Genomic DNA, 144,179 nt, shown 5'->3' with positions numbered 1-144,179 from the left:
CAGAACAACTTTATAAATGATCCAAAGACCAACAACATTTAATATATGTGCATAAATCCTAGCTGGACAGTTTATTCCTACTGAGGGGTTTGTCTTTAAAATTGGAGATATCTTGGATTTTCACTTCCTCTCTCTACTACATGTAATTAATTGATTCTTAATTTCATCTTCTTTTTGAGTGGTGTTCCTTATTTTCGTAGAAAAACCAGCAAGTTTGAAAAAATCTTTGTAGAACTTTCCAACTTCTTCGAGTGTCTTGAAAGTCATCCCAACCTTTAGGACAAATTGTTCATCAACAATACACCTAGACTGTAAAATGAATCGAAATATTATCATAACGAGACCATTGTGTAATAACCAATGAATCGAAATATGTGCATTCTATAAATTTAGAAACTCCTACATTCTATCCAAATTCAAATTCATAAACAACACTGATTTTAGCAAAGAAGAATAAAATTATTCATTATCACTTTATTCAATTGCATTCCATTTTATTCAATTCAAAATTGTTGAAGAATGAACCGAAATACTATCATAACAAGACCATTGTGTAATAAAAAATGAATTAAAAAGTGAGCCATATACAAATTCAAATTCAGAAACTCCTGCATTCTAGAATGAATCGAAAATAGTATCAAAATAAAATCATTGTATAATACCAAATGAACCGAAAAATGTGTTCATAAGCAACACTAGTTTTAGCAATGAAAAATGCAAATATTCATTATCACTTTATTCAATTGCATTCTATTCCATTCAATTCAAAATTATTGAAGAATGAAACTAGATAAAATGAAGACTGATCCAAACCTCGTCCACTTGATTTGATTTAGAAGAATAATCCAAATCGCTCCCACTCAACTGATTTGAACTTGAATCATTCATTGTTTTGATACAGAAAAATAATACGCTATTCAATTCAGAAGAATAATATGTTGTTCAAATGCGATCAAAATCTGAAGAGAAAGAGAAGAAATCAGAGGAGAAACACAACGAAAACGAAGAAGAAAACGAAAATTTAAAGAGAAATAAAAAAATGAAGAAGCTTTACGTTGAAAAAGAACAAAGAAAGAAGCTTTACGTTAAAGAGGTTTACATTAAAAGCCTGTTATGAAAGCATGAAAGAAAAGGTGGTGCAGCGTGTGAGAGAAAATAACATAGTTAGATTTAGTTAAGAAAATTACTTAGATGTAGAGCATTACTGTAAAAATATTTAATGTAGCATGACGTTTAAATTAACCATTAAATTAGTTTGTAAATAGTATTTTTAATCTAAATTAGTCTATAACTAGGAGTTTATTTAATATTTGAAATAATTTTAATTTATACTTCAAAGTTCAAATATTATTGGAAAGAAACTTAATTAGTTTACCTTTGATCATATATTTTCTATATATATATATATAATCTAGAGTTCAAATATTGATTTTAACTATATTTTTAATAATATAATATAGTCCTAATTTATAATTTAAAATAACTATTATATTATAGTTATTTTCCCCCTATAAGTATTAACTTGTAAACATAGTTGCATTTGCAAAATTATTACCAAAAGAGAATTTGAAACACAGGCAATTCTTAAAAGCATAACAACAATGAACTTATTAAGAGAATGGTTAAACATCTTTTACATACATAGTTTGACTGAAATGTACGATTCAGGTTCCCAACTGCACCTCAAACGTAGATGATCATCATCCTTCATGCTCATGGTGAATTTCAGTTGTTACAAAGACTCAGTTGTGTGTTAGGATACTAATACCATGATATTTTTGCGGAAGAAGAAGTAGAACATTCTGAATAAGATTAAAACTCTTCTCATGTCTTTCTGATTGATAAGCAGATTGGAATTTCCATCTACAAGAAATTGCCTTTACAAAATTCTCATGTCCCCATAATGAAATCAGATGTGGACAATAAACAAAAGGAAAAAGAATGCAAACTCACTCTCATATAAAGGGATTTATCTATACATTTATAAACAGCTCCGAATGCAAGGATGCAACTAAATAAAAGGATATACACCAAGCAAATCAGAGCAGAAGAAGAATAAATATAATTGATAAATGTTGTTGCCAATTCATTGTCGACATAGCTGCTCTATTTTTCTGCATCTGCCGAGAATCAACATCCGGCGGCCTTCAAGAAATTATCATACGGGCGTGCCGCTGGCAGTTGAAAGAAGTTAGGCTGATGTTGGTATGCAGTTCCACAATGCCTTGGAGCAGAGTCAGGAAATGTGTTGAGTGAATTAGGACCCATGTTTGGAGGATCCAAGAATGGATTTCCACTCTGCAATTCAATTGTCATAAAAATTATATAGTTGTTTGGTTTCAGGAAACAAGTTCATGTTTTTAAACTTGATCAAATCGACCAATGATTAATATATAAATTAATGATTAAGCCCTCTTTTAAAAAAAGTGCAGACTTAATTTGCCAATAAACCATAGATGTAAATGTCTCAGAAAAGTACCATAGAAGTCATTTGAAGATTGGAATTTGCAGACGTGTCCTTGTCCCAGTTCTCATGGTTGTACATAGGAGGAGCAAACCTAAATGATGATTGCAATGTATTGGAAGCCATGAAAACATTCAACTTCTCCTGCTTTCCCATGAGGAGGTTCTCACAATGGAGAGCCATTTCTTTGTAACTCATGTCAGGAGCCGTTGATGTAGAAATTCTCCCTACATGATTGGTTGTGTCCAAAACCTGCAAATGAATGATAATATCAGGAGTTCATTGGTTTTCAGAAATAAAATGTAGAGGAAAATTGAAAAGTCAAGCGTGTGATGTGTGCTTATAAATGAACAGAAGCACTTACTGAACCCAAAATGTCATCAACACTCAAAAGGTTTGTATTTCCTAAAGGCTGCTGTGCATTAGGATGAACTTGGATTTCCATTCCGTTAGATGGAATGTCGTCATCCATAGTAAATAATGGAATATCAACCTGCATTTTTTTCATGTTCGAACGACGAAGGTTCAGATAAAAGGAAATAACTGGAAAAAGAAAAAAGAAGAAAACAGCATAGCAATTCAGGTTACCATATCGGAATGTTTATCATCTTTCAACCCGGCCTGATAGATTTCTGTTGTCTCAGTAGATAATTGGGCTCCTAGTGGACAAGCATCATCAGGCGAAAATTCACGAAGTAGCTCTTCTTTTAAGGTGGATGATTCCTGTTTCACAAGGAACTCAAGGGTATTACTAAAGTCCTGATAAATAGTGCAACATTGCATGGTATAGAATTTTTACATCTATTGGAATTCCTAGACCCTGTACTATCATGGTAGCAAATGATTCTTTAGACTGGCTTTCTGTCAATTTTATAGCTGAAAGTGACTTCAAAGCAGCTGCGTCATCCTCTTTCGATCCATAAACTCTGCTTGAATGTCTAGCTGTATCAAGAACAACTTGTAACTTGCTGTCGTTTAACAGTTGCAGGAATGGATCACACTGAAGAAAACCATAAAAGACAATTCAGAAGATACACGGATAATAATTTTATCACTTCACATACCAGTACGAAATAGCTAGAAGCGTATTCAATTGAGTAAACAATCATCATATTATCAAGCTAAAAGAGAAAATGGGGAAGTTATAGAAAAGTAAAATAACTTAAATGCACAAAAGAAAATTCCATAAAACTAGAAGTACATACTGTCTTATCTGTCAGTGGCATTTTAGCAATAGAAATGAGAGAACCAATATTGTAGGCCTTGGAAGTGAAAACAATCATGGATGTTGCCAGTGTAAAGAGAGATCTGCGCCGTGATGGTTGAAGTTTGACTGGAAAATATAACAAAACTTTAGAACTAGGCACTTTTAACAATGATTCACAACAAATTTTCTCCGAAGTAATATAAGGGAAATAAGCATAAATAACAAACATCTAATATGAGAATAAGACTGCTATGAACAAAGTATGTTATCACTACTTTTATTTGGTTGAGTATGAACGAAGGGATCCAATTAATTTTGTTCCATTTTGTGCATCGTTGAAAATCCAACCTGCCATACTTTTATGTGAAGCATTGTACATAAATTGCCACATGATAATTTTGCTACACAATATTGACTGCTAGTTTTTAATTAAAATCACAAAATTAATGAGTGCTTGATGCATAGTTTTTCTAGTTCAATTATTTAAAATAAGTGAGATGATATGCATGAAATTGCATATGAATCCCGATCAAATTTAAAGGCATTCATCCAATAAATTTATAAAAGAAAGAGTAAAGTATAGTTTTTGTCCCCAACGTTTTGAGTAAGTCCCAAAGTTGTCCCTAACGTTAAACATTAAGGACTTAAATAGAACGAAAACGTTGGGGACAAAAATGATACATAGAAATAAATTTTAATTTTATCCTTCAATAATATCAATTTTTTACTATACATGGTATTAAATTATTTTTTAATCATATCTAAGTAAATTACACTTAATCATATTACTTTCATTTTAAATAAATTAATTTTTTTATAATTTTACTTTTAAAGATTTTTAGTTATCATGAAATGTTTGTAAAATGATTAGTATATAAATTTGCAAAAAAGAAAAAATAACATATATACAATAAAATATAAATTATACCTTTTAATTTGTCTCTAATGTATCAAAATTCTTTAAAATTATAAAAAAATAAATTTATTTAAAAGAAAAATAATGTGATTAAGTATAATTTATTTGGATGTAATTAAAAAATAATTGAATACTATGTACAGTAAAAAATTAATATTATTGAAAGATAAAATTAAATTAAAATTTATTTTTATGTATCGTTTTTATCCTTAACGTTTTCGTCCTATTTAAGTCTCTAATGTTTCAAAATCGTCTCAATTTTGTCCCGCCGTCAATTCTGTTAACGGATCCCTAACGGCAGGACAACATTGAGTCAATTTTGGACAACTTTGAGACTTACCACAAACGTTGAGGACAAAAACTATACTTTACTCTAAAAGAAAACACTATCTACTATACTATACCATCCATAACGGTAATATAGTTACATTGTCAAATCAAGAGAAAAGTTAGACCATGCACTATATAATCATTATTATATAAAGAAACTTCTCTTTTAGTCAGTGAAATACTGAACTTTTGACGAAAACTTAGTCCCTGAAATATTTTACCAAAGCTTCATATTTTGTCGGAGCAGTAAGTACAAAATATTATGCTTTTAGTTACTAACAGTGCCTTAATTTAACTTATTAACAATGAAAAAATGACAAATGAGGGAAAAATTTGAGAAAACAAGAAAAATAATCATGTGATGTCCAAACAAATGTGGGAACTAAGGCTCTACCTTTATCATTGAGGGAAATGCTCCTCAAAGAAATTGCCAATTGAAAACTTTCAGTTAAGGCCTCATAAGAGGAATTCTGCAAGAGCCAAACTCACAAGATATGAGCATAAGATAAAAAGCCTACCCTAACTTTTTAATGCAAGAGACTATGAACTTTCAAAGAATGACTTTTTTTTTTAAAAAGAGATTATTTGTATTTCCAGACAAAAATGCTGACATTTTATATCTTTCTTACAGTTAAAAAGGCAAATTGAATGAACAATCTGCATCTAATCTAACTATAATCGTAAAATGCATGCACTTCCATTACCTTACTCTGAGCAACAAGCAAGACAAGGCTGAAGGTGTGAGCAATTGCTTCAAAATTTTCAGGCGTGTTCATGGGGTAGACGGACTGAGCCCAGATAGATGATAGCATAAGAGTAATCTGATGACTACTCAACCTAAGGGGTAATGCCTGTAACACATTACTCATCAGAAGACAGGCAGAATTTGGTGGTGTTGATTGAAAAATTACATTGTTGTTATTATTACAGCGAATTGTAAATAAGTAAACAAGAGCAAACTGTGCAATTATATACCAGTTGTTTATTGGAACTATCTGTAGTATTATTTTCTTCGGGCTGAGTCCTTCTTACACTACCTGATCGGCTAGACTTTAATCTATTTATTATAGAACTACTACCCTTTGAATTCTTTCTCTCCAGAGATTCAATAGAAGAAGATCTTCTACTAGCTGTCCGACTATAAGTTGACTTCAATCTGTTAAAAATAGAGTTATCACCAGTGTTTCCATCTGAATGACTTTCTTCTTGAATGGTAGCTGGCTTCCTCTCCAACTTTTCAAAGAGTGCAGCTGAAGAAGAAAAGACAGACGTGTTTCTTGAAAGCACCCTTTGAATATCCGCTGAATGTTGAGGTTGTGGACAAACGGATGATGGCACAAGAACAACAGAAAATATGCGGTGTGCACCCACCCTGGTTTCTTGGTCCAGATGGACCATCGACAAGAGCAACTGATGAAATAGAGCCTCGGGGAATGCCTATATAATAGAGTATCAAATTTGCAGGAAGGAAAGATGGAGAAATGAAAAAGTCAGATAGAAGCAAGGAAAATTACAATCATAACCAATCAATCAATTTAGTAAATCTTGCCTTGTTCTGATATGTCAAATTCGGTATTGACGCGACTATTTGAGCAGTTCTATAAACTGCAGAAATCAAGGTCCTGGACATAACTGTAATACTAGACATATTTTCCAGCATCACAGCCATTGTGTCGAGAACAGGACCTGCATCTGCAATCTGTTTAACATTACAGCCACACAAGAGAGTTAGATCATAGAGATCATATGTTTATCTTGTTCATTACACTAATAAATAATATCTTTAATAATGTGGAATTTTTTATCACCTTAGTTGTTAACTGTACAAGGCATTCATCTACTTCTTGTCGGTATTTTTGGTTCCATTGTATCACTTCAGCCCCCAGACTTGAATCGTCAAGGGAGCAGTGTATGCTTTTCCGTAGATGCCTCATCATATCACTCAATGCACCAATAATGGCAACAGATTGTTGAGATCTTGTATGCTGAGCAACACAACTAATAACGCCAACAATGTCAAGTTGCATATTAGGATTCTTTAAAACATTCTTGTGATCAAGGTGTTTGACTAAAATGGACAGCAACAAATGTGTATTCTGTCCTGTAAATTACAATGAACTCAATTTTAAGATGATCAGATAATAAAAACTGGTATAAAATGTACCATATCTTAGAGCACTCAAGAAGATAAATACCAGAATTTTCAATTATCGACTGCATGTCAAGCAAGACAGAAAGAGCAAGACCATGATCAGGAGACCAGAGATTTGAATTATCAAAATAGCGGAACAAGGATTCCAAAACTCGTCGAACAGTTGTACCCTCCTTGGCTAACTTTGCCATATTCTGTATGCAAACTCGTGACCAGAATCCAGGGTTTGCTGCATCCTCCCTATGGATATGAAAAAAAGAAGTTAACAGCAACTATGATAGATCAGTAACATACAATGGAAGCTATCACAATGGCAAGGACGATTACTTTGACACTTGAAGTTCTCCTTTTTCATTCACTATCATTTTCCAAGAATAGAGCCTGGCTGCATTCCGTTGAGCATCTTTCTGGACTTCACCGTAATTTTCCAAAACAACTGAAACAACCTGAGTTAACAAGAGTTGCATAAAGCTGTTAAAGGCATGATAAACATAAAAGGGTATCAACAAACATATTTTGTGCGTGTAGATCCCAACACTATCATAACTAGTTGATCATGACAGAAAATAATCATTAGTTACATATTTAAAGAAACAGCACCAATTTGAGTAGAACTAGAAATCACAGTGAAAACAGTCACCGATTTAGTTTTCCAAGAAAAAAAAAAGAAAAAAAGAGAGAAATGCAATCTCAAAAAAACATTTAAAATGGACTACTAACTCACATTGTCAAATTCAACTGAAATATGAGAGAATTCTCCCATGAACCAAACCTGTAAAAGAAATAAATAATGATCAAGCTGCTGTTGCAAGCATCCAGTTTGCTAACAAAAATATGGCTTAAATAAGCTAGGAATATGGGAAGAAGGACCACTCTAGTTGGCCAATTGGGCGGGCAAGAAGAGAAGAAAGTTTAAAGAATCTTTTCAAATAGTAGATCGCATATGGCTAATATTACCATTGATGAAAGGACTTGAATTCCAGCAGCACGCAAATTTTGTATTTTTGCATCTTCTCCCATTTCTTGAGCTAGACGGCAAAGTTTTGAAATGAAGCCATCTAGATTGAACATATAAGTACCATCGGTCTGTATCATAAGAGAATACCTCTACATGCTTCAAACTCCACAGGAACAAATTGCTATATTATACATAATTTAAGTACAAAAATAAAAATAAACTTGCAACAAATTCCTAAATAGATAACCTACCAAAAAACCCCACCTGATTGTTCACAAAGTCAAACAAGGTGTGGCAGCCTAAAATCTGCACTTCATCATGCCGTGTTTGATCAAGAAGAATTTGTATAATACTAAGCAAGCTACTTGCAAACAAAGGCCTGCCACAATAGTATTCTCACAAATCATACAGCTGCTTTTGTGCATAAGAAATAGAAAATCAGCTAATATTGCTTCCTTAGAGGCTATTTGGTCAAATTGGTGCAAATTCAAGGAGACTATAGTCTCCAAAACAAGCAACAATTTCTGCACAGTGTCTTTTCTGTGATACATTAGACATCAGGATATTGGTGATAGAGTACTGCTTGGTTAAATCTGAATGTATATTTATTTAACTAGTTTACTGACAAGGTGAAAAAAACATATTGATGTTGACGGTGAAAGTATATGTCATGAGAAACTCAAAATCCTGTTTGCCTCAAATAACCTGATTATTTCAAATGGAGGGGGGGGGGGGGGGGGGGGGGGAAGGTGAATTCAATATGATGAAAGTACTCACATTTGGTCCCTACAAGAAACCAACAACTTCCTGTAGATACAAATGACAACTTTTACAGCGTGGTAGTTCTCATTTCTCAACTCCCTATAACACCTTTGCTCAAGATAGCTCGTTATCTGAAATAAGCAAAGATCGCAGAAGGTTAATTCAATATTTATAAGAAAAGAAATAGACTTAAAATTTTTAAAGGTGTGAAAGATGCTATAGCACTTCACGTAGTAGCTGTGCATATGGCAAATAACAACATTCAAAAGCCTTTGCCCCTAAACTAAAATCTTTCAACTGAGAAGCAGTGATTGTTTATCCGAGAATGCATGGTAAAACATTGTGCAAAATGTGATAGATAGATAGATACCTTAGGAACGCGAAGGGGATTTTTGGCGGCGTATTCACATAACTTGCTAATCATTCGATCATTGGGTTCCTCGTCCTGCCACAATCACAACCAAGAAACATACAATACACACATTCATTCATTCATTTACTCTCTCATATTGCTAACAATCATAGGCAGTTATCCGAATGAGCCGGACTAATCCCTCATCTGACCCCTTGACATAGCCTCAAAATATCAAGAGCGAGGGAAGGGAAACATAACATTTTCCCCTCACAGGCTCGAAACCGTGACGCTAGCTAACACCTATTCTCTACTTGGCTTTGTCTTGCAGATCCAATAAATTTTTAAAACAGAGAATGAAATGAAATGAAAATTTAACAGAAAAATAGAAAAACCTGGTTTTTAGGGAAGATATCAGCAAGGAGCTTCTTGTAACGCTTGATTGGATGCCTTGAACGCTCCCTCAACGCAGGACAGAAACAACACAAGCTGCCGCATACGGGCCATATGTTCCGAGAAATCACGCTCATTCTTCTTCTTCTTCTTCTTCTTCTTCTTTCTTCTTCCTCCTCTTCTTCTTCTCTCTTTCTACCTTATTGATGATTGATCCTATCAGCATTCAATTCAGTTTCGCAACGAAGAGAAGAGAGAGAGAGAGGGAGAGAGAGAAAGAGAGAAAGAGAGAGAATGAATGAGAGAGAGAATTAAAAATCGGTAACTGTATTTTGTGTGTTCGAGGTTGATTCGATCCCCTCCCTGCCTCTGCTTTCTTTCTCTATTTTTTTAGATCTTTTGATTTTTGATTTTGTAATGTTACCTTCACTTCCTCTTCCTCTTCTTCTTCTTCATTCATTCAATTTTTTGACACTGCAATGATTGGATTAGGCAACATTGTAAGGTAATTTTCTATCTAATGATAAGTAATAATGGTTTATGGTATTTATTTGTCGTCTATTATGTTCAGACAGCTCGATGGTTTGGGAGACACGTAAGATTCACGTCATATCCTTAACTTCTTTTATTCAAATTCCCCGCCAAGTGCCAACCAACCAACCTTATTTTCGAAAAAAAATCCGGTACCCACTCAAGAAATAGTGAGGCTCTTGATAAAAAAAAATATTCTTTTTTATCCTTAAATTTTATTTATTTGAGATTAATTAGTTTTTGAGTCCTGCTAGCATAGTTGTTAGAACCGAACTAGTAATTAAACCGGTCAAGTTATTGGTTTATTAGTTTATTAGTTCAACCGATAAATTATTAGTTGAACCGATAAAATCGGTCTCACGTAAATATAAAATATAAAATAGTTAAAAACTTAAAAATTAAAATTTCAAATATATATCTTCACTAACATTTTATGAAAAATCAAGTCTCAACTTCTAAAAATAACTAATATAAAAAAAACATAAAATTTATCAGTAATACTACAATAGTATCTTAATTTGACACAATAAAAAAATAATTAATTCACAAAGTCTATCATCTAACTATAATATCAGTAGATTTTAACACTAATATCAAAACAAATAACCTTAATCACAATACTAGCAATAAAATAGATTAAGTAAATTAATAAAATTTTTAGTGAAATTTATATTTATATTAATAATGGTATATAATTAAAATATAATTAATTTGAAAAATAGAAAAAACAAAAATTAAATTAAATTAGATATTTATGTATACTATATAATTAATATTTGTCAAATATAGTATTTAGAAGCGCAATGGTTGAGTGGCAAGTGGAGGTTGCTTTTGCAACAAGGTTCTTGGTTTGAGACCTGGTGGAGACATTTTAAAAAAATTTTCAAGCAGACCGGTTCGATTAGATCGGTTTGCACTGGTTCTCATCGGTTTCGATTGGTTTGATCCGATTCATCCCAATTTTCTTCCTTAAACGGTTCAAGGAGTAAATCGAACCGGACTAGAGTTCATTTTACCGGTCGAACCGGACAGTCCGGTTCGATTTTTACAACTATGCCTACTAGGGAGCTAATGGAATATTTGTACAATGTGTACAATGGGTTATATGAGTTACAAAATGAACATGACCCATATTATCGAGAATAACCATCCGGGTACTAGGAATCTCATGTCATAAAATCACTCATCCCAAAAGCTTAAGCTTATTTTGGGGTTTACCAAAGATCGAATTTTTGACCTTTCGGATCTAGAGCTCTGATACCATGTCATAATACCACTCATCCCAAAAGTTTAAACTGATGGAAAAAGGTAACACTAATGGTTATATCTCTAATTAGGGATGACAATACCACCCGAACCTGCGGGTACCCACTCCGCCCCTACCCGCTTAGGGCAAGTAATTACCCGCCCCGCACCGGGATGCGTTTTTATCGGGGCAGGTTCTTGAGAAAGGCGGGGCGGGACGGGGTCGGGTTTAGGTAATACCCGCCCCTACTCGCACCGCTATATATATAATATATATATAATTTTAATATATAATATGTATAATATATGTAAAATAATTAGTAAATGATTAATAATATTGTATCATATTTAAATTTTTACTTTAATTTATGTTATGTATGTAATGATAGTTATATAAATTTTGAAATTTAATTTAATTTTATAGGGGTGGGGTGAGTACCCGTATGGACGGGTTAGGGTTTAACGTTTTACTACCCGCTGGTATAAGTGGAGCGGGTTCTATATGGGTTGTTGTAGGGCGGGGCGGGTTGGGTAGAGCAAAAACACGCCCCTACCCGCCCCGTTGCCACTCCCTAAATCTCTATTGTACACATTGTACAAATATTCCATTGGCTCCCTATACTTCCTCTTAGTTTTTTTTGTCAATATTTTTTCTGTATATTAATAAAATAAGCTTATATAGTATATTAAAATGTTGATTTATCTATTAAAAATAAACTAAAATTGATAAATTCTTTTTAATTGAAAGCTCGTGGTCATTAGAAATAATTATTAGTTTTTTTTTATTTTTTGGTTACCTTTTATAAATACATGGACTAAATTTACTATGTACAACTAAAAAGTATTAGTAATTTTTAAATTATTTTTATTTATAAAAATTAAATAAAGAATATATTAGTAATTAACGAGTTAGATAAATATGTTATGGAGATATGATTGACAGAGGGACTAATCAATCTCACAAAGTTAATTATCAGAGGCTGAAATAGGTATTTTTTTAAAAAAAATCTCATACTCCTTCAAAGAAATTATCAAGAGTTCGAAATGGGTATTCAATCTATTTTCTTCTGTTCTCTTCCTTTTTACTAATTACTTTTTGGTCTTGACCATAAAATTATTTTTTTTCGATAAATACTAAATAACCAGTTAATATTTATTTATTTTTTTGTTTATTTTTTAACATTTATTCATTAATTAAGTAGTTTATTGTTGATTAAAATAATTAGTACTGTTCGTTGGTCGGCTCCTGGACAGGTCGGGTGGACAGAAGATGCGAAGGTGGATAGATGAGGGTGTCTTAGTCCTGGGTGCGCTGATCGAGGGTCTGCCGAGCTGGCGAGCACTTGAGTTGGTGAACGAACGAGGGGGGGTGCCACCTGCAAAGACACTCCGACGCTCAAGTCAGAAATCGTACAAGCAGGGGAAGTGATGTAGAAAGTGACGTACCTCGGGGGAAGAGCCAATATTCCCCTTATATACATGTCAGTAGTGGGCCCCTTACGTGACAGGCCCATATTCCCAAGGACGCTGTCCTGCAGCACGTGTGCGGTCCGTACAGGAAGTGTGTCCGGGTCGGTTGTAGGGCGCGTGCCCGGGTCGGGTGTTACATGGGTCGGGTCGGCCCAAAGCTGGTTCTGGGCCGGGCCGTAACAGTGCCCCCACGCGCCAATGGTGGTCGTGGGAGCTACCAATGGCGTGTCGTCTCGTATCTCGTCTAGTCGGTTGCTCGTGGGGAGGACGTGCCCCCAAGGCGCGTCTCTTGGTTGTTCAAACAACCGTTTCATCGCCTCGTTTCCTGCGCCGGGCATTGAATGCTCATAATGGGGTGAAAAACCCCGTTTGAAAAGACCATTTTGCCCCCAGGCGTTTCGCGCTCTGGAGGCAGCTTTTAAACGAGCGGTTTTGGTATTTCTTCATTTTATGTACTTTTTCCGCACCCTCTATTCTCCCTTCTCCCTCCTTGCTACAAGGCTTTGCTGTGGTGCCTCCGTTCGGGTTTCTTGCATTTTGCCAGATTCAACCCCATCTTCCTCTCACCAATTCAGGTAATTTTTTCTGATCATCCTCCCTTTTATGCATTACTTCTGCATGCTTGTTATTTGGTTCTTTTGATGTTACTGCATAGCCTTAGTTGCGAGTAGACGTGTTAGGGGGGAAAGTACCATTCTAGGGTAGGCTTTTTCTCGTTCCTTTAGTCTTTTAGTCTTGTTTGTCGTTAGTCGGGAAGTCGTGGGGGGTGGTGTTTGTTTTCGGCCTGAGCAACCGATCTCTTAGACTAACTGGATGGTACCCCCATGTAGGTATGGCCCGCACGGTCTCCCGAGCATCCGTTAACCCGGCGGCTTACGACCAGTATGCTTGGGTCGTCTCAGATGTAAGGGATTCACCCAACCAAATGAGCGAAGAGGAGCTCACCGAGTTCCGACAAGCCGGGTACTTGTGTGGTGGGACTGACGAGGAGGCCAATTATGACGCCTTCGTCCCGGCTGCTCACGAGCGGTTGTATGAAATCAACTTCCAACCCCGCCAGGTCGCCGACTGGATTTGGTTCTACAAGGCCATGTTCACTCAAGTCGGAGTTCGTATCCCGTTCTCAGCCTTTCAGATGGCGCTCTTAAACCGAATTTCTGTGTCACCGTCGCAGTTGCATCCGAACAGTTGGGCTTCGATCCGCTGTTTCGAGATGGTTTGTGAATATCTCGACCTGCCGGTCTCCGTAGATGTCTTCCTCTTTTTCTTCACCCTTACAAACCCTACCAAGCAGGGGAAACATAGGAAAGGGTTCATGTCCTTCCGGGCTGCTCAGGGTCGGAAGATTTTCGGCTTGTTCGAAGATTCTTACCACGGGTTTAAGGACAAGTATTTTAAGGTCCGTCCGGCCAAAGGTCGTCACCCCTTTTGGTTGTCCCTGGAAGGGGTACGGCTCATCCCGACTTATTGGAGCTTCGGGGCAGGAGCCAATAGTTTTATTAAGGTAGTTTATAAAAACATGTCGGCAGAAGATCAGCAGATTGCCAAGGTGCTAAACGCAGTTTTTGGGAAGAACCCAGTAAACCCCCACCTCCTCATGGGTGATCGGGATTCCGGTCGTAATTACATTTGTGAGAAGCTTTTTACTTTACCCTTTATTCTTTTTCCTTCTTGTTGGTATTATGTGACGACTAACCGACCTTTCGTGTTTTCCTGCAGTGGATATGTCTGCGTCCGTGACGGGTCTTCCCGACTTGTTCCAGACTTTCCTCGGCGGCGGTGATGAGGAGAGTGACGAGCAACCTGCCCCCGAGGGACCTGATGCTCCGGAGGACAAAAACGTTCCCGAGCAGAAAGCCGCAACCGATGGGATCGGTACCTCGTCTCAGGGTGCCGCGGTCGAGAGTGGTAAGGCCGTCCATGCCTCCCCTGTCCACGAGGTGGTAGGAACTGATGGTTCTGTTCCTGGTCCGGACGTTGAGGTGGAAGAGGTCCCCCACCCAAGAAAAAGAAAGAAGGCTTCCACGGCGTCGTCTAGCCCTGAGGGAGCCCTTACTGTTATGGAGAGGAATTTTAATGCAAGCGACTTCATAGATTCCCAGTTGATCCCTGGTACCGAGGAGTACTTCCAGGAGTCTTCTCTTGCCGCGCAGGCGAGGTGGATGTACCGTACCCTTTTGCGCGGTGCCGTGATAGCCCGGAAGGCCGAGTTTGAGCTAACCGGGATGGAGTCCCTCCGCCGAAGGTTGGAATCTGCTGGGAGAGCAAATAATGAACTAAAAGGTGAAGTGGAAACTCTCCGGCAGCAATTGACTCAATCTTCGGAAAAACTGGATGCTGCCGAGAAGAAGGCCACCGCTGCCGAGCAGAAAGCTACTGCCGCCGAACAGAAGGCAACGGATGCCGAGAAGAAGCTGAAAGAGTCGGTCGCGACGGTTGAACGTTTAACCGAGCGCGAAATGGCTCTGGAGGGTCAGGTCGGCGAGGCGCAAAAGCGCGTGGCCGAAGTTGAGAAAGAGAAGCAGGCCGTGGAGGCCGAACTGTCGACATGGAAGGCTAAGTACAAGGACGTCGTCAAACAGGGCAGGGGCGCGATCCTGGCTACCGAGGAAGCCCTTAAAGCACAAGTCAAAATTATTGCCCCTGAGTTCGATACGTCGGCGATTGGTGTCCGCAAGGTCATCCATGACGGCAAGGTTGTTGATGCCTCCACGAAATGACCCTTCAGTTCCTGTTTAGCCGCTTTCTTTTGACTTGTAAACTATTTTAGTCTTTGCCGTTTTTGGCTTTTGTGAACTATTTGATGTTAGCCGTTTTACTTTTGGCTCGTGAACAATGACCTTTTTGGTCGTTTGCCCGTGTTGTCGATATAAATCTTACTTATCTGAGTGCGTTATCATTTTTAACCGTTTTGGTTTATATTTGTCGTTTTCCGGCATGCTCGCGTTATCGTTTCTATTAACCGTTTTTGGTTTGAAGTCGCTTAGACCGGCGGCCCGTGGCCTTTCGTGTAGTTGTTTGTTACAACGGTGTTTGACGGCTTCCCGGGGTGATCAGTCCCGGGTCGCACGTCGTTGTCAGTCGTGACAAGGTGATTTATCTGAAAAAATGGAGGTAAAATAGAATGGAGAATTTGCACAAGTGTATCTTATTCGGTATCCACATAAAAGACTTGCAAGTTACTATGAAATTCAAACGACAAATTAACTACTTAGCTAGATTAGTCGGCAGGTCGCTCCGTCCTCTAGGAGTAGAATCTTCTAAGGTTGTCCGCATTCCAAGTTCTCGGGACTTCCTTGCCGTCGAACCTTTCTAGTTTGAATGCTCCTTTTCCCATCACTTTCTTGACTCTATATGGGCCTTCCCAGTTAGCCGCCAGCTTGCCTTCTCCGGGGGTCGGCAGGCCGATATCATTTCGCCTCAGGACGAGGTCGTTTGGCTCGAATTCCCTTTTGAGCACTTTGGTGTTGTAGCGGAGCGCAACTCTTTGTTTTAGCGCCGTTTCTGTCAAGTGGGCCATTTCTCGGGCTTCTTCTATCAGGTCCTTTTCTACGGCTTCCTCCACCCCTTTCAAAAGAAGTCGTGGGCTCGGTTCTCCGATTTCTACGGGTATTACCGCGTCCACCCCGTACGTTAACCGGAAAGGGGTTTCCTTGGTGGAGGACTGCTCGGTCGTTCGGTAAGACCAGAGAACTGATGCCAGCTCGTCGGCCCAAGCACCCTTTTTGTTGTCCAACCTCTTCTTTAGCCCTGAAAGGATAACCTTGTTGGCGGACTCCACTTGTCCGTTCGTCCGAGGGTGTTCTACCGAAGAGAACTTTTGCCTTATACCTAGGCCGTTGAGAAATTCTGTGAACTTTTTGTCGGCAAATTGTGTGCCGTTGTCCGAGATGACGACTTCTGGTATCCCGAACCGTGTTATCACCTGCCTCCACATGAATTTTCTGCAATTGGCAGAGGATATGCTAGCCAATGGTTTGGCTTCTATCCATTTGGTATAGTAATCAATTGCCACTATGAGATATTTGACCTGCCCAGGGCCGACGGGAAAGGGCCCCAAGAGGTCGATTCCCCACTGTGCGAACGGCCGGGAGGTCGTCAGCAAGCTCAACTCGTTTGCCGGTGCCTTGGCAAAGTTGGCGTTCTGTTGGCACTTTATGCACTTTTTGACAAACTCTTTGGAATCTGCCATCATCGACGGCCAGTAGTACCCAGCTCGGATCAACTTTCTTGCTAGGGCTTTTCCTCCGATGTGGTGCCCACAGCAGCCCTCGTGGACTTCCCTGAGGACGTAGTCCGTTTGGTCGGGGTGCAGGCACTTCAGTAGGGGTTGGCTGAGCCCCTTTCTGAATAGCTGTCCTTGGATGACGGCGTATTTGGCCGCTTCCCTCCTTAATTTCACCGCTTCCTTTTCGTCAGCAGGGACTTGGCCGTGTTCTAGGTAGTTTGTGATGGGGTCTAGCCATGAAGAACTTAGGGTTGTTGTGTGTAGTACAATTGCAGGTTCCCTTGTCATGCCTTGGATGAGAGACCGGTTTCCCTCCCCTGGCTTCGTGCTGGCTAACTTTGATAGGAGGTCTGCTCGTGTGTTCCTTTCTCTGGGTACATGCTGGACCGTGACCTCGTCGAACTTTTGGCTCAAGCTCTTGACCTTTTCCAAGTACTTCTGCAACAAGAGGTCCTTGGCTTGGTAGCTGCCGTTTACTTGGGAAGTGACGACTTGGGAATCGCTGCATACTTCCAGCCTTTTTGCGCCGACCTCTGCTGCTAGGGTCAAGCCTCCTATGAGGGCTTCGTATTCTGCTTGGTTGTTCGAGATGGGAAACTCGAATCTGACCGACTGTTCGTATACGACCCCGTTTGGACTTTCTAGGATGATCCCGGCTCCTCCGAAGGTCTGGTTGGAGGCTCCGTCTACATGGAGCTTCCACCGTGTACCCATGTCTTCGCCTGGGTCTCCTGTTATTTCAACCAAAAAATCCGCCATGGCCTGCGCCTTGATGGCTTTCCGGGGTTCGTACCGTATGTCATATTGGGAGAGTTCGATGGACCAAGTCATCATTCTTCCCGCCAGGTCGGGTTTTTGGAGAACTTGCCGGATCCCTTGGTCCGTTCTGACGACCACTTGGTGACTCTGGAAGTACTGTTTTAATCTCCTCGAGGAAGTCAGGAGTGCTAAGGCTAGCTTTTCCAATTTGCTATATCTTAACTCTGCTCCTTGTAGGGCCCTGCTTATGAAGTAGACTGGTTGTTGGGTCCTCCCGTCTTCCCGCACTAGTACTGCGGCCAGGGCGTCGCTTGTTATAGCGAGGTACAGGTACAGTGGTTCCCCGTCCCTTGGCTTCCCGAGAACGGGAGGTGCCGCTAGGATTTCCTTGAAGTGTTGAAAGGCTTCTTCGCACGCGGGTGTCCACTCAAACGCCATCCCTTTCTTCATGAGGTTGAAGAATGGCAGGGCCTTGGTCGCCGAGGCTCCGAGAAACCGGGAAAGTGATGTCAATCGCCCTGCCAACCTCTGGACATCCTTGACACAGCCTGGGCTCTTCATCTGAAGTATTGCCTGGCATTTCTCCGGGTTGGCTTCTACCCCTCTCTGAGTTATCATAAATCCCAGGAATTTGCCGGCTTCCATGGCGAAGGCGCACTTGAGGGGTTCAGCCTCATACCATGTTGACGAAGGGACGCAAACACACTTGCCAGGTCGTTTAGGAGATCGTCAGGTCGTGTTGTTTTTGTCAGGATGTCGTCCACGTAGACTTCGACCGTTTTCCCTATGAGGTCGTGGAATATCCTGTTCATCAGCCTTTGATATGTCGCCCCTGCATTTTTCAAGCCAAACGGCATTACCTTGTAGCAGAAAGTTCCTCCTGGCGTTATGAACGCCGTTTTGTCTTCGTCTGGTCGGTGCATCGGTATCTGGTTGTAACCGGAGTAGGCGTCCATGAAACTCAGATACCGGTACCCCGCCGCGGCGTCGACGAGTGCATCTATGTTGGGGAGGGGGAAGCAATCTTTGGGGCATGCTTTGTTGAGGTCAGAGTAGTCCACGCACATTCTCCATCTGCCATTGTGTTTTTTCACCAATACCACGTTTGAGAGCCACGTCGAGTAGTCCACTTCTCGTATGAAGCCTGCTTCTAGGAGGCCGGCCGTTTGCTTGGCTACCTCCTCTGCTCTTTCCGCCGACATCTTTCTCCTTCGTTGAGCCACTGGGCGTGCTTCCGGCTTGACGGCTAGGTGGTGTGAAATGATTTGTGGATCAATGCCCGGCATGTCGGCTGGCGTCCATGCGAACAGGTCCTTGTTGGCCCTTATCATTTCAATCAAAGGCTCCTTCAACTCATGCGGGAGGTTTTTGTTAACGAATGTGAATCTTTCCCCTTCGTCACCGATGCTAAATTTCTCCAGGTCCCCTTCTGGTTCCGGCCTCGGGTTGTCCTCTACTCTGGCATCGAGGTCGGCTAGGAATACGCCGGATGCTTCCTTGGACTTCTTTCTGAGGGAAAGGCTGGCGTTGTCGCAGGCGACCGCCGTCTCGAGGTCTCCTCTTATGGTCCCTATGGATCCATCATCGGTGACGAACTTCATAACTAGTAGCTTGGTGTTGATTATGGCCTCAAAATCATTGATTGTCTTCCTTCCCAAGATGATATTGTAGGCTGTGGAGTCTCGGAGGATCACGAATTCGGCCATCGCCGATCTTCGGCCTTGCATCTGTCCTACCGAGATCGGTAGGGAAATGACTCCGTCTGGTTTGATGAAGTGGTCGCCTAACCCGATAACCCCGTGCTGGTGGGTCGTCAGGTCGGCATCCTTCAGCCCCAGTGCGTCGAACACGTTTCGGAACATGATGTTTGAGTCGGCCCCAGTGTCGACAAGGATCCGTTTGACGAGGCCGGTTCCTACTCTGGCCGTGATGACCATGGGAGGATTTTCCGGGGCGTCGCTGAACCATTGATCTTCTGGGCCGAAAGAAATGGACGGGGGTTTTTTGGTACTCTGCACTGGTGAAGATGAGATCGCCAGAACCCTGGCGTCTTTCTTGTGTGCCGACCGGGATTTTGGTGCAGTGTTCTTTGCCGTTACCACGTTTATCACCGTGAGGCCGTGGTCTCTGTCTTCAGGCTCTTGTCGCCGCTTGACCGGGCGTGTCTTGCCTTCCTCGTCCTGGTCGCGATAACGCCTTCTCGGCTCCCTGATGAGATGGGAGAACGCTGCCAGCTTTCCTTCCCTTATCGCTTGCTCTAATGCATCCTTCAAGTCGAAACAGTCCTGCGTTTGGTGGCCATATCCCTTATGGTAATCACAATAAAGGTTCTTGTTTCCGCCTGTGCGGTCCTTGAGTGGTCGGGGCTTCGGGAGAATTCCTTTCTCCGCAATTTGTTGGTAGACTTCCATGATGGGGAGGGTGAGTGGAGTGTAGTTAGTAAATTTCCCCACTCGAGGGAACGGTCTAGGTGCTTTGTTTGGCGCCTCCTCCTTGGCCTTTTCTTTCGCCCTCTCCCTGTCGCCACCGAACTGACGAGCCTGGCCGTAACCGGACTGCCGCTTATTGGCAGCCACGACTCGGCTGACTTCTTCATCGTTTATGTATTCTTTGGCCACCGTTTGGATTTCATGCATCGTCCAAACCGGTTTCGTTGTAAGGTGCTTTCGGAAGTTCTCGTTAAGGAGGCCGTTCGTCAGGCAGAGACTGGCCACCGAATCGGTTAAGCCGTCGATTTCCAAGCATTCGTCGTTGAACCGATCTAAGTACCTCCTGGTCGGCTCTCCCTGTCTTTGGGTTACCCCGAGAAGGTTGATAGGATGCTTGGCCTTTGCTATTCGCGTTGTGAATTGAGCCAGGAATGCGCGGCTGATGTCTGAGAAATTGTAGATAGAACCTTGAGGGAGGCCGTTAAACCATTTGATCGCTGGTCCTGCTAAGGTCACCGGGAAGGCACGGCATCTCACTTCGTCGCCTACTCCCTCTAGATTCATCCTGGCCTCGAAGGCCGTCAGGTGTTCTAGAGGGTCTTGAGTTCCGTCGTACCTCATGTCCGTTGGCTTGTCGAAGTGTTTCGGCAGCCGGACCTCGAGGATAGATCGGTGGAACGGGGTGACGCCCATTATCACAGGTTGTCGTGTTCTTCCGTCTTCGCGACCTCTTGTCGCTCGATGGGTCGGTCTGCCTCGGGAGTAGATGATCGTGTCATTTCGTCTCCTCATTATGGGTGACTCCTCCCGCGAACTCTCTGCCTCCGTCCGCGGGCGGCTTCGGTAAGAGTCTTCCTCCTCGCTTCCGGGAGACGGGGTATAGCTCGGATCGGTAGAGCGTCCGTCCCGCTCCCTGTCGGCAAGCTGCCGCTCCAGGTTCTGGACTCGGTGGCGCAGCTCTTGCATTATTATGGCGCTATCGCCGCCTGTTCCTCCGAATGGTCGTGTCCCCGTGCGTCGATGGGGGGACCTTCGCCGCCCCCCTTGCGAGGCGACGGAGGCTGCCCCCTCCGCTCCGGCAGCCCGGCCTTGGTCGCCAAGACCCAGTACAGCTTCCATTTAGACTTCCCCACAGACGGCGCCAATGTTCGTTGGTCAGCTCCTGGACAGGTCGGGTGGACAGAAGATGCGAAGGTGGATAGATGAGGGTGTCTTAGTCCTGGGTGCGCTGATCGAGGGTCTGCCGAGCTGGCGAGCACTTGAGTTGGTGAACGGACGAGGGGGGGTGCCACCTGCAAAGACACTCCGACGCTCAAGTCAGAAATCGTACAAGCAGGGGGAGTGATGTAGAAAGTGACGTACCTCGGGGGAAGAGCCAATCTTCCCCTTATATACATGTCAGTAGTGGGCCCCTTACGTGACAGGCCCATATTCCCAAGGACGCTGTCCTGCAGCACGTGTGCGGTCCGTACAGGAAGTGTGTCCGGGTCGGTTGTAGGGCGCGTGCCCGGGTCGGGTGTTACATGGGTCGGGTCGGCCCAAAGCTGGTTCTGGGCCGGGCCGTAACAAGTACCTTAATAAAATTGTATATTATTAATATTTATTCGTATTAATGTTACTTTTGGCATTATCTAAAATATATTTTAATTTTATATACATATTTTTTTGTTACTATTATATCCTCTCGTCTAGTAGTACAAAGACTCATTCGTCATGAATTTGAGTTCTCTTTAATAGTACATGCGAGATAAAATTCGAACTTTTAAGTTTTAACACTTATTTAAATTGATTAGTGAACTATTTAGATTAATTCAAATTAGTTATTTTATATATATGTTAATTATGCTTATTTATATCGAATATTGCTACACATTCAAGTTTTTTTATTAATTAAGTTGGTCAAACATAATAAAAATCAGATATGACTAGCATTATTTCAAGTCTTATTATTTAAGATGGTTAAACTTAGTTTATAAAAAGACTTGAACGTGTACTATTACTCATTTATATTTAAATGGTTTGAAATTCTCCCCAACTTAAAAACCTAGTGTCATTGTGTCTAATAAAATTTGCACTTGCATCATGTCTAATAATGGAAGAATGTATATATATCGATTCAATGTATAAGACAAAACAAGTTTACATGATAATTTAGTAAAATCATTGGGAAGAAAGATAAAATACATGCATTGAGCGACTAATCATTAAGATTCCTGCAAACCTGAAATCCCTTGGTTTTATTTTTCAAGCAAACAATACCATGATTATCATCACTGTTTCTTATTAATTTATTTTATTTTTATTTACCATTTCTCTCTTTTCTTTTCTTTTCTTTTCTTTTTTTTATTAGGTTATTTTTCAAATCATTAAAAATCCCTTCCAAAATGTTAACTGTTAAAACAGATTACAGCTAAATCTATTAGAAAACGTGTTGTTGTTAAGAAAATGTGTTGTTGATGAGAAAATACAAATCAAACATTGAAGAGCTAAACTAATCATCAATAGTTGAGTTCACATGTAAAAGAAACAATACAAATAAATTTAGATTCATCGAGTAGTTAGTTAACTTTTCTATTTAAACAAATATCGGGAGATCGAATCTTGTCTTATATATACAGTACATATTAGTCCTTGACTTCGTGAGTTGGAAGATACCGTGTGAAACAAAATTCATACAAGGTCAAACTAGTTTGTAAACAAATTAAATATGAGCAATTGTACAAGGTAGCCATAAGCCTCTAAGATTGTGTGACATTCCTTTTAACAATAATCTTAAGATAATGAGTTTGCATTTTGGTGATGACTTATGCTGGTTAAGTGAGAAATGTATCATATAAAATGGGGAACCATGTGGCATGCATTATTAGATTAATAATGCTTAAGAGAATATAAATAATTAGCGATGGAAATGTAGCACAACTTTTGTGATATATCCATTTTTTGCGGTTTATTAATATCCTTATACACTCTCCAAATCCTTCAATTTTGAAGCTTCGTAGATCCGGTACTTGTTAAGGATGTTTTCCTCCATTGTCTCCTAAAATTAAGATATAAATCACAACCATTCACCATCTCAATTTTTTTTTTGCCAAACTTGGCGAAGGTTGATCATTAGTAAAATAAAAAATAAAAAAAAATGAGAAGGAAAAACTTTGTACTCTTCTTTGAGAATGTAAACAAGAATGATAACAGGGTAAGCTAGAGAAGAAGAGGAGGAGGAGGAGGAGGAGGAGAAAGAAGGGGAAAAAAAATAATACATTACTAAAAAATATACATAGATTTATCTAATCAAACCCCAGGTTTTAACTTAAAAGAAAAAAAATTAAATTTAACATGGCAGTTGTATTGACCCAATGTTCAGAAAAGTTAGGCTACCTCGTACTTCAATTAGGCAAAAATTTTGTCATGTTTATGGTGATGGTGATTGTATGCAATGCTTTACATTATTTTCTAAAGCCTTATTCACAACCTCGGATCACTTCTGACATATTTGTAAGTTCTGATTTTTGAATTCTTATTGTCAAGTGTTTTCTGCTTTTAGAATTTTGGAAAAAGGAAAATGCTCGAAATTTTTATACTTTTTATATTCTTTTTTATTTTGAATGCAGGTAGGACTAGTGATGGGGAATGTATCTTTCTTACGCAAATTGTACATGGAATTCAACACAACCTTTGTGTTCATCATAGATTTTGGTATGATGTGTTACATGTTTGCTTTGGGGATAGAAATGGATCCATTCATACTGTTCAAGAAACCAAGTAAGGATGCTCAAGTTGCATATGCAGGAATAATTTGCACTTTCATCATAGCAGGCACCACAACACCATTCCTGCATTACTTTACAGATCAAACCAAGTTGCTAGAATACACATTCTCCCTCTCAACTCTTCTATCTAGCACAGCATCCCCAGTTTTGACTCGTTTGATAACGCGACTCAAGATAGGCAAGTCGGATATTGGGAAGCTTGTGATAGCAACAGGGATGCACTCGGATTTTGTATGCTCCTTGCTTCTTTCGGTTGGCTACATAGCCATGCCATTGGACGCATTTTGCGATGATTATGACGAAAAGAAGCGCCTTAAGAAGGCCATCATAATGGGGTGTGCACTTCTTGGACAGACTGTTTTGACAGCATTGGTTTCACCAATCTTCATGAACTGGGTTGATAATGAAAACCCGGAAGGGAAACCTATGAAAGGTTCACATTTGGTGTTGTCAATTGCAGTTATGGTCATGGCTTGTGCCTCATCAACTATATATGAATATAGTCCAATTCTAAGTGCTTTCATGGCAGGGGTGTGTTTTCCAAGGGAAGGCAGAGTTTCCAAATGGGTTATTGCCAAAATCAACTACTTGTTGACCACTATCTTCTTTCCTATCTTTTTCTTGTGGATGGGTTATGCAGCTGATTTCAGAGAGTTTGAAGCTGGACATCTATTGACTTGGGCAAAATTGTTTACACTTATTCTCATTGCCATTGTCGGCAAGGTTGTTGGAACAGTTATTTTGGGGATGATACTTGGTTTTCGCTGGCCGGAATCGGTTGCAATTGGATTACTCCTAACCACCAAGGGCCATTTTCACATCTTCTTGGCTATCAAAGCGGCAAGTATTTTCCTCACTTTTTCTTTATCTTCACTTATCATAAAGGCGGCGTTTGGTAGTTGGACAGAACACAAAATACAAAGACAGGGAGACAACGATTATTTAGAAATTTTCTATTCATTGTCTTGTCTTCTCTATCTCTCGCTCTAAACACATTTTTGTGTCATTCTGTCTCTGTATTTGCCTTTTGTCTCTGGAACCAAATGTAGCCAAATAGATACTAGCCCATTTCTTGCATGGAAATTGGAAATATTTACTTTTGTGATGTCCCCAAAGGGAATGTCATCAACCAACATGCATGCATGATACTATGATAGTGTCAAGTTTCTATTTTCTAGCAAATTGATATAGCAGTACCCTTTAAAACTGAGAAATGAAGGGTTCTTCCACAATTCCAGATCATCATCATCAGAAATAGTGAAAATGGAGGAATATATATACCCTTACCTAATAATACATAATGAAGCATTTGATCTGTATTCGTGTACATCTATAAATTAAGTTCACCACTTCTAATTCTAACTATAAGGCATGCAACATAAATAGATAATCAAAAATCATGTTTATAACTGAATCAATCTCATATTTGTCCTTGTATTACCAGATAGGTTGTGGTGCCAATACTTCAACTGGCATTACAATGATAATGGCAATATTTTTCACAATAGTGCATACTCCATCAGTGATAGCATACATCATAAAACGTGCCAGGAAACGAGCACCAAATCATCGCATGACGCTCCAGTTGCTTGACCCACTACATGAGCTAAGGATACTCTTGTGTGTCCACGGACCTGACAACGTTCCTGCTTCCATCAACTTCATGGAGATCTCAAGAGGGGCAACACCCCCCGGCATTGTGGTATATGTCGCGGACATGATTGAACTCACTGATCAGATAGCAGCAACAGTAGAGAGAGGCACAGAAGGACATACAACAACTGTGAAAGATGCTGCGGTCGTGGAAATGAGGGACAAAGTATCCAACTCTTTTCAAGCCTATGTAGATGAGGATAGTGAAGGTATTACTCTCAAAAGAACATTAGCAGTGTCAACAATCACTAACATGGCACAAGACATCTGTATCTTAGCAGATGAATTGATGATTGCCCTCATTATACTACCATTCCACAGGAACCAACGTCAGGATGGAAAATTGGATATGGGTCACCAGGGATTCAGATATGTGAACAGAAAGGTAATGTCAAAAAATTTATCATTAGTATTATTTTGATAAATAAGATGAACAAGTTCAAGAATCAAAGGAGCTAGCTAGCCATAGTAAATCCAAGTAGCTGCAACAAGAGTAATGTCAAAAGTTATGTGCATCAATTCTCTTTGAGACTATCAAGGAAGAAAATGCACATGTTAAATGAAAACATATATAGCAAATAAAAAATCAATTACCTTAATATTGATAGCTCAATAATGCAATAATAGATACTGTTTAACAGTTATTAAGGAGTGCTCCTTGTTCCGTGGGGATTCTAGTTAACAGAGGCCTTGGATCAATTGAAAAGATATCAAGAACTCAGGTATCACTGAATGTGGCAGTAATATTCATTGGCGGAAAAGATGATAGGGAAGCACTTGCCTATGCAGGTATGGTAGCACGACATCCAGGAGTAAAACTTACAGTGATCAGATTTCTGGTAGATTCCAGTGCAGAATCCTCAAGATTAGCAGCTTATAGAGTCAACCTTCCAGAGCTGGAGGAAGAAGTGGGACACGACGACGAATGTTTTGCACAATTCTACGAAAAGCATATAAATGGGGATCGTATTTCCTACTTAGAGAAGCATCTTGCCAGCGCAGCCGAAACATTCACAACTCTCAGATCATTTGAAGGGAAATACTCTTTAGTCATCGTAGGTAAAGAAGGTGGGATGAACTCTATATTGACAAAAGGGATGGACGATTGGCAACAGTGCCCAGAATTGGGACCAATCGGAGATGTACTTTCAGGACCAGATTTCGCAATGACAGTGTCTGTGTTGGTAATCCAACAACATAGACTCAAAGGAGAACTAGATGGTCTTGATGAGGACTTCTCCATCATGTAGGCATTATTAGATGATTAGGTAGTATAGTTGTAGATACTAACAGTAGCAAGAAAACAAAAAGATAGAGCAAACCATGTGAAAATTGTAAAGATAAATGTAGAATTTGATGAACGTTTCATCAGGAGGTTAAAATCAATAAAGATATTGTACAGTGAACCATGTCTCTAACAACATGATCGAAAGCATTAGGAATGACTATATGTGCAGCAAAACCCCCTTGTTCTTCTCCTACACTTAAATTTTTCAACCCTAATGTACTCCTGTAACAACTATTTTATTCGAAGATCTCACCATTTGCGTTCAACACTATCATGCTACCTTCAAGTGTATGTTCCCCAAAGTATATTCATATTCAGTAAAACTCAATTCACTGAACATTGCATTTAAATAATTCAAGTTATACTAGAATAGAACAATCAATTAAAAAAAGTGTATATTCACATTCAAGATTCATGGAGAGCAACATGGTTCATGTGACAGGATTTTTTTCCTTTTTAAAAATAATTAGCTTAGTACAATGCAAATCATCCTTCAATAGTTTTGTTAACATTGAAATTGTTCACCACTGTAGAAGTTCCTTGGTCCAAAAGAAACATCTTTAACAAGTTTCATATCCAGCAAAGGCTAAAGGGAAAAAGTTCCATCTTGAATGTACATCAATAGTCCCTTGAAAACTTCACCATCTCCGCCTGCAATTAAAAATATGAATTTGTAACTAACAGAACTAAAATAAAAATGGACAAGAAAACTTCGTAAAATCCATAAACGATTTGTCTCTTCCCAGCACAAAAATATATTGTAACATAATCATTCTAGGTAGTACAGGGGTCCCACAGAATTGTTCCCTATTCCCCACACTGAAGTGCCAGAATTATGCCCACTTTGCAGAACTTAAGAGCCAATTCCCAGGACACCACCAAAGAACTACCAAGAGACTATTAGTATTTACGTTTGAAGTGCCATATAGAAGCGGAGAGTCATGAGAAACAATTTCTCAATATTCACAAAGATGCATCCTCAGAATAAGGCAACATCTCTTATAGAAGGAAAAAGCCAACTCACAGTCCTCCCCATAAATGTTGTCCGGACTTAACCACATTTGCTAGGTGGAAAAGGCAGATACCATAAAAAGAAAGAACAATATAATTCTAGAATGGTAGAGCTTAGCCAAAATATAACAAGAGATGCCAAACTTGTGATATAAGTATTCTTCTTTAACATATTATAAGTTACTTAAGTTGAACCTCTTCGGACTCCAATTTCCTAGAACAAGCTACTGACAAAACATTGGGTACACCACACAGTCAAATGATGTGATCAAATTCAGAATCTGCAGCTACTTTGCAGTTTTGGGAGTGATGATATTGAAATGGGACCAATCAGACAATCATCACCCGGTACTAATGGATAATATTCTAATATCTGAAAGATTCCCAAGATTAAGGAGTAAACAAGTATCAGTGATTGCATGGAATTATACATATTTTCAAGAAGAGGGAAAAAAAAAGAAAGAAACAACATACAGACCTCAAATGCATTCTTCAAGTGATCAAGTTCCCTGTCCAGATCATTAATAGCCTGGTTATATGCCTGCATTGGGGATGACTGGCTAGTGGTATGTATCTGCAAAAGCAACAGCAACAGCAACAGCACAACAGGTAATGCTAATAATTTCTAGACGTTGCACATAAAAGTAGAAATTTGAGACACTCCCAAGTTCCAAGTGCCGATTAGAAACAAAAATACCACAAAAGCATATACATATGGAAGTGTGAACTTTGAATATTAAAAGATTAAATGCTTCAAAACCATCACTAAGTTAGTAAACAAGCTGCTAGGGTAAGTTGTAACTTTTGACTCTTAGGATATATTTTTGAGTGTTGCAAATGAAGGGAATGAAAGACAGGATTTGAAGAGTAAAGCAGAATCCTTTAACTCTTCAAACCTTTCTTCCACCTCCTTTCCCCTTCAAAAACCGACATCAGAAACACACCGTTTTAGTACCAAACTACATCGTATCACTTGTGAATGAAATTGTTGTGAAGCCAATTTCAGTCACATTTTATTATGATCTATACATTTACCAAAAACTTTGTAAATTAGTGAAGGGAAAAATTATGGAAGATTGGAAACCCACCCTCACAATAATTTTGTACTGGAGAGGGTGAGGCAGCTTGTATCCAGCAAACAACACGTTCTCGTCTCGATGCAGCTGCCTGAAAATACAAGCATTCAAAAAAGCGAACGATTTAGGTTTAGGGTTTATACAGCTAAAATCAAATTAAAACTGAAGGGGAAAAAATGCGCACATGCGAATGATATTGCCTATAGTGTGTTCCTCTCTCTCGATGGTGAAAGAGGCGGCATTGATGATCTTCGTGTCCCTCTCATACGACACCCTGAAATCAAGTTTTGACAATTAGAACTGTATAGAGAGAGAGAGAGAGAGAGAGAGATGAGGCATACTTTTTGGTGCCTTCCGGGACGACAAAGCGTTCGTAACGGTCAGGGGCGTTCATGGCGAAGCGCTTCTACTCGCTGAGTTTCTGAGTGTAGCTCTTAATCAATTAGTTAATTAATGCTAATAGACTATTAGTAATGAAATAAGAAAAACAAAGGAAAAGTGAGGAGTTAAGCTTCTTACAGGACAAAGATTACGTAACGGTGCTTGGCGGTCTGCAACGACTGCCGCAGAGGTGGCGGTGGTGGTGGCTGAATCAGCAGAAGTTGGGGTGTGAAAAATATAAATAAAAACCAGTAGCTACGAGCCCACGAGTACGGGTCAAGTACTCAAGTACATTGGCTTTCAAGTTTCAAATACCTAACTTAGTAAATCCCATGATCAAACAAAATAATCAAGGGCGTATTTTTATTTTTATTTTCTACTATTTTATATAATAAGTACTTTTGGTTTTTCAGTTTATTTTCATTTATAAAATTTTAAAAACAAAGCTATACTGCATGTCTGGTTTATTAGTCATAACCGACTGAGAGTCCTTTTTCTTGCAAATATTTCTTCCTGAATTGGCAATATTTTTTCTCTTCCAAAGCTCTTGAATTGCATCCTCAAGCCCCTTGATCTGGAGCATACACATATACACAAGTACACACAGCATGGTACAACGAACAAAATCAACAGAGACTAATTTCAAGAGGCTTGTTACATGGTTTCTGAAATTGAAGGCATGACCCATACCTGATAACATTCCCCACGAAGACAAGAATAAAAAATAAAAAAAAATTAATACAAAACAAAAATAGAGTACTTCAAAGAATAGAAAAAAATCATACACATAAGAAATAATAAAAATTTTATAAAATCAACAACATATATCATATGAACAAAAAAATATAATAAAAAGTAAATAAAATTTGTATGAATAAAATTAAAAAAAATAAAAAATTTCATACGTAACATAAATATAATGCAGTAAAAGATAAAAAAAAAAGAATTCATATAAAAAAATAAAAATATCCTAAAAAAAGTCAACAACATTTGTCATATGAATAAAAGAAATACAATAAAATAAATAAAAAACCAAACAAAAATAAAAAAATTTCATAAAAAAATATACATATAAAAAATAGTATAATAAATAATTAAAAAACTCATAAATACATAACATGAGAAATCAAAACACTACACAAATAATATAAAAATATTTATCATATAAATAAAAATTATAATAAAAAATATAAGTAAAAAATACAATAAAAAACATAAAAATTAAAATATAAAAATAAGTATTAAAAATAATAAAAAAATTGAAATATTTAATTTGCTAGTGATTAAAACAAATTTGATCTATTTTAATGAAAAATTTGGAACGAATAACTATGAAGAAGTAAGAAGAACTACAAAAAAATTATTATGAAAGTAATAGTTACTAGTATCTTTTTATAGAAGAAAATGAAGGGTAGGGTTAATAAAAAAGAAATAAAATTTCATCTAATTTTCCAAAGACAACAAGCAACCATGAAAGTGAAACGCAGAAACTACAAATTTTAGCTTCTCCTAAACGTGCGTTTAGAAGCAGAATCACTTCTGCGTTCAGGAAGATAAAAATGGCCAAACAAAAAAGTGAAACTTTCAAGAAGTTCAAACGTGCTTCTCTCCTCCCCAACGTGTTTGCCAAACACACCCAAATAAGTTCCAGTTTATTTTTCGGCAGAATAGTACCCAAATCAGTCCCCAAAATTTTAAAAGCAGGACATTTTAGTTCCCAAAGAAAATTAATATACAGATTAATCCCAATATTTTTTGTTTGTCAAATATAACAGTCCCTCGTCCATTTTACTTTTACTATATGTCAACATTTATTATTATTAACTTAACTTTGTGCATGTGGACGATGACACTGTCATATTAATACACTCTTTTTTGTTAGAAACAAGGAAGGTAAATAATGATGCTTTGAAATCTAATTTAAAACATTTTCTTTTAATACAAACATGCTTTTTAAAATATGACATCTTTTGATTATATTAAATACAAAAACATCAAATGCTATCAACGTTAAATTTCTTGTAAAATAATATCTAATAATTTTATTGAATATTATTATTATTATTATTAATTTTATTTTACTTTTTTTTACGGAGGATTGTTATGTGTAACGGAAAAAAAAATTGGGATTGATCTATGTATTAATTTTCCTTGGGGTCTAAAATGTCCACTTTTAAAATATTTGGAGACTGATCTAGGTAATTACTCTATCGAAAAATGAACATCTGCCGGAGTGATCAAATTTTCTTGGGAAAATATCCGCTTTTAAAATCCTTGGGAACTGATTTGGGTTGTTACTCATATATTTTTATATCCTTCATCTATATTCAAAGATAAAAAAATCCTAAATAAAATATAAAATATGCATGTAAATTCCTTCTAAGGTTAGAAATACATCAAATAATTTCCTTTATAATATTCATTGGCGGAAAAGATGATAGGGAAGCACTTGCCTAAGCAGGTATGGTAGCGCAACATCCAGGAGTGAAACTTACACTGATCAGATTTCTAGTAGATTCCAGCGCAGAATCCTCAAGATTAGCAGCTTATAGGGTCAACCTTCCAGAGCTGGAGGACGAAGTGGGACATCACGACGAATGTTTTGCACAATTCTATGAAAAAGCGTATAAAAGGTGGTCGTATTTCCTACTTAGAGAAGCATCTTGCAAGCGCAGCCGAAACATTCACAACTCTCAGATCATTTGAAGGGCAATACTCTTTAGTCATTGTAGGTAAAGAAGGTGGGATGAACTCTATATTGACAAATGGGATGGACGATTGGCAATAGTACCCAGTATTAGAAGCAATCGGAGATGTACTTTCGGGACCAGATTTCAAAATGACAGTGTCTGTGTTGGTAATCCAACAACATAGACTCAAAGGAGAACTGGATGGTCTTGATTAGGACTTCTCATCATGTAGGCATTATTAGATGATTAGGTAGTATAGTTGTAGAGACTAACCGTAGCAAGAAAACAAAAAGATAGAGTAAACCCTGTGAAAATTGTAAAGATAAATGTAGAATTGCATGAAGATTTCATCATGACGTTAAGATCAATAAAGATATTGTGCAGTGAATCACGTCTCTAACATGATCAAGCATTAGGAATGCCTTTATGTACAGCTAAACCCCCTTGTTCTTCTCCTACACTTAAATTGTTCAACCCTAATGTACTCTGTAACAACTATTTTATACATAGATCCCACCATTTGCGTTCAACATTATCATGCTATCTTCAAGTGTATGTTCCCCGAAGTATATTCATATTCAGTTCAACTCAATTCACTGAACATTGCTTTTAAATAATTCAAGTTATACTAGAATAAAAAAGTCAATTAAAAAAAGGATATATTCACATTCAAGATTCAGGGAGAGAAACAGGGTTCATGTGACAGGATTTTTCCTTTTTAAACATAATTAGCTTAGTACAATGCAAATCATCCTTCAATAGTTTTGTTAACATTGAAATTGTTCACCACTGTAGAAGTTCCTTGGTCCAAAAGAAACATCTTTAACAAGTTTCATATCCAGCAAAGGCTAAAGGGAAAATTTTCCATCTAGAATGTACATCAATAGTCCCTTGAAAACTTCACCATCTCGTCCTGCAATTAAAAATATGAATTTTTAACTAACGAAACTCAAATAAAAATGGACAAGAAAACTTCATAAAATCCATAACCGATTTGTCTCTTCCCAGCACAAAATTATATTGTAACATAATCATTCTAGGTAGTACAGGGGTTCCACAGAATTCTTCCCTATTCCCCACACTGAAATGCCAGAACCCAGAATTATGCCCACTTTGAAGAACTTAAGAGCCAATTCTCAAGACACCACAAAAGAACTACCATGAGACTATTAGTATTTACGTTTGAAGTGCCATATAGAAGCAGAGAGTCATGAGAAACAATTTCTCAGAATATGGCAACATCTCTTATAGAAGGAAAAAGCCAACTCACAGTCCTCCCCATAAATGTTCTCCGGACTTAACCACATTTGCTAGGTGGAAAAGCAGATACCATAAAAAGAAATGATAACATAATACTAGAATGGTAGAGCCTAGCAAAAATATAGCAAGAGATGCCAAACTTGTGATATAAGTATTCTTCTTTAACATATTATAAGTTACTTAAGTTGAACCTCTTCAGACTCCAATTTCCTAGAACAAGTTACTGACAAAACATCGGGTACCCCACACAGTCAAATTATATGATCTAATTCAGAACCTGCAGCTACTTTGCAGTTTTGGGATTGATGATATTGAAATGGGGCCAATCAGACAATCATTGCCCGGTACTAATGGATAATATTCGAATATCCGAAAGATTCCCAAGATCAAGGAGTAAACAAGTATCAGTGATTGCATAGAATTATACATATTTTCAAGAAGAGGGGGGAAAAAAGAAACAACATACAGACCTCAAATGACTTCTTCAAGTGATCAAGTTCCCTGTCCAGATCATTAATAGCCTGGTTATATGCCTGCATTGGGTCTGACCGGCCAGTGGTATGTATCTGCAAAAGCAACAGCAACAGCACAACAGGTAATGCTAATAATTTCTAGATGTTGCACACAAAAATAGAAATTTGAGACACTCCCAAGTTCCAAGTGCCGATTAGAAACAAAAATACCACAAAAGCATATACCTATGGAAGTGTGAACTTTGAATATTAAAAGATTAAATGCTTCAAAACCATCACTAGGTTAGTAAACAAGCTAGGGTAAGTTGTAACTTTTGACTCTTAGGATGTAATTTTGAGTGGAGCTCTTGCAAATGTAGGGAATGAAAGAAAGGATTTGAATAGTAAAGCAGAATCCTTTAACTCTTCAAGCCTTTCTTCCACCTCCCTTCCCCTTCAAAATCCGACATCAGAAACACACGCTTTTAGTACCAAACTACATCGTATCACTTGTGAATGAAATTGCTGTGAAGCCAATTTCAATCACATTTTATTATGACTTATACATTTACCAAAAACTTTGTAATTAGTAATTAGTGAAGGGAAAAAATATGAAAGATTGGAAACCCACCCTCACAATAATTTTGTACTGGAGAGGGTGAGGCAGCTTGTATCCAGCAAACAACACGTTTTCGTCTCGATGCAGCTGCCTGAAAATACAAGCATCCAAAAAACCGAACGATTTAGGTTTAGGGTTTATACAGCTAAAAATCAAATTAAAACTGAAGGGAAAAAAAATGCGCACATGCGAATAATATTGCCTATAGTGTGTTCCTCTCTCTCGATGGTGACAGAGGCGGCATTGATGATCTTCGTGTCCCTCTCATACGATACCCTGAAATCAAGTTTTGACAATTAGAACTGTATAGAGAGAGAGAGAGAGAGAGAGAGAGATGAGGCATACTTTTTGGTGCCTTCGGGGACGACAAAGCGTTCGTAACGGTCAGGGGCGTTCATGGCGAAGCTCTTCTACTCGCTGAGTTTCTGAGTGTAGCTCTTAATCATTTAGTTAATTAACGGGGTTAAGTACAATTTTAGTCTCTAACGTAAAAATTTTGGTCTTTTTTCATAACAAAAAGATTTTGAAGGTTCTAGTTTATTTTAAAATTATCTTTTGCGCCAAAAAAATAAATTTTAGAGATAAAGTTGCTCCTGATAGTTACTATTCCTTCGTTACATTCCCGTAAAATTATTTTGCCTTCCCCAAGCAAGCCGGTATTTGAGAAAAAGAATGTTGAGTGAAACGTTTGTGTGAAATCTTACGAAAACGTTTCTACGAGGACTGTCTAGTTGAGTGGTTGAAAGGTGTTTGGTGTTGGTAGCTCGAGCGAGGTTGTTGAAGAACTTCCTGCATTCGTGACTTGGCTTCGTTGTTACAGATAGCCCTTGTCGAGATAACCTTTTTATCCATGCAATATCATCTTTGTTGATGGAGGTAACGGGTGTAGGATTTAATCTAGGCCGTGCGAACCTCTGTATAAGGCTAGGGTTTGTGCTGATTGTTTTTGTTGTCTTTGTTTGTTGGTTTAGTAACGCCCTGTCTTTAATAATAGGGTTGTTCAGAAAGAAGATGACGCTCTTTAACATGATGGTGCACCATGGGGTGCATTCACATATGAGAACGATGTGCTCAAGTATTTGAAGGGTCAAGCTACAGTCGTGGAAGACATTAACGACGATCGGTGGAGTGTGTTTGAGGCATACGAGGAGGTGAGGCAGTTTGAATATTTGAAGTCCACCATCGTAGCGTTATAGTACAAAGACCCAACTGCAGATGATTCCAAGAGTCACTTGAGGTTGTTGAAAGGTGACTCAGAGGCAATTGAGATGTCCAGCATAACAAGGAAGAGGGGCTTCGTTGATTTGTTTGTGGTGCATGAGGTTGGGGATGCCGAGGGGTTTCCGGAAGTTGGTTATCTTGACGTGGGGGAGAGATACTGGGGGCGTCGACAGTGAAGAACTAATGGAGAATAAATGTCGGTTAAGAATTGATCAAAGAAATTTCCAATTCAATATCGCAAAGTATAGTCCCAACCGATAAAATATCCTCAAATCAATGTTACAAGAGGATGTCACAACAATGAATTCAATAACCGGGAGTAGAATTCCGAGTCGTTCTTCCAATGATTTGCACTAGAAATCTAGAATGCACATTGTTGGTTAGAAATTTTGGAGTTTTTGGGTTGCTTAAGAAGAAGTAAATTGACAAGTATATAGAAGCAACAACCAACCAACAATTAAAGTGATATAACTAGAAATACCAAACAAGCATTATCTAACTAACAAGCATGCATCAAAATAACTACAACTAAAAGCATATAAGAATAAGAGATATGAATTGAGAATGAGGAAACTAGGAATTCCAAACTTGTAAAAGCGAGTAACAATCAATCAATATAAAAGTCTTAGCTAGGGGAGAGAATTGGAGTTCGTATCCCTATTGTCATCATCAATTGTGATGAGAATTGTCTATTACTTCCACTTAGTTATCCTCTAGCAAATGAAGGAAAGTCAAGTGGGTACAAATAATTTGAGTTCACAAGTCCTACTCAACTCCTAATAAAAGACTAGCTTTAGTGAAGTTCAAGCTAACAAGCAACTTCCAATACTCAATCAACCATAGACTTTGACAATTCAAGAGTTTCCAATACTCAACCCCAAAGCCAAGAATAGAAATCTACTCCATAATCATAAAAGACATTTTCACAAACACCTTGTGTGCACTAAAAGAAGACATTGTAAAATTGAGAAATAAATCCAAATCAAAGCTACCCACTAACAATAATTGCTAATAACAAACCAAATGACAACAATGAACATGAAAGAAAACTCAATACATTGATAAAAAGTAATTCCAACAAGATCCAAATTCAAACTCAAAATTACTAAAGTGGTAAGAGTGCTAATTGAAATTAAGGAATAGAAACTATAATTAAAGCAACAAGAACTGAAATTAAAAAGGATCTAATCCAAGAATTCAAGTGAAAATGAACAAAGAACGAATAAACCCTAGAGAGAAGTGAGAGTTTCTCTTTCTAGAATTCAAAAACTATCTAAAACTAAGCTAATGGAATGTGTCTTCTATACTCCTTCACTCTCAGCCTCTAATCTGCAAACTGGGCTCGAAACTGGGCCAGAATTGAGTTCTGAAATCGGCCTCAGCGTGTTCTCTTTAGTGAGGTACGTGCCGCTTGTCACGCATACGCATCGATCGACTTTTGCACCAGGTCACGCGTACGCGTCAGTCACACGCACGCGTCGGTACCAACTTCTCAATTCCTCTATTTCTTGTATTCATTTCACTTTTGCATGCTTCTTTTCCATCCTCTAAGTCATTCCTGCCCTATAAACCCTGAAATCACTTAACACACGTATCATGACATCGAATGACAATAAGAGAGGATTAAGAATTAGCATTTTTAAGGTCGAAGAAGCATGCTTTGAACCATAACACCAATTAGGAAGAAATATTAAAAACATGCAATTTACATGAATAAGTGTGACAAGAATTGACAAAATCCACTTAATTCAATCCAAAATAAACCATAAAATTGTGGTTTATCAAGAACCTAAAGGTGGTGGTCTGGAGGTAGTGGTGTTTGAAGGGGACCAAGAAAAGACTGATGGAGTTGGCGATGCGGTTGAAACCAAATGTCAGAATAAGGTTGTTGGAGAAGAGTTAAGCCAGGAGGGACAGATTGGGTCCGGTGACCATGATAGTAGTGGCGAAGACAGTGATGACCCAACATACTTGCCATCCAAAGAAGAGGGGGATAGTGCCAAAGACATCCACTTCACTGACAGTGAGGAGGTTTATGACTATGAAAGTGGATTTGGTAAAGAAAATTCTATGCCAAAGGACTCTAACGCAGAAAAGGGTAAAAGGGTTATGACAAGTGATTTGGACGATGAGGAAGTAGCCGACAGTGATGACTTGGAGCAGGATTATATTATTGGAGGACAAGACTTGGGAGCTGATGATGCAGAGGAGGATGCTGATTGTGAGGGGCAGAGGTTTCCAGTGCATAAACTTGAAAAGGACATGGGAAAGTACAAATGGAAGGTTGGCACATTGTATGAATCTCGGCAAGAGTTTAAGGACACGGTGGCAACCTTTGCAGTCCAGACAGCCAGAAATATTAAATTCAAGAAGTGTGACTTGGTGAGGGTCTGGGCTGTATATCAGAAAGACTGCCCCTTTTGGTTATATGCACACAAGGTTGGTGAGGAATTCACATGGCAACTAAGAAGCATGAATCTGCAGCATACCTGCATGCAGACACACAGGGTTGGAATTATGCACTCCAAATGGCTGGGCACTCAGTTTAAGAAGAAAGTGAAATCCAATCCAAGGATCAAGATAAAGGATTTGGTAGCAAAGGGACACAAAAAGTGGAATCTGACCGTTACTAAGTCACTGGCAGCTAAGACAAAACAAGAGGTTTTGAGCCAGATCCAGGGAGCATTTAGGGAGCAGTATAGGAGGATTAACGATTACGGTGGAGAGCTTTTAAGAACAAATCCAAGATCAACGGTGATTCTAAAAGTGATTCGATCACCAAATTTTGCTCAAGAGAGACAAAATCTAGACTTGATGAACTATTGTGTTTTCCAAAGACTGTATGTATGCTTTGATGCATGCAAGAAAAGTTTCCAGCACTGTAGAAGGTTTATTGGGTTGGACGGAGCTTCTTAAAAACCCCTAAGGAGGACAACTGTTGACTGCAATTAGAAGAGACTCAAACGCCAGATTCTTCCAATTGCATATACAATTGCAGAGGCGGAGACAAAGGATTCTTGGGTCTGGTTTCTGCGTCATCTGTCCAAGGATTTGGGTCCATACAATATTGCAAAATGCACGTTTATGTCTGATCAGCAGAAGGTAGTTTTACATATTACACTATGCATTGTGCTAACAAAACATTTATAAATGTACTAATCGAATGAAATCTCACCTTCTAATAATAGGGTCTGTTGCCAGCATTTGAAGAGGTCATTCCAGAGGTGGACAACAGGTTCTGTGTCAAGCATCTCTACAACAATTTTAGAAAGAAATTTCTGGGCTTGGAACTGAAGAACAGAATGTGGAGGTGTGCTAAGGCAAGTCACTGGCAGAGTTGGGAGAAGGAAATGAAATCTCTGCGAGGTCTGAATGAGGGAGCATTTTGACATTTGAATGGCATTCCACCCAGGTTCTGGTCCAGGTCCAGGTTTACTTTTCTTTCAAAATGTGACACCCTTGTTAATAATATGAGTGAAAGTTTCAATGCTGTCATAGTAGAGACAAGAGAAAAACCTATTGTGACCATGTTAGAGGATATTAGGGTATATATGATGACTAGATGGGCTACTGATGAGCGGATAATTTGTACGCTTTTTGGCATTGTTTTTAGTATGTTTTTAGTATGATCTAGTTAGTTTTTAGTATATTTTTATTAGTTTTTAATTAAAATTCACTTTTCTGGACTTTACTATGAGTTTGTGTGTTTTTCTGTAATTTCAGGTATTTTCTGGCTGAAATTGAGGGATCTGAGCAAAAATCTGATCCAGAGACTCAAAAGGACTGCAGATGCTGTTGGATTCTGACCTCCCTGCACTCGAAGTGGATTTTCTGGAGCTACAGAAGTCCAATTGGCGCGCTCTCAATAACGTTGGAAAGTAGACATCCTGGGCTTTCCAGCAATATATGATAGTCCATACTTTGCCCAAGATTTGATGGCCCAAACCGGCGTTCAAAGTCACCTCAAGAAATTCCAGCGTTAAACGCCGGAACTGGCACCTAAATGGGAGTTAAACGCCCAAACTGGCATAAAAGCTGGCGTTTAACTCCAAGGAGAGTCTCTACACGAAAATGCTTCATTGCTCAGCCCAAGCACACACCAAGTGGGCCCGGAAGTGGATTTTTATGTCATTTACTCATCTTTGTACACCTTAGGCTACTAGTTTTCTATAAGTAGGACCTTTTACTATTGTATTTGACATCTTTGGATTATTTTTAGATCCTTTGATCACTGGGAGGCTGGCCATTCGGCCATGCCTAGACCTTGTTCTTATGTATTTTCAACGGTGGAGTTTCTACACACCATAGATTAAGGTGTGGAGCTCTGCTGTACCTCGAGTATTAATGCAATTACTATTGTTCTTCTATTCAATTCCGCTTGTTCTTTGTCCAAGATATCACTTGTTCTTCAACATGATGAAGGTGATGATCCGTGACACTCATCATCATTCTCACTCATGAACAAGGTGACTGACAACCACTCTTGTTCTACAAGCATACGAGGCTTAGTGAATATCTCTTGGATTTCTGATACATGATGCATGGTTGATCGCCTGACAACCGAGTGCTCGCCTGACAAACGAGCCAGCCATTCCATGAGATCAGAGTCTTCGTGGTATAGGCGAGAACTGATGGCGGCATTCAAGAGAATCCGGAAGGTCTAACCTTGTCTGTGGTATTCTGAGTAGGATTCAATGATTGAATGACTGTGACGTGCTTCAAACTCCTAGCAGGCGGGGCGTTAGTGACAGATGCAAAAGGATCGATGGATTTTATTCTGGCCTGACCGAGAACCGACAGCTGATTAGCCATATGCTGTGACAGAGCATGGGAACATTTTCACTGAGAGGATGGGAGGTAGCCATTGACAACGGTGAAACCCTACACGAGCTTGCCATGGAAAGGAGTAAGAAGGATTGGACGAAGACTGTAGGAAAGCAGAGAGACGGAAGGGAAGGCATCTTCATACACTTATCTGAAGCTCTCACCAATGATATACAAAAGTATCTCTATCTTTATCTTTATGCTTTATTCGTTTATCACTATACCCAATTGAGTTTGCCTGACTGAGATTTACAAGGTGACCATAGCTTGCTTCATAGCAACAATCTCCGTGGGATCGACCCTTACTCGCGTAAGGTTTATTACTTGGACGACCCAGTGCACTTGCTGGTTAGTTGTGCGAAGTTGTGTTTATGCCATGGTATTGAGCACCAAGTCTTTGGGGCCATTACTAGGGATTATTTCGTGTATTAAAAAGTATTGATCACAATTTCGTGCACCAATTTTTTGGCGCCGTTGCCGGGGATTGTTTGTGTATGGACAACTGACGGTTCATCTTGTTGCTTAGATTAGGTATTTATTTTTTTTTTCGAAATTCTTGAAGATGAATTCTAGAGTTTCATGATGATTTGTTGAAATCTGGCTGGCTGAGAAGCCATGTCTAATCTCATTGGACCGAGGTTTCAACTTATCATCACAGAAGCTTGTTGATTTTTTATCAATCTTGCTTTTGGAGCAGTGATCTGCTAAGGCTTGGCTGGCCTTTGGCCATGTCTAGTGTTTTGGACCGAAGCTTTCTTTGAAAGCTTGGCTGGCTGTGAAGCCATGTCTAATTCCTGGACCGGAGTCTTAGACTAGCATTGCACTGATTCCTGGAATTCTCATTAAGAATTTTGATATCTTTTTCCACTTAATTTTCGAAAATAAAAAAAAAATCACAAAATCATAAAAACCAAAAATATTTGATGTTTCTTGAGTCTAGTGTCTCATCTTAAGTTTGGTGTCAATTGCATACATTCATTCATGTGTCTTAAGGATTTTCAAGTAATTCTTGATGATTTCTTACTCTGATCTTTGAATTCTTTTGACTTGAGTGTTTATGTGTCTCATATAATGTCAGTAGTATACAAACTGCTAAGTTTAGTGTCTTGCATGCATTGTTATTTGACTCTTGTTGCATTTTGATTATTAAAAAAAATATCCAAAAATATTTTTAATTTATGTCTTTTCAAGTCAATAATACAAAGAATTGAAGATTCAGAACATACTGCAGAGGAATCACACAGAAAAAGCTGGGCATTCAAAAATGCCCAGTGAAGAAGACAGACTGGCGTTTAAACGCCAGCCAGGGTACCTGGTTGGGCGTTTAACGCCCAAAAAGGGTGCATTTTGGGCGTTAAACGCCAGAATGGATACCATTCTGGGCGTTTAACGCCAGGATGGCACAAGGGGGAAGATTTTGTTTTCAAATCAAATTTTTTTTCAAGTTTTCAAAGTTTTTCAAAACCAAATCTTTTTCAAATCATATCTTTTCAATCAAATGCTTTCAAAATCAATTTCTTTCCTTTTTCAAAGATACTTACTAACAATTAATGATTTGATTGAACATCTCAAGTTTGTTGCCTTTTCTGTTGAGAAAGGTTTAAATGTTTGAATCATATCTTTTCTTGTTAGGCAAGTCATTAATTTTTAAAATCAAATCTTTTTAAAATTGTTTTCAAAACATATCTTTTAAAATTGTTTTCAAATCAAATCTTTTCAATCATTTCTTCTTAACCACATCTTTTTCAAAATAAGTTTTCAATCAAATCTTTTTAACTTCTAATTTCAAAATCTTTTTCAAAAATCACTTGATTTCTTTTCCACTTTGAATTTTCGAAAGTTATCAATTAACTTTTCAAAAAGTTTTTGACATCTTTTTAATTAATTTTCGAAAATTCTCTTCCCTTCTTCCCACATCCTTCTATTTATGGAGTACTACTCCTTCTTAATGCACAATTCGAACTCTATCTAATCAAGTTCGAATTCTTCTACCTTCTTCTTCTATTTTTCTTTTCCTCTGACACCTCAAGGAATCTCTATACTGTGACATAGAGGATTCCATATTTTCTTGTTCTCTTCTCTTTCATATGAGCAGGAACAAAGACAAAGGCATTCTTGTTGAAGCTGACCCTGAACCTGAAAGGACCTTGAAGCGAAAGCTAAGAGAAGCTAAGGCACAACTCTCTGTTGAGGACCTGACCGAATTCTTCAAAGAAGAAGAACCCATGGCAGCCGAAAACAACAACAATGCCAACAATGCAAGGAAGGTGCTGGGTGACTTTACTACACCTACTCCTGACTTCTATGGGAGAAGCATCTCTATCCCTGCCATTGGAGCAAACAACTTTGAGCTTAAGCCTCAATTAGTTTCTCTAATGCAACAGAATTGCAAGTTCCATGGACTTCCAATGGAAGATCCTCATCAGTTTTTAGCTGAGTTCTTGCAAATCTGTGACACAGTCAAGACTAATGGGGTTGACCCTGAGGTCTACAGACTGATGCTATTCCCTTTTGCTGTAAGAGACAGAGCTAGGACTTGGTTGGACTCACAACCTAAAGAAAGTCTAGACTCATGGGAAAAGCTAGTCAATGCCTTCTTGGCAAAGTTCTTTCCACCTCAAAAATTGAGTAAGCTTAGAGTGGAAGTCCAAACCTTCAGACAGAAGGATGGAGAATCCCTCTATGAAGCTTGGGAAAGATACAAACAACTGATCAGAAAATGTCCTTCTGACATGCTTTCTGAATGGAGCATCATAGGTATTTTCTATGATGGTCTCTCTGAACTATCCAAGATGTCTTTGGATAGCTCTGCTGGAGGATCTCTTCATCTGAAGAAGACGCCTACAGAGGCTCAAGAACTCATTTAAATGGTTGCAAATAACCAATTCATGTACACTTCTGAAAGGAATCCTGTGAACAATGGGACAAGTCAGAAGAAAGGAGTTCTTGAGATTGATGCTCTGAATGCCATACTGGCTCAGAACAAGATATTGACTCAACAAGTCAATTTGATTTCTCAAAGTCTGTCTGGAATGCAAAATGCACCAAGCAGTACTAAGGATGCTTCATCTGAGGAAGAAGCTTATGATCCTGAGAATCCTTCAATGGAAGAGGTGAATTACCTAGGAGAACCCTATGGAAACACCTATAATTCTTCATGGAGAAATCACCCAAATTTCTCATGGAAGAATCAAGAGAAACCTCAACAAAGTTTCAACAACAACAATGGTGGAAGAAACAGGTATAGCAATGGCAAGCCTTTTCCATCATCTTCTCAACAACAGACAGAGAATTCTAAGCAGAACCCCTCTGACTTAGCAACCATGGTCTCTGATCTAATCAAAACCACTCAAAGTTTCATGACTGAAACAAGATCCTCCATTAGGAATTTGGAGGCACAAGTGGGACAGCTGAGCAAGAAAGTTACTGAACTCCCTCCTAGTACTCTCCCAAGTAATACAGAAGAAAATCCAAAAGGAGAGTGCAAAGCCATAACCATGGCCGAATTTGGAGAGGATAGAGAGGAAGTGAACGCCACTGAGGAAGACCTCAATGGGCGTGCACCAACCTCCTCTGAGTTCCCCAATGAGGAACCATGGGAATCTGAGGCTCAAAATGAGACCATAGAGATTCCATTGGACTTACTTCTGCCTTTCATGAGCTCTGATGAGTATTCTTCCTCTGAAGAGGATGAGTATGTCACTGAAGAGCAAGTTGCTAAATACCTTGGAGCAATCATGAAGCTAAATGACAAGTTATTTGGAAATGAGATTTGGGAGAATGAACCTCCTTTGCTCACCAAAGAACTGAATGACTTGTCTAGGCAGAAATTACCTCAAAAGAGACAAGATCCTGGGAAGTTTTCAATACCTTGTACCATAGGCACCATGACCTTCAAGAAGGCTCTGTGTGACTTAGGGTCAAGTGTGAACCTCATGCCTCTCTCTGTAATGGAGAAGCTAGGGATCTTTGAGGTACAAGCTGCAAGAATCTCACTATAGATGGCAGACAACTCAAGAAAACAAGCTCATGGACTTGTAGAGAATGTTTTGGTAAAAGTTGAAGACCATTACATCCCTACTGATTTCATAGTCCTAGAGACTGGGAAGTGCATGGATGAATCCATCATCCTTGGCAGACCCTTCCTAGCCACAGCAAAGGCTGTGATTGATGTTGATGGAGGTGAACTGATCATTCAAGTGAATGAAGAATCCTTGGTGTTTAAGGCTCAAGGATATCCCTCTGTCACCATGGAGAAGAAGCATGAAGAGCTTCTCTCAAATCAGAGTCAAACAGAGCCCCCACAGTCAAACTCTAAGTTTGGTGTTGGGAGGCCACAACCAAACTCTAAGTTTGGTGTTGAACCCCCACATTCAAACTCTAAGTTTGGTGTTGGGAGGTCCCAACATTGCTCTGAGTATCTGTGAGGCTCCATAAGAGCCCTCTGTCAAGCTACTGACATTAAAGAAGCGCTTGTTGGGAGGCAACCCAATGATTACATTTTATATATTTCTCTTTGTTATTTTATGTTTTTTGTAGGTTGATGATCATAAGAAGTCACAAAATCCATTGAAAAAGCAAAAACAGAATGAAAAACAGGAAGAAAAACAGCACACCCTGGAGGAAGAATTCACTGGCGTTTAAACGCCAGTGAGGCTAGCAGTTGGGCGTTTAAGCACCCAGTCTGGCACCATTCTGGGCGTTTAACGCCAGAAAGGGGCACCAGACTGGCGTTAAACGCCAGAAAAGGGCAAGAACCTGGCGTTAAACGCCAGGAATGGGCACCAGCCCGGCGTTTAACGCCAGAAATGGCTCAAAACGTGATTTTGAGCAACATTTGGTGCAGGGATGACTTTTCCTTGACACTACAGGATCTGTGGACCCACAGGATCCCCACCAACCCCACCACTCTCTCTCTCTTCTTCACCCATTCACCAATCACCTCATTACCTCTTCCCCAAAACCCCTTCACCTATCAAATCCCATCTTTCTCTTCACCACTCACATCCATCCTTCATAAAACCCCACCAACCTCACCCTTCAAATTCAAACCACTTTCCCTCCCAAACCCACCCATAATGGCCGAACCCCATCTCCCCTCTCTCCTATATATACCCTTCTTCACTCCTTCATTTTCACAAAACCTAAACACCACTTCCCCCCTCCTTGGCCGAATACATAAGCCATCTCCTTCTCCCTCATTTCTTCTTCTTCTACTCTCTTCTTTCTTCTTTTGCTCGAGGACGAGCAAACCTTTTAAGTTTGGTGTGGTAAAAGCGTTGCTTTTTCGTTTTTCCATAACCATTTATGGCATCCAAGGCCGGAGAAACCTCTAGAAAGAGGAAAGGAAAAGCAAAAGCTTCCACCTCCGAGTCATGGGAGATGGATAGATTCATCTCAAGGGTGCATCAAGACCACTTCTATGAAGTTGTGGCCTTGAAGAAGGTGATCCCCGAGGTCCCCTTTTCACTCAAAAAGGGTGAATATCCGGAGATCCGCCATGAGATCCGAAGAAGAGGTTGGGAAGTGCTTACCAACCCCATTCAACAAGTCGGAATCTTGATGGTTCAAGATTTCTATGCCAATGCATGGATCACCAAGAACCATGATCAAAGTGTGAACCCGGATCCAAAGAATTACCTTACTATGGTTCGGGGGAAATACTTGGATTTTAGTCCGGAAAATGTAAGGTTAGCATTCAACTTGCCTATGATGCAAGGAGATGAACATCCTTACACTAGAAGGGTCAACTTTGATCAAAGGTTGGACCAAGTCCCCACAGTCATATGTGAAGAGGGCGCACAATGGAAGAGAGATTCAAGAGGCAAGCCGGTTCAATTGAGAAGGCATGACCTCAAACCCGTGGCTAGAGGATGGTTGGAGTTCATCCAACGCTCAATCATTCCCACTAGCAACCGGTCCGAAGTTACTCTAGACCGGGCCATCATGATTCATAGCATCATGATTGGAGAAGAAGTGTAAGTTCATGAGGTTATAGCCCAAGAACTCTATAAAGTGGCGGACAAGTCTTCCACCTTGGCAAGGCTAGCCTTCCCTCATCTCATTTGTCACCTCTGTTATTCAGTTGGAGTTGACATAGAAGGAGATATCCCCATTGATGAGGACAAGCCCATCACCAAGAAAAGGATGGAGCAAACAAGAGACCCCTCTCATCATGAGATCCCTGAGATACCTCAAGGGATGCACTTTCCTCCACAAGACTATTGGGAGCAAGTAAATACCTCCCTAGGAGAATTGAGTTCCAACATGGGACAACTAAGGGTGGAACACCAAGAACATTCCATCCTCCTCCATGAAATTAGAGAAGATCAAAGAATCATGAGAGAGGAGCAACAAAGACAAGGAAGAGACATTGAGGAGCTCAAGCACTCCATAAGACCTTCAAGAGGAAGAACAAGCCGCCATCACTAAGGTGGACCCGTTCTTTAATCTCCTTGTTCTTTAATTTTCTGTTTTTCGAATTTTAGTGCTTATGTTTATCTATGTTTGTGTCTTGTGATCATTAGTGTCTTAGTGTCTATGCCTTAAAGTTATGAATGTCCTATGAATCCATCACCTTTCTTAGAGATTGTTCTTAATTGAAAAGGAAAAAGAATTGCATGAATTTTGAATTTTATAACAGTTTAATTACTTTGATGTGGTGGCAACACTTTTGTTCTCTGAATGTATGCTTGAACAGTGCATATGTCTTTTGAATTTGTGGTTCATGAATGTTGGCTCTTGAAAGAATGATGAAAAAGGAGACATGTTACTGAGGATCTGAAAAATCATAAAAATGATTCTTGAAGCAAGAAAAAGCAGTGAATACAAAAAAAAAAAGAAGGAGAAAGCAAGCGAAAAAAAAAACCGAAAAGAAAAAAAAAGAAAAAAAAAAGAGAAAGAAAAAGAAAGAAATAAAGTTGTGATCCAAGACAATAAGAGTGTGCTTAAGAACCCTGGACACCTCTAATTGGGGACTTTAGCAAAGCTGAGTCACAATCTGAAAAGGTTCACCCAATTATGTGTCTGTGGCATGTATGTATCCGGTGGTAATACTGGAAGACAGAGTGCTTTGGGCCACAGCGAAGACTCAATAAGTAGCTGTATTCAAGAATCATCATACTTAACTAGGAGAATCAATAACACTATCTGGATTCTGAGTTCCTAAAGAAGCCAATCATTCTGAGTTCCAAAGGATAAAGTGAGATGCCAAAACTATTCAGAGGCAAAAAGCTAAAAGCCCCGCTCATCTAATTAATACTGATCTTCATAGATGTTTTTGGAGTTCATTGCATATTCTCTTCTTTTTATCCTATTTGATCTTCAGTTGCTTGGGGACAAGCAACAATTTAAGTTTGGTGTTGTGATGAGCGGATAATTTGTACGCTTTTTGGCATTGTTTTTAGTATGTTTTTAGTATGATCTAGTTAGTTTTTAGTATATTTTTATTAGTTTTTAATTAAAATTCACTTTTCTGGACTTTACTATGAGTTTGTGTGTTTTTCTGTAATTTCAGGTATTTTCTGGCTGAAATTGAGGGATCTGAGCAAAAATCTGATCCAGAGACTCAAAAGGACTGCAGATGCTGTTGGATTCTGACCTCCCTGCACTCGAAGTGGATTTTCTGGAGCTACAGAAGTCCAATTGGCGCGCTCTCAATAACGTTGGAAAGTAGACATCCTGGGCTTTCCAGCAATATATGATAGTCCATACTTTGCCCAAGATTTGATGGCCCAAACCGGCGTTCAAAGTCACCTCAAGAAATTCCAGCGTTAAACGCCGGAACTGGCACCTAAATGGGAGTTAAACGCCCAAACTGGCATAAAAGCTGGCGTTTAACTCCAAGGAGAGTCTCTACACGAAAATGCTTCATTGCTCAGCCCAAGCACACACCAAGTGGGCCCGGAAGTGGATTTTTATGTCATTTACTCATCTTTGTACACCTTAGGCTACTAGTTTTCTATAAGTAGGACCTTTTACTATTGTATTTGACATCTTTGGATTATTTTTAGATCCTTTGATCACTGGGAGGCTGGCCATTCGGCCATGCCTAGACCTTGTTCTTATGTATTTTCAACGGTGGAGTTTCTACACACCATAGATTAAGGTGTGGAGCTCTGCTGTACCTCGAGTATTAATGCAATTACTATTGTTCTTCTATTCAATTCCGCTTGTTCTTTGTCCAAGATATCACTTGTTCTTCAACATGATGAAGGTGATGATCCGTGACACTCATCATCATTCTCACTCATGAACAAGGTGACTGACAACCACTCTTGTTCTACAAGCATACGAGGCTTAGTGAATATCTCTTGGATTTCTGATACATGATGCATGGTTGATCGCCTGACAACCGAGTGCTCGCCTGACAAACGAGCCAGCCATTCCATGAGATCAGAGTCTTCGTGGTATAGGCGAGAACTGATGGCGGCATTCAAGAGAATTCGGAAGGTCTAACCTTGTCTGTGGTATTCTGAGTAGGATTCAATGATTGAATGACTGTGACGTGCTTCAAACTCCTAGCAGGCGGGGCGTTAGTGACAGACGCAAAAGGATCGATGGATTTTATTCCGGCCTGACCGAGAACCGACAGCTGATTAGCCATATGCTGTGACAGAGCATGGGAACATTTTCACTGAGAGGATGGGAGGTAGCCATTGACAACGGTGAAACCCTACACGAGCTTGCCATGGAAAGGAGTAAGAAGGATTGGATGAAGACTGTAGGAAAGCAGAGAGACGGAAGGGAAGGCATCTTCATACACTTATCTGAAGCTCTCACCAATGATATACATAAGTATCTCTATCTTTATCTTTATGCTTTATTCGTTTATCACTATACCCAATTGAGTTTGCCTGACTGAGATTTACAAGGTGACCATATCTTGCTTCATAGCAACAATCTCCGTGGGATCGACCCTTACTCGCGTAAGGTTTATTACTTGGACGACCCAGTGCACTTGCTGGTTAGTTGTGCGAAGTTGTGTTTATGCCATGGTATTGAGCACCAAGTCTTTGGGGCCATTACTAGGGATTATTTCGTGTATTAAAAAGTATTGATCACAATTTCGTGCACCAGCTACCAATAGGGATAAGGTTCTGAATTATCAGGAAAACATTATGCCAATGATTAGGAAGAAAATAGAGAAACGGCCAAGCTTAGCTAGAGATTGGAGGCCATACTGGTCAGGGGCTAGTATGAGGTTATGTGTGGACTGGATAAATTTCTTGTGGATCTGGCTGCTGGTGAGTGTTCTTGCAGGAAGTGGCAAATGAGTGGGATTCCTTGTCCTCATGCGATCAGCTACATTACCTTCAAGGGCCTTGATTTGGAGTCCTATGTGGATGATTGCTACAAGAAGGAAGCCTACCTGAGGTACTATTAAGAGGTCATACATCCTGTTAATGGTCCAGACCTATGGGAGAGGACTTAGTACGATGATGTCATGCCACCTCCATATAGGAAGCCAAGCCACAGACCTGTGAAGAAGAGGAAGCGAGGGCCTGGAGATTAAGACAACAGAAGCCAAAATCATCTGTCACGGAGGGGTCAAGTCCAAAGGTGCTCCAACTGTGGTGCAGTAGGACACAAGAAAGGTGGCTGCACCAAGCCTAAGAAGAGGGTTTGTAACATTATGTTCTAGGGTTTACTTACTCTAATGCTTTCTATAAATTTAACTACTTTGATATGTCTATAAATGTGTCTCTGTAATTTACATTTCCTTGATAGGCCCCAGCCTCAACAAAAAGAAGGAAGAAGGATACATCTAAGCTGGCCCCTGGTCAAACAATTCGGATAGGGAGGAAGAGGAAGACTGCACCATTACTACCCAACCTGCCAGCAACTCAGCCCAGGAAATCAAACTCAGGGCCTAAGAAACCAACAGTTCGGCCCAACAAACCATCACCTCAGCAAAGCTTCCACTCAGCCTAACACCTAGGGACAGACCTACATTGATGGAAGAGGGGGCATTTGCCCCCACAAGGTTTAAAAAAAATACTTATATATATATATATATATATATATATATATATATATATATATATATATATATATATATTTATTCTAAAATAAAATATAAATAATTTTTTATGTTTTATGTTAAAAAATATTTTGTTAAACTTAATATTTAATAATAATTATATTGTTAAATTTGATTTAGTATAAAATAAAAAATTAAATAAATAAATAAACTTAAAAAAATGATAATTAATTTTAGGTTTAATTACTCTATTAGTCCCTATAGTTTCACAAAATTTTCAATTAGGTCCTTATATTTTTTTCCTTTTAATTGGTCCCTGCACCAAATTTTTTTTTCAATTGAGTCCCTATACTTTTTTTTCCTTTTATTTGAGTCCCTGCAGCAATTTTTTTTGTTGGGTCCTTATACAATTAAGCCAATTACTACCAAGAGGGACCTAATTGAAAAAAAAAATTTTGGTGCAGGGACCCAATTAAAAGGAAAAATAGTATAGGGACCTAATTGAAAATTTCGCGAAACTATAGGGACTAACAGAGTAATTAAACCTTTTTATTATATTAGTTAATTAGTTGATAATTAAATTAAGTTATATTAGCTTAGTCGTCCACTTAAACAAGTGTTGTGAGTTCAAATTTTGTCTCGTATGTATAGTAACTCATTGGCCCTGTTAAATGAAATTCAAATTTTTGATAGATTAATCCTTAATTTGTTGGATATCGTACAAAGCAAAAAAAATATCTATACCTAAATTTTATTATATTTTTGCCTCCACAATTAAATTTTTCTGCGTCCATCACTGCTAACTCCCAAGCACAACCCAAGAACAAGGCTGCAGCAGGAGCAACCTCCACCAGCAACAAACAATTCCTGAGCCAGCCACTTGAGAGGAAGAGACATTTTTCTGTCATACAAAGTGGTACACCACATGTTCCTCTATATAAGCTGAAGCTGATAGCCAAATTACCTCCATCTGAGTGGGAGAATCTTTAAGATTTGTATGTCATCTCTTTAGTTAATTATGTATTAGTAGTATGGAAACAATGTTTGTATTTTGGTATTATCTCTTTAGTTTCAGAACATTGCTTTATAGACACTGGTTTCATGACTGTATTTTGGTATTAGGTGACTCAGCACACTGTAGTTGAGTACTGCTTCTTTGTTTTTTGTTACACTGCCAGAACATTTACTGTATTTTGGTATTAGGCCTATGGAGACCAACATTTAATTTGTGTTTGTTTTAACTTGTCATCAAATGAAATGTGCCATTAGTTAATGAGTGAATTTTTAGTTACTGTGATTCATGCTTTTGTGCTTTACTCAAGAAGTTCATTAGGATTGCAAATTACCACAGGTTCACCATTAACCAAAGTCACATTTTCTGTAATATTAAACAACATTTTGCTTCATTAATTCAAACAGGTTCACTCATTCTAAACCCTTAAACCAGTGTAACATCACAAATTACCCTCAAACTTTACCCTTACATCACAACAAATCTCATAAAATCCCCTACCTAATCATCTATAACCTAGGTGCATTCCATATGGATGCTTTAACTTATATTGATTCTGCAGCAATAAAAACAAAAATCCAACCCAACCAGCAATACATAAAGCACCAACAATCTTAAGCTTTGTTTCCACCTCCTTCAATCTTGCTTTTAATTTTGTAATCTTCCTCCTGGTTCTTGCAATCTCAAGCTCCTGCTGAGCACCTCCAGGTTCCGGATCTACCCATCGGAAGAAACCACAGCCATCCTGTACCTGATAGAAGCCACATTGTGGTATCAAAAACCCCCAAATTCTCAGACCCAGAATCGCAAAAGAGGAACAACATTGTACCTCATAGTATACGCTTCCCCAGAATCTTTGTCTCGGGTTATCCTTCGTGGATGAAGTTCACAGAATCAGCCTCTCGCCATGTCCGTGATAAATCCCATTTGTAGGGTTTATCTTATGCTTCATTTAAGGGATTTTATGACCTTTTACCCACATTTATTCAATGAAATAGCATGATTTTATAACTTCTCCCTTAATTGTGCTTAAGTGTGAAAACATGTTTTTTAGGACTTAAAATAGCTAAATCTAATTCTCCTTGATTCCATTAGATGCCTTGATATGTTTGCTAAGTGATTTCAGATTTAGGAGGCAAGGATTGGACCAAGGGAATGAAGAAAAAGCATGTAGAAATGGAGAACTCATGGAGAAATAAAGGAAACGCAAAAGCTGTCAAGCCGACCTCTTCGCACTTAATTGATCACAACTTGAGCTACAGAGGTCCAAATGATACGGTTCTAGTTGGGTTGGAAAGCTAACATCCGAGGCTTCAAAACGATATAAGATTTGCCATAATTGCTATACGTATAAGGATGCGTACGCGCATTGTACGTGCACACGCCGTTGGTGCACGTGATCACTTCATGCAAACTCGTGGCTAGCAAATTTACAAGCCTTGTGGGCCCAATCCAACTCATTTCTGATGCTATTTAAGCCAAGGATTGAAGAGGGATGAGGAAGTTAGTTACCATTAGTCATAGTTTTAGTTTTTAAAAGTAGTTTTAGAGAGAGAAGCTCTCACTTCTCTCTAGAATTAGGATTAGGTTTAGGTTAATCTCTCTTCTTAGATCTAGGTTTAATTCATGCATTAATTCACCTCTCCTTTATCAAGTCTTAATCTTCTCTTCTTCCTCTTTCTAGTTATGTGCTTTACTAATTGTAATTCTTCATTTTGTTTTGGATAGATTGTTGTTCATTTGTTTTCTTTCAATAATGCAATTTGAGGTAATTCATGTTAATTGTGATTTCCTTGATTGTTGTTGTTAATTCATTTCAATAATTGTTGTTTAGATTCCATTCTTGTTGTTGATTTACTATGCTTTCCTTTTGTGCCTTCCAAGTGTTTGATAAAATGCTTGGTGGGATTTTAGTGTAGGTTTTGTTCCTCTTGGCCTAGGTAGAGTAATTAGTGACTCTTGAGTTATCTAATTCCTTTGTTGATTGATAATTAGAAGTTGCTAATTAATTTGAATGCCTCTAAAGCTAGTCTTTCCTTTAGGAGTTGATTAGGACTTGAGGAATCAAATTGATTCATCCACTTGACTTTCCTCCATGGTTAGAGGTTAACTAAGTGGGAGCAATGGACAATTTGCTATCACAATTGAGGAGGATAATTAGGATAGGACTTCTAGTTCTCATATCTTGCCAAGAGCTTTGTTAGTTGTTAGTTTATTTCCTTTGCCATTTATATTTCTTGTCCAAAATCTTAAAAACCCCAAATAACTCACAACCAATAACAAGACACTTTATTGTAATTCCTAGGGAGAACGACCCGAGGTCCAATACTTCGGTTTATAAATTTTAGAGGTTTGTACTAGTGACAAACAACTTTTTGTATGAAAGGATTATTGTTTGGTTTAGAAACTATACTTTACAACGAGATTTCATTAGTGAAATTCTAAACCGTCAAAAATCCATTCATCAAAAATGGCGCCGTTGCCGGGGAATTGCAATGGTGTCATGTTATTGGTTATTGTATATATGTGAATAGTGTGAATATGTTTGCTTTTGTTAGCTCTTACTAGATTTAGGATTTAATTTTCTTGCTTCTTATTTGATTTTGTTTTCATTTTCCTCTTGCTACCATGAATTCTCACTTTGGCTATGAGTGTAGTTACAATTATATTGTAGGTGATGAGAACTATAATGAGAATGTGTATCAAGGATGAGATAACCAAAGGTGGGATGAGCCATATGCATATGATCAATCCTCTTGGCAACAACCTCCACCAATGCACTATGAAGAAGAGCCATTCTATGATGCATATCAATCAAATGGCTACGGTGAATCACCTTGTGACTTTCAAGAACCACCACCATATGCCTATGAGTCATATCCTCAACATGAACCTCAACCACACTCACAAGCCTATTTTCAACAAACACCTCCATATGACCATGATCCTTACCCACCATACCAACCTCCTTTGGAACCATATGAGCCATACATGGAACCACAATTCCAAGATTACTACCCCCAAGAATCAACTCAATACACGCCACCACCTTACCAAGAAGAACCACCTTCCTATAATGAACCCTTTCTCCAAGACAATGAACCCTCTCATCCACTCCAATCCTCAATGGATGAAATCATTAGCCTTATACTTCAAGGGCAAGGAGAAATGCAAAGGGAGACACTAGAATTTATGACTACCTTGACCAAGGTAGTAAGCATTTTAGCCTCCTAATGCTTGAGCACTCAAAGCACTCCCATGGTCACATGTGGAGAATCAATTAAAGAGCATAGCATGAAGGAGAGATTGGAAGCTCCGGTGGAAAAGGAGGAATGCTACTTTGTGTTAGAACAATTGGAGGAGCCTATGATTATTGAAGAAAAGGAAGAAGTGGTTGAAGACTTAGGAGATGCGGAACCTCCATGGGAAGCTAAAATCAAAGAAAATCCCTCCAAGAAGAGTAAATTTGACGTTGAGGAGGAATGTGCACAACCTCCAAGGCATATACTATATGAAGACTTGGAGAGAATAAAGCAAGAAGTGAGTTCCCTTGGTGATGAAGATCATGCATCCAATCTTCTCGGTGAAGAATCCTTTGAATTTGAAGAACTTTCTCCCAATGAATTTGAAAGTGATGTGAAGGTAGATTTCTCTCAACTTTCCATTTATGACTTGAGTGATGGAGAAGAGTTAGATGAAGTTGATGAACAAAGGATTGAGAATGAAGAAGTTTATGAAGAGGTGGTGATTGACAAAGAAGCAAACAAGGGAGTAGAGCTTGCAAGCACATTGGAGATACCTCTCCCCAAGCCACCACCATCCATTCTCTCATTCAAGTGGGTAAATTCCTTATACTTAAGCTTTGTTATTCCCCTTGAATATGGTTTGCTTGAGACAGATGGTCAACTTAGAAAAATTAGTGGCTTTAAGAGTAAAAAAGAGATGGTTAGTGGTTGGAAGCATCATTCTAGGTTCACTATGGTCACATGTCCAAAGCTTGATAGCAAAGGTTGGTGTATAACTAGAGTACATGGGTCTAGAAGGATGTTTGGTCACTTTATTGAGAATTCACCTTGCTCACCACCCACATGGATTAATGATAATCAACTTGGAGATGGGTGTGAAGACAAAATATGGGATCCGGGAACACATGAGGATCAACATTGGGAGCCCATGGTTTGTGAAGAACTCCATCAAAGCTTGGAGATATTAATCTTGAATGATGGAGCTTATTGGAAGTCCAAGCATTGGTGAAAGTTCCAAGATGAGTACAAGCACAAGCCACCTTGAGAGAAGCTTCCCATAAGTCCAACTTAAGGACAATAAATAAAAGTGCTAGGTGGGAGACACCCCACCATGGTAATATCTTTTCATTTTCTCTTTTGTACAAATTGGTAGAATTAGTTTAATTTCATGTTTTGTTTAGTTACTTGAGTTTAATTGGTAGTTTAGTATGTTAAATAAGGTTTTATGGTGTTTTGGTAGCTGTTTGGAGGTTTTGCGCGCTCGCGCACATGACGCGTACGCGCCATTCTCGGAATAAGCCATCGACGCGGACGCACTCTGTACGCGTACACGTCGCGTCCATTACACCACCATCCGCGCTCGCGCGCCATGCGTGCGTACGCGCGGATTTTCTTCCTTCACCACATTTCGTTTCTTCTCCTCTTTCTATTTCTTTCATTCTCCTTTCTTCTTCCCTCCTCCTACCCCTCATCCAACACTTCCAAACACCATGGATAACCATTTATTTTAGTTAGTTAATTAGTTAGTTGGGTAGTTAATTAGTTAGTTTTAGTTTAGTTTTCATTTTATTTTTCTCTCTTTCCATTATAAGTGTTGGATTATGGATTTTGCTTACCATATATTGCTGCTTATTACTAATTGAATGCTATCTTAGCATAATTGTTTTAAATATTCTTTGTTGGATTCTATCGTTGAGGTTACATTTTGCTACTTGGTTTTGAGTTTTTCATGCTTACCTTTTGAAAAATACCAAGTGATGAGAATTGTCTTCGAGCTTGTAATTCTTTTGAATTGCATGATTTGGCCACCATGTGATTTGAACCGTATTTTTTGATTAGGCAACTTCTTGATGGATGATGTTGTGCATATACCTTAATGCATTGTATTTCATGATCATATGCATCCATAGGCTTAGCTTGAATGCTTTCATGCTTCTTTAATACTTGTTTTACCTTACAAGTTTACTTAAAAGCATCTCAAGCACACTAGGATAAGTGAAGTGCATGCTTCTTTTGTGACATCGCCCTTTTATGCTAGTGTGTGTTCTTAAAGGCGCGCAATTTAGAATTCACACCTATTTGTCACTAATGTCACACCAATTCACTCACTCATTCCTAGTGATTATTACCTCATTCCAACAATGTATGCTTCCTTGCTTTTACATCTTCTCATCTTATGGTGTTATATTTTTGTTTTTCATGAACAATGCACCGCAAGCAAAAATAATGGAAGCAAGACTAAGAACACGCAGCAATCCGGAGATTCGCCGTACCCCCTTGCTCATCTTTGAGTTCACCGAGGACGGTGCAAACTTTTAAGTGTGGGGAGGTCGTCCGACCGGTCGGCGATTTTGGGTGACAAATTTCTAATCCCAACACTTTTGCATTTCATTCTAGGATTTTATGGTTTTTACTTGCATTTTCTTATTTTTGCATACATATACACAATAAGCTTAGTCAAAATAATGAAATTTTTCAAGAATTCTATCTATAGGGCACCAATTGATTTGAGTGAAAACTTTTCATAGAACTTGCTTGAATTATATATCTTGTGGGTCATGTTTTTGAGCTAAGAACACAAGCAAGTGAGTTTTGAGCCTAATGGTGTGGTTACATCTTATAACCACTTATTTTCCCTTCTTGTGTGCATTATTCTCTTTCTATGATTGTAATCTTTGCTTTGTTTGATTCTTTATTTTCATTATTTTATGTATTCAGCATTTATATGATTGAGGCCATCGTTTCATTTAACTCACTTACCCAAATAGCCTTACCTTTCATCTTCCATTGCTAGCCAATCTGAGCCTATGCTTAACCCACTTGTTCTTATTTTAGCACATTACAAGCCTTTAAGCGAAAAAAACAATAAAAGTCCTTATTTGGATCTTTGATTAGCTTAGGCTAGTGTATGTGAGTATCATTCAAGTGTGGAAATCTTGGGACATTGGGGGAATAAAAGGGTAGTTTTATTTTATTTTTTTATTGAAATTATTTGGAATCGGGTATATGCTCATGTATTGATCAAATGTAAAAACCTTATGCATTGATGCTCTTGTATATAGAAAGAAAAAAAAAGAGAGAGAAACAAAAGAAAAAGAAAAGAAAAAAAAGAAAAATAATATGGAAAAGAATAAAAAAAATAATAGAAAAAGAAAGAAAAGAAAAAAAAAAGAGAAAGAAATGAAAAAGGGGACAAAATGCCCCAAAGCAAAGTGTAGCTTAATAAGATCAATGCATATGTGTTGTGAAACGAAAAGGGATACATGAGCATGCGAAAAAGTGGGAAATGGGTAGTTAGGTTAGAACTTAATTGTATAGGATGTCATAGGTTAGGTGGAAAGTCTAAACTTATCAAAGATTCAAACTTCAAGCTCACTTGACCAAATATGCATCCTACCTTGACCCTAACCCCATTACAACCTAAAGAAAAGACCTCATGATAGATGTGTGCATGCATGAAATATATGTTTATTGTGAGATGAAAAACAAATCTTAGAAAACATGATTAGGGGAGAATTGAGTGAATCAACCCTAAACACTTGAGCAAATAGAGTGCAAACACTACCGGTGAAGGTTCGATTGCTCAATTACATGTTTCCACCCATAAGTGTCAATTTTCATGCAAGTTTGTAAAAATATTTAATAACTCAATTCAATTGTGGATTAGACTTGCTAGTCCTTAGCCCTTGTGCATATATGCTTCTTGGGAATTGATTTATTTTGACCAAGCAATTGCGTTCATATAGATAGTTGCATATAGGTAGATTGCATATAGTTTATTTACATTGAATAAACGCCATACCCTTACTTCATTCTTGGTTTTAGCATGAGGATATGCTTGGTTTAAGTATGGGGAGGTTGATAAACCCCATTTGTAGGGTTTATCTTATGCTTCATTTAAGGAATTTTATGACCTTTTACCCACATTTATTCAATGAAATAGCATGATTTTATAACTTCTCCCTTAATTGTGCTTAAGAGTGAAAACATGTTTTTTAGGACTTAAAATAGCTAAATCTAATTCTCCTTGATTCCATTAGATGCCTTGATATGTTTGCTAAGTGATTTCAGATTTAGGAGGCAAGGATTGGACCAAGGGAATGAAGGAAAAGCATGTAGAAATGGAGAACTCATGGAGAAATAAAGGAAACGCAAAAGTTGTCAAGCCGACCTCTTCACACTTAATTGATCATAACTTGAGCTACAGAGGTCCAAATGATGCGGTTCCAGTTGGGTTGGAAAGCTAACATCCGGGGCTTCGAAACGATATAAGCAAAAAAATATCTATACCTAAATTTTATTATATTTTTGCCTCCACAATTAAATTTTTCTGCGTCCGTCACTGCTAACTCCCAAGCACAACCCAAGAACAAGGCTGCAGCAGGAGCAACCTCCACCAGCAACAAACAATTCCTGAGCCAGCCACTTGAGAGGAAGAGACATTTTTCTGTCATACAAAGTGGTACACCACATGTTCCTCTATATAAGCTGAAGCTGATAGCCAAATTACCTCCATCTGAGTGGGAGAATCTTTAAGATTTGTATGTTATCTCTTTAGTTAATTATGTATTAGTAGTATGGAAACAATGTTTGTATTTTGGTATTATCTCTTTAGTTTCAGAACATTGCTTTATAGACACTGGTTTCATGACTGTATTTTGGTATTAGGTGACTCAGCACACTGTAGTTGAGTACTGCTTCTCTGTTTTTTGTTACACTGCCAGAACATTCACTGTATTTTGGTATTAGGCCTATGGAGACCAACATTTAATTTGTGTTTGTTTTAACTTCTCATCAAATGAAATGTGCCATTAGTTAATGAGTGAATTTTTAGTTACTGTGATTCATGCTTTTGTGCTTTACTCAAGAAGTTCATTAGGATCGCAAATTACCACAGGTTCACCATTAACCAAAGTCACATTTTCTGTAATATTAAACAACATTTTGCTTCATTAATTCAAACAGGTTCACTCATTCTAAACCCTTAAACCAGTGTAACATCACAAATTACCCTCAAACTTTACCCTTACATCACAACAAATCTCATAAAATCCCCTACCTAATCATCTATAACCTAGGTGCATTCCATATGGATGCTTTAACTTATATTGATTCTGCAGCAATAAAAACAAAAATCCAACCCAACCAGCAATACATAAAGCACCAACAATCTTAAGCTTCGTTTCCACCTCCTTCAATCTTGCTTTTAATTTTGTAATCTTCCTCCTGGTTCTTGCAATCTCAAGCTTCTGCTGAGCACCTCCAGGTTCCGGATCTACCCATCGGAAGAAACCACAGCCATCCTGTACCTGATAGAAGCCACATTGTGGTATCAAAAACCCCCAAATTCTCAGACCCAGAATCACAAAAGAGGAACAACACTGTACCTCATAGTATACGCTTCCCCAGAATCTTTGTCTCGGGTTATCCTTCGTGGATGAAGTTCACAGAATCAGCCTCTCGCCATGTCCGTGATAAACCCCATTTGTAGGGTTTGTCTTATGCTTCATTTAAGGGATTTTATGACCTTTTACCCACATTTATTCAATGAAATAGCATGGTTTTATAACTTCTCCCTTAATTGTGCTTAAGAGTGAAAACATGCTTTTTAGGACTTAAAATAGCTAAATCTAATTCTCCTTGATTCTATTAGATGCCTTGATATATTTGCTAAGTGATTTCAGATTTAGGAGGCAAGGATTGGACCAAGGGAATGAAGAAAAAGCATGTAGAAATGGAGAACTCATGGAGAAATAAAGGAAACGAAAAAGCTGTCATGCCGACCTCTTCGCACTTAATTGATCATAACTTGAGTTACAGAGATCCAAATGATACGGTTTCAGTTGGGTTGAAAAGCTAACATCCGGGGCTTCGAAACGATATAAGATTTGCCATAGTTGCTATACGTATAAGGATGCGTACGCGCACTGTACGCGCACGCGCCGTTGGTGCACGTGATCACTTCATGCAAACTCGTGGCTAGCGAATTTACAAGTCTTGTGGGCCCAATCCAACTCATTTCTGATGCTATTTAAGCCAAGGATTGAAGAGGGATGAGGAAGTTAGTTACCATTAGGTTTAGGTTAATCTCTCTTCTTAGATCTAGGTTTAATTCATGCATTAATTCACCTCTCCTTTATCAAGTCTTAATCTTCTCTTCTTCCTCTTTCTAGTTATGTGCTTTACTAATTGTAATTCTTCATTTTGTTTTGGATAGATTGTTGTTCATTTGTTTTCTTTCAATAATGCAATTTGAGGTAATTCATGTTAATTGTGATTTCCTTGATTGTTGTTGTTAATTCATTTCAATAATTGTTGTTTAGATTCCATTCTTATTGTTGATTTACTATGCTTTCTTTTTGTGCCTTCCAAGTGTTTGATAAAATGCTTGGTGGGATTTTAGTGTAGGTTTTGTTTCTCTTGGCCTAGGTAGAGTAATTAGTGACTCTTGAGTTATCTAATTCCTTTGTTGATTGATAATTAGAAGTTGCTAATTAATTTGAATGCCTCTAAAGCTAGTCTTTCCTTTAGGAGTTGATTATGACTTGAGGAATCAAATTGATTCATCCACTTGACTTTCCTCCATGGTTAGAGGTTAACTAAGTGGGAGCAATGGACAATTTGCTATCACAATTGAGGAGGATAATTAGGATAGGACTTCTAGTTCTCATATCTTGCCAAGAGCTTTGTTAGTTGTTAGTTTATTTCCTTTGCCATTTATATTTCTTGTCCAAAATCTTAAAAACCGCAAATAACTCACAACCAATAACAAGACACTTTATTGTAATTCCTAGGGAGAACGACCCGAGGTCCAATACTTCGGTTTATAAATTTTAGGGGTTTGTACTAGTGACAAACAACTTTTTGTATGAAAGGATTATTGTTTGGTTTAGAAACTATACTTTACAACGAGATTTCATTAGTGAAATTCTAAACCGTCAAAAATCCATTCATCAGTCCGCAGAGCAACTCCTTCGCAAGTGAACGAAATCGTGAAGCTCTTGAACTTTGGGAAGCCATGGACGCTGTCTCTTGAACCCTAACGCTGCTGCTCTCCGTTGAGCTTCAGCAGAAGACGCTGCCATTGAACACCCCAGGCACTGCACCTTTATTCACTTTCATCATTTATATATTTATTCTTTTCTTTATTATTTTTATTATTATTCATATTTATTAATATTATCATTATCCGTTAAAACGGTTGTAACGGACGCTAACAACCTGAGGGATGATTTTAAAACAAACTAGAACCTTTGAGACCATTTTGTTAAAAAAAAAAGGTCGAAGACGAAATAAATTTTTTGTCCTTATGTTAGGAACCAAAATCGTACTTAATCCTAATTAATGCTAATAAACCATTAGTAAAATATTAAAACAAAGATAAAGGTAATTTATTGTTAGCCTTCAAGATTTTTATCACGATGTCACAGTCATTTTAAGTAATTAATTCATATAATTTGAGCATAATTTTTTATTTTTATATTATGTTATAAAATTTTATAAAATTTTAATTTTTTTTATAATAATTTATCTTTATATATTGTTATAGCATTTTTTTAACTTTATTTTTTTATATTCTTTTATTTTTTATTTTTATTTAAATTATATTATTACTTTTAATATTAATATTTAATTTTTAATAGGTATAAATTTAATTAAAATCTAATTCCTTATCTTCTCTTTTCATATTCATTACTCATCCTTATATTTACTATATAAATCAATCGATTCAGCGATACATCTAAGTATTTTTGACAACTAAATCCAACTAATTTGGCCCAAACTCAACAAAATTAACTCTCATCACACCGGTGTGTATCACACGCACCTTTCAATAACACAACTTCTTCGTCTTCGTCTTCTCCTTCTATTTCTCCGTTTTCTCCTCCTCATTCTTCTTTCAAATTCGTGCACATAGGTTCTTCTTCTTCTTCTCTTTTGTTATCGTAATCACCAATAACTCCAACATTTTGAATTGAATTTATTTATATAATTGACAATGTTCGGTTCATTTAGTAATACACAGTGGTTTCGCTTTGACAATATTTTCGGTTTATTCTAGACACATGTGTTTCTGAATTCGAATGTATATAATAGACAAATATTTGGTTCATTTAGTATTATACAATGATTTTGTTTTGATAATATTTTTTGTTCATTTTAAATATAGGTGTTTCTGAATTCGAATTTGTAGAATAGACAAATATTCGGTTTATTTGGTATTATCAATTGTTTTGCTTTAATAATATTTTTGGTTCATTGCAGTCCAGGTGTATTATCGATGAATAATTTGTACCAATGATTGAAATGACTTTCAAGACAAATGAAATGGAATGGAATGAAATCTAATACAATTGAACAAAGTGATAATAAATAATTTCATTTTTTTGCTAAAAAAGACCCAAATCACTAACAAAAATACATCAAATTAATTTCTGAATCCAAATGAATCTCAATTAAACTAAGAAATAAACCGAAATTACTTAAGGAATAAAAAATTTGGTCAATACTTATCAGCAGCATTAAGTGTACCCCAATTAACACACAAATGAACCAAAATAAATTAAAAAATAAATCGAAATTATTTATTGATAGTAGCAGAACAAATCAGAACTAATAAAGATGTTCGCAAAATGTTGGTATTATTGGTAAGAAGAATTTGCGTGTGCGAATTTGAAAGAAGAAGAAGAAGAAAGAGGATGAGAAGAAGGGAAGAAGAAGAAGAACCTGCGCGAATTTGGAAAAAGAAGAAGAAAGACGAGGAGGAGGAGAAGTATTTAAAGAAAGCGCGTGATTTGAAAAGTTGTTATAACAACTTGGTTAGAATTGGTTAAGTATTTTACTTGAATGTAGAGCTTTATTCATATTCACTTCACACATTTTTTTTCTCCTCTCACATAATTTCTTACTTTTCTCTTTCTCCCTCTTTTTCCCTCTTCATGATTGTATTAATTAATTTTTTATTTCTTTGTATAATTGTATTCATAAGTTATATAATATTTTTGTCCTCTATATATCACTTTTTTTTCAATAATTTATATTTTCTTAATATTATTTAATTGTCATAATATTGTTGAAAATTCATGTTGTCATGATTTATGAAAAATTAAATTAGAAAATTGAATATCGTTTTTAATTATCAAAATATTAATAATATTCATACTTGTATTTTATCTAATAATTTTATTATTGTACCAAAGTATTTAAATATAACATTAAAAAAAGAATAAAATCAACAAAAGTAACTATTTAAAAAAAATAATTATATGAAATCAGATGAATAAATTACAATTGAATATTTTTATTACATATAGTCTAATTTATGTATAATTTTATTTTTTATAATGATTAAATTTTGAGTTAATTTTTTATTTTAAATTGTCATTATAAAATTTAAATTAATTTTAATATGCTACTAAACAAAATTTTAAACTTTTTAATTAATTAAATTTAATTCATATTATTATTCAATTAAATTACAAAATAATTGATTAAGCATAATTATTATCTATATTAAAATGATATATTTTTTTATATTTTTTTTGTTGAATAATAATATTATTAAATCATATATAAATTACCAAATTAAATAAATATATTGTATAATATTTTTTACAAATTAATTTCTAAGTTTAATATTAATTTACATATGATCTAACATATTTTTAAGCAATATATATAGCATTTTAAATTTATACCATATAATATAATTAATTTAGCTCTTTGTGCCGGTATTAATCTAGTTAATAATGAAATAAAAAAAAAAACAAAGGACAAGTGAGGCGTTAAACTTCTTACATGATGAATATTGCGTAATGGTGCTTGGTGGTCTGCGACAACTGCCGCAGAAGTGGCGGTGGTGGTGGCTGAATTAGAAGTTGGGGTGTGAACAACATAAATAAAAAAGTTTAATTGTTCTGAAGGTTTTTATAATTTCATTGAATTTTTAATTGAATATAATATATATATATTATTGAATCCTCTTATCTGTTTATTTTTTTTAATTAAGTCACTAACATTATAAAATTATATGAAATAACAGAATATTCTGTTAAAAATTTGAATATTTTAAAATTTAAAATACTAAACTTAACTAAGGATACCTGAATATTTTTTAAATTTCAAAATTACTCTTGTCATATTTGTTATAAAATTTGTGTATCTTTGTGTTCATATATCTATAACTCTATATCTCTATTTGTTTAAGACAATAACCAAATACACTCTTGAGTAATCTAAAGTGGTTATAATATAAATTAAATATATAAAAAAATTACATTAACTACAGAAAAGTTTAAACCGTGAATTGTGCAAAAATTGAAACTAAGACTATTGATATTCTTTATACCAATTTGATCATTCATTCTATAGTTTAAAGAATTAGATTTGATATTATACACACATTTGTTGACTAGTATACAAGAGGCTAACTTGGTGATCTAAAAATCTATTTTAAGTTACAAGTAAAAACTTTTTAAGTAAAATACCAACATCAATCTGTAGTTCCTGCTTATTCTTGTGGGTTCCGAACAAAATCTTTTAGCACAAGTCCCAACCACCAAAATCTACCAAGTACCTTAAGAAAATGACGATAATTTGAATTTCAGCATTCGAGAAAATAAATTCATATCATGAAGCCTGCAATCCAAATACTATTAGTAGCCCTAATCAAGTAATACATCATTACATCTAGTACTTCTCGGGCTCTAAGTTGCCCTACTATTCTAAAGGAATGGGTAACCTATACATCACGATACAGAACTACTTTGTGAAATTGGTACATCTCAACTCGGAGAAGAAAAAAAAATTAATTTGCCCAGAAAGGCAGGAACAACCTGCGACCCAGAGAAGGGAAGGGGCAGGTAAGCTAAATTCTGGCTAAAAAAATCTGAAAATTAGCTCCAATCGGAGAATGCTTCACCCAAAGATCAGCATCATTGAAAGAGACTAGCAATACAAATTCAATAAGTAGAGGCCTCACAGATGAAATAATCTTCAAGTTAAAGGAACACCGCCACATAAGAGGATCACTAATAGTTGATAAAGATTTGTGATCATGTCTTTGACCTTTTCTGCTTTTGAGAAACAAAGCGAACTCCCTGCTTCCTGAGTTCCACGGTCTTGATCTTCCCATCATCTAAGGTAACATACAATTTCGATGAGCCTTCAACTATATCAGTAACCTCTCCCTTATGCCTATACAAACATGCAGAAGGTAAGAAAATGTAGACTGTAGCCTATTACAAAGTCAATGCCTCATGAGAAAGAAATGCGTTGAACTGTCGATGAAATCAAATTAAATCAGTATGGACAAAGATAGTCCAAGTTTCATCCATTCAGTGAGCCAGTAATCAGATAAATAGTAGATAAAAGTGTTCAGATATGAAAGATAAACTAATTAGACACAAAGTAGAAGAGAACTTCACGGGCTGGTACAAAAGTATGCATCATTTTCGCTGGCATGCCATTATTTAATATTAGTTATTTACTAACCAAGAATTGTCCGATGTGTGATGAACTTCAACTCTTTTACCAATTGCATCATTGCCCAACTTCATCAATATCCAGTTAGCATCCATGATTTCATCCATTAGATTTCCCGTCTGTGATTGATTTACATCTCCAGCCTCATTAAATGATGCTTTCTCCTTGAAAGGTGAAGGTCTCTTCCTTTTTGACCTCTGGCCCTTGATTGTAGTCTTTTCTTCCTCTTGAATAATAGAATTTTTACTTTCTACACTAGGTTTCTTGAATTTAAATCTGAGTAGTGGTTTAGAATCTTTTGGCAAAGAATGTGAAGGTGTTTGATTATGATTGTTATCTGTCCCATCATATGCATCAGAAATGCCTTCTTTCGGCCTCCGATGATATGTTCTTTCACCTCTTGGTGTTGCTTCCACGTTTGCATCAGTACCACGTTTTCCCTGCAAGATGCGAGTTTGATCTAAAGGAACCTCACCTCTACCAGATGGTAGAGTGAATTTCTGAACTTCTGGCTTCAATTTCCCCAGTTTAATGAAATTTTCTTCTCTACCTGAAACCTTTAAATGTTTTGATTGGCCAGAGTCAACATTGCTTCCTGTAAGTCACATGAACCTCAATTACTATTCCTAGAAACTTTAGTTAATACTAGAAATATCTTCAAAACTCATATGCTAATACTTAGTACAGTGGAAGGTAATAGCAAAAATATTATGGACTTCAGGGATAGAAGAAGAGCAGGCAACACTATCTTTACCATCAACACGTCTAGCGGCTCCATCATGTCTATCTGATGCAAATCCTTTCCTTACTTGGCTTATATCTTCACTTCCTGAGAAGAAAATTTGAACAGGAGAAGTCACAAAACAAAGAAAAAGAAGGAAAAAGAGAGCTTCAAACTATTCAAGACCAAAAGAGCACACAATGCAATCACTGTTAATAACTGTATACATATCTCTTCCCTAATATATATCAATGATTTTCTGGGGAGGAAAGGGTGACATTGATTAAGAAATCAGCCAAACACAATTTCAAATAACAAGTACCACAACCCCAATTTCACAAGTTAATACATCGTAAGTAGGGAGACAGAAATACAAACAATCAATCAAATAAATAAATAAGACATGATTGAGATGTATACCATTAACAGTAACCAGATCTTGATCCCTTTGGCAGCTTGAAGTATCAGAGCGGGGAGAATTAGCTACATTAATCTTCCGTGCACCCAAATTAATGACCAACTTCTTACCTTTGACACTCTCAGCCTTATCACCATCTTTTCCACTCTCATCTTCACTATTCAGTATATGTGCCTTATTATTTTTGATTCGGAAAACTCTGGGCTTCCTCTCTTCATCACTAACCATCACCTCATCAACAAACTTATGTTTCAAAATCCCTGTCTTGTTGATAGGACAAGATACTTCAGTTTGGCTCAGGCTTCCAGCAGCAGGGGATGAATAAACATCAGGACCTTCATTTCTTTGGGATTGTATATCATCATTCTTATCATCATCCAAGCTATGTAAAGATTTTACATCGCTTTGTCCTTCAAAACTATAGTGCATGTCTGGTTTATTAGTCATAACCGACTGAGAGTCCTTTTTCTTAGAATTTTTGTTTGAAGATTTCTTTATATAATCCTTAAACTTCTTGGGTGAGTTATTCGACAAGTTCTTTAAAGAGAATTTAAAGGAACGGCCAGATTCACTCTTTAATTTCAAAGGCTCGCTATCCTCATCATCTGAAAATGGTGAAATAGAAAATATTTCTTCCTGAGTTGGCAAACCAGCTGCAGCCCTCAAGCTGGCAATTAAATCTCTATCAGCAATATTTCTTCTCTTCCAAAGCTCTTGAACTGCATCCTCAAGTCCCTTGATCTGGAGCATACACATAAACAAATACATACAGCATGGTACAACGAACAAAATCAACAGAGACTAATATCAAGAGGCTTGTTACATGGTTTCTGATATTGAAGGCATGATCCATACCTGATAACATTCCCCACGACAAGTAGGACATTTATACTGCAAATTCCGATCCACTTGAAATTGGTGATATTTCTCATCACTGTCAAAAACAAAAAACAAAACATGAAATAAGCAAACTTTAAACAGGGAAAAATGATGACTAACCTCAAGGTCAAAATTAGTGGCTATGTGAATACAATGTCGAGAGTCAACAATCTCTCAAGAAAAACAAGTAAAAAAAAATGACAATAGATTCCAAATATCACAGAATAAACTCAAAATATTAATCAACGAGGCAATAAAAGGAAATAGAATCATGAAGTTCACAATGGAAATGACACAAAAAATGGAATGCTAATCAACATATATACTCTTGGTTGCAAATGAAAGCAGTTCACCTTCGAAATGCAAAAGGTAAACTAACTAACCTAATATTATCACAGTGACAATGCACCCAACGCTGGCAAATATCACAGCAAACCATTGGTGTTGATTCTGAATCTCTGTAAACCTGCAAAATAAGACATACACAATGAATCTCAGATTTCCTTCAGAATCCAACACCTGAGAAAAAAAATAAAATAGCTGAGGATAATATGCATGCTAGCAGCTAGCAAAACATAATACTTGAGAAGACAAGATCTTGGGATCCTATACAATCCTGTACGACAGATGCAGATAACATTTCTATTATTTTGGTGTTGGGAGGAGGAAAAGGGGGGGTTGGAGGGGGATACATTTTTATATCCTTCAACTATATTCAAAGATAAAAAAAATCCTAAATAAAATATAAAATCTGCATATAAATTCCTTCTAACATTAGAAATACATCAAATAATTTCCTTTATAATCATTCTACAAGCTTGCTCCAATATTGTCCTGCTTTACTAACAATGCCCTAGAAGAACATAAAGGGAAAAGACTGGCACCTTCAAACAGACTGGACAGTAGTTGCCTTTCACAAACAATCTTCCGCATGCATCACAGCAGGTGTACCCTAGAAACCACCTATATAATTTATTTGGAAAATAGGAAAAGGTAAGTCTGTCTAATTAAGATTACTCAATCAGCAAGCGCAGGGAAGGAATTAAATATCATGTAATAAGTAAAAATTAAACTATTTTTAACTAGCCAATTTGACATATTGGTGGTATACATTCAGTACGGACAATCCATAATCCAATGCATGCTTAACAGAAGGGAGAGATGAATTATCAAAAAGATATTTATAATCTTTAATTTTGTTAAACAGAATTATAATTGAACCCTTTTCTTTTGTGCTTTTTGTTTTGGTAGTGGGGACAAGCAATTGTGAAATTCTCTACAATTTCGAAATCTATTCAACAGGAAAAGTAAAACACTATTACATGGCACTTTCTATCATAAGGGCCTCACAATTAAATAGACATAAAAGTTGCATAACATCTAACAAAAAACATATAAGGCATAATATGATGAAACATGCAAATATAATTCATCCAATAAAATAAACACTGGAAACAATGTTTAGGATACAAACACTCTGGAATCATACCTCACACTCAGTCCATTTCCAGGAACATTGGATCCACAACTGTGACACCTTGTGTGTTTTGGGCACAAATATGGCCCAGTACTAACATTCTGCATTACAAATAATTGTAAATGAAATAGTATGTTGAAAATCAATATTATACACGCTACCAAGTGATAGAGATCCTACCTTATGAGGAGGTTGCAGACAATAACAATGGTAAGCACCATCACACCTTTTGCAAAACATGAACTTACTTGGATCACCTGTCCTTCTGCAAGCCTAGATGGAAGCCAATAACGGATAAGACATAGATATCTCTAACAACAGCCAAAAGCATACAAATTCATCATATATAATGAGTGTAAATACTTTTAGAATATTGAATGAAGTCAGACATCCCCAAGCATGTGATATAGCTGGTATAAAATATAACTTTTCTTTATTACAACAGAAAAAGAGAAAAAGAGTTTCACACTATGTAATAATCAAACAAATGTCTTATTGTCGTTTAATTTTTAAATTGAACATGCATGTCCATCTCCTATCCAATACCATAAAAATAACTAATAAGACAAGCAATGTGTTCTGAGGCATTGGGTACCCAAAAAAACATAATCAAGCAACTAAATGAGATATAATCCCTAGTGATATAACAATCTTTTTTGTTCTAGAGAGTGAAGAGGTTAATATGGAGATAGTTTTATGAAATAAAAGAGCTATATTGAGAGTATAATCAATTAAGAGGGCCGGTAATCATTTTCCCAAGAGGATTCAAGAAACTATTCTATGTAAGCTCAATACTATCACACACCATCCTATCCACCCAATACCTACCTCACAAATTCGGCAAGCCCTGCAGGTCCATGAGCTCCAATGAAATAAATCTGCAGAAAAAGACCCAACTAACGTAAAGATATGGCACTTAAACCACACTATATATTATATAGGAAAACAAACATACTTCCTTTACCTCTATTTTGTGCCCAACTTCTCAAGCAGTTCCTATGATACTTCTTGTTACAACTCTTACACGATAGCATCTTCTTTGCTCTCTCACTTCCTTCGTTTTCAACACGATTACACATTCGACAAAAGACTTTGGCATTAGCTTGGCCCTGTTCTTCTCCAACAGGATTTCCAGGTGCATCCTGTTCATATAAGCCAATAGTACCAAACTCACAAACCAACTTCACTTGATCATGTAATGCAGAATACAACGAGGGAAAAAATACCCTCACACAATAATATTACTCTAACATCCAATACAGCAGCACATAAAAAATAAACATGAATAATCCTCAACTCGTTTTCCAACCTATGGTTCAAGCGCTCAGCTCAAGATTTGAAGCAACACCATGCCACCAAATTAGTCAACGAAAGCACACATACCAATTAACTCAGAAACCTAGACTACCTGAGTTCCATGATACACACGCAATTTCTCAACCAAAAAAAAAAAAAAGAAAAAATACCAAACAGTAAAACACTGATTGGCGGACTCCTCGCAAGAAGAAGAAGAAGCCTCACCGCAACATCACCGGACTCCAACCGGCGAGCGTATTCCTCGGCGGCGATCATGGCGGCGGCGCCCTTCCGCTGCAGTGCCACGCGCTTTGCCTTCATCGATGCGGACTCCTCTTCCGCGGCAGGTACTCCTCCATCCGGCGTAGGATTCGGTGGCGGAGGAGGCGGTACGACCTTGGGAACTGCAACCTTGACGGTGGCCGTGTCCTTTCGATTGTCGGAGAGGAATTCGCCGAGCGCGGCAACGTCGTTGAGGAAGCCATTGGAAGCTTCAGTTCCATGAAGAGCTCGCGGAAACCCTAAGGCGCAGAAGCAGATTCTACGACTGCAAAAACCACCGGAAAACCAGAAAAAAAGAAAAAAAACGAAGAGAGCGAAGAGAAAAGAAAACAAACGATAGATATGTAGTTAGTTTCTGAGTATATCGTAGTTGAAATTGCGAGGGAAAATATAATATAAGAGAAAATAAAAGAAAGAAAAAAGAAAAAAAGAAGAAAAAAAAGAGACAGTTAGAATAAGAATACCATGTAATTGGGCAAGCTACGTGAAATGCCATATGCTTTGGTGGATTTAGATTTCAATTTTTTCGTGCTTAGGGGATCGTTCACCCCACAAAACCCCTGAATTTTACGTCCTTCTTTTTATTAAAATAAAATAAATATTATTTTATAAGGGGAAAATAAAAGAGGGTTGGGAAATTTGAAAAAAAGAAAAAAATAATAATAAAGAGGGGTGGGGATTGAGAGGGTGAAGTGCTGTAACAATGCGTATTTGAGAGAGAGAAAGAGAGACAGAGAAAGAGAAAGATGGAACGAAAGATGAAATAGGAGGAGAGGGAGAATTCAATTGGATGCACCCTGACTTACAAAAGTCCATTAGATTTTGGGCTTTTTCTTATGCCATGGACTTTTTTGGGATTTCTGTTGTGGATTTATTTTTGGGAACCAAAAACACAAAAATAAAGAAGAATTGTTTGGGGAAAATTAGTGCCAAAGACCATTAAGAGACTTTAATTAATAAAAAAAATCAATCATATTAAAATTATTGAAAAAGACCTCATAGATATTATACTAAAAAAAAGACTAATAAATAAGATTTAAAATGATAAAATCATCTTATTATTGTTTTCTCTCCTCTATGTTTCTTGCTCTATATTTTCTCCTTCTCTGTGCTTTTAAGTATAATATATTTTATTTTTTAATAATTTTGATATGATTAATCATTTTTATTAATTAAAATCTTTTAATCGTCCTTGGCACTAATTTTTCCTAAATTGAATTCAAAAACGTGAAAAATATAGCTTATTCAATTTAAAAAACAAAAAAGAGAAAAAACCTGAATATTAACCTATATTTTTTCAACTTTTTATTTGCATTCATATCATTTTGAGAACTTTTTTAAAGCATGTAATAAAATTTATTCTTTTAATTGATTGAGTTTGAAAAGCACAAACACTTTTTTAAAAAAATTTATCAAACCAAGCTTTAGAATTATTATTTTGCATTTTCTTTTTTTCTTTTATATGTGTTTTGCCCGTGTTTGCTCTACTAAGGGTGTATTTAGCTTTTTTGTTCAAACATGAAAAAAAAATATAAACGAACCAACTCAAGCAACTAAAGTGTTTATGGATTAGATTTGATCTATATATCCGCCGTATTTATCCAAATCTAATCCAAAAATTGCAGATATGAATCTGATCTACAAAGTTATTGGATCCGATCCGCACACTAATAGAATTGGATTGCAGATTTTGTGCATGTATCTCTGCATATCCGCGTATCCGCAAAAATAAAAAAATAAATAAGTAAATATTTTTTTATGTTTTATTTCAATTAATAATTATCATATAAGTTATATTATTTTAATTTATTATTAAGAAAAGTATGTTTAATATTATTTTAAGCGTAAACATATTTAAAAGAATAAAAAAATAAATTTTATTAATATTTTTTTAATAAAAATAATCTCTTAAAAATATTTTTATGTTTTACGAATATATTTGATATTCAATCTGATCTGATCCGTAAATGTGTAAATTAGATAAAATTAAATCCAACTATCCAAACTTAAAACTATGAATATTAAATCTGATTCAATCCACGTTTACCCTTACAAATAACTAAATCATGAACCACAATAAAAATTACATAAATTACGTAGATGAATACACATGGCCCGATAAGGTTAATAGAATTGTTAAAACATTTATAGTGGTGTGAATTTTTTTATTCATTTGTACCAATTATATATTAATTGAATCTGTAAAGGAATTATGACCCTAAATGCATAAGAAACAATCCATTTGATATATTGAAATTGTACATAAGATTTAGATAAAAACACTCCTGGTCAAAATTAAAAAAAAAATAGTAAATACTTTTTTTTGTCTTGACCACTTGTCAAGGGAATATATTATAGCTTGATCATCATTAAATCTCAATCAAGTCTCCATCTATCGATATAAGTGAACCGATCGATTTCTGTGATTGATTACGAACAAATTATTTGTATGACGTGTTAGTTAGAGACTGAGTTATTAACTGTAAGTGTCATGTGGTACTAAAAATTGTTGTAGAGACTAAATACCCTCTCTCTGCAACTAAAACGTCGTCGTCGCGTGTGGTTCATAATCTCCCCTTTCTTTCATAATACATTTATTTTAATCTCCTTCTTCATGTCACTCATTCATAAAAAAGCCTTAACACTTCATCTCCCACCATTGTTTCCCTCCAAAACCTTTGCACGACGCTAGAACGAAAATCTGGTAACAAGTATGCGACAAATGTGTGGAAGGTTTAGACTCGATTGCGTGACACGGCAGTGAAAGGTTAGTTCTATTTTTTTGTTTTCACATTATGTTAGTTGAGAATGAAATTGTTTTCCATGCATGTTTATGAGGAATGAACTGCTTCCTGTTCGTTTTGATCAGTATGAGTAATGGATAAAGTGGTTAACGAATAAACACTATTTTTAATTAGGGTTCGGTAATGCTAGGTTTTGATAAACGAAGTCAGTATTCCGAGTAATGAAATTTGTATGTAGTGTTTTTAGTCATGAAATTTTTGATGTCGTTGTTGTGCATTACGGTAAAACTTTAATGATCCGAGTTAAAAATGTTGCAAATGTTTGTGTTTGTAATCCTTGTATTTAACCATGGTGGAAAGCTTGTAAAAGCTAATGGTAAGCTGCGTTACTTAGGCGGAAAGGTAGAGAAGTTTCCTCCAATGGATGTTGACTTTGTAAACAAGAAGGACCTTGAGGAACTGTTCAAGGGTCTGGGGTACTTGGCATACAAACAAATTTACTGCCACGATCCAACTGCTATTGAGTTCGAGGATGGTCTGCATGTGCTCCATGGTGACAAGGAGATAAACAATATGTGTGACTTTACTATGAGCCACAATATGAATGAGTTCCACCTTTATTTTGAGCATGGAGTGGATATTCCTGTTGTAACTGAAGATGATCCTATGGTGGAGGAAGTGGTTTCTGAAGATAAGGATGTGTTGGTGGTGACAGATTCTTCAAAATGATCGTCTTCATAATCTGATCCCTACAAGAGTGATGAAGATGAAGCTTACAAGCCTCCTCCTCCTGGATATGAGACTGAGAGTAGTAAGGAGTCTGTAGAGGTACAAAGAAAAAAGAAAAAAATAGGAAGTCTTCCTCACCTAAGACTATGGCAAAGAGAAGGGCCTCCAGGAGATATACTAGTAAGAGAAGGATGAAACATGTTCTAAATAGAGAAATAGAAAGTGGGACTAGCAGTGGAGATTTAGGGTTGGGTCAAGGCCAAGGTAATGGAGGATGTCTTGGGCCAGATGGGGGTAATATGAAAAGCCCAAGAAGTGTTGGAGATGTGGGGAAAAAGGAGGTTCCAAATGATGCTGGTGAGGATGTCGTTGATGGTGGTGAGATTGTATATGAATATGAGTCTGAAGATTTTGTGACTCCTATTTTATCAGTTGATGAGAGGGGCCCTACTGGTCCAAATTTTAATGAGGACAAAATATTTGGAGATATGCAGTTTGCAACTATAGAACAATTTAAAAAAGCACTTAAGTATGTGTTTGTGCAAGATGGGAGGGATTGCATGTATATCAAGAATGAGCTGGGGAGAGTTAAAGCAACTTGTGCAAAGGACGATTGTCCTTGACTGATCTATGTGTCAAAAAACTCAGTTACCAAGGTTTTTGAGGTCAAGACATCGCACAGTGAGCACACATGTGGCCAAGATTATGGAAGCAACCTTGCTGATAGAAAATGGGTTGCTGATAAATTGGGATTGCAACTGAAAATGCAACCAAAGTTGATACCTAGGGAGACAATGGATCATATGAAGGAAGATTACAATATTCAGTTGAATGGAAAGACGATTACAAGAGAATTGAAACAGGCTAGAAAGACTGTCATGGGCAATGAAAGAGCACAATATGGGAAGATGAAGGACTATTTGAATGAGATACACAGGAGCAATCTAGAGAGCACAACACATATGAACACTTTACCCCAACCACAAGGGCCAAACTTGTTTCAGAGAGTGTACATCAGCTTTGATGCTTGTAAAAGAGGCTTTAGGAATGGGTGCAGACCACTTATCGGGTTGGACGGGTGTTTTTTGAAGGGATACTATGGAGGCCAACTTCTTTTTGCAGTAACACAAGATGCAAATAACTATGTATTTGTCATCGCATTTGCTATAGCCAGGGTTGAAAACACTGACAATTAGAAATGGTTTCTGAATTGCCTTTAGGAGGACTTCGAGCAAGCATGCTCTCTTGGATGGCATCTGATGTCTGATCAACAAAAAGTATGTTACATAGTGACTATTTAGCTTTCACTATTATATGTTTGGTACTAATTTAATTCTGTCATCTAATATTCTAGAGGATCTTGTAAGGGCAGTCAAAGAGGTGATGCCAAATGCATATCATAGGAACTACGTGCTGCATATGTGAAAAAATTGTGAATAGAGATTTAGGAATAAACAACTAAAGGGGTGTGTTCGGGAAGCCGCAAGGAGCACAACTCTAGTTCAGTTCAAGGCTACCACAAATAGGTTGAAAACTGTGAGTAATGGAGCATGGAAATACATGAGTAAGTCTGAACCTAACATATGATGTAGTGCATTTTTTATTCACTACCCTAAGAATGCTGCTGTGACAAACACCATGTGTGAGTCTTGGAACGCAGTTATAGTGGAGGCTATGGAGAAACCGATTTTGACATTGTGGGAAGAGCTAATGGTTCATATTATGAAAAAAGTAGCCACACATAAAAGAATCTAGGGGCATATAAAGGAAGGTTGGTACCAATGTAGCAAATGAAGTTGGACAAATGGATTAAGCCACGAAGCCATAAGTGGAATGCTCAATGGCGTGGTGACAATGACAAGGTTGTATTTGAGGTATCCAGAAATTCACAGAAGCTTGGGGTTAACCTCAAAAATCACACCTGCACTTGTAATTTATGGCAGCTCACAGGTTAGGTGTACACATCTCCAATATTTGATTTATATATTACATTTGAGTTATCGAGGTAATTAATCTAGATTATGTATTCTATGTCAGCAACATGTATGAGATTTATATATGTTAGTTGCAACATGTATATGCAGACCATTTATTTGAGACAATATGTTCTGTAGGTGTACCTTGTGTTCATGCTGTTGCAACAATATCCAGAGTGAGAGTTAAATCAGCTGAGAATTTTGTGTCTCCATTTCTCATTATGGAGGCCATAAGGAAGACATACGACATTTGTATCAACCCTGTAAATAGTGAAGAGTACTGAAAACCAATTGACCAATTGAAAGCTGATCCACCAAAAATTGTAAGGCCAGCTGGTAAACCAACTAAGAGGAGAAATGAATCAGTTTCACCTCCAACTCTAGCTGATGGCCACAAAGTTAGAATGACCTTCTAGGTTACCTGCATTAAATACGGAGAAAAAGGGCACAATTTCAAAACATGTGTAAAGGAGCACCTAAAAACCCTAACTGACAACCTAAAAGCAGGAAACATAAGAAGGTATGTTTGAAAAGTGCACCAGTTAATGAGGATGGGATCAATAATGAGGTTGTTGCTCCAAATGCTGATCCTGCACTAGTGACTGCTTCTCCAGTTCATGTTAACTGGAGTATAGAAAAATTGGCTTTGTGTTCTTCCTCCATGGAATTCTAAGTTAATGATGACCAAAATATGTATTATTTTTTACGGTAAAACCTCTGACTAAACTCACAACAACCCCAAGTCTTAGAAGCCTAAGCCTACTTTAAAAGAAATTAGGGTTAGAACTATGAACTGACATATGCTGTGTTTTTTGTTTTTTTTTTTTTGGTTTAGTGCTATGCTTGACTGTTTGTGTTGTTAAATGTGATTGGTATAGAATGAATGCTCACTTTTTTTGTCATATTATTTTTTGCAACTAGAACAGACTAAGTCTAAGAAGCATAAGAAAAAGATGCTAAAGAGGCCACATGCTCGACAAGATGGACAAGAGAAAATCTCAATCACTCAGTCTGCTTCTCCAGTGGTAAATGCTATTCACTTTGGGCTACTGTATTATTGTTCAACTCATTTTTTGTGAACTTACCACATCTTATAGAGGTTGTTGCATAGCAATCTCAAACTGAACCTGCACCACCAATCCAACCAAGTCATGCACCACCAGCCCAGCTAAGTCCTAGATTCAGGCCCAAGAAGAAGACTTTTAGGCCACCAGGTCCTCTGAATCCATAGCCTCCCTTAAACTATGGTCTTAATCAGCCTGCACTACCAGTCTAGTCTCTTTCAGGCCACCTCACAGCTACACCAAAAAACAATGAGGCCATCTCCAAAGAAACAGTGGCAGCAGCAAGTAGAGGAACTTCCTCAAAATTATTGAAATTCATTCCAACACCAAATTTCAGGCCACCAAAGCAGTCTTAGTTAACTAGGATGGTTATACCATAAGACATCGTATTTGGTTATCTGTGTTTTATGTTGTTTCTGTTTTTGGGTTGCTAATCCAGAATTTGGGAAACTAGTACCAAGTAAGGACATGTTTTTTGGAAACTTTGCCTCACATAGTTTGTGAGTTTTACTTTGAAAACTTTGTCTAACATATTTTGTGAGTTACCATTTGAAAACTTTCCCTCACATGGTTTGTGAGTTACATATTGTAAACATTGGAATTGTGAAATGATAATATATCATGTAAACATTGGATAATTAATTAATAATTAGTCAATAAATTAATTATTATTTAAAGAAATTATAAAGTTAAATTTTATAATTTAATGATGTAGAAATAATTAACATATGAATTTTGACACTAATTTTAAAGGATTTAGCCTAAAATTGGACCAAACGGGCCAAACCAATTGAACCGGATCCAATACCCAACCCAACTCACTAACATACATGAGCTTCAGCTCATCTTGCTCCCTCACCAGTGAAAAACACGCTAAACATAAGTGAGAGGGGAGAAGAACATAGTAAACCCTAGTTCCAAATTCAAATCCACTTAATTTTTAATCCAGAGCTCCGATTGCGTTTGCGGCTATGCGACCACTGCGTCGAGCTCTACAAAGTCCACTAAATAATTTGGTAAGTACCTCACTATTTCTTGCTCAGCCACTCTATCCCTAATTTCGAAAATTCAGGATGTGATTTTGAGAGATTATGTGATTTTGGTGTTTAGGATCAAATTAGCATTGTGGACTTGTCGAGTCTTGTTCCAAATTTCCGTTGGTAAGGTGAAGAATCACTAACTTTTGTGAATCATTAATAATTATGAGTCCTAAGTTAATTTTTAGTAATATTGTTGGTATTAGATTATATTGTGAGTCTTTGGATCAAATTGGTGGTGTTGCAAAGCGGGAACTTGAGTCTTGGTGACTGGGAGTTCGCGTTTCATGAGGACTTGAAGCATTGAAGCTTGAAGAACGGTAAAATTGAAGTGTTTTGGGCTTTATCGAGGAATCAACCAAGGTATAGTTTTGGTTTCTCATAGATAACATGTAATGCTTCGTGGAAACTTAGGCTAGATGACTATAGGATAAGTTGTATGACATGGAAAGTTGAGGATTAGTGACTTGTTGTTAGAATTTGTTGAGTGAGTGACTGAAATGTATGATAAATGATTGATGATAATTTGTATTGAATAATGATGTTGATGAGAATGTGTGATGAATGATGATGATATTGAGTTAGGATGATGACATTTGAAATGAATAATGATTAAGTATGGTTTAGGTTGAGAATGCTTAGAGGTATTAATGAGAGTTATGTATTGATGATGAATAATGTTTGTGAGTATTGGGGTTGTGATAGCAGTGAAATAATGCGTTATGTATTGAGGCTTTTTTAAAATTGAGGATTGGTGATTTTTTATAAAAATTTGATTTTTTTGACCAACTTCGCCGAGACATAACTCTGCTTCCAGATCCTCAATTTCTATCAAACTTTATTTAAATAAAAATTAGGTTTATGAAGTTTATGCCGTTCAAAGAACGGATGAAAAATCATTTAAAACAAAAAAGTTATGCACGTGAGAAGTTCGGAGCAAAAATCTAGTTTTCTGCAAATTTAACAGCTTTTGAGAAAAAAGGTAGTGTTGCGTACGCGACCTACACGCATGACGCGAGCTATGCTCACTGTTTTGCAATCTCGCGTATGCAGGGCAAGACCTGCGTACGCGAAACCTAATTTTCTAAGCTCGCGTACGTGAGAGAACGCACGCGACGCGATCACTCGTTCCTATTTTGAAATCTCGCGTATGCGGACATAGTCTCACATACGCGAGCCCCTTGTTTTAGCCAAAAATGAGATTTTTTGAATGTAAAGTCAGTCCTCTATATTTTAAAACCTCTTTTATACTCGTTTAAGGTCCATTAGTAAGCTTTTAGGCCTTAGAATGAGGGTGAGTCCATTAAATACGAAGGAGGAGACATTTGAAAGGATTTTGTGAAGTGTTAACTGAAATAATGAAGGGTTGGTTGATTGAGGAAGTGCGGAATATTGAGACTATTATGAATGAAGGATAATTTGATTGATTAATATAATAAATGAGACATGATCGAGCATGATTGATGATGAGCATGTTTATGTTTTCTCTCTATTTGTAAAGTATGTCGGACACTATATCCCATGAGTGTGTCGGCCACTATATCCCAAGAGTGTGACGGACACTATATCACAAAAGTGTGGGAGCACTTTACCTTAAAAAGTGTGTCAGGCACTATATCAAATAAGTGTGGCGGGCACTATATCCTTAGAGCGTGGATCCCAAGAGTATGGGAACACTTTATCTCAGGAAATACGACGGGCACTATATCCCAAGAGTGTGGAGGCATGTCAGAGAGACGATATCCGGGTTAGCTATCGGGTGTGTTAGGTTCTGGCAAAGTAACCGACATGTGAGCTCACGGCCAGTAGGAAAGACATACATCATATGCATTTGTTTGTCTTGTTTTAGTTTACATTACTTGAGTTTGCCTATTTGAATATCTATGCTTATTTGCTATATGTTCTACTTGCTGTATCTACATTTTATCTATGTTTTCCTTGTCTGTATTGTATATCTGTACAACTGAGATCCCCCTTGTCTGACGGATGAGTGACGAGGGTTGTTCCACTAGAGTTTTAGAGGGTTAAAGAAAAGTGAAAATTCATGGGTTAAGTTAGATTTGGATTAAAGCCTAAATGTCTTAGTGTGTGTTTGGATTACAGTTTGCAAACGGGAGTTTGCATAGAATTGATTTTACAAACTTAATTTTGATGAAAAGTGAGTTTATGTTAACGTGATTTATGTTTGGCAATCTTTATATTAAAATGGATTATAGTAAAATAAATGTTGTTTGGATTATGCTACTCAAAATCACTTTTAGATGAAAAATTACTAAAAGAGACATCAATTTAAATAATTTTTTATATTATCTTATCATTTTATTTTAGATATTTGAATAGATCTTATTAATTTATTTTATAATAAAAATGTTTATCATATAAATAAAATAAATACAATAAAAAATAAAATTATAAAAGAAAGTACGTACTATACATTCTATAATGTCAAACAAAAAAATGTTCTATAATCTTTTTAGTACTGTTATTACTCTTTAATTTATATCATTTTGGAATATACATTTTTATTATTTGTGACTCTTTTGTTACTTATAATTAGTATATAATAAAAACGAAAATAAAATACAGTAAGAAGTACAATAAAAACAAAAAAAAATTCATATCAAACATAGTATATAATAATTACAACCAACAATATGTATCATATAAATAAAGAAAAATTACAATAAGAAGTAAATAAAATTCATATGAATAAAATAAAATAAAAAAATAAAAAATTTTATACACAACATAAATATAATACAATAAAGGATAGAAAAAAATTATATAAACAAAAAATATTATAAAAATTAATAAAAATAAGAATTTATATCAACAATAGTTGTCATACGAATAAAAAAATACAATAAAATATAATAGAACACTAAAAAAATAACATCCAAATACTAAAAAAATAATATAAAAAATAAATAAAAAAATACAATCAAAATATAAAATCAAAATATGAAAGAGAGTACTAAAAATAAGAAAAAAATTAAATTTTTTACCTTGTCAGTGATTGAAACAAATCTAAAAAATTTTGATAGAAAAAAAAATTAGAACGAAGAACATACACAACAAATGAAGGAAGAACTATTATGAAAGTTATGGTTACTTGCATCCATTTCATAGAAGAGAATAGAGGGTAGGGATGGTAGAAATGAATAAATTTTTCACCTAATTCTTCCAACGGTAATCAACTTTTTTAACGTGAACGCAGAAGCTAGAAATTTTAGCTTAACGTGAACGTATTCAGAGGTAAAAGCACTTCTGGGTTCAGAGTTTTAACAAATTGCCAAACATAAAAATGGGACGTTAAAGACACTCAAACAGACTTTTTTCTTCTCTAACGTGAACCCCAAACACACCCTTAGATAACATACCTTGTTTATGGTTATAAATTATAACTCTAAATTTTAAATTTGAGTGTCGGAGTTCTAGGATTGCCTCTGCCTTTTTCGAGACCTTATATATTATGTATATTGGCACCATTACCATACTGAGAACATCCGGTTCTCATCCTATACATATATTGTCTTTTTCAGATGCAGGTCGAGAAGCATCTTGCTAGGCGTATGAAGTTTTTTGTCCCAAGCGGAGTTGGGATATTGTATTTTGAGTGTTCTTATGTATATGTATATATATATATATATGTATAGATTTCTCCTTTTATATGTTTCACTTTTGTCCCTTTTAGATGCTTTTTGGAGAATTAGGAGTTTACTTTATGTATTTTGGATTATATGGGTTGTATATAATTGTATATGATATTTTCCGACCGGCCTTGGCTTCGCTGGTTGAACCGGAGCTCGATATTCTCTATCTTTGACACTCCGACATTATTATATGTTTATGTCCTTACTTTTTTTCGTTCGCAAGTTTCTGTTACGTGAGCGTTGTGCTTTTCTTTTCACGATTTTTTTTAAGTTTTCTTTCAATGCTCCTCAAATATTAAATTCCTTCAACTATTATTATGTATATATTTAATTTTAGAGATCGTAATATCACACCACATCTGTTTTACGACTTAAGCGTAAAGCTCTGTGCAGTAGGGTGTTACATATAATCTTTGTGTAAATGTGCATTATTACTATGTTTTTAGTTTCCTTCAACCTTGATTCTGTCAATCAATTATACAGAAATCATGGAATGTACAAAATATGCATAACTGAATACACAATAATGTTTATTAATCCAGGACCATAGTTTATTACAATTTCATAGTCTAATCTTTCACTGGATTCCCAAATTGTACCCATTACGAAACATTAAATTTACACTAACGAATATATACTAACATTATACAGCTGTAACTAGACTCCATCCCTTTCCTATTACAATGTCCAACAAAATCAACCCAAACAGTTTCTAATTGCTAAAAGCACCACTGTTCTTCTCATCTTTTTTTACCTCATCCATCTTCTTCTCTATCTTCACAATTCTGTCTTCCATATTTTTTGTTGGGTGTGTAATTCCATCTTGTGGCACTTCATCAATACAACAATAGGCAATATACTCATCTAACCAGGCAAAGTATTTACAATGTCGTATGTTGTTCTATATCAAAGATGCCACTGTTAAACTCCAAAAAATTACAAAATAACTCAGCAAACCAAACAAAACCCTAAACACAAAATTTACCTTAAAATAAGAACAACCAAAGAAAAGCCTCATTGAATTTTTTAAGTGCCAGATTTGAACAAAATGGCATAGGATCCACAATTACACACTGAAGGAACAAATTTCTTCTTCATCCTTCTCGATGCTCATTCCAGACTGCTTCCATCGGCACTCATTCGACTGCTCCAACTCTCCTCACACTCACCGCATCTTTTCTCACCCTAAACCCTTTGAATCGTACGAGAAAGGGGGGATTATGAACCCCAGGCGACGACGACGTTTCAGTTACAGGGAGGGGGTATTTAGTCCCTACAACAATTCTCATTGACACGTGGCACTTGCATTTGACAACTCAGCCTCCAACTGACACGTGATACAGGAAACCTGTTCGCAACCGGTCACAGGGGTCGATTAGTTCACTTATATCAATGGATGGGGACCTGGTTGAGGTTTAGTCATGATCAGGGTGCGACATGTGATAAGTGAATTTTTGCCGGTATAGAAATTATCAAGTAATCAATCGTAGTATAGTCTAAACCGACGCAAAATCCATTATCAAAGTAATTCTACAATCTATAACCGAGAGTATTAGTCCCGAGTCGTTCTTCCCTAGGAATGCTACAAGGATGCATGTTATTGGTTAAGTGGTCTTTGGTGGCTTGAGGAGTGTGGCATAAAAGTGCTAATAAAAGAAAACAACAATCAATCTATATTAAAAGCCTTGGCCAAGGTTGAACATTGGAAGTTCCATCACTATAGCTTCATTCAATTGTGATAACAAAGGAGTGTTGCTTTACTTAGTTAACCCCTAATCATAGAGGAAAGTCAAGTAAAAGTAACTAACTTAAGTCACAAGTCCTAGTCTTACCCTAGGGAAGTCTAGCTTTAGTGCACTCTAAGTCAATTAGCAATCCTCAATTCTTAATCAACAATTGACATCCATTATTCAAGTGTCTCCAATGACTCAACCACTAGGCCAAGTGAGGGGATACTACTCCATATCTAAAGTTGGCATTTTCTCAAACATTTGGAGGGCAAGAATGAAAGACATAGTAAAATTGAGAAAAGATTTAGAATCAAAGTAATTCAACACAAGAGATTAACAAGAATCAACAATGAACAACAACGAAAATGAGATCTTCAATGAATCAATAGAATCCAAAACAACAAAGTTAAACCTAAGATCTATGAGAATTGAACAATTACAAACACTAATTGAGATTAGAGAAGAGGATCTACAACATGAACAAAGTAAATTGAGTGTTATACTAGATCTCACCAAGGAATGGTTGAGAATTGAGAAAATGAAGATGAATCCTAGAGAGAAGTTGGAGTTTCTCTCTCTACAAATGTAACTAACTAAAAATATCTACCTAAAGATGTAAAATTAGTCTATGGATCTGAATGTGTATCAATCCCCTTCAATCATTGGCTCTTATATGCATTGTGACGCCAAAGTTGGTTGCTAAAACCTTCCAAAATCGCCAGGCACGTGTTGCAATAAAAGAATCACGTGCGGACTACGACGCGTGCGCGCACGGTACGCGTGCGCGCACGGTACGCGTGCGCGTCCTTGGCCTGTATCGCAATGTGCGCGCGAGCGCCTTGTGCGCGTACGCGTGCTTGGCCGAAATCAATTCTTTGACTTTTTGTGCTTCTCTCCACTTGCATGCTTCCTTCCTTGCTTTCTTTGATCCATGCCTAGCCTATTTCAATCCTGGAATTACTAGCAAACACATCAAGGCATCTTATGGAATCAAAGAGGAACTAGAATTCATCAAAATAAGGCTTAAAAAGCATGTTTTTACACTTAAGCACAAATATGGGAGAGATAACAAGACCAAGCTAATTCATAGGCTAAATGTGACAAAAGGTTATCAAATTACCCTAAATTCAATACAAAACAAACCGTCAAATTGGGGTTTGTCAACCTCCCCACACTTAAGCCTTAGCATGTCCTCATGCTAAAATAAAAAGGAACTAAGGGGTATGACATTTATTGAATGCAACTAAACTATATGAGTCCTATCTAAATGCAATTATCTAAGCACATGGAAATGCTTAGTTCAAACAAATCAATTCCCAATAGAGCACGTGTAAGCACAAGAGCTAAGCAATAGGAATTAAGTCCAAACCACAATTGTATTGAATTATCAGAAAGAGTTCAAACTTGCAAGAATATAGATATGGGTGAACACATGTGATTGAACTTTTGAACCCTCACCGGATGTGTATCCGCTCTATTCGCTCAAGTGTTTAAGGGTTAATCCACTCAATTCTCTTCTAGTCATGCTTTCCAAAATTTGATTTCCTTCTAACAATCTACACTTATTTAATGCATGCATACATTCATCATGAGGTCTTTCATTTAGGTTGTAATGGGGTTAGGGTCAAGGTAGGATCATTTATGGTTAAGTGGACTAGGATTTGAATCTTTGATTAGCATAGACTTTCCCACCTAACTATATAATGACCTATACAAGTTCAAACTACTCTAACTACCCCTTCTTCACTTCTTCACACACTCATGCATCTTCTTTTTTTTTTTATTTTACTACACTTATGCATTGATTCTTATTGAGCTTCACTTTGGGGCATTTTGTCCCCTTTATTGCTTTTCTTTTTCTTTCTTTTTTTTTCTACATACATTTTTTTCTTTTCTTTTCTTTTTTTCTTTTTTTCACTTTTATTTTTCTTTTTTTTTTTCATTTTTCTTTTTCTTTCAAACTATATACAAGAACATCAATGCATAAGGTCTATACATTTAATCAATACATGAGTATGTTCCCAATTCCTTAAACATGAAAGTGTACTACCCTTTTTATCCCATCCAATGTTCCCAAGCCTCACCAACTTTGAATAATAAACACTCTCACTAGCCTAGGCCAATCAAAGATACAAACAAGGACTTTTCATTGGTTTTCCGCCTTAGGCTTGTAATGTGCTAAAAATGGGAATAAGTTGGTTAGTCATAGGCTCAAATTGGCTAACAAAGGAATATAAAAGGGTTGGCTATTTGGGTCAGTGAGCTAATGAAGTGATGGCCTCAATCATACAAATGCATAAATACAAGAAATAAATGGACATATAGAATCAAGCAAATCAAGGATCATAATCATAGAAAGAGAGCAATTTCACACAAGAATGGAAAATAAGTGGTTATAAAATGTAACCACATCAATAGGCTCAAGTCTCACAAGCTTATGTTCTCAATTCAATACATGCTTCACAAAGTATGAAATTCAAGCAAGTTGCATAAAGATATAGCTTATTCAATCAATTGGGTTGGTGCCCTATGCCCTACAATTAAAATTCTTGGAAAATCTCAGTATTTGACTGAGCATTGTTATGATTGAAAAATCCAAAAATTTTCCCTAGTTTATCCTTTCCTTTTTCACTTAAAACTAATTTCTTATGCAAAAAGGGTGGCTAAGTTTCACTTAAAACATGATTTTTAATCACAACCACAAATTAAAAAGAAAAAAAATATTCAAAAGAGAATATGCAAAATGCATAAAGACAAATCCCACTAAAGTATGGAATCTATCATCCAAAACATCTAAAAATATCCAAAAGCATTAAAATATCTAAAATCTGAAATAAGCAGTAAAGATATCCAAAAGTAAACTCAAAATACATCAAATATATACAGAGGGTATGCAAAGTAAGATAGCTAGAAAAATGGCCAAAATGTTCACCGGTATCTAATGATGCCACCGGCTACCTCCCCACACTTAAGATCAAGCATCGTCCTCGATGCTAATCCTGAGGATCAGGGATAGGTACACTGATAGGCTCTGGCTGTGGCGGTGAAGATGGCGGCAGTGGCGGTTTTGCAAGAGAGCAGAGGGAGAGAGGGGTGACGGCGAGTGGATGAGAGAGAGAGAGAGCGAATGGGAGTGGTTGTGATGAGAGAAGGAAAGAGGGTGCCCGTCCGGTGGTGGCTGCCGGCGGAGCAACAGTGGCGGAGGGGGGAGTGAGAGGGGAATCGGAGATGGGAAGGTAGTGACAGGGAGAAGAAGAGGGATAAGAGGGAAGGTAGGGGAGTGGGTGGTGATGGACGGCGGCCGTTGGTGGTGGTCGCCGGTGCTGCTGCCGCGGAGAGGGTAGAAGAAGAAGATGGAAATGGGAGAAAAAGGGGTTTTGCGCGACTGCGCAGTGCGCGTCGCGCATTAGCTTATCATCTTTTTGAATCGACGCGCGCGCGCACCTTGCGCGTCCGCGCGCATTGAGGAATCTAGGGACCTACGCGTGCGCACACAATGCGCTCGCGCGTGGATGATCAAAATAGGCAAGGATGCGTGCGCGTACCGCGCGCGCACGCGTGCAAGGAGTTGGGCTGGAGGCTTAAGGTTGGCCCATATGAGGCCTAACTCTCTGGTCAATGGCTTGGAGGTTGCACTACTAGGCCTGCGCGTACGCGGTATGTGCGCGTCCGCGTACAATTGGCAGTTTGCCATAAGGCGCGCAAGCGCGATACGTGCGCTCGCGTCCTTTTCTTTTCTTGGTTTATGGACGCGCACGCGGCACGTACGCGTCCGCGCGAGTTGAGTTGGGCCAGGGGCTTATTGTTTGCCCAGAGCCGGCTCAACTCTCTGGGTATTGGCCCAGAAGTTGCAGCAGCCGATTGACGCGTACGCGGTAGGTGTGCGTACGCGTGCGTTTCCTTATAGTTGTATGGACGCGCACGCACGTAGTGCGCGTCAGCGCGGAGTGAGTTGGGCTTGAGGCACAACGCTGGCCTGGGAGAGGCCCAACTCTCTGGAATATGGGTGATAATGCATCTGCTCATGGACGCGTGTGCGTACATGGTGCGCGCGCGTCCACTCCCCCCCTTTTTTTTTTTTTGAAATGCCTAAAAGCTCTAATTGCCCAAAGACTCCCCATGGTGCCTACAACTCCTTATTTAGTCAAAATCACACACTTTCTAAAATGTAAGTTGGTTTTGAGATTTATTCTATTTCTACTAAGCACAACATACATGTTAATATGCTAGCAACTAATGTACACAAACAAGCTAATTATGAAATGAAAAACTACCTACAATGGTAACTCAAATCATTTATTAAACAAAATTAGAAGGGAGTGGAAAGAGTTTACCATGGTGGGGTGTCTCCCACCTAGCACTTTTAGTTAAAGTCCTTAAGTTGGACATTTGGTGGAGTCCTTGCTAGGGTGGCTTATGCTTAAACTCTTCTTCGAATCCCCACCAGTGTTTGCTCTTCCAATAGCCTCCGGGATCCCAATTTAAACGTACAAGGCTTTCAAGGAGGCCTAAGCAAGTAACAAGGCCCCTAAGTTGATAGTGATCTATGTATGTTCCGGGGTCCCATACTTTGTCTGTCAACCCCTTTTCTTCTTGATCTTCATGCTTCCAATAGAGTGACAAACTTATTGAATTCTCCTTGTAACTCGTACTCATCATCTTAAACCCATTGAATTTGGCTTCACTCAACCTTTGAAACTCAAAGTTTGATCTCCCATCCTTTATGCACCTTGTTTCACATTGTCCACCAACATCTAATCCGTTCTTACTCTCTAGCCCACAAAGAGTTCTAAGTTGACCGTCCGTTTCTAACAACGCATATTGATATGGGCCAAGAAAATTAAAGGATGAGATGATTACCCACTCAATTTGTAATTGGGACGGCGACTTAGCAAGGAAGATATCCAATGGTCTTGACATTGTAGGTTCCACCACTTCCTTTGGCTCCTCCATGATGATTTCCATCTTTTGATAACTTTCTTTAAATTCTTCTTGGTTGCTAACTTCCTCCAAACCTTTATCATTGATCAAGTCATGTGTTGGAGGTTGCGTATTATCCTCCTCAACATCATTTTCGAGTTCAATAGAAGAGACTTCAACGACTTCCACAAGATCATTAACACTATCACTTGGTGTGAAAGTGTTCTCAAGCTTGAAATCCACTTCTTGTTTAACTTCTTTTAATCCTTCAACCATTTCGTCCTTCTCAATGATCTCTTCCTCCTCTACTTGTTGCAAGACATCCCATCTCTTCGTTCTCGTGTTGGGATCTTAAAATCTCCTTCATGCTCATCTCTTCGATTGATTTCTCACATTCATCTGTGAAGATGCTTTGCTTGTTGTATGAATCCCAAGAATCTATCTTTTGACGGATGGTTGCTTGAAGTCGATTCATTTCTTCTTTGAAACGATCCCTTAATTCTTGTTCCGCTTTACTAACATAAGTAGGATCATATTGCTCTTGGATTAATGGGCATTGATATGCTTCCATGGAGGTTTGTGGCAGAGAAGGAAAATCATGATATGGTTGGAAAGGAGATTCATCAAAACTTTGAGGTGGGAAGTTATTTTGGTTATTGGTAGAGGATGGAATTATACGGGATGTAAATTCTTGGAGGGTAGAGGTGAAACTAGTGAGTGCGGTTTGGAGCTCTTCTTGCTCTTGAAGAATGATGCCAAGTGTATCATCCATGGGAACTTGGGTTGGAGGGTAAAAGTGTTGGAGTGGTGGTGATTCAAGGGTTGCTTGTTCATAATCGTCACAAGGGTATGCATAGGGGGAATATAGATTTGGATCATATGTGGGCACTTGGTGGAAATAAGATGTGGGTTGAGAATATGGTGCATAGAATGGTGGTGGTTGAGTGGTATAACCATGATAAGAATCATCATATCCATAGGAATGATATGCATTATAGGAAGGATTACCATCGTAGTAACTTGAGGGGGAAGGTTGCCATGATGATTGCTCATATGGATATGGCTCCCTTCCTAAGAATTCATCTCTCCCATAATGTGAGCCATCATTCAAGTTTTCATCGCCTACAAAATAGTCATAGTCATATCCAAAACCACAAGGAGGAGAATTCATAGTGGCAAATAAGAACAAAACTAATAGAGATCTAAAACTAATGGAGACCAACAAACAAACAAAAGACAAACATATTCACAATATTCACATATTTACATTAACCAAAGTCATGGCACTCATGCGCGTTCCCCGGCAACGGCGCCATTTTGATAAGTGAATTTTTGCCGGTATAGAAATTATCAAGTAATCAATCGTAGTATAGTCTAAACCGACGCAAAATCCATTATCAAAGTAATTCTACAATCTATAACCGAGAGTATTAGTCCCGAGTCGTTCTTCCCTAGGAATGCTACAAGGATGCATGTTATTGGTTAAGTGGTCTTTGGTGGCTTGAGGAGTGTGGCATAAAAGTGCTAATAAAAGAAAACAACAATCAATCTATATTAAAAGCCTTGGCCAAGGTTGAACATTGGAAGTTCCATCACTATAGCTTCATTCAATTGTGATAACAAAGGAGTGTTGCTTTACTTAGTTAACCCCTAATCATAGAGGAAAGTCAAGTAAAAGTAACTAACTTAAGTCACAAGTCCTAGTCTTACCCTAGGGAAGTCTAGCTTTAGTGCACTCTAAGTCAATTAGCAATCCTCAATTCTTAATCAACAATTGACATCCATTATTCAAGTGTCTCCAATGACTCAACCACTAGGCCAAGTGAGGGGATACTACTCCATATCTAAAGTTAGCATTTTCTCAAACATTTGGAGGGCAAGAATGAAAGACATAGTAAAATTGAGAAAAGATTTAGAATCAAAGTAATTCAACACAAGAGATTAACAAGAATCAACAATGAATAACAACGAAAATGAGATCTTCAATGAATCAATAGAATCCAAAACAACAAAGTTAAACCTAAGATCTATGAGAATTGAACAATTACAAACACTAATTGAGATTAGAGAAGAGGATCTACAACATGAACAAAGTAAATTGAGTGTTATACTAGATCTCACCAAAGAATGGTTGAGAATTGAGAAAATGAAGATGAATCCTAGAGAGAAGTTGGAGTTTCTCTCTCTACAAATGTAACTAACTAAAAATATCTACCTAAAGATGTAAAATTAGTCTATGGATCTGAATGTGTATCAATCCCCTTCAATCCTTGGCTCTTATATGCATTGTGGCGCCAAAGTTGGTTGCTAAAACCTTCCAAAATCGCCAGGCACGTGTTGCAATAAAAGAATCACGTGCGGACTACGACGCGTGCGCGCACGGTACGCGTGCGCGTCCTTGGCCTGTATCGCAATGTGCGCGCGAGCGCCTTGTGCGCGTACGCGTGCTTGACCGAAATCAATTCTTTGACTTTTTGTGCTTCTCTCCACTTGCATGCTTCCTTCCTTGCTTTCTTTGATCCATGCCTAGCCTATTTCAATCCTGGAATTACTAGCAAACACATCAAGGCATCTTATGGAATCAAAGAGGAACTAGAATTCATCAAAATAAGGCTTAAAAAGCATGTTTTTACACTTAAGTACAAATATGGGAGAGATAACAAGACCAAGTTAATTCATAGGCTAAATGTGACAAAAGGTTATCAAATTACCCTAAATTCAATACAAAACAAACCGTCAAATTGGGGTTTGTCAACATGTCCCATGGACAAATGGTCAGGGGGCAAAAAGGGTACTTATCCTAAACAACCTGAAAATTGTAATATTGAGTTGTGACGAGAAAAGTGTTAACAAGTTTTATAACATAATAAGTGATTTAGAGAAATTTTAGAAGATCGGCAAATTTTATTGTTTTTTACTAACAATTAGCTACTAATGTTTAAAAATATAGATAAAAGATATATTATTAAATTACTAAACTAAAAAAATTAAACTAATAGCTAAAAATAATGGCAAAAAAGATAAATTTTGCTACTCCTTTAATATTCTTCAGTAGTTTAATAACTTGATTAAAAAAAAATTTAAATGATCCTTTACTGCATAACATGAGCAACCAAAATTTAGTGATACCATAACAGGTTCTACCATTACAGGGTTAGTGATCAACTACTTCACATAGTATAATTCTTGATTATCCGTTGCACAAAACCGTAGCACATGTTCATAGCTTTTGCTCAAAGGATAAAACTAATTTTTTTTGTATTTTTAATTAAGTACATCGTTTCAATCAAATTCTATTAAAAAGAATAAAGGAATTTGAATTTAATTAATGGTGAATTCTATGATGTAGAAAGAAAGATTCTTCTACACTTGTATATTTGTGTTGTCAAAAGGGTAGTGTGACAAGTATTTTAAGAGAGTAGTTGAAAAGACAAGATTTAATATATTGTAGGTAAATATAATACACTTTATTTTATGCAATATGTGAATGATGTATTGATTAAATAGACTAATTATATTTATGTTAATTAGTTATTAAAGATAATGTTGGGTCTGCTATGATTTTTTTATCTTTGAACTTTTTGAATATACACTCTCTCTCCCTATATCACAGTAACAACTGAAAAAAAAAATTTTGAACCAATAACTCTAAGTTAAAGTTAATATAAAAAGAAATCTAAGGTAATAATTTTTCTTCCAACTCATTTTATTTGAAAAAAAAAATTCAATTAATTACTTTTATCTATATAATAAATATCATCTGAAAAATTAATTTTTACACACAAAAATTTATTAATATTTATTTTAAATTAAATTAATGAATGTATAATATATATTGGAAAGTTTATCATTCTTCTTCAACACACTTCTATCGTCTCAAAGAGAAACTAATCGTATAGTTTTATTAAATCTGTTCAGACATACTTTTTTGTTTAATAAAATAATAAATATTAAATATTCACTCAATAACATAGTTTATTCATTGTAAAAAATTAATAATTTAATTATAAATAATAGGTTACATCTAAAATGTTCCAATAATAATTTAGAGTATTTAATATTTTTTTAGACAATTTTTTTTGGAATATCAATTATTAAAAGATTTTTCTTTTTTTAGTATTTGAAACTTTCTTTTAATTATTTCTTATGAACAACTGTAAATAGATATTTTAATCAAACAAAATAATAAGATAGCGCCTACATAATATCGAAAAAATAACTATGTTTTCTTATATTTTTTTGGTGTCTACCATGTTTAATTTTGGGTGCACATATTTTTAGTGAGTTTAATTTTGATATATTGACAGTGTAAAATGTGTTTTACACAATCGTATAATTATATTTGGTCTTTTGAATGACAATTCACACCATCAATATAAAAAGTAATTATTTTTGTTAATGTAGTGTTACGTCATTAGATGTAGATATAAAATTATTTTATACTAACACTGTGTTAAAATTAAATTTATTTTTAATTTTTCTTTATAACAAAAAGTAAAGTCTCTGGTTACAATTTTCATTCTTAAAAAAAATCAACTCTCCCACAACCTAGATTCTCTCTTTCTATACCATAAAAATGACAGTATTACAAATACTATTTTGACATCAATATTTTTTAAACAATTAAATATAAATTTTTTTTGTTTTATTAATTAAAAAATAATTTAAATATATAAATAATTAATAACAAACTATTTTTATAAGATGTCAAGAATACGGAAATTATTTTCTTTATGGATGCAGTGTTGGTGAATTGGCCAGATATTGGCCAAGGAGGGGAATTACCAGAGGATGGAGCTGACCCTCAACACGCCGGGGGCGTGGTGGCTGAGCCGGGGAGCCAGTTGGCAGCACGTCGGGGGCGTGGTGGCTGAACAGGAGAGCCAGGTGGCAGCACGCCAGGGGCGTGGTGGCTGAGGTGGAAAGCCAGGTGACAGCACGCCGGGGGCGTGGTGGCTGAGGTGGCAGAACGCCAGGGGCGTGGTGAGTCATCACGCCAGGGGCGTGGTATGTGAGGCATGGCAGAGCTGCGCGAAGTCCCAAGCACCTGCTGCACCACGCGGGGGGCGTGTTGCAGTCCTGCCTGCATGCAGGAGACAGCCCCCCACCCCGGGAACCAGCGCCAGTGATGCTCCATGTATATATGCATGTCGTTGGGCTCTCTTCTTCTCCTTCCATTCATAGTGTTTGAGTTGAAAGAAAAGAAATACACGGGAGAAGGAGAGAAAGAAGTGAGTTGGGTAGTATTAGTTAGGAGAGTATAGTGAGTAGTAGTTCATAGTGGTGAGTTAAGTTTATACGTGGAAATAAAAAGAATATTAGTTTAAAGGATTGCGGGATCGGCACCCCCTTCCGACCTGGGATTTTTTCCCGACGATAGAGTATCGGGATTGGTACGTACGCTCCTATGGACATCTGTTGAGATTGACGGCCTACGTTCCTCATCATCCACACCCACCTGCCCCACAGCCACCTCCCCCACAGCATGCAGTGCTTGAGCCGATTCCTTATTATATACCACAGCCACCTGCCCCACAGCATGCAGTGTTTGAGCCGATTCCTTATTATATACCGCAGCCACCGGCCTACAGTCATGGTAGCCATCACTCTCAGGCCAGTCACCACTCTCAGCACAGCCCCCACGCTCAGAGCAGCCACCATTCTCAGCACAGTGACCACGGTCCGTCCGGCCATCATCATGATCCCATACTTACCATTCCTTCCGGTACAGATTGGTTTGACTTCTCCAACGGCAGAGAGGCTGGTTTGGGTGGCTGGTCAGATTTTAGTGGTATCCCTTCACTGTCGGTGTCAGCTGATCCACGTAGGGCATCAGTAGATATGGCTCATGGTTTGCAGGGTCGTACTTCCGACCGCACGTCAGGGAGTGCGTCATGTGATAGTGGTTTTATGCATCGTCAGCGGGCATACACAGTTGTTGACACGTTCAACCCCGGATCATCCGCTCCGACAGATGCAGCTGGGTCGGCCGCTTCGATAGATGCAGGTGGGTCGGCCGCTCCTACAGAGGCAGGTGGTTCGGGAGCTCCGGGGGTGGATGACTCAGTTCGAGGTCACCCATATGACCTATGGACGGAGCGAAATCCACCTGATAGGTATACTCCATCGCGGTTCAGTCTGGGCATTATGGGTAAGGGACTGAGGTACTTTGGTGGAAAGAAGTGAGCTTCGATTTAGGTTATGTAGATTTTATTTTCAGAGTTAAGTTAATGTAATTCGTGTTTAATGTTTGCTTTGTTAACTTATGTAACCTGTAGTTCCCTTTTTTTGTATATTAAGTTAAGAAAATCAGTTAATGACAATATTAAGCAGACATTTAGATATCAATGGATAGACTTCATTTGAAAAATACAAACACGTCTGATTTTAAAAGCACTAACTGACGAAATGCAAATTAAAAAGTACAAACATGAGCACCCTAAACTATGAACCAGCTCCACTCGGTCCAGCACGCTGCGGACACCTACTCCGACTATGACCCTGAGCACCACAGAGACGGCATATCCGAGGACCACGCATGTCACGTGAGTCCATTTCATTCAGGTATCGGGTCAGTTTGGGCCTGCCTTTAGACGTTCGCCTCAGTGCGGGATTAGCGACCAATGTGGGTCCCTCATAAGCAGGCCATGTCTCAAGATCTCCTAATGGTGTGAACTCAAACCTATAAACCTTACGAACTTCCGTCATCTTGTACACATCATGCACATACAACTGCCAATCGAACCGCTGGTTAGCACAGCAAGCAATAACATGGCGACATGGTATTCGTTCAACCTGAAAGTGCCCACAGTCACACGTCCGTCGCGCTAGATCAACAACTAACACCTTTCCAGTAGTCATTTCGCGCACCTCAAACACCTCATTTCGTCTATCAAAGCGGTGCACAACTATATTCCCAGCCTGTTGCATACTTGCTTCTATCCGCTGTTGCGCAAATGCGGAGTACGTAAATCCAGCACGCTTGCGTTCGTGAGTCTCCGCACTCTTCCGCGTAAAGAGTTCATTTAACCTATAATATGTTGCTCGGACCAGCGCCAACACAGGTAGATTACGGGCACCCTTCAACACTGAGTTAATACACTCCACAAGGTTCGTTGTCATATGGCCCCATCGATGTCCCTCGTCGAATGCCAATACCCAATGTCTGAGTCCGATGGCATCGCACCACCTTGCATATGCCTCGCCTCGCTCTTCCAACCTCTTATAGTTGATATTGTACTCCTCCACCGTTCTTGAATACCCTATATTGACAACAAGCTTCTGCAAGTGAGGGACTTTGAATGCCCTTAAGAAGTTACTGCCGATGTGTCTTATACAAAACATCCACCATGCTCTTGGAGGTTGCCAGTCACCACCGGAACGATTAACTGCTGCCCGTATTGACTCATGCCGGTCTGAGATCATACCCACACCGTCTTTTCTAACAACATACGTTCGCAGATTCCTGAGGAAGAAGTGCCACGCATCAGCTGTCTCACCTTCCACCAAGGCAAAGGCGATAGGCACAATGTTCTGGTTCCCATCTTGTGCAACAGCGACTAGAAGTGTACCTTTGTATTTTCCGTATAGGTGTGTGCCGTCAACCTGAACCAGGGGCTTGCAATGCCTGAATGCCCTAATGCATGGATTGAAACTCCAAAATACACGATGAAGTATTTTTACACCTTGTGCCTCCTCATTCTCGTTGTAGAGTGGTCGTGTTTCTATTTGGACAACTGAACCAGGAATCTTCTGCACCATGATCGAGAGCCACCACGGCAATGCTTGGTAAGATTCCTCCCAATCACCGAAAACGATGGCAACTGACTTCTGCTTTGCCAACCAAGCCTTTCGATAACTGATGGTATAGTTGAACCTTGACTGGACTTCCGCAATTATAGATTTCACCTTGATGGACGGGTCCGTCTCGACCAACGGCCTTATAGCCTCAGCAACTGTATCTGAGTCCAACTTGGAATGATCTTGTGAAATCGTTCCGATGGTGCACGTGTGCCTACCGTTGTATCTGCGTATCTCCCAACAACCTTTTCTCCGTATCAAGCTGGCTCGGATAAGCCAGTCACATCCACGCCCGTACATCTTGCATTTTGCATAGAATGTCTGTGGCTCAGACTCAAACACATCATAGTCAACTCCTCTAGATATAGTGAAACTTCTAATTGCTGCAACGACCGACTTTCTAGAACTGTATTCCATTCCAATTCGGAACTCTCCGTCCTCAGGATCAGCAATACCTACAGAAAGCCGAAATCATCATTTATTGCACAGTCCAAGGTATAAAGTAACAAAAACTTCTTATTTAGTCAACACGTACCTCTGTTTGCATATTCCGGAAACTCGGGGGCATGCATGGCGTCGAGATCCAACTCACACATAAAAGGTGGAACGCCCATCGGTTGACTCCTCGAGGGATGAACCACTACATTCTCCACTGCTGCCTCAACTCCCACATCACCATCCTCATCTTCATCGCCGGCTTCATAAGTGGCTTCGAAGTCCTCTTCGCTGTCACTATTCATTCTTTCGTACACTGCAGCTATATCATCATTTACATCTATATCATTTTGGACCGCTACTGCCTCTACAGCTTCAAACTCAACGTACAACTCAATCTGTGGGTGTCTCATATAAGTCTGCCGGTGAATTTGAAACATATTCTGCATACTCGCTTCATCCGTGATCGGAATGGTATCAAACTGTATTAGGCCACCAAAAACCACAACCGGATTCCGGTACAGAATTCTGCTCACTCTCATTAACGTACCATTCTCCATGCTTTGACATAGGCCGTTCTGCAGCTCCATTAACGTCATCGTGCATGGAACCACAAACGAAAACGGATTTTGTGACACAAACCTCACTCCCTCATGAGTATTACGTATTATCTCACCATTACGATACACCACCAAATTTGCGGTGTCCTCCATTACACCAACTACAGCATCAAAGAATCCTCACAACACACTCAAATCTCACTCACTCAGTATGGAAAACACTATCGAGCTCTACCTTATATAGAGCGGTGTACTTAACACGCCCCCCACGTGGTGTACACTTGGACCAATCACCCTTCGCCACGTCAGCACGCCCCCTACGTGCTGACGCAGCACGCCCCCCACGTGGTGTAGCTATCAGCCAACCAAATTGCGCCACGTCAGCACGCCCCCTGCGTGCTGACTAAGCACGCCCCCTGCGTGCTGCCTAGGTGGCTCAACCACAGTATGCCACCTAGCTTCCACGCCCCCCACGTGTTGTATACACCACGCCCCCTGCGTGTTGTGAATTTCATCTGACACGTCCATCTCTGTATAATACACACAGTTGCTCCATTTTCTCCCAATTCACCAAAATGTTTTCCATATTTAAATTAATCAGCCTCAAGAATATGTGGTGTTTGAATAATATTTTGAGTAAAGTATACTTTTTGTCCCTAAAGTTTGGCAAAAGTTTCAAAAATACCCCTAAATTTTATTTTATTTCAATTTTGTCCCAAAAACTTTCGATTTGCATCAAATACACCTTCGACGGCTAAATTTTCAAAAAAAAAATTAAGACCAACACGTGTAACTAAATCTGGTTTTAAACACAACAATTTCAATTTCATTGTTTTCCAAACTACTCAAAATCCCAGTCTATTACCTGCTTTAACAACATCTAAACTAAATGAAAACTAAATTTACTCATTTATAAAATACGATACCCCTTTTCTTAAGTAAAACTTTATCCAGCAGCATAAGGTACACGAATATTACCATGCAGCGTTAGGCCATAGATTATGGATTTTACCGAGGGATAAAATAAAATTCGAGAGCATACATTAGAGAACTCCGAAAACGACACATTATTAAATAGGTAAGTGGCAGACTGGCAATCAAGGAGAAGAATAAAAAATACAATCGAATAATGTTCTGAGTTACAATTACACTTGCAGTAGTTCAAAATAGTTACAGTATTTAAAGAACCACCAATTGGCAAGTACCAAAACTAACCTATGGTTACAACTTATAAGACCCGACCCCCCCCCCCCCCCCAAAAAAAAAAACAAACAAAACAAAAAACAAAAAGAATACAGAAAAAGAAAACATCAACTATGATCAATGGTCACAAGAGGTTATATAAAGGAAACCGTTTTGGAAGGGAAAAAAAAGGAAAAAAAGGACAGGCAATAGTTAACACCTGGGAAAAGTTGTCGCCACACTTCAGAAGAGAAATACGTTAGCATGAATATCTAAATATCTAATGAAATAACATCGTACATATGATATTGATACTAAAGAAAATTTGTTCAACCACAAAACATGTTACCTAGGTTACGTTTGTTTTTAGAGACAGGACAGGACATGACACTGAAACGGAGACAATAGGACGGAAACACTAAAAATTATCTTTTGTGTATTGTGTTTGGATACCATGGACAAGACACTAATGTAATGTCTAGTATTACGTTTGGATACACATGGACAAGACTAAAATATTATATGAAATGACTAAAATAGCCCTGTGATTCCAAATTTTCTACATCAATACAAATTAATTTAATAAAAAATGAGAGTACGTAAGAGTACAGACGGAACTTGAAAAAAATATTTGAAGAGATAAAAAATTTTAATAAAAAAATATATTAGTATTTATATTAAAATAAAATTTATAAATATAATTATTTTATTTCAAAAATTTATTATTAATATGTAGGAATACATATTGTTAAGATTAACAAAAAAAATAAATTTGAGTTTGATTAATAAAAAATTTTGTTTAAGTTAATAAGCCAAATTAATTTTAAATAAAAAATTAATTTTAAAAAAATCCATTTTTACATGAAAAAACAATTAGTTTTTGCATTTAAAGTATCTTTGAACAACGCAATAGAAAAAATAAGAAGGGGTAATAATGGAAAAAAAGGAAAATAAAATTTATAAAATTGTCCGTGTCCACTCTTCCAAATTCCGTGTCCATCATTGTCCTTCGTGAAAGAGTGGACACAAAATTATAAAAAACCGTCCCGGAGACAATATGTCCACTGTCCATGTCTCTGCTTCCAAACACTTTTTAAACAAGTGTTGTCCATGTCTCCGTGTCCTGCCCCTGAAAACAAACGCTACCCTAATTCTGATACACGCTATGAACATCCAACTTTATACGCACTGATTGGGCTACACGATACTTGTTTAGTTCAATCAATTTTACATTATTTCATAATGCTATTGGATGGATGTAGAAATCAATGATTCTAAATAAATACAGACAAATTAAAATTTAGGGTGTTAATAATCATTATCCATGTCAAAGATTGACACAATTTTGGGGGAAGCGTGATGTGTTTTTAACTTTTAAGGACTTCACACTAACCATGATCTGAAATTAAAAGGTGGCTACTCTAAAGGAGGTAATGTTATGACATGTCTATGATTGCTCATTTGCTCTACACTAAAACTGATCTTTTGCTACCCTGGTTCGTGCCTATTTTGTCTAGTTTACCACTTCTATCCAGCTTATTGCTTCTATTATTTTGTTTAATATTTTCATCACGGAATCATCTTATTATGTATTTGTCTAATCCTATTTGAGTGTTGATGTCCGTAGCTAGTCCTTGGTTAAAATGAAGCCTTACTACAAATACAAATACAAATACCAGGCCTCTTTCTAGGTGGACCATGTTGAGTCATTTGAAATTTTATTATATTCTATTACTCCAAAAGATGGAAGGCAAACTATACGACACATTAGGTAATTGATTATACTGAAAATGAACTCGCTGAAGATCTTATTATAAATGTTATATATGACCTCAATAATATAATATAATAGACTGTTACAACTATAAATTTGACGCCATAAATCTTATACTGCTAATGCTCTATACTATTATACCCTTCATAAAAATACCAACTGCATAAACAGGCATATTTTAGCAATCTGTCGTCTTAATTATGAATTTTGATTTGTATGGTATACACTATATTTTATGCCTTAGTACCTTAGAAAGTTCTCCAATCCCCACCTCCTAGTTAAATTCCTGGCTATGGCCCAGAACTTGATCACCTCTCTCCCACCCCCCAATGGCTACAAGTAACATTCACATGATTGCGTATCTAAAGCTAAACTAACGCACATAGTATATTATCAAAATGTCAAGTTATTTTTCTTGTTTTATTATAAATTCATATATCTAAATTGCCTAGCATTTAAATCATTTACTTTACAATTGCTCCTAACAACTCTTTAATCTTCTTATGGTACTTCCACTAATTTACATCAAACGTTATTTAACTTATGACCTTTGGTCTCAAAAACTAGAAACTAATTCAGGTTTTCTACACATTTTGGGAGGTACATACTAGGCAAAGGGAGACACTTTCATTTGTAATTGTCAATTCCAAACATTCCATGTCTGTCATTAGAAGCCAATTGATGTGTTGTCTCAAAATGATTTCAACAGAGTTCAAGGTTAAGCATCTTACTATTCTATAAATTTGCATCATTGTGAGAACTAAAGTAACTATGGCATATAGACTACACATGGCAAGCAATCAACATAAGTTCATTCAATATACAAGCAGTGGTTTTAGATTGCGGCCATGGCATGTCAGATTTTGAACTAACTGCCATCTTAAGTGTGTGGCATTGCAGAAAAGGCATTGAGCAAATGGTGGCCGCATTGGCAGTGGCACCATGGCGATCGAATACAAGTATGGTGGAAATGGCATTGTTTTTTGGAACTTTATAAATTAGAGGGGTGTCTTTTGGTCATTTTAATAACCCTAAATCTAACATTTATAAGTCAAACCTTCTCTAGTTCTCATATCCTGCCTCTTTCATGCCCTCTACTCTCTGCTGTTCACGCTCCCTCTCTGCTGCTAGAGGAAGAGGAAGACCACAATGAACACAACGGAGGCATGATGGTGCCATGACCAGCAGAGGAATACGACAGCATTGGACATTGTTCATTCATCTGCTTCTCTAAGCTGCTTCCTTTTTTTCTTTATATTTTGAACCTTCAAGTTTTTGTTTTTCTATTCTAATCCTCTTTTTCTTTTCCTATTCTCACCCTCAAATTTTTTTTCCTAATCTAAACCCTCAAATTGCTTCTGCTGTTGCTTAATTTAAATTAATATTATTATTTATGTCAATTAGAAATTAATTTTAATCTTTAATATTGATTGTTATAAAATGGACAAATAGTTTCATATTATTATTGATAAAGCATTAGTAGTTAGTAGCTTAGATATAAATTTTTTCCTTTGTCTTTTAGTAGTTTTATTATATATATATATATATATATATATATATATATATATATATATATATATATATATATATATTTTAATGTATCGGCCATTTCCGCTATTTGCCTCAACACCATCTGCTGTAACCTCATGATGGTTTTTTACCCTTCCGCCATGAGCCACCATCCACCATCAAAATATATACAGACAAGTTAAAACAGCCTAGAGAACAGACTCTTGGTTTGAGTTCAGAAGGAATCTATTAGCAATTTTGCATAAATGATTAAGATTGAAAAATAACGAACCTGATAAAAACACAATGACAATGCAGAGATTGAAGCCAAGAATTGCCGATCAACAAGCATATCTCACCACTTCAATGAGTGCTCCCCACAATGTGATAGAAAGATGATATAAGCTTTAACTAGGAAGAAGCAGTTCTAGGAAATAAAATACAAAAAAGATAAAATAAAATAAAATCCAACAACCTAAAAGCAGTCAATTTTAAACTCTTGCCACTATCACCACTACATATTATGTGTATCCATATATAGATTACATGTTACTCAATCAGAACCAGTGTACCATAGCAGAGTATTCCTAAACATATTGGTGAATTGAATACATCCTCCTATCCTTTAGAAAAAGTTATCATAAACTAAAGTCCTCTTACATACAGTTTCCCAAGTTTCATATCATCAACAATCCAACTATACTTGTTGACCCTATGAAACTGTCAGTGACGCATCCTAGTTGCTTATGCTTTCCTTATTAACTATTGTCTTTGTCATCCCCGATTATGAGTCTTTATTGCTATGACATTGATAAAATATACAATTGTTGTTCATGTTGTGTAGCATAAAATAAACATACACATTAATAACTTTTGTATATCAACCCAAACTCTACTAGAAATTGTTGTACTTATTTAAATGTTTTCTATTCAAATTAACTGGCCAAACCCTATATATCCTAGATTTTTTTTTTTAATTTTAATAGGTAATGTACCATTTTGTAAATTTGTAGTCAAACCTGTGCCTATGCAAACAACTAACAAAATTTGTAGCCAAGTTCGTTAAAAACTAATGCCATAAACTATATTCATGTTTAGACCTCCTAGTTACCAAATACATTAAGATTAAAACCCAGTTATTAAGCGGTCTCTGCTCCTGTCAACATTTCAAGCTACATCTCCGAGAACACATCAATTTAATGCTATATCGATAAATAATAAGGAATATAACTGACGGCCTCTTACAAAAGAAACCAAAAGCATGCCAATTTCCAAAATTTACAAGACATTTTTGCTTTGATTTACCCACATAGACTAAGGCTTGGTTTGGTAAAGCTTTCACTTTTAAAAGACAACTTTTTAAAAACTGCAGCACTTGCGTTTGGTAAAATCAAATTAAAAATGACTTTTAATAAGCACAAACACCACAATTGTGTTTGGTAAAACAACTTTTAAAACTTAAAAAAATTATAATAAACGAAGAATTTATTTTTTCAAATTCTTTAAAATTTTATATAATATTTTAAAATAAAATAATTTTAAAATAAAAAATTCATAATAAACATAAATATAATAAATAAACTCTTTTATTTTTTAACTTTAAAATTTTATATAAGTATCATAAAAAATTATTTTATCCTGAACATCATCATTAAAAATACCTAACTCAAATTTTAGAGACTAATAGTTTAAATATTTACTTGATTGTACTAATATAAATAGAGTTATCATTAGCCAATAATAAAATTTGTATGTAATCCAACGTTAGTACTGAATACGTCCATTACCCACATATATATATTGGCTCACCTTTACAGATCACAAAAAATGGGATACATATATCAAATAAACTACTCTTATGATTATATATATCTATATTTACATATGTATATACATGTTATTATAATTTTGACTAATGTTTATGCAAGGAAAATTTTATGATTGGTTTTCATAAACCAAGTCATCCTCTTCACATTTCAAGGAAGAGATAAAAAAACAAACATAATAGATCTACTGAAAATATACAAAAACAACACACAAAAAAATAATATAAATAGATAGAAGTTCATACCTAATATGTGATAGAGATGTATTTGTGTTGAAATTTGTGAAGATTAGGTTGAAAAATAAAAATATATGAAGACTGTGTTAGAATTTGTGAAGGTTAGAATGAGAAGTTAGAAATATATGAGGATTTCAATGGCAATATAATAGCGGGAAATATGTGCGGGAAAATAAATAAAATTTGATAAGCACAAGCCAGCTTTGAAAAACTCCTGCTTAGGTGCTTTCAAAAGCACCCTTAACTTTTAAAAGCCGCAAGCACAAGCACTTGGACTTTTTAATTTACCAAACGCAAAATGAGGATCACCTCTTAAAAAAGCTTTACCAAACCTAGCCTAAAAATTGTTATGGTTATTAAACTTCTTTTACACATCAGATGAAAGTATACAATGCACTAGTACTCTAGTCTTGAGTAAATGGCATCATCCTCCATAGTCCTAAGGAATATTAAATTATGTCTGGATATTAGTGAAAATTTTGTTCAAATTATTCTCCTAAAAATATTTTATTGGCTAGATTCAATTTAGGGCATAATAGTTAGTCTAAAATTTTACATTTTTGATGAAATTAGAACAGTAGTGATGAACAATGATGCACTACAACATTTTAATCCTCCACTATCAAATACGCTAGAAATGACAATGCCTTGAGGAAAAAAGTGCCAAAAGGGCGCTTCTCAATTTATTTTTCTGTTTGAATTCTTCTATGGAATAAGTATTAACAATTCTCTACATCAATACTGTTTAATTCTTCTCCTATTTAAACAAACCCCAGACGCTCTCATCAAATTAGATATCGTTGTACAACCTTCACCACTTTCTTAACAAACTCATTCACTTCTTTCCCAATAAACAACTTGCTCAATTTAGAAGCTATACCTATGGATATTGATGTCATGCATGTAACCAACCACACTAAGGCTTTGTTTGGTTGGAGAGAAGTGGAGGGGAAATAGAGGGGAGGAAAGAGAAGTTGCACATTTTTATGTGTAATTTATGAAGGAAGTTTTGCAACTTTTTTCCCCACCCTTTATTTCCCTTCCACTTCTCTCAAACTAAACAAAGCCTAAGGGATACGGCTTAGTGGTTATTGAAGCCTTTCTATGTTTCTCAGTCTATAAACCGAGTCTAACCGGACTTTCAAACTACTAACATATAAAAACAGTAATTTAAAAGTAGAATTGATTAAAGTATGAGTTGGTATAAGAAGTGTGGCTTTGAAATTAATTTGCAAGGAAAAGATTTTCCTCGTTTCTTTGATACAGCCAAAAACAAAATAATGGAATAAAAAACAATAATAGCTCCAAATAGGAATATCCCTTTTCTATGATAGTGTTGAGAAGTTATACACAACAACACATAATAATGGAAATTGCATAGCCTTTATCAAGAAACATTTTCAGAAAATTAACTAGACAGCACAACATATCATACCATAATGCAGAGGCATCAATGGACAATGGAGGCCTCTACTAAAGCCCAAAAGATAAACATTCATATGTATTGTCCTTACCATTAGCATCTAAGCAACATGGGCAGAATAAAACGACAAACTGTTAACAGAGCACAAAGGTTGAAACAACTATTCTAATTATAAATTAATTTCAAATTCAAAAGCCAACAAACTTAACTGCCAATGTACTTGAGATCCCAAAAACATCTCCATTAATATGATGGTAGCAACCTGAAATGACACAAGCAGCATAAGCAACTTGGGAAGTAGAATACGGGCATCAGATAAATAGTAATGTTATTGCAATAATACCACAGCAACATCTTTGGTTGAAATATGCATGAAAGCCAAGTAACCGCAAACGATGGCTACTCAATGTTTATTTCCTCGACCCTCAAAACCAGTGTTTCTTGTCTTGTTTCCATCTTTGACTGAGGAATGTTCAGTTGGTATTCTACCAAAAAAACGAATTTACATGATTAAATAATAAAGGGCTGACTACCAGAGAAAAGTTTAACCTTGGGTATATTAAAATAATGAAAACAATTTTGAAGAAAAAAAATAACATAAAAAACTTACAATTTTTGTTTCTTCACATTTTGTTTGATGCTTTTAACTATATCCATAGCCGTCCTCTGGTGCTCCCTTGTTTGAGAATGCAAGTCCAAACCTTCAACTGTTTCACAATCAACTCTACATATCCGGCACCAACCCATGCTAGCAGGCTTCCTTCTCACATTATCAAATGGCCTGGCTTCTCCCTAAAAAACAAATAGTAAATTATAAATAAAAGAAATCATTAAAATTTCCATCAACAAGAATGCATTTAACTTCTTTTTAAAAGGAAAGGGAGGAAAAACTCAATGCATTCAACTTAGCTATATGATAACAATAACAAGCATAAAAATACCATGTGAGCAATTGAAACTTAACTGGTAAAAATCCAGTATCATTAGGAAATCCAGGAAGAGAAAAGCTGCTCCTGAACCCAGGTTCACCAAGCTGCGGATGACCTGGCCTGTTTCCTTTGCTGAAAGATTCAAAACTTCGAGAGCCAGGATGGGCACCATAAACTATAGGTTCCCCTTGATGCAATTGCCTTGAAAAGTTATGCGGACCAAAATGTTCACCCCTTTGAAATGGACCAGCGAATTCATCTTGGCCAATAAAATTACCATCCCTTGGATGTTCACCCAATCGAAAATTACCAAAACCCTCAAACTCATCTCTATGCAAATGACCAGGCAGACGAGGAAACCGACTATCATGGAATGCAATGCCAAATGGCTCACCAAAATGACGTGCAGCTCTTCCATCAAAATCATCTATATCTGCCTTACCAACAAGCCCACCAGAGTGGGGCCGCATTCTATGGGGAGGCATATCAGGATATTCACCACCAGGACTTCTGGGAGCCATACCATCCATGTGATGTCTCCCATGTCCAGGACCTAGGCCAAGATAACCAGGGTGGAGAGTAGCACCTGATTTGTTAATGGCCTCATCATGGAAACCAACTGGCCTCTTCCCTGCCTCGAGTGGATCAAATGAATGATTTCCATATCTAGGAACTGGCTCAGTGTCCAAAGGCATCCTAGGGAATTTCCTGATACCATCTTCAAACTCTCTTCGATCAAAATTTTGATGTCCTGGTGCCGGGAAAGAGTTAAACCTTTCATCCCGGAAACCAAAATCATCAGAAGCATGTACTAGCATATTGGCAGTCAACCCACCGTGCATATCTCTAGAAGGTTGTGCACTAAATCGTGGCCCTCCAATACGAGATGAATTAGATGCACCAGCATGAAAAGGAGGTTCCTGACCTTGATTATATGGCGCTGCAGGTCCAAGAGACTGAGGTTGAAAGTTTTGCCCTGGTGTGCCAAATTGGGTGCCAATACCTTGCGGCTGCTTTAACATGGTTGCCTGTCCCAAATGAGGATCATGGGTAGGTACATGATTCCTTACAAAAGTAGAAGAGTGTCCAGAAGGGAGAGGATCATTTGGCCCTGCTGGACGTAGCACCTGTGATCCTAACATTGCAGAAGACCTCTGCTGGACAGCAGCATATTCAGTCATTGGCTGATGTTGCTTACCATGATCAGCAGCAGGTCTTGAAGTGTGTGCATCATCATTATTCACTTCATCAGTTTCAGACTCTTTCTTGGTTTCCATCTTCAGCAGAGGACCATCTTGATTCTCATTGCCCTTGGGAGCAGAATGCTCATTACCGTTATTTTCAGCAACCTCTTCCTTACCAACACTCTGACCCACTGAATCACCATTTTCTAATGAATTGACATTTGGGCCTGAGGTTTTCACGGCATTTTGATCTCCACCATTTTGCTTGTTCCCAGCATCAATAGGCTTTATATCCATTTTGACCTTTTCAGATTTCAACTCATTTTCTGATAACGATGCTGTATAAAAATCTTTAGAATTTTTAGCAAGTTTCCCAGTGGCAGAGTCAGTGTGCTGTTCAGTGGCATTGCCTTGCCTTTCATGAGGTGCTGGAGCCCCAGACTGCAAATCAGAAGATAGCTGCACTTGATTATTGGTCCCAACCAACAAATTATGGTTTTCGGGCAGGTGGCTGGAACCAGTTTGCCCTGGTCTAACTGGAATGTTATTAGCAGTGTGTGCAAATGGCTGTATTTGTATTGGATGATTGGGGATTGAAGGTTTTCCAACAGCATTTTGGGATTGACTGAGCTGAGTGCTATTTAACGGTGCAGGATTACCTTGTGCGGGTGGATAAGAATGCCTGGGAAATGAATGTCCTGGACCTTGAGGTCGTAAATGAGAAGACATGGGCATGTGTGCAAAAGGTTGCTGAGCCAAACTTTGTTGAACTGGTTGCAGGGTAGGACGGTGGTTAATTGGACCAGGTTGTTGATTGGGATTAAAAACCGGCTGCTGTTGGATAGGAGGGGTACCTTGGCCTTGAACAGGTGAAGGCAATAAAGCTGGCTGTTGCTGATTAGGAAACATCACCGGAGTTTGATGTGGGTGCATCACTGGAATTTGCTGAGGAAACTGATTCTGCATCAGGACTGGATGCTGAGCATGAGGCAGAGGCCCACTTTGAGCATGCATCTGCATACCATGTTGAGGAGCTCCTGGCTGAGTACTCTGGTGAAGTTGAGGTTGTGGTTGTGGATAAGATTGAAAGCCTGTTACTGCATTTGACGATGCATTTTGTCCTTGAGGTTGGACACTAGCAGTTAGGGACTGGTGAGGACGCATTTGGGACTGAGAAAGATGTTGAACTGGAGCATTAGGGTGTGCTTGTGAATGAACTTGAGGTTGAGAAACAGGATACTTCTGAGCTGGCTGTTGAATTTGAGGCTGTGAATGCTGAGCTTGAGAGTGAGGCTGCTGATAAGGAGGAATTTGCATATGTTGCTGAGGTTGAGGGTGAGGCTGGACAGCATGAGGAACTAGGGGGTAAGGATATGAAGACTGAGGCTGAGAGAGTGCTTGGGTGAGACCCGGTGGATTACTCTGTGGCAGAATCTGACCATGTGGCGTTACAGCAGGTTGAAGCTGCTGCTGTTGTTGGTTAACTTGCATCTGATTCTGTGGTTGCGGAGCCACAGGAGCCGGAACTTGTGGAAGCGGATTAGAAACTCCCTGCGGTTGAAGTTGAGGCTGCGCTTGGTGTTGGGCTTGTGGCTGAGGCTGGGGCTGGGACTGGGACTGGGACTGGGACTGGGGCTGGGGCTGGGGCTGGGGCTGGGACTGAGGTTGGGGCTGGCTGTAGGGCTGCTGGTACTGTGGACCTACTGGTTGCTGATAAGGGTAGTAATGTTGATACTGCTGTTGATAAGGATCTTGACCAGGGTATTGCAGGTAGTATTGTTGATATTGTTGCTGCTGATACCATTGCTCTGCGGTTGGTGCAGCAGTCTGAACATTCTGCGTTGGTTGAGATTGAGATGATGGGTTAGGTAGCTGACTCGAATCCTGCCCAGATGTAGTTGTTGTAACAGCGGTTTGAGAATTCAAAGCTTGTGAAGCCACAGCTCCAACTGGAGCAGCAGTCTGGTTCTGATCAGTAGAGGCAACTGTGCTGGTGGCTGAAGGTTCCTGGGTAACGGCAACCTGCTGTGCCTGACTTTGCACACCCTGTCAACCAAAAAGCATAAGAAGGCAAGATGAGCTACAAAATAAATCAAAAGGATAAATGTAATGCATGAGTGGAACTTACAGGACAACTTTGTGCATGCTCTTGTACTTGTCGATGCACTATTTGGATTCCACACCTATTGCAAACAACAGGAGAATTGCCAAAAACACATCCAGAACAATGAGATGTACACTCGGACAATGTTCCTTGCCATATGCATCCACTCCTGTGATATAGGCAATGAACAGGTATTTTTCCAATAGTTTCAGCAAGTGCCTTATTCGACTCTGTAAGAGGCTGCAATTAAATTGAGACAAGCAAGTTCATAAATTGGTAGATGCCAAACAGCACCAAAACAGGAGCATTTGTAAGTAGAAGCAAGACAAATACCTTAGAATCCGCCTCAGTGACCAAGTAACCATCGTATGGGCAAGCTCTCGTTGTGCTCACTACATATGTCAAGCATGGTTTGCAGTATAAGTGAGTGCATTGTGACTGCATAGCCTCGCTTGGGTACACAAGGAGGCGACAAACTGGACAGAAGTACTCTCCCGCAAGTGATTGAATATTGACAATGCACTCATTATCGAATCCCATATTGAACTATAACTTTCCCCTCAATTCCAACTGAACATAAACCCTGAACACGAACGAAGCCAATCAACACTACATTCTATCATTAATGAATCAGAGAAGCTCATTACTAAAGGAGCTGATAGTGCAACAGTACACATTATAGCTAGCACTAGCATATAGCTCAAAGGAAGAAAAACAGCGATGTTAGTTAATATAATCAGATTCGTGAAGGGAACAATCATAGAGCATTCGATTACGAATGAAAACAAGGAAAACAATGAAATAAATGGATTCGGATTAAAGCGGCAATGTCAAATAAAAATCAATAAGATTTCTCGAGAAATGTTCAGAACCTAAAATCTTGATAGGCGTTCCAATTCGAATAACAGAAACCCTCACTGCACAAAAAACCTGATAGGGAAAAGAAAAAAGAATCAATAGCAAGAACAAAGATGATTAGTCATAGAGAAAAAAGAAAGAAAGAAAGAAAGAGGAGGTTACCAGGAGCTTGAAGATCGAAGGATCGCTGCAAGTGTCAGTGATTTTGTTTTCGAGAGGAAGAAAGGGTTTGAAAATCAGAGATAAAAGAAGAAAACGAACACACAGAAAGAGGGAATGCGGTTTTGTGGTGTTGTGTATTTAAGAGTGATAGAAACGAATAAGGGTAACAGAGTTTGTTGAGCTTTGCTGCGTTGTGTGTGCAACCTTCCCATATGTCTTTCCGCCATTGAAGAAACGGCGGCGTTGCCTATTCATTTCTCTTTTTCTTTTGGGGTTTCTCTTTTATTTTTTACTCCAATTTAAAATATTTATGAGTAAACATCCCAAAACACCTGCCCAAGGCTTCCTTTGTTTACTATTTTAAAATATATAAGAAGAATATTTTCTTTTTTTACATCTTTTAAATTTTAAATTTTTATTTTAGAAAAAAATATAATCTTTTTATTTTTGAATGATTTCTTTTTCATATTTTTTTTATCCCACCTATAAAATAAATGATAAAATATCACATTTTACGATCTAAAATAAAATTTAAAATTTAAAAAATTTAAATTTTTATTTTTATGTGATACTTACACTTAATATGTCAGTCGATTCACATTTTGCAATCAATTGTAATGATTTATTAGTCTAATTTTTTTATGAGTGAAAGTTGTTAAATATTTTGATATGGTTAAGGAATACAAAATATCACAGATAAATAGTTAGTAATATTCACTCTTATATATTTGTTTTCATCTTGATATTCAAAATTTACATGCCTTCATTTTGCAAAAATAATTTTATATACAATGTTCTATATCTATTATCACGCAAATAGCATTTTGTAACATTTGATGAGGTATTAAAATAAAATTTGATAAAATTACAAGAAAAGTATGTGCGTGTATATATAAACTTTCATACAATTTATATTTTTAGAAAAAAGTGTTGAGTATGAAAGTTTAGATTTTATTTATGGCAATTGTAAATGTTATAGTTATATACAAACAAATTGTAAAAAGAGTTTAAAAGGTATATCTATGGTTGAGAAAATGAATTTTTTAGTAGAGATGTTTTATCCACTACATATAATAGTAGCTGACGAGATCGCAATAACAAATACGACGAAGATCGCAGGTGTAATATAGAAAGTTTAAAATTTGAATCTTTTCGAATTTGATAAGAATAAACAAGCTGATTCTAAAAATAACGTCAATTCAAATATGACGCCTATGAATGCATGTAAGGCAATAAACAAGTGCACGAGGGATAAACAAGAATGTTATGCATGGGGTAATTAATAATGCCAATAATTTGAATAAGTTATGTTTTTTCGGAGAAAAGGAAAGAGAAAGATAGTCCAAGACTCTTCCCTTAGACAAAAGGCAAGGTTTGATAAAAATAAATTTTCATACATTTTATATTTTGAGGGGAAAAAACGTGTTGAGTACTCTAGAAGAGGCGCTCCATCCACCACATGTGACGGTAGATGATAAGATGGTAGCAGCGGGTGTGACGGAAGTTGGTGGTGCAACGGAGGCCCTAGGTGCAACAAAAGAAGTTAAAAAAATCGAATCTTTTCAAATTTGGTAAGAATCAACAAGCTGATTCTAAGAATAATGTTAATCCAGATATGGCGCCTTTGAGCATACACGAGGGAAAAAACAAGTGTACAAGGAAATAAATAAAGATGTTATGCATGGGACAATTAATGATGTTAATGATTTGAATGGTCATTATTTTTCGTAGAAAAGAAAAGAGAAATATGATCCAAGACTTCTTTTTTCGAAAAAGGACATGGTTTTATAAGCGTGCACGAGGAAAAAATAAGTGCATGAGGAAAAAACAAGTGCAGAAGGGAATAAACAAAAATGTTATGCATGGGACAATTAATGATGTTAATGATTTGAATAGATCTCGTAGAAAAGAAAAGAAAAAGATGATCCAAGACTCTTCATTTGAAAAAAGGACAAAGTCTAATAAAACCACGAGAAATATGTGTGTGTGTTAATGATGTTAATTATTTGAATAGGTTACTGTTTCTCGTAAAAAAGAAAAGAGAAAGATTATCCAAGACTCCTTTAGAAAAAAGGACATGGTTTTATAAGCGTGAACGAGGGAAAAAATAAGTGCACGAAGAATTGAATAAAGACGTTATGCATGAGACAATTAATGATGTTAATGATTTGAATAGGTCATTGTTTCTCGTAAAAAAGGAAAGAGGAAGATGATTCAAGACTCCTCTTTTGGAAAAAGGACAAGGTTTGATAAAATCATAAGAAAAAGTGTGTATCAAGAAAAGTGTGTATGATTTTTCTCGTAGAAAAAGAAAGAGAAAGATGATCTAAGACTCTTCCCTTGAAAAAAGAACATGGTTTTATAAGCGTGCACGAGGAAAAAAATAAATGCACGAGGAATAAACAAAGATGTTATGCTTGAGATAATTAATGATGTTAATGATTTCAATAGGCCATTGTTTCTCGTAGAAAAGAAAAGAGAAAGAACATCCAAGACTCCTCCTTTAGAAAAAGGACAGGATTTGATAAAATCACAAAAAAAGTGTGTATATCAAGAAAAGTATGTGTATCTGTGTGTGTGAAAGTTTAGATTCTATTCGTGATAATTATAATTATTATGGTTGTATAGGCAGGTTGTAAGAAGATCCTGAAAGGTGAATATATGGTAAAAGAAAAGAATTTTTTAGTAGAAGCGTTCTATCCACCACATGTAACATAGCTGACAAGATTGCAGCGATGGCGGAAGGCACAGGTGCAATGAAGGAAGTTCAAAATTTGAATCTTTTCGATTTTTGTAAGAATCAACAAGCTGATTCTAAGAGTAATGTCAATCCAGATATGGTGCCTATGAGCGTGTATCAGGAAATAAAGAAGGCATTATGCATAGGACAATTAATGACATAGTTATAAATACTCGAATTAGTATTTTGATCGTTTAAGATTCTGAACTGATCTGGATTAGTATTTTGACCTTTTAAGAAAACAAACCAATATGAACCAGTCAATAGTTAGCTACATACCAGTCAATACACGTATGTCCACGGTGGTTCAACAGAACTAGTGAACACGCTAGAAAACCCTATATTGGAAATTAATTCCAAAAATAACAGCACATGAGAGTTGAACCTTATACAAGCTTAAGCTGATAGGAGAAGGCAACATTAATGTTTATATCTCTAACAATCACCCCCAAGCAAGAGTCTCTTTTGGGTTTGTTTGATGTTTGTATAGGCATTATTTTCTTTTTCTTTTTCTTATGCTATTTTTTTTACTTTTGGGACTCATCAAAAATCGAACTCTTAACCTTTCGGACATAAAACTCTTAATCACATTTGGCTCACTTTTGTCGGGGTCAGTGTACTCTGTAAAGCTATGATCACAAAATCCCTGGATTCCTTAAAAAATGACGAGAAGAATGTGGAAGCATGACTTGGCCCAACCAACCCAGTCCCTAAGCTCACATTGATTAGTAGTACAGAGGTAAATCTTGACAAATTTGAAATACCTTTTTGAGTATAGAAAAAGCTTATATGGCTTCAAACTTGTCATATTGTATCCACGTACAAACTCAGTCCTGATCCGATAGAAAGTGCTTTTGGTTATATTTGAATGGCAAAATTCATAAGGGCTAGATGACAGAAAAAGAAGCATGAAAGATCGCATTTCCATACTCTCTAGTTGTTTTAGGAACATTCCTTCCTACAGCATCACTGATGTAGGCCAGGACCAAAATGCAAACGTTTAGAAAAAGTTCATAATCAAATCATTTATGAAGGTATCAGGATGTCATTGACAAAAATAAACTGCAATAATTGCCAAAATGGACTCCTCCCAAATAACCATGTAATGTACCATAAACTCCTTACCTTTTTGCTCATAATTTAAAACACCTACCATAGCTTGAAAATTTTCAACATTTGGTACTAGCTAAAGAATGCATTTTATTTGCTTGTACATCAGACAAACTTTTCTAACTAGTATCATCAATATTCCTCAAGAAGGATGGTGTAGTATGTCAACACTCTCAGGAAGATATAGTACTTTCAAGCAAGCATATGAGAGATCAATGGAAATTACACCGAATTTGAATAGCATCAGATGGATTTTTGCACTCTTGACACAATAAAACTCTGACACTTTTGACCTACTTTTAAGCATGTCGTGCAAAACAACAAAGAAGTTTCTCGAAAGAGTTGCAAAGTAAGGAGCAACACACAAAGCATCAATGTTAGATTCAGCATTGTAAACTATTAGGCCATAAGATCCATATGTCAATACCGTGGGAGATGTAGCGGCAATCTGATGCTTTGGTAATCGCCGTTCTACAGCGACCTACTTGATCCATATTGACACAATATGTTTGAGCTTTTAAATAGCTTTCCTTCTCTTTCTTTCTCTTACATAGAAGGAACAAATCCTTCGTTAGCCATAAACTAAAGAAGAGACGTAGACCTTTGGTGATCCATTGAAAAAGGCTGAAAGGAAAAGGTTGCAGTGGTGGAACAAGCACCCTCGCAAAACAATCAATAGGCAGAAATAGCGGTGGAGATGGAAGCAGTGGCAGCAGAAGATGAATAGGAGGGTCCAAAACGATGTCGCTTAATGAATAAGAATAAGAAGGATAAGGAGAAGAAGGAGAAGAATAGGCAATTATAATTGTTATGGTAATGTGTAGGAAGATTGTAAGAAGAGCCCAAAAAGTGGATATATGGTAAAAGCAAAGAACTCTTTTGTAGAAGCGCTCCATCCACCACATGTGATGTAGCTAATGAGATCGTGGTGACGACAGAGGCACATGTGCAATAAAGGAAGTTCAAAATTTGAATATTTTCAAATTTGGTAAGAATCAACAAGCTGATTCTAAGAATAACGTCAATCCATATATGGCGCCTATGAGCGTGCATGAGGAATAAACAAGGCGTTATGCATGGGGACAATTAATGACATAGTTGTAAACACTCGATATTTTGATCAATTCTGAACCGATCCGAATTAGTATTTTGACCGTTTAAGGAAACAAACTAATACGAACCGGCCAACAGTTAGCTACGCAGTCAACCAGTCAACACACGTATGCCTAAGGTAGTCCAACAAAACTAGTGAACACGCTAGGAAACCCAACATTAGAAATTAATTCCAAAAATAATAGCACATGACAGTTGAGCTTTAGACAAGCTTAAGTTGATAGGAGACGACAATATTAATGGTTATATCTCTAACACTCTTCCTCAAACAATAGCCTCTTTTGGGTTTGTTTTATTTTTGTATAGCCATTATTTTCTTCTTTATTTGTCTTATGCTAATTTTTCACTTTCAGGATTCTTGACCTTTTGGACAGAGCTCTGATGCCATGTTTGGATCACTTTTGTCGAGGTCAGTATACTCTGTAGGGTTAGGATCACAAAAACCTATATTCCCTCAAGAAGCATGAGGGAATAAACAAGGACTCGGATTAGTATTTTGTTCATATTAAGGTTTAATTACTCTGTTGGTGCCTATAGTTTCGCGAAATTTTTAATTAGGTCCCTATACCTTGCACAAATTTTTTTTAATTGGGTCCTTACATTTTGTTTTCCTTTTATTTGGGTCCCTGCACCAATTTTTTTTTTTAGTTGGGTTCCTATAAAATTAAGCCAATTACTGTTAAGAGGGACCTAATTAAAAAAAATTGGTGCAGGGACCCAATTAAAAGGAAAAAAAGTATAAGAACCTAATTGAAAATTTTGCAAAACTATAGGGACTAACAGAGTAATTAAATCTATTCTGAATGAATCCAAATTAGTATTTTGACCATTTAAGGAAATAAACCAATACAAACTGGTCAACAGTCAGCTACGTAGTCTACTAGTCAACACGCGTATGCCCACAGTGGTCCAACAGAACTAGTGAACACGCTAGGAAACCCTATATTGTAAATTAATTCCAAAAATATTAGCATATGGGAGTTGAACCTTAGACAAGCTTAAGCTGATAGGAGAAGGCAATATTAGTAGTTTTGTCTCTAACACTCTCCCTCAACTAAGAGCCTCTTTTGGATTTGCATGTTTTTTGTATAGGCATTCTTTTATTCGTTATTTGTCTTATGCTATTTTTTCACTTTTGGGATTCACCAATGATAGAACTCTTGACCTTTCGGACATAGAGCTCTAATACCATGTTTGGATCGCTTTTTTTGGGGTTAGTGTACTCCGTAAGGTTATGATCACAAAAATCCTGGTTCCCTCAAGAATGACGAGAAGGCTGCAAAAGCGGGACTTGACCCAACCAACCAGTCCCCAAGCAAACATTGATTAGTAGTATAGAGGTAAATCTTGACAAATTTGGAATACTTTATTGAGTATGGAAAAAGCTCAAATATATTGTCCCACGTGAAATCTGGCTTCAAAAGATCCCTTGTCATATTGTATCCATGTAGAATCTCGACCCTGATCTGGTAGAAAGTGCTTTTGGTTATATTTGAATGGCGAAATTTATAAGGGCAAGATGGCAGCAAAATAGACATGAAAGATCGCATTTCCATACTCTCTAGTTGTTTTAGGAACATTCTTTCCTGCAGCATCACTAGCGTAGGCCAGGACTAAACTGAAAACATTCGAAAAAAAGTTCATAATCAAAGCATTTATGAAGGCATTAGGATGCCGTTGACAAACATAAGCTGCGAGAATCGCCAAATGGACTCCTCCTAAGTAATCGTGTAATGTGCCATAATTTAAGACACTATACCATAGCTTGAAAATTCTCTAACATTTGGTATTATCTAAAAAATGTGTTTATTTGCTCGAACACTAGACAAGCTTTTCTAGCTGGTGTCATCAATATTCCTCAAGAAAAATAGGTATAGTATGTCAACACTCTCAGGAACATATAGTACTCTCAAGCAAGCATATGAAACATCAATGGAAATTCCATCAACTTTGAATCGCATCAAAGGGACTTTTGCACTCTTGACACAGTAAAGCTTTGACACTTTTGGCCTACTTTTAAGCATGTCGTGCAAAACAACAAAGAAGTCTTCCAAAAGGGTTGCAAAATAAGGAGCAACACACAAAGCTTCAATGTCAGAATTACCACTGTGAACTCCTAGGCCATAAGATAGATGTAGTCGCAATTTGATGCTTTGGTAATCGCCGTTGTACAGCGACCTGTTTGATCCATATTAACACAATCTGTTTGAGCTTCTAAATAGTATTCTTCCTTCTTTCTTCCTCTTCCACAGAAGGAACAAGTCCTTCATCAACCATAAACTGAAGAAGAGACATAGACCTCTGGTGATCCATTGAGAAGATGAGAGAATGGTTGAAAAGGAAAGGTTACAGGGGTGGAATAAACACCCCCACAAAAGGATCAATAGGCAGAAACGGCGGTGGAGGTGACAACAGTGGCAGCGGTAGAGGAAGAATTCGAGGGTTCAAAACAACATTACTTAATGAATAAGAATAAGGAGAAGAAGGAGAAAAATAGGCAATTATAATTGTTATGGTTTGTTATGGTTATGTGTAGGTAGACTGTAAAAAGAGTCCAAAAGGTGCAGATATGGTAAAAGAAAATAACTTTTTAGTAGAGGCGCTCTATTTCACCACATGTGACGTAGCTGACGAGATTGCTACGGTGCGAATAAGTGCAACGAAGAAAGTTCAAAATTTGAATCTTTTTGAATTTGGTAAAAATCAACAAGCTGAATCTAATAATAACATCAATCCAGATATGGCGCCTATGAGCGTACATAAGAGAATAAACAAGGTGTTATGCACGGGACAATTAATGACATAGTTGTAAAAACTCGAATTAGTATTTTGATCTTTAGGATTATGAACCGATCCGAATTAGTATTTTGACCATTTAAGGAAATAAACTAATACCTTAGACCTGCAATGCTCAAGAATTTATATCTACAACTATGCTGCCAATCTACCCTGCTTTTATTGTGCACTTTGTGAATAATTTTATACATATTCTTTCCCATCTTATCTCTTTTTGGTCAACATATTTCAATGTTAGTCTTTTAATTATATAATTCTTAAAAGTTTTTTCATTAATTCCAAAATTTAAATCCATAACCTTTTATTTTTAGTGAAATATATTTATTACTTTGACTAATTTTAAATTATTATATTATCGTCTATATTTAATTTATAAAAAATGAATTTATTTAAATATTATTAAATTTGAGTGATATGAAATATTATTTTTATCACTTAGATATTCAATAATAAATTTTGCATTCATTTATTTTAATATTTTAATTTATTATAATTTTATAAATTTATTTAATTATTACCAGATTAATGATTTGACCTGTGACCTATCGTTGAACTAATAATCTAGTAATCTAATAATTTAACCAAGTTGATTACTGATTTAATTTTGATAATTATGATTAATGATGACAATGATTTGAATAGGTCAAGGTTTTTCACAGAAAAAGAAAAAAATTATGGTGCTAAACTCTTCCTTTAAACAAAGGACAAGGTTTGATAAAACTTCGACATATTATATATATATATATATATATATATATTTTGAGAAAAAGTGTTGAGTATGAAATTTAGATTTTATTTGTGGCAATTATAACTATTATGACTATGTGCAGACAAATTCTAAAAAGAGTTCGAAATGTGCAGATATGATGAAAGAAAAAAATTCTCTAATAAAGACGTTTCTTCCACCACATGTGACGATAGCTGACGAGATCTCAACTACAAGTGCAACAGAAGTCAAAGGGTTTACTTCTTTTAGAAAAATAAAATTTTTAATATATTCCTTTATTTAGCCTATATATCTAATATCCAATCCAAATATAAAACATATGAATATTGGATCTTATCAATAAATTTAATATGGATTGAATCAAAATTTTAACTATATAATCTGATCTGTGAATATTTTTACCAAAAAGAATCATCTCTTTATCCAATTATCTTGTTGAATTACACCAATTTGATTACCATATTTACTTTTTAAAGTATTTAACCCTCGTTCATATTAATTTTAATATATTTTTTTTATATCGTATAAAGATTTGTTTAGATTTAAAAAATATTGTGTAACAATTTTTTGGGGTTAATATTTAAATTCGTCCCTAAAAGATTACTCATTCTTCAAATTAGTTCTCAAATGATTTTTTTTAGTCATATTAGTTCCTGAAAAATAAAATGTAAGTCAAATTAGTCATTTCGTCAGTTGGATGATGACATGTCACATTAAGCGCCACGTGTCACAAGATGATTGATTGACGTGTCAGGTTAGTGACACGTGGCATGCCACGTGCCACGTGTCACTTGACATGTAAAAAAGTTTTAATAATCAAAATAGTCCGTAAAAGTCTAGACAAAAGTAATTTTCATCTCTAAAATTTTAAAAACTAATTAAACTAGTCCTTATATAATTTTTTTTATAATATTAAATTTAAATATTTTTTGATACTACTAATTTTAATATTATTTTTTAAACCTTAATAAACAAAATTCTCTTTACATAAAATAATAAAAATAATTAAAATTTTATAAAATTATTTTGTCATTTATATTTTAAAATTTTACATTTTCAAAATAATTTTATAAAAATTTAATTATTTTTATTATTTTATGTAAAGAGAATTTTGTTTATTAAGGTTTAAAAAATAATATTAAAATTAGTAGTATCAAAAAAATATTTTAAATTTAATATTATAAAAAAATTATATAAGGACTAGTTTGATTAATTTTTAAAATTTTAGAGATGAAAATGACTTACGTTTCGACTTTTAAGGATTATTTTTATTATAAAAAACTTTTTTGACGTGTCAAGTGACACATGGCACGCTAGTGTCACTGACCTGCCACGTGGTACGCCACGTGTCACTAACCTGATACGTCATCATCCAATTGGCGAAAGGACTAATTTGACTTACATTTTATCTTTCGAGGACTAATATGACTAAGAAAATAATTTGAAGACTAATTTGAAGAATGAGTGATCTTTCAGAGACGAATTTGAGTATTAAGCCAATGTTTTCTATTTCATTTTATCTCATTTATTTGTGATATTAAAAGAAAAATTATATAATCTATTTCAAACATATAAAACACACAAAAAATTTATTATGATCTTTGCACGTACACTTAAGAAGCAATTAATTTAGCATAATAATAATAATAATAATAATAAATAATAATAATAATAATAATAATAATAATAATAATAATAATAATAATAATAAAAATAAAAAGCAACAAATTTTCAATATTTTGTAAATTTTGACTTTAAGTATCACTACCATTACATCCTATATGTAAGTAATACCGTAATAAAAAAAAAAGATGTAATAGAAAAAAAATAGTGGTATAACTTTGTTTAGGTTAACATACATAAATTTTGATTTTGAGCATATAACTTTGTTTAGGTTAACAAATACATACATTTCAATTTTGAGTATATATATATTCCAGCAAAATGTAATAATGTAAGAAAAAGGTTTTAGAATAGACAAGAATAAGAGATATTTTGAGAAAAATTAAAGAAAAGAGATAATTTTATTGAAAAAATTTTTAAGAAGAAAATATACAATTATTAATTTTTTATTTGTCAATTACATTTCTATTAAAATTAGTAGTATAAAAAAATTTCAAATTTAATATTACAAAGAAAAAAAATTAAAAAAATTATATAAAGACTAATTTGATTAATTTTTAAAATTTTAGGGATAAAAATGACTTACAAGAACTATTTTGATTATAAAAAACTTTTTTACATGTCAAGTAACCCGTGTCACTATCCTGACACGTCAACTAATCATCTTATGACACGTGACACTTAACGTAACATGCCATCATTCAACGGAAGAACTAATTTATCTTACATTTTATTTACAGGGACAAATATAATTAAAAAAAATATTTGAGAACTAATTTGAAAAATGAATAATCTTTCAAAAACGAATTTGAATATTAACCCAAATTTTTTGTTTAGATTTATGTTTTTCCTTCTAAAAAGCCAATCAAATAAACAAAGAGGAAAGAGGGTACAGTTACACCTGAAAGTCTTGAAAGTTTCCAATAAACAAACTCGCGGATAAGCTTACAAACAGCCACAGAAGACACTATTCCGAGCTCATTCCTTGAAAGGCAAGGCAGAATCCGTGTAATTTTTCTCCTCTTTCTGCGTGCTTCTCGTGGCATATTGTTCCATACAACTATGTTATGCATATCTAGTGTTCGATAAAATGACTGATTATTTTTCTCCACTTAACTGCAAGATTATCAAGTTAACGGCCAGCCCAAGTTAATAGTTGAGTTTTGAGATTTAATTTTACCTGAGCTATTACGAGTTTGTGTGAACTCTTGAGTTTGATTACTTTGGTTAAGTGCAATTGTTACGGTACAAGTTCAATTAAATACTACGTAAGAGGTGTTTTGTTTTGTTTTCACGGATAGGTGCCAGAGACACCAACCGGGGCTATGGTTTGTTTGTGAAAAGGGATGATGAAGTTTGCAGGGTACTCCTTGGGAGTTTCATTTGCTCCCATAGGCTCAAATGTCTTTGCAAAAAGTTTCAGATTCCCAATAGTTGGTAGCATATATCGTGGGAATTTGCGAAGTTCAAGGTTGTTTTCTGCGTCTTGTTGGAGAGAACAATCAAATGGAAAAAATGGGGTGGTTGCAAAACAGTATCTTCCACCTTGGTTTAGGTTGGTACCCTGGTTTCTGCATTTTCAGCTATCTGGTTGTGCTAGCTATTTGTATGCTGATTTTATTGACCTGATTTGTTTTTGTGTATTGCTTTTTTGTTGGTTGAATTGAACTACTTCAGTGTTGCTCCAATGATGGATTGGACGGATAATCACTATAGGACTCTAGCACGCCTCATATCGAAGCATGCTTGGCTCTACACTGAGATGATTGCAGCTGAAACGATTGTTCATCAAAAGGACAACCTGGTAACTGTAAAGAAAACTCTACTCATTAAAAGAAAACAAAAAAGACCAGGAGCTCTGGTGCTATAAGACTAATGTCATGGTTGCAATTTGTGTAATGTCACTTTGTTCTCTGAGTTTTCTGTGGTAAAATATATTGCCTAACTAGTAGTGATTAAAATTTAGCTTAGAAGTTGACTGCTTATCTCGTAATGCTGGGTGTATGTATTTGTGTAGAGCCAAAATCCTTGGAATGATATGCAACGTTATCACTTCTGTATGAATTGCTACTGAACAACCAATGATTACATTTTATGTTTTATTTCTATTTCTATTCTGCTCAGGACAGGTTCTTGGCATATTCTCCAGATCAGCATCCCATTGTGCTTCAAATCGGAGGGAGTAATATAGAAAATTTGGCAAAAGCAACTGAACTTGCTAATGCTTATTGCTATGATGAGATCAATTTAAAGTTCGTATATTTTCCTTTCACCTTAAATCTCACTTAAAAGTTTCACTGATTTATGCCAACATCTCTGATGGAGACCCTCCCTTTTTGTTGTTTAATTTTAATTTTAATGACCAGCTGTGGATGCCCTAGTCCAAGGGTAGCTGGACATGGATGCTTTGGCGTGAGCCTTATGCTTGACCCAAAGGTTAGAAAATACTCTTAATTAAATATGAGATCCAACCAGAATCAATATATAAATCTTCACCATCAATTTGCTTTGATATTGAAATCTAATTTATTCAAGGAAAGTTTGTTGCTGAAGCTATGTCGGCAATTGCTGCCAACACAAATGTACCTGTTAGTGTCAAATGTCGCATTGGAGTGGATGATCATGATTCCTATGATCAGCTATGTAAGATTCTTCTTGCTATTATAGTTGAAAAACTATAAGATTAGGATTTTATGAATTGGGTTCGAGTAAACCTGATATATGTTAGTATATGATATATTTCAAGAGCTTTTGCAGCTAAAAATATGCTCGAATAGTGTTCAATATCTTGCATTCATAAAGTAATTAAAAAGGGGATATCCAGTGGATTTGGTACATGATGCTCACTGCTTAATATCTCCAATTGCTGCTGTTTCTTGTTACCATTAAATCAAAATTATGAGTTGAAGAAGCCAGTTGTGAAATGCCAAGAGGTGGTAGGAATTATTGCAAATGAAATCATGATTGCTATAGTAACAATGGGGTTTTGAGTTGGGTTGCTAACCCCTTAGTAGATTTGTGCATCTTCAATTGAGAATAGATTAGAGAACAAACTTATAAAACCTTTCCTTGTCACTTGTGCCAATCTGAAATCAGTATTATTTTTTGTTTCTTCACCCATTTGTTAATGATGATAACTTATGCCAATCTGAAATCAATATTATTTTTTTTTCTTCTACCCATTTTCTTAATCATTGTAACGCAATTGAATAAGACCAACAGTGACAACAACAAAACCTTTTCTCAATAAGTGGGATTATGTACATGGATCAAATAATGTGATAGTTATAATATAGCATATAGCAGTTTGAGCACCGCCAATTCAGCAATTGCTTCTTTTAGTCCCTGTTATTTTGCAAATTTCTAGTATTCTTAAATATGCTCAAATACCAAAATGGATCTCTATTATACACTGCTATTGATGGTATTTAGATTTTAGTTATAATTCATTCAATAAAATATTTAACATACTTCTTTTTTGCAGGTGATTTCATTTACAATGTGTCGTCTTTCTCTCCCACTAAGCATTTCATAATTCACTCAAGGAAGGCATTGCTCAATGGCATTAGCCCAGCTGAAAATCGGAATATTCCTCCACTAAAGTAGGTTCTAGTAGAAATTTTGACTTTTGCAATCATATTATATATTGGGTCACCAATGATGTTTCATGCTCTCTAATGCAGATATGAATATTTTTATGGCCTCTTACGTGATTTTCCTGACTTAACATTTACAATCAATGGTGGCATTTCTGGTATTGATGAGGTGAACTCTTGTCATGCTGATCAGTCTTTGTTTATTGACTCATATTCATAAGTATTTAAAGGAATTTTCCAGTACTCCATTCCCTTAAAGCATATACATACTGTTCAGGGCCTTTACCTGTTTTATGGGGATTTTGATTGTAGGTCAATGCAGCTCGAGAAGCTGGTGCTCATGGTGTTATGCTTGGACGTGCAGCATACAATAAGTATGTCTTATAAACAAATATTTTATATTTCCCTGTTTGGATTCTTTGATAACTCAAACAAACAAGATGCTGCTTTTTTATAAAAAGAGGAAAAAGAAATTCATTCTAAAAGCTTAAACTGTTATGTGAAACAATAGAAAATGTTGTATATTTCTTGAAATGTTTTCTTGGTTGAACCTTCTTGTTGTTGCTAATGTACATTGATACATGGTGGCTTGAATAACATTGTTGATAATCATACCAGTCCATGGCATATTTTGGGACATGTTGATACTGCAATTTATGGTGCACCACGCAGTGGTCTTACACGTCGTCAGGTTCATTTACAGAATTTTTGGCTTTCCACTGCTACATCCTCTCAAACTTTGATAGTTACCTTTTCACATTACTGAGTTTCCCCATTATTTTTCCCTTTAATTGCTTATTTCTCATATAATTAAGGTACTCAAAAAATATCAAGTCTATGGAGATTCTGTGTTGGGAAAATATGGGCACAAGCCAACTGTGCGAGATATTGTGAAGGTGAGGGGGATATGTAACTCTGTCAGTTAGTTTCCTAATTTATCAATTTCCTACTTTCAAGTTTCAACCATTTACCTGTTCTCATTGAAGGGTTTCTGTTTTGTTTTAAGATTCTTTTTCTTTTCTTCCATTTCATTTACAAAGCTATATATGACATGCACATTTTCACCAGCAATTTACTGCTATTATATTGATATAATCTATTCTGTTACTGCAGCCTTTGCTCAATCTTTTCCATTCAGCACCTGGAAATGGACTTTGGAAGCGCAAGGCAGATGCTGCTTTCCGAAGTTGCACGGTAAAGTTGATGCCCAACGAAATGTGTCTTCTGTATATAAAGTACTTAAATAGTTAATCAAAGGAGAAATTCTTGTATGCTTCTCTAATTGGATTACTAAGATCTTGGGTTACATCCATTCCTTAATATCTTCAGTTATTGTATTAATTGTTTCATATACTAACAGAATTCTTGTGCTATCCAGACAATTGAATCATTTTTTGAAGAAACCCTTGTAGCAATTCCTGACTCGGTATTGGATTCGTCTGCTGTGGAACCACCTCCTGGCCGTGGTGATCTTTTTGCCAACATAGATAGTTTACTGCCTCCTCCTTACAGAACAAGAGAAGAAGAGATCGTTTTATGCGCTTAGGCTTGCATGTAGTTTCTCAAACCCAAGTTCTAGTTATTACCATCTTTCCCCATCTTTGTGAAATGAAAATGATAGTATCATTCAACAGAACAGCTTAATACAAGATAAATTAATTAGTTATCTATTTGTAAGCAATTGATTTTGAAATGTAATCCATGCCTCCTCCTCCTTGTGGGGTTTGCTTTAGTTGTGGAATCTTTTAGGGGGTGTTTAAATATAATGTTGGGTGGTTCATATTTAATTGTAGTTTATATCAGATAAGAAGCTCAAACCCCTTTCCTTTGAAAAAAATAAAAAAAGAGACAAAGAAAAAGAAGAGGGAAGGGGAGGAGGATATAAATTTGAAAGCTAATACAATCCTCATTTTTCTGATCCTCCGAAGTCCTAGTCAGCATTTCATAACACTAAACTTCTCAAGGCCACATGTTTCCAAAGGATCAATTATTCAACGTGGCAATAATCTATTGGACACACTCATAAACTAGATAAGATTGTGGATGTCCCAACTAGTTCCTTCTTTATGACTTACATTCCATATATTTCTTTTATGATCTAACTTAACTACTTGCCGTGTAGAGAAGCTACTAACTAGTTCAGACTTCAGAGCTCAGGTTAACGTTGCAGCAATGGCATCATCATCAGTCACCATGACAGCATCATTCCTTGGCAGCTCAGCCCTCAGCAACCGGTCTCCGGTGGCAACCCCGAGGAGGGTGGTTGTAGCAAGTGCTGCCAAAGCAGTTGAAGGTGAAAAAATGGTTAAGGTAAGTTATGAGGACAAGGAAGGAAGCAACAACAATGGAAGGAGGAACATGATGTTTGCTGCTGCTGCAGCTGCTGTTTGCTCTGTTGCTGGCATGGCTGTGGCTGATGAACCAAAACGTGGCACCCCAGAAGCCAAGAAAGCCTATGCACCAATCTGTGTCACCATGCCTACAGCTAGGATTTGTAACAAATGAGAGTACTATAGGATTTTCTTTCACTTGTATTTTGCTCTGAAAATGAGTGATGGGGTTCTAATGTAATGTAATGCTTTGATTTCACATGATTCTCTTTGATTCTATGCATTAGCTGTTCATGAAAGAATCACTGCGCCTTATTTTTGGTGTCTTTGGGTATTCTTAGTTTAATGGTCAATAAGGGAAGATGGTTATTTTAATGTTCTCATGAAACTTAAATCAACTTTTTTCCCCATCAATAAGGATAATATTTTTTAGCCAAACTTAAGCGTAACATTTAAGATGATAATAACAAGAACTTAAAAGTTAAAACTGTAACCCCCTGTACACAGTTTATTTTCACATCACCAATTTTCAGGATTTATTGGATTCATGTCATTAAGGCTGTGTTTGTTTTTGTAAACAGGACAAGACATGATATTGAGACAGAGACACTAAAAATTATCCTTTATGTATTGTGTTTGAATACAATAGACAAGACATTGATGTAATGTCTAGTATTTTGTTTGGATACATATAAATAAGACTAAAATATAATGTAAAATTACTAAAATAGGCCCATCTAATTTTAATTTTCATACCCACCTCTCACGGTCTCTGTCTCTGTGTTGCACTCCTTGGCTGCCACCCTAACTCTTCTCCATGACTCTTCTCCACCCTAACTCTTCTCCAGGAACGGTGGAGGAGTGAATGTTGTTCCACCTGCACAATGTTGCCTGTTTCTTGCGCCGCTTCCAACTCGTTTTCTGTTTCTCCCAACTCAGTCTCTCTTCTTTCTCTTCTTGGTTGTTGTTCTGAACCTTCTCTTTGTAAGTTCCATCTTGCTTGATTTCTAAATCCTTGATTTGAAAAAAAAAAAAAAAAAGACAAGTAAATTTATGTTTTTCCCTTGACCTTGAACAAAACATGTCAGGGGAAAGTTTATTTGGGAAGGAATAATTCCTGGGCTGCCGTTAACGACACCTTCTTCCTCACCAAGGTCAATTTTTCACTCTCTCTCTATATTCATTTTGATTGTCGTTTTTGCTTCTTCAGTTGTCGTTTTGTGTTTCTTGTTTCTTTCAGGATGCGTTCGAGAGGCACCGCGTGGTCTTCATTGTTGGGACTTCCATTGCCTCCGTTGCCATTGCTTGGATCGGTCTCTTCATTTCTCAGTGCTTTCCGTTGCCACTTACAACATCCACTCCACTTGCTCTTTCTTTACAAAATATTTTCTCCAAATGCGGATACAGAGGAAAGGACTTTCCTGGAATATACAACCTTTGTCCTTGTTTCTAGGGAAAGGAATTACAAAAACATCATAAAAGGACAAAAATACATGTTGCACAAAAATATAGTAAATTCAAACTAGTAAACCAACCTTCAAATATGCAGCTAGGATCTCTTTGTTATCCACAACCACACATTGCTTCACGTCATCCCATCCAAAACCACTACAGACTGCCATGTCAGCTGCAAATTGATACTTCTCTTTTAGCCTTTTAACTTTATTCTTGCAATGGCTTATTTGAAACCCACCACCTGGAAATTTCTCATTCATTTTTGTCGTAAGCTTTTCAAAAGAACCAGGTCTAAACTGACCAGCATCAGCTCTTCTTCCTTCAATGACAAGCTCCTCCATAAAATCGACAAATGCTTCTGTCTCTTCGTCAGTCCAGACATGTCTGTCCAGTTGTCCCTATAATCTAGATTAACTCAATCAATATTCAAGTAAACATTTAAGATATACATGATGTATTCATTGTAATAACTCATAAAATATGATATATTTAATAAAGTGCTACATGTAGTTCACATAATTAAAGTTTTACAATTAGCTCTTACAACAAATATCCAACCAAACAAATTGAAAGATTCTAATAAAACACACATGTAACAAATAAATTAACTAATTGATTCGGAAATTCATCCAATCAGTGTACATTTCGTTTGCTAAATTGTTTCGCCAAACAGTCCAATCATTGCTGCACTCTATGCTCTCAATCATGTCATCATCGCCATCTTCGTTACCACCATGATCATCTCCAATAAGCACTTGCTCCTCTTCAAGAAGTGTGTCCTCTTCAGGGTCGACGTGAAATGGCATCTCTAAGGATTCTTGAATCCGAAGCGGATCCTTCCCATCCACTAAGTACGTACACAAAGTTCATATCTCGATTGCATACGCCTAGGACATTAGTTGATATCTTACCTTTTCTTGTTCGGTATCTTGATTTATCTTTTTCAGGGACAGTCACATCTATATATGTTCCATCTAATGCTCCTAGACAATCCTAAACCAAAGAAATTGAAGTGTCAAGACTAATTCTATACAAAATTATAGATTATACAAAACCACTACCTCAATTATTTATTATATTTACCTTGAACCATTTCTATCTGGGATCTATGCAGTCATCTGGAACAGAAAAAGCAAAGTATGTACTATTATATATTGCTAGAAAGCCCTGAATGTCTACTTTCGAACGCAATTGAGAGCGCTCCATTTGGGTTTCTGTAGCTCCAAAAAATCCATTTCGAGTGCAGGGAGGTCAGAATCCAACAGCATTTGTAGTCCTTCTTCATCCTCTGAATCAGATTTTTGCTCAGGTCCCTCAATTTCAGCTAGAAAATACCTGAAATCACAGAAAAATAAACAAACTCATAGTAAAGTCCAGAAATGTGAATTTTGCTTAAAAACTAATAAAAATATACTTAAAAGTAGCTAGATCCTACTAAAAACTACCTAAAAATAATGCCAAAAACGTATAAATTATCCTCTCATCAGTTTGTCTTAAAGAACTTATTTGCTTTTAACCAAGTAGACAAAATCATATAGTTGCATTCATATATATAGGTTTCATTGCATTGCATGAGTCTTACATTTCCCCTAATTTATTTTATCTCCTTGAACTAAGCATGAGGACATGCTAATGTTTAAGTGTGGGGATGTTGATAAACCATTATTTTATGATTTATATTGTGTTTAATTGAGTGGTTTTATAAAGTCTTTACCCACTTATTCATATGATTAGCATGATATTACAATTCCTTCACAAAGTTGTTCTATGGTTGAAAACTTGCTTCCTAGAGATATTTTTATTGTGTATTTTAATTCTCTTTTATACCATTCGATGCGGTGATCCGTGTGTTAAGTGTTTCAGGTTTCATAGGGCAATAATGGCTTAGAGAATGGAGAGGAGGCTTGCAAAAATGGAAGGAACACAAGAAAACAAGGAGATGACTAGTGAACACTGACGCGGACGCATGGCTCACGCAACCGCGCGAAATGGAGAAAATTGCAGTGACGCGTGGATTGAAATCTGCACTGATGATGCGAACGCATGGACAACGCGTACGTGTGGCGAGGAAAAACGCTAGATGACGCGATCGCATGGACGACGCGTACGCGTGACATGCGCGATCTGCAGAATTTACAAAAACCGCCGGGGGCGATTTTGGGCCGCGTTTCGACCCAGTTTTCGGCCCAGAAACACAGACTAAAGCCAGGGAACATGCCGAGACTCGGGAGAGATTTTGGTGAGGATAGTTTTTTAGTTTTTAGATCGGATTTTACTCCTCCTCTAGGTTTTCTCTCTACACATTCATAGTTCTTTAAATTTTGTTTGCTTTTTGGATTTGGATATTGAGAAGAGTTGTTACCTCCACTAAGACTTCGTCATTCTAGTTTGTTTTCTTACATTTCACTTACTCTTTCATATCCTTAATTTGTCCAGAGTTACAATTGGATTATTTTTGGACACGTATGACTGAGGATAACACCTTGTTGAAATACCTACTTATTGTTTCTCCTAACCTATAAAATCTAACTTGAAGCGTGCGATTCTTTTTATGATGAGCTAGTATTATTAAAAACGTAATCACTTGTTCAGGTATACTTACACGACATTCATCTCTTAATCCACCTTGAACTTTTAGTAACTCACACAATCTTCCTAATGCATCTACGCTCATCCTTAATTCCCAAATACAATTTCTATCGCCCCCTCCTATTAAGCGGTTTAATACATTCCGTCTTAAGGGATTAGTATTAATTTCTCTATTCCTAATCAACAAATGTCCTCTTCTCCTTTTTCTCAAATATAAAAATGCAAACATCAAAACTAATATCGTTACTACTTCAAACTCAGCCTGAATCATAAAATACAAAAAAATAAATCGTCTAAATTGGTCAGAGCGATCCGATGGTTCCATTCTTCCCTAAACAACACATAAAAAATAACTTATATAATTAACACATTCTAAAAATTATCAGCAACAATAAACACAACAGCCATAAGAGCAACAGCAACAAAACTCACTAATTATATTAATTTTTAGTTCAAACTAATAATAAGAGACAAATTCAATACAATTTTTTCATTCATTCTTTTAATATGAACATAATACATCAACATATTAAAATTCAAAATAATTTTTTCATTCATTCATACTATCATTGTAAACATTTGAGATTTTATCAATGAAAAGAATGTAGCTCTTATTTTTATATGATTTTCAAATTGAAAAATCATAAAAAAATAAAAAACAAAAAATAAAAATAAAGCAGAACAAAATACTTTTGAATAGAAAAAAAAAAAACAAAAATAAGAAGCAATAAGGAGAGATGCAAAGTAACACCTGGTTATGTGATCGATAAAGAGAAGAACAGTCTTCCAAGAATTGTAACAGGAACAAGCGGTGATTGGCTATTAAAAATATTGTTATTAGATTAACTGCACACAAAAATCAATAAAAACGAGATAAGAAGAAAAGAGAAGAAGATAAAAAAACCAAGACAAGAATCGAAAACAAAAAATAAGATACAGAATCAGGAAAAAGAAGAAGAAAAAAGAGTAACAGAAACAGAGAACAAGAAGATATTATTGTGAAATAAGTGAAGAAAGAGGAAGAATAGAACGAAGTACAAAATCACGATAGAAAGAGCAAGAAGAAGATCAACAGTAGAAAGAGAGATCAAGAAGAAGAGAGAGTACCTGGAAACGACGGCAGAAAAGTTTAAGTTAGATTTTTCACAAGAAGATCACGAGTAGAAAGAGAGCAGGAAGAAGAGAGAGTATTGGGAACGACGGCAGAAAGCTTAAGTTAGGTTTTTCACAAGATAATAAAAGGGGGTAATAGGGGAATAATGAAAAATTATTATGGGCAAAAAGGAAAAAAAATTTTCATTAAAAATCTCGTGTCCACCTTTTTATTTTCGTGTCCACCAGTATCCTTCGTTTAGAAGTAGACACAAAAATGAAAAAAAGTGTCTTAAAAACACTGTGTCTACTGTCCATATCTCTCTATCCAAACACGTTTTATATATGTATTGTCCATATCTTTGTATTCTGTCCACCATAAACAAACGCAGCCTTAATTACAGTAGAGTTGATCTAATATTTTTCTAAATTCAAATGCTATTTTTTTCCTTTCGTTAAGAGAATAAAAGTTGAATTACTTGAATCAACTAAATTTCGTAATTTGTCTTTCAAATAACATTTTATTCAAAATATACCAAAGTTCGCACATCAATTATTGGTAAGTATCTTTTATTTTATTTTTTTTTTAATAATCTCGTTAGTATGTTGAAAAAAGAAGGAACAAATACTTGATTTAGTAATTTAGTTCAATTCATTGCTAACTTTCATTACGTTACCTTAGTAGCTTCAATAATGCATGCTATTTTTTAAAAGAAAAAAAATGGTTAATTAAAATAGTACCAGAAAGTTTTTAATCATTAAATATTTGAACGACAATAAAGCCTTTAAATAATTAAAAAACGCGATAAAAATAATTAATAAATATTATTTTTTTATAAGTGGCAAAAAATACTTTTGTATTTAATAAACAATGTATTTATTTGATTTGAATCTTTGTGGTGACATTTGAATACTTATTTAAAAGATTCACAGAAAAAATCATAAAAAATTTGATCTTTAGATTTTTTTATTTTTCAAAAATATTTGGTCATTCACAATTTTTTTTAAAATAAATTTATTTAATATAAAATTATCAAATTTTAAAGTTAAAAAAATTGCATCAAATCTGATTTTTATATTTTTTTAAATATATATTTAATATTTAATTATTTTATTGTATTTTTAAATCTTTTGAAGAGTGTCGTTTATATCTTTTGGATTATTTTTGCTAATGTGAAATTTTTGGATACTATTTTGATAGTTTAAAAACACACTAAGTAGCTTATAGGTTATCTTACTAGCTATGATGAGTAAACATAATTATATTTGTATGTGCATCTTAGTACCTTAGTACAATAATAAGTAATTGATGTATTAAAAGAACTAATGTATCCATTAATTTATCCTTTTACTCTGAAAAAATTGAATTCAAATGTTAGAGATTATAAAATTTTATTAGAAGATATATAATAAAAAAAATAGAATAATCCAAGAAAATTTTGATGATGAATGATCCCACAAGAAAATTTTAATTTTTAGAGTCTTTGGATGGAGTAATTAAAGAAAGGACAATAATTTTAGAGAGCATTTAAAATTATTAATAGCAAAATAATTTGTTTGAATATTTTTAGGGAAAATTTTATATTTCAATGAATTTTAACGAAGAGTTTTAATTCCCCTGAAAGAGAAGGAATTATCCCAATTCAAAATGCATTTATATGCATTAATTAATACTTAAAACTAATAAATGACAAAATCAACTACATCTTTTATAAAAGGGTAACGTTAGGAAGACAATGAAATATGTTTATAATGGCTACAATGGATCGTTTAAAATGCCCAATTTAATTTAATAGAGTAAATTAACTCATTAATAATCCTGATTTATTATAGCCTGTTTAGTTAACCATACCACAAAATTTTAAGTAATTACATTTTTTCTCCAAAATCCTAATACAGTAGGTTGAGGTCGTTTCACTCCCTATCCAAAACCCTTGCAATTGTTGCAGAAAACCTTGACTAGGAAGACCCGTCAGCGCCGCAAACGTCAACTACGGAAGGCGAACAGGGAACGGAAGCGCACCCACCGTTGCCGTGGAGAACACCCCGCCGTGACCGCCACCGAGGCCGTCCGTGCTCCGCCTCCAATCAGAACTGAAGGGAGGGTGGCTGCTGAACATCCCGCCGTCATCGACCCGGAGTCCGTCCGCGCTCCGCCTCCGATCAGAGCTGAAGGTAGAGGAGCGCTCACCCCCGAAAGAAGCATTCGAACAGTTCTACTCGCGTGGGCAACGCCATCGCCGAGCAGCTGAACATCCGATCCGAAGAAGGTGTAAAAGGCCACGCAAGGACACTGACCAATCACCGTCTACCAAAGGGAAGATTCACCTCATCCAAGCTGTAGGAAGGCAGAAAAGGTGATTTGCTTTCCTTATGAAAGCTCGTGAGCTCAATTAATTGGATCCTTACTTATGTGATATGATGGTCGATCGTTATCATAGTTTTTGCGATTACAAAATTGTAAAGTAACTTCATTATGTGGCTATATGGCTTGTCTTGATATATGGTGTTTATAAAAGAACGGTTGGGAGAGCTGAATTCAATGACCGTGTATGATATTTACATGTTTTTATGTTGAAAGCTTTTTTGAATACAGTTGTTGTGTCTTATTGTAATTAAGGTTTTATTTGAGTTGAGTTTGTTACTTAAACAGGAGGATTTTGGTTGCTCAAATTAGGTTCTAATCTGAATTGGATAGACAACTTATGATTAATTTATTTGGATGGCTTTTTATGTATGAAAAATTGCTTGATGGGGCTGCCTAGTTGATTGATTGTGTGAAAATAGATTTTAGTGATAATTAGTGTGGTTGTAATTGAGGATGTTCACTGTAGTTGGGTTTTGGATGTTCAATATAGTATGGCCTTAGATGGTTAGTTTTGATGAACGATTGTGAGTTTGTTCTTTTTCCCTTACGCCTGAAAGTTCACATTAGTTTTTTCTATCTATTTGTTGTCCCATGTTGAACACAGGGTTGCCTAGTTTACAATTTAATGAAAAAGAAAAAACATAAGAAACAGTCTTCGAGTAAAGCAATTAACGAGAAAGGAGGGTATAAAAGGCCCTGCAAGGACACTAGGCAATCTCCATCTACCCAAGGCAAGACTACATCTCAGCCAAGCTATAAGGAGATGGATAAGGTGATCTGCTTTCTATATGATAGCTCATGTGATAATTTGAATTGGATGTTCACTTTATAACATTTTTGGGTGTTCACTTTAGAACAATTTGGTTGTTCACTTTAGTAGGATTTTGTTTGTTTGTTGATTTAAATGACGATATGCAAGAATTTACATCACAGCAATCCAAGACTGGTACGAGGAGAAAGTTGATTCTCCGTATGAGCCGATCTAGACGCGGCACCAAAAAAGAAATTCCAAGAGAAAGTGTCTCAGAAAGCACTGCTACGCCATCGGTAGTCCCAGAATCTGATGATGATGACTACGTGCCGCTTGCTAGAAGGATACGGTTATTCCAACAGCACCCTCCGCCACATGATGCAAGACAAGAAGATCCAATGTTCAACAGCAATCATGAAAGTCATCAAGAAGGAAAAACTGACCTCAAAAATGGATCTCCACACACACCGCCAGCAGCACCTGTACAACTCAGTGACTATGATTTTGACCGGTTAGTGGGTTATTGATTACCTTGCTATATGTTTTTCTTCTTTATTTTTTCACACCCATGCCATGTGATTAGCCGTCTAGCTAGGCATGACTTTTTCTTTTAGCTAACTTCATGTCACATTCATTTGCAGTGAATTTGACATTTCTATCGTTCAGTGTCCTGAATTTGAGCAAGTACTCAATAATGTTGAACAGGGGCACCAAACAAAAGCCATAATCATGCAACCCCTGCAAACGGTGTTTCCAAAAAAATCACCCTATCATACACCGAGTCCAGGTAGACCGAGCTTTTCACTTGGTTTAACTCAGCTTGAAAAGACTCCAACCCCGTCCCCAATACATTCAATTCATCCAAGACTAAGAGAAATAAAGTTGGCGGAGACTAAAGAGAAACAGATAAGAACATGGATAGTTAACTCGTCGTTGGATGAAAATCAAGATTTAGCTTCCTATGAAGGGCGGGACTACATGGTATTACAAAGGAAGGACTTCTGGACCTTGAAACCCCGCAGTTGGGTCAACAGCTGTGTAAGTATATGAACTTAAGCATGCGTTTTAATTCCCTATCCTTATATCGGTGTTTGAATTACACTTGCTGAATACTCTGTGTAGGTAATTCAATGGATGTGCTATTCTTTCAACGACACTGAATCATCTATATTCAAGCGAGAATTCTATTGCATGTGTCCAGGCATATTGGTAATTACATTCTTATTACAATGTGGAAAAAGCTTTTTCTTGGGATTCTTACTATGTGTGGCTTTGCAGGAATCCGTAATAAAAAATGGTAGTCTGGAATCATTTATGGACGGTGTGACACCAATTTATGATGGTCTTAGTCCAAGCTTTGGTGATGATACTAGGTTCTTTGACAAAGTAGTAGCAGCAAAGAGAAAATGGGTGAGTTGCTATTTTGTATTTAAATACCTGTTGAAAATATGTTGTCACATGATTTGAGAATGTTCAGGTTCTTGAATGGTCGAGTGAGATCAATAGGTTTTATTTTGTTCTTTTTTTTCGCACATGAAAAATCTTTTTATATGTACTGCTTGCTGTAGTGGTTAATTCCTTATTGTTGGAGGGGCCATTGGTGGGTATATGCATTTGATGTGATTGCGAAGCGCCTACTTATTCTCGACAGTTTGCATTATGCACCAGAAGATGATAAACGAATAAAGCTCGATGCATATGTGGTAAGATACCATAATTCTTTTAATCAATATACAGCCGCACAGTTCTAGTCGATATCATTATGCTCAACTATGTTCGTTCCATGATTTTCAGGGGAGACTATGTGAGGATATGGCAAGCATTGCTATTCCTGCATTCGTTCGGGCTACGCACGGCCCAGCTCGTTTATACGCGAGGGTTCCAAAGCAACCGAACAAGTGAGATGAAACTATAACCCAAATTTGAGGCTTTTTTCGTTTTCATTTCAAAATGTGTCGTACCATGTAACTTGGTTTTTCTCAACCTAATTGCAATAGCATTTTATTGTCCTGTAGCTTCGACTGTGGCATGTGTGTCATTAAGTTCATGGAAAGTTGGACTGAAGATCGTGAACTTTATGAATGGGATGAGGTTTGTTAAATAAACATTTGCGCAAATGTCATGATTGATCTTGTAAAAATATCACTGTAACGGTTCTTAATACTAAACCAACTGATAAACCTACCCACAGGATTCACTCAGATCATACAGGATGAAGTTGATGCTAGACATTATTTGTGGCCCGCAGAATGCATTGGTCCACCAGCTTATTTCATTATTGGAATACAAGGTTAAACCTGTTCGGAGCAATACACCACGGAACAAGAAGAAGGAAGTTAGTACACCATACACTGCACCTAGTACGAGGTCATTGATTGAACATGCGGAAGGATTACCGAAGGGGGCAATGCACAAAGGGAGGAAGAAGTTGCTTACTTAGGTTTATCTAAGGAGATTTGAAATACCATATTGTAATTATTTTACTCGCTGTTGATATCCTTATGGATTTATTTATGCCACATTAGAATGACATGATTCCAGGAGGATTTTTTTTTTGTTCTACATTAAAAGGATTTATTGGTTCTACATTAAAAGGATCTTTTTTTTGCAGCTTAGATTCCCGGAGTTATAAAAAGTTGTTTTAAAAATGTTAGTACTAAACAAGTGGTTAATAAGTGATTAATAACCATCCACAAAAACAGCTAAAGTAAACATCTAAAACCCAACTGAAATGAACATCCAGTGTAACTTTGTCAAAAAATAGACCATAATAACCAATTGCTGCACACATGTGGCAACAGATAACCATCCATGTCTAGAGTGAAAATGAACATCCGATTATTTACAGAATTGAACATCCACTCTGTTCGATAAAAAAAATGTCAAGTGATTGTATAGCACGAATTGCTACGTACCCGAAGAAAAGCATGTAGAAATGAACTAGAATTTGATTAAACAATCTCATAACTTACATAATAACCATGAAATACAGTCATTGTGGACTAAGTCTAAATAAAAAAAAAAGAGCAAAATGGTTCATTCTCACAAATGAAAAAATGGTTCTTGGAATTAATACGATATAGACTTTTTCACAGCAGCCGACAAACCTTAAATCTAACATGGACCATTTAAAGACAAATATGACGAGATAAACACTATGACAGCCTTATCCAAATGATACTAATTTTTGTTGAAGGAGCTTAATAAAGACATGAAACCACCGACTTGTTCGGGAACATTCCGACCAACCACTGAAGGATGGTTTACATCCTGCGAAGCGTGAGGACGAATCACCTGCAAAAAAAAAAAGAAAAATGCAAACAGTTATGGTCTTGCATCGTACTATACCAAATGAAAATAGAAAGATGTGATAAATCCAAACATGTACTGGGGTGATTTCTTGTGATTCCTCCGAGCTGAATTCTTGAAGGACTTTTCAAGGGCAGTGTCGAGCCTTTTACTCTTTGGCCTGCCCTTTGTGGCAACCTTCGATGGGCCTTGGATGTCATCAACACCAATGTCATTCGAACTCTGTGAGCCAAAGCTGGTGTGGGTCTCTAACACGGTCTCAGACCTCTTCTTTGCACGGTATGCTGCTAACTTGGTCCTTGTTTCATCCAAAACAGCATGTAGCAATGTTGTTTCATCATCGTCACCGACGAACTCTTAAGCAACATTATAGAAGTGTGCACAAAGTCCCTTGAATGCAACATGACTCTCATCCGACCGACTGACATTATGGCTACTCTTGACATACGTATGCTTGCGCTTTACTTTCTTGCTCCATCGACGGAGAACATAACAGGGAGGTACTTTGTAAACTTTATACGAGTGGAAAACTTCAAGATAGTGACAGCATAACACACCTGAACTCTCAAACAGATTGCACTCACAACGAACCTCCTGTGTGGACCGGTCAAAGTGTACATCATACGGAACGCAGATCATAGTATCGTTGACTAATTTCTCCTCTTCCACCTTGATGCACACCGATGGCCCATCTTCAACAACAACAGAGACCCTGCAATTAGCCTTTTTTATGAACTCCGTTTGAACATCCCTAAACATGCTGGTAGTGTACTCTTGTTGAAACTGTTTCTTAATAGGTGAGCTCGTTGCACAAGGGATAACACCCCTTGAGTCTGCCGCATCATCCTCCAATTCCCTCTGCTCCTTCACTCCAAGCACATTGTCATATTCGTGAACAAATTGAACCAAGCTAGTTTTACTGTGTAAGTATCCACCGTATAATGCGTGCATACTCTCACTTCTTTGCGTATTCCTCATGGCAGTCCAAAATTCACCCTTGAAGTATATCGGGACCCACATGCATCGGTCATCATACAGATCTACAAGAAATAAAGAATCCCAATTTAAACATAGAAACATTACACCAAACATATTACTATAACTGAGAAATGACCATCCACAATTACTAATAAATTAAACATCCACATGTATACTATAATGAACATCCATATATCTGTCATCCACAGTAACTAATAAACTAAACATCCAGATGCCGAATAATTGCAATTAAAGCATGTGGAGTAGTCGTACAGTAACAAACCTGACAGCCATGTATTGTGTAAGTTGTACTCATCTATAAAATCAGCCCAGTTATCTTCGAATGACTCCTCAGTCAGAGAGTTCCACTGATAAACCACTATTTTATGGTTTATCTTGTGCTCAATTGAGTGGTTTTTATCAAGCCTTTGCACACTTATTCAATTCATACTATTTGGATGGTTTTACAATTCCTTCCTCATGATATGATATATGTGAAAACATGTTTTCTATGCTTTAGAAATATTAAATTTAATTATCCTTTATTACCATTCGATGCCTTGATATGTGTGTTAAGTGATTTCAGGGATTATAGAGCAGGAATGGCTTAGAGGATGGAAAGGAAGCATGCAAAAGTGGAAGGAATACAAAAAGTTGAAGAAACTGTTAAGCTGTCAGACTGACCTCTTTGCACTCAAACAAACATAACTTGAGCTACAGAGGTCCAAATGATGCGGTTCTAGTTGCGTTAGAAAGCTAACGTCCGAGGCTTCGATTTGATATATAATTTGCTATAGTGGCCATACCGTTAGGCGATGCGAACGCGTGATCCACGCGGATGCGTTGCATCTGCGAAAATCAGCGTGGCTAAATTCGTAAACAGCAATTTCTGGGCTGTTTTTGACCCAGTTCTCGGCTCATAAAACATAGATTAGAAGCTATAAAGTGGAAAAATACATCCATTCATCATCAGGCTTTCATAATTCACAATTTTAGTTTTAGATGTAGTTTTTAGTGAGAGAGGCTCTCTCCTCTCTCTTAGGTTTTAGGATTAGGATTCCTCTTAAAGGATTTATGAACTTTTCATGTTAGGATTATACATTATTGAAATGTTTTCAGATATTTATGATTTCAATTCAGCTTTCCACATTATTGGCTTTAATTGATTAACTGAAAGCTCTTGAGTTATCAACTATTCATGCTTGATTATTATGTCGGCTAATTAACCGGAATTCCACTAACTCTAGTCTTTCCTTAGGATTTGGCTAGGACTTGGGAAATCTAACCAATTAGTTCACTTGACTTTCCCTTGCTTACGCAAAGGTTAACTAAGTGGGATTAACTTCCATTCTCATAGGAGTAACTAGAATAGGACTTCCGAATTTTCATATCTTGCCAAGAATTTATTTTATAGTTATTTATTTATTTTAATTCTCATTTGAATTACTTGTCATACTTCTTCCTTATCTCCAAAACCCCCAATTTTACCTTTTTCATAGCCAATAATAAGAACATACCTCTCTGCAATTTCTTGAGAAGACGACCCGAGGTTTAAATACTTCGGTTATCAATTTATTTAGGGGTTTATTACTTATGACAACCAAAACGTTTGTAAGAAAGGTTGATTGCTTGGTTTAGTAACTATACCTACAACGAGAGTTTACTATAACTTCTAAACCATCAAGCCTCAGTTCTTCATCCACACAATGTCATTTAGGTCATTATACAAAGATCTGTACCGGCGGTAACCCCCAAGCTTGAAAGGTAACTTCTTCGTAATATGCCAGATGCACCAACGGTGACGTGTGTCGGGTAAAGTATTTTTTATCGCACGGTAAATAGACTTACATTGATCAGTTATGATACGCTGTGGAGCAGTACCAACGCACTTCACCCTTTGTCTGAAAACTCACTCATAACTTGCAATTTCCTCATTCCCCAGCAAAGCACAACCAAGGAGGGTCGACCTACCATGATGGTTGACCCCAACGAACGACACAAACGGTAATCCATGCCTACAAGAAAAACCAACCAGACATAAAAAATGCTAATCACGATCGAATAGAGTTTTACCAACTAAAGGACCAAACACCAACTTAACTAAATACATACCTGTTTGTACTATAGGTGCTATCAACAGACACGACATCTCCGTAGTATTCATACGATGCCCTACACCTTGCATCCACCCATACTGCACTCCTAAATTTACACTCTTCATCCAGCTTCACCGCGTAAAAGAAGTTCAGATTGATGTCCTTCATTCTCATAAAGTAGCTCATCATCTCCCTGACATTAGCATTCATGTTGCTAGTTCGGAGCCTCACTGTTATATAGTTTCTTAAATCCTTTTTTGAGAATCCCAGGTTAGACGGGCCTCCAGCCTCATTTGCCAAAGCTAGGAATGTCTTATTTGGTCGAATCACAGCCTCATCGTTATTCTCAATTACGCACTTCGCATGCATGCTCAGCTTCCTATACTCATGGTAGTGAACAGCCTTTCTCGCTGAACAAGGATGGGAGTGCCTCAAGTCAACCTTGAACAAAACCCAGTCTTGTATGTCTTTGTCAAATTTGACATATATCCTTGCCTTGCACCCAGCAGCAGAAATTGTATTCTTCCGTATTGGTGCTTTGACATGAGACCCACGAATCTCGTCGCGATTACAGTGGATACCATGGTTAACGGGTATCTTTGTGATCTTGTCATATGTTATCGTACGTATCTTAGTTGCAAATCGTAATTTCTTGGCGTAGGTAACATAAAAGTCATTAGCCATCTCTAACTTTACAAACCGCATGCCAACTCTTGGTATCTCGTCTTCGTGAAGGCAACCATGATCTGGTAACTACAATTTAGATGATTTCAGAAAAAAGAGTTACCATTGCTGACCAAATGAAACATGCGAATTATGACTAGAAAATATTAAAGTATATTTTAAAACCTCGTCACCAAACTCCATCTCTTCACTTCCAATCTCAATAACATCCAACAGTTGTAGGGCCTATAATTTCGAAAGAAACACAATATATGAAAGGAAATAAAATTATTATGTAATAATAAAATTATTAAATATTATGTAAATAAAACCTGAAACAGAAGCACTAAAAACACAACAGCAGCTAGAAATCATGCTAATCATCATACACATTTTAGCTTAAAAACAACTGCATGGAAATAACAAGGATGGTACTACAATTATTTATTCCATTTTAGCTATTATTTAAGGGCCTGTATCATCCTTTAGTGGCTTCTTTTTTCACTCCATGAACAAAATTATTTTCATGTAGATTTACATACATACACTCTTTTCTTCATCGTGCAGGAGGAACATGAGCACACCATTCATTATAAACCACTAAAATAACTTCATAATTGGTTAATCTATGCAAATTTAGGATACACATAAGCATATAATCCCATAAGCATGAAAAATAATAAAATAATATGCAGAAAGCATATGAGCACGCATATGAGCATATAATTAAAAAATATGCAGTGAGCATATAAGTATACCATTACATGATTAAAAGACTCATCTAAGCATTCAATGGTTAGCATGTTGCAAATACAGGTAGCATCACCGTATGGTTATCTATTTTCCATAATTGAATGATCATCATGTAGGGATAATAAACGCATACCATAGATTTTGATTTCATTCATATAAGCATACAAACAAATTAAATTTTGCTATCCCATCGTTTCATATAAGCACATAAGCCCATAATAGGATGATTAGCAAATAAAGAGGCCATTAAACATGAAAATAGCATACATTCATACATATAAACCCACATGAAATATACTTCCTGGATATAATCATGCAAGCATGAAATGATTAATTAATTTCACCTAAACCTCAATCCATGTAATCCTAACATTCAATATAAAACAATCAAAAATTTTGTTGCGATTACAATTGGTGCGATTACAATTGCATATTTCAATAAACATACAATTAATAAAGAACTCATTTACACTGTGACTAAAGGAAAAAAATTAAACACAAAATAAACATCCATGGCAGAAGTTGAGGATCCTAATTGCTGACCTTGTTCGCCTTGTTACCGTGGCCTACGACATCGCCGGCTAAGTTTTCTTATTCGTTTGATAAAGTTTCTGCAACGTCAGACGGAACACAAACTAACGGTTCAACTATATCGACCTCTATTAATGAATCTCTCCTAGTTGGTGTGCATAAAGAAGGACCATCGCTTGAAACATGTTCGTCGTGTGATTCTGCCATTGTGAAGGAATCAAACTGGCTACGCTCTGTGCGGATATGAGGGCGGCGCTGAGTGGTTAATTGTTATTGGAGATGGACTGTTCGATCGTCGAGGAAGGTGAAAACAGATCAATAGGATGCTTTGCTGGGCAGTGGGCTGCTCTGGACGGTGGAAAGAAGGCAGCTGTGTGCTCGTCGAGGATATTACGCAGGGGGGGATTCTCCGTTTAACCTAATTCGTTGATTTAATTCTATAATTGAGGGTAATTCAAAATTGTTTCAAATTTCAAATTAGAAATAATAT

At 36.7% G+C, this 144,179-nt stretch overlaps 9 protein-coding genes and 1 non-coding gene across 16 annotated transcripts; 3 read left to right on the top strand and 7 right to left on the bottom strand.

The window, feature by feature from the left end:
• Positions 1 to 1,752: 1,752 nt before the first annotated feature.
• LOC130968235 (protein SEMI-ROLLED LEAF 2) lies at positions 1,753 to 9,943 on the bottom strand. The gene is made up of 20 exons (XM_057893407.1): positions 9,861 to 9,943; positions 9,537 to 9,750; positions 9,160 to 9,234; positions 8,805 to 8,920; positions 8,292 to 8,406; positions 8,027 to 8,155; positions 7,794 to 7,841; positions 7,397 to 7,515; positions 7,113 to 7,309; positions 6,726 to 7,018; positions 6,467 to 6,616; positions 5,893 to 6,354; positions 5,622 to 5,768; positions 5,312 to 5,387; positions 3,670 to 3,797; positions 3,264 to 3,464; positions 3,053 to 3,187; positions 2,829 to 2,957; positions 2,480 to 2,716; positions 1,753 to 2,298 (listed from the first exon to the last, which is right to left on the bottom strand). The coding sequence occupies exons 2-20, from the start codon at positions 9,669 to 9,671 to the stop codon at positions 2,131 to 2,133; spliced, it is 3,060 nt and encodes a 1,019-aa protein (XP_057749390.1). The 5' UTR covers positions 9,672 to 9,750; positions 9,861 to 9,943; the 3' UTR covers positions 1,753 to 2,130.
• A 13,586-nt stretch (positions 9,944 to 23,529) lies between these two features.
• LOC130965588 (cation/H(+) antiporter 28) lies at positions 23,530 to 26,866 on the top strand. The gene is made up of 4 exons (XM_057890357.1): positions 23,530 to 23,688; positions 23,805 to 24,803; positions 25,408 to 26,001; positions 26,258 to 26,866. Exons 1-4 carry the CDS (start codon positions 23,530 to 23,532, stop codon positions 26,864 to 26,866), a joined length of 2,361 nt encoding a protein of 786 aa, XP_057746340.1.
• Positions 26,867 to 27,269: 403 nt separating this feature from the next.
• LOC130968236 (DNA-directed RNA polymerases II, IV and V subunit 11) lies at positions 27,270 to 29,742 on the bottom strand. 2 transcript variants are annotated; one of them, XM_057893408.1, is made up of 6 exons: positions 29,511 to 29,742; positions 29,333 to 29,412; positions 29,176 to 29,265; positions 29,004 to 29,082; positions 28,394 to 28,489; positions 27,270 to 27,555 (listed from the first exon to the last, which is right to left on the bottom strand). In XM_057893408.1, exons 2-6 carry the CDS (start codon positions 29,383 to 29,385, stop codon positions 27,523 to 27,525), a joined length of 351 nt encoding a protein of 116 aa, XP_057749391.1. In that variant the 5' UTR covers positions 29,386 to 29,412; positions 29,511 to 29,742; the 3' UTR covers positions 27,270 to 27,522. The 2 variants fall into 2 exon arrangements, with proteins under 2 accessions (XP_057749391.1, XP_057749392.1); XM_057893409.1 differs by having other exon boundaries at positions 29,333 to 29,424; positions 29,511 to 29,709.
• A 2,962-nt stretch (positions 29,743 to 32,704) lies between these two features.
• Positions 32,705 to 34,893, bottom strand: LOC130968237 (DNA-directed RNA polymerases II, IV and V subunit 11-like). The gene is made up of 5 exons (XM_057893410.1): positions 34,739 to 34,893; positions 34,580 to 34,669; positions 34,406 to 34,484; positions 33,793 to 33,888; positions 32,705 to 32,975 (listed from the first exon to the last, which is right to left on the bottom strand). The coding sequence occupies exons 1-5, from the start codon at positions 34,789 to 34,791 to the stop codon at positions 32,943 to 32,945; spliced, it is 351 nt and encodes a 116-aa protein (XP_057749393.1). The 5' UTR covers positions 34,792 to 34,893; the 3' UTR covers positions 32,705 to 32,942.
• Positions 34,894 to 43,068: 8,175 nt separating this feature from the next.
• LOC130971660 (small nucleolar RNA R71) lies at positions 43,069 to 43,176 on the bottom strand. The gene has a single exon (XR_009082870.1). It is a non-coding gene; the product is annotated as a small nucleolar RNA R71 (small nucleolar RNA).
• Positions 43,177 to 65,254: 22,078 nt separating this feature from the next.
• LOC130969149 (uncharacterized) lies at positions 65,255 to 71,967 on the bottom strand. The gene is made up of 13 exons (XM_057894758.1): positions 71,699 to 71,967; positions 71,178 to 71,499; positions 70,621 to 70,798; positions 70,485 to 70,534; positions 69,837 to 69,929; positions 69,669 to 69,757; positions 69,064 to 69,142; positions 68,563 to 68,645; positions 68,156 to 68,234; positions 67,303 to 68,041; positions 66,916 to 66,990; positions 66,171 to 66,756; positions 65,255 to 65,873 (listed from the first exon to the last, which is right to left on the bottom strand). The coding sequence occupies exons 1-13, from the start codon at positions 71,728 to 71,730 to the stop codon at positions 65,732 to 65,734; spliced, it is 2,547 nt and encodes an 848-aa protein (XP_057750741.1). The 5' UTR covers positions 71,731 to 71,967; the 3' UTR covers positions 65,255 to 65,731.
• A 23,564-nt stretch (positions 71,968 to 95,531) lies between these two features.
• LOC130965587 (uncharacterized) lies at positions 95,532 to 98,035 on the bottom strand. The gene is made up of 2 exons (XM_057890355.1): positions 97,423 to 98,035; positions 95,532 to 97,342 (listed from the first exon to the last, which is right to left on the bottom strand). Exons 1-2 carry the CDS (start codon positions 98,033 to 98,035, stop codon positions 95,532 to 95,534), a joined length of 2,424 nt encoding a protein of 807 aa, XP_057746338.1.
• A 7,673-nt stretch (positions 98,036 to 105,708) lies between these two features.
• Positions 105,709 to 111,336, bottom strand: LOC130966798 (uncharacterized). The gene is made up of 8 exons (XM_057891621.1): positions 111,070 to 111,336; positions 110,922 to 110,979; positions 110,383 to 110,632; positions 110,074 to 110,289; positions 106,797 to 109,991; positions 106,443 to 106,624; positions 106,176 to 106,317; positions 105,709 to 106,094 (listed from the first exon to the last, which is right to left on the bottom strand). The coding sequence occupies exons 3-7, from the start codon at positions 110,587 to 110,589 to the stop codon at positions 106,236 to 106,238; spliced, it is 3,882 nt and encodes a 1,293-aa protein (XP_057747604.1). The 5' UTR covers positions 110,590 to 110,632; positions 110,922 to 110,979; positions 111,070 to 111,336; the 3' UTR covers positions 105,709 to 106,094; positions 106,176 to 106,235.
• Positions 111,337 to 122,037: 10,701 nt separating this feature from the next.
• On the top strand, positions 122,038 to 126,506 carry LOC130969543 (uncharacterized). Of its 6 annotated transcripts, none has more exons than XM_057895311.1 (14): positions 122,059 to 122,186; positions 122,302 to 122,333; positions 122,480 to 122,733; positions 122,856 to 122,982; positions 123,303 to 123,430; positions 123,545 to 123,614; positions 123,719 to 123,821; positions 124,663 to 124,780; positions 124,862 to 124,943; positions 125,087 to 125,148; positions 125,393 to 125,465; positions 125,590 to 125,670; positions 125,888 to 125,968; positions 126,153 to 126,506. In XM_057895311.1, exons 3-14 carry the CDS (start codon positions 122,525 to 122,527, stop codon positions 126,318 to 126,320), a joined length of 1,302 nt encoding a protein of 433 aa, XP_057751294.1. In that variant the 5' UTR covers positions 122,059 to 122,186; positions 122,302 to 122,333; positions 122,480 to 122,524; the 3' UTR covers positions 126,321 to 126,506. The 6 variants fall into 6 exon arrangements, with proteins under 6 accessions (XP_057751296.1, XP_057751294.1, XP_057751293.1 ...); XM_057895314.1 differs by having other exon boundaries at positions 122,066 to 122,186; positions 122,311 to 122,333; XM_057895313.1 differs by lacking the exon at positions 122,302 to 122,333 and having other exon boundaries at positions 122,038 to 122,170.
• A 344-nt stretch (positions 126,507 to 126,850) lies between these two features.
• Positions 126,851 to 127,363, top strand: LOC130969544 (photosystem II 5 kDa protein, chloroplastic-like). The gene has a single exon (XM_057895315.1). The coding sequence runs from the start codon at positions 126,947 to 126,949 to the stop codon at positions 127,277 to 127,279; it is 333 nt and encodes a 110-aa protein (XP_057751298.1). The 5' UTR covers positions 126,851 to 126,946; the 3' UTR covers positions 127,280 to 127,363.
• Positions 127,364 to 144,179: the final 16,816 nt, after the last annotated feature.

Source organism: Arachis stenosperma, chromosome 3 (genome assembly GCF_014773155.1).
Source record: "Arachis stenosperma cultivar V10309 chromosome 3, arast.V10309.gnm1.PFL2, whole genome shotgun sequence".
In the NCBI taxonomy this organism is placed as follows: Eukaryota; Viridiplantae; Streptophyta; class Magnoliopsida; order Fabales; family Fabaceae; genus Arachis; species Arachis stenosperma.
The sequence above is the reverse complement of the archived record's forward strand: the minus strand, read 5'-3'. Positions and strand labels throughout refer to the sequence as shown.

Coding starts and splice junctions, on each gene's coding strand:
- LOC130969544 (XM_057895315.1), top strand. CDS start 126,947: ATGGCATCATCATCAGTCACCATGACAGCATCATTCCTTGGCAGCTCA.
- LOC130965587 (XM_057890355.1), bottom strand. CDS start 98,035: ATGGAGGACACCGCAAATTTGGTGGTGTATCGTAATGGTGAGATAATA. Junction 97,343..97,422: donor TCCGGAATATGCAAACAGAG/GTACGTGTTGAC, acceptor GGCTTTCTGTAG/GTATTGCTGATCCTGAGGAC.
- LOC130968235 (XM_057893407.1), bottom strand. CDS start 9,671: ATGAGCGTGATTTCTCGGAACATATGGCCCGTATGCGGCAGCTTGTGT. Junction 8,407..8,804: donor GTTTCTTGTAGGGACCAAAT/GTGAGTACTTTC, acceptor CTATTGTGGCAG/GCCTTTGTTTGCAAGTAGCT. Junction 7,019..7,112: donor GTCGATAATTGAAAATTCTG/GTATTTATCTTC, acceptor TGTAATTTACAG/GACAGAATACACATTTGTTG.
- LOC130966798 (XM_057891621.1), bottom strand. CDS start 110,589: ATGGGATTCGATAATGAGTGCATTGTCAATATTCAATCACTTGCGGGA. Junction 109,992..110,073: donor AGCATGCACAAAGTTGTCCT/GTAAGTTCCACT, acceptor TTTGGTTGACAG/GGTGTGCAAAGTCAGGCACA. Junction 106,318..106,442: donor AATGTGAAGAAACAAAAATT/GTAAGTTTTTTA, acceptor TTTTTTTGGTAG/AATACCAACTGAACATTCCT.
- LOC130968237 (XM_057893410.1), bottom strand. CDS start 34,791: ATGAACGCCCCTGACCGTTACGAACGCTTTGTCGTCCCCGAAGGCACC. Junction 34,485..34,579: donor ATAGGCAATATTATTCGCAT/GTGCGCATTTTT, acceptor TTGTATTTTCAG/GCAGCTGCATCGAGACGAAA. Junction 32,976..33,792: donor ACTTGAAGAAGTCATTTGAG/GTCTGTATGTTG, acceptor TTTTAATTGCAG/GACGAGATGGTGAAGTTTTC.
- LOC130969149 (XM_057894758.1), bottom strand. CDS start 71,730: ATGGCATTTCACGTAGCTTGCCCAATTACATG. Junction 69,930..70,484: donor GGGCTTGCCGAATTTGTGAG/GTAGGTATTGGG, acceptor GCTTCCATCTAG/GCTTGCAGAAGGACAGGTGA. Junction 65,874..66,170: donor CACACATCGGACAATTCTTG/GTTAGTAAATAA, acceptor ATGTTTGTATAG/GCATAAGGGAGAGGTTACTG.
- LOC130969543 (XM_057895313.1), top strand. CDS start 122,525: ATGATGAAGTTTGCAGGGTACTCCTTGGGAGTTTCATTTGCTCCCATA. Junction 123,615..123,718: donor GCCTTATGCTTGACCCAAAG/GTTAGAAAATAC, acceptor ATTCAAGGAAAG/TTTGTTGCTGAAGCTATGTC. Junction 124,944..125,086: donor GCATTTCTGGTATTGATGAG/GTGAACTCTTGT, acceptor TTTTGATTGTAG/GTCAATGCAGCTCGAGAAGC.
- LOC130965588 (XM_057890357.1), top strand. CDS start 23,530: ATGGCAGTTGTATTGACCCAATGTTCAGAAAAGTTAGGCTACCTCGTA. Junction 23,689..23,804: donor GGATCACTTCTGACATATTT/GTAAGTTCTGAT, acceptor TTTTGAATGCAG/GTAGGACTAGTGATGGGGAA. Junction 24,804..25,407: donor TCTTCTTGGCTATCAAAGCG/GCAAGTATTTTC, acceptor TTGTATTACCAG/ATAGGTTGTGGTGCCAATAC.
- LOC130968236 (XM_057893408.1), bottom strand. CDS start 29,385: ATGAACGCCCCTGACCGTTACGAACGCTTTGTCGTCCCGGAAGGCACC. Junction 29,266..29,332: donor GTCCCGGAAGGCACCAAAAA/GTATGCCTCATC, acceptor ACTTGATTTCAG/GGTGTCGTATGAGAGGGACA. Junction 29,083..29,175: donor ATAGGCAATATCATTCGCAT/GTGCGCATTTTT, acceptor TTGTATTTTCAG/GCAGCTGCATCGAGACGAGA.